Source organism: Euleptes europaea, chromosome 17 (assembly GCF_029931775.1).
Source record: "Euleptes europaea isolate rEulEur1 chromosome 17, rEulEur1.hap1, whole genome shotgun sequence".
In the NCBI taxonomy this organism is placed as follows: domain Eukaryota; kingdom Metazoa; phylum Chordata; class Lepidosauria; order Squamata; family Sphaerodactylidae; genus Euleptes; species Euleptes europaea.
In genome coordinates, this window is record NC_079328.1 from 27,959,122 (window position 1) to 28,081,017 (window position 121,896).

The 121,896-nt window shown below is 44.8% G+C and overlaps 1 protein-coding gene across 2 annotated transcripts; it reads left to right on the plus strand.

The window, feature by feature from the left end:
* The first annotated feature begins 56,263 nt into the window (after positions 1 to 56,263).
* On the plus strand, positions 56,264 to 119,534 carry CBFB (core-binding factor subunit beta). Of its 2 annotated transcripts, none has more exons than XM_056862600.1 (6): positions 56,264 to 56,362; positions 62,511 to 62,597; positions 73,655 to 73,771; positions 108,000 to 108,116; positions 111,003 to 111,129; positions 119,084 to 119,534. In XM_056862600.1, exons 1-6 carry the CDS (start codon positions 56,285 to 56,287, stop codon positions 119,104 to 119,106), a joined length of 549 nt encoding a protein of 182 aa, XP_056718578.1. In that variant the 5' UTR covers positions 56,264 to 56,284; the 3' UTR covers positions 119,107 to 119,534. The 2 variants fall into 2 exon arrangements, with proteins under 2 accessions (XP_056718578.1, XP_056718577.1); XM_056862599.1 differs by having other exon boundaries at positions 111,003 to 111,098.
* Positions 119,535 to 121,896: the final 2,362 nt, after the last annotated feature.

Here is a 121,896-nt window from a genome sequence, read left to right on the forward strand (position 1 = left end):
AATTTTAAAGTCATTTGTAATTTGTTAATTATTCTTACAAGCCTCTTCAGGAACCACTTTGGGCTTGAAAAAGAAACCCTCAAGTAAATAAAGGCCCAAGCATTTGGGGTCCCCTCTGTGTCCCAGTTCATGATTAGGGTTGCCAACCTCCAGGTACTAGCTAGAGATCTCCTGCTATTACAACTGATCACAACTCCACCATCCCACCCCAATTTTAGCACTGCAGCAGACATGTTTGTGGCATCCTGAATAGGGTTGCCAGCTCCGGATTGGGAAATACCTGGAAATTTTTGGGGCGGGGGACTGAGGAGAGTGGGGTTTGGGGAGGGACTTCAATGCTATAGAGTCCAATTGCCAGAGCAGTCGTTTTCTCCAGGTGAACTGATAGGGTTGCCAACCTCAGCGGTAGAAAGCTCATGCTTAGCCAAGATTATCTCCCCATAAACTCTTTTTACAGAACCTCATGGAGCAGGGCTGGGAAAAACCTCTGGCAGGAGATCCTGGACTGCTTATGCCAGTCAGAGTAGGCCATCTTAGCATAGCTGAACCAAAGGTATGGCATTGTTTCTTAGGCAACATCACCTTCCTTATATGCAAAGACATACACACACACACAAATGTAACTGAAGATATAGGCAGAGTTGAAACTGTTCAGTGTATCTGCTATGGGAATTCGCTTTAGGACACAAGGAATCAGGCCAAATACAGAGGTGAATCCAGGGCTTTTTGCAGTCATGCAGCACAGCAGTAGATACTGCTTTGTTTTCAAAAGACGTTTATGGCAGTAACAGAGCCTCCAAGAGATACGGCTACAACAAAGATGGTAAACGGATAAAATTTGACCCAACACTGCCATAAGTCTACCCATTATATGTGGTGTTAGAGGGATGGTTCCAGCCACTGAACACCCCCCCTCCCTCCTCCGGAAGCCATCAATAATCCTTGGATGACCATGTCAAAGCGATGGAGCTTAAAGACTTTGAACTGCTTTTGGCTGGCTTGTGTTACTTCAATAACATGGAAATAGCTCCAGCCCCGTCAGATTTTTACCACGACTTTGTAAAGCTGGGGCCTCTCTTTCATATGGTTTGCCCAAAGAATTCGGCCCAGCCTACTAATAGCTAAGCCGTCAAAAAATGAGAACAGTAGAGCCTTGTCAAGGGTAAATACCAGTAGCAGGTTGGGTGAGAAAGGAAAATATCAATGTGGAATCCAAAGTGAAAAGGTTTCTCTAAGGTCAGAGATATTTGAATGGTTGCCAAGTGGTTTGGCATTGTCTCTAATGAGATACAATCCAAAAAATATGATTCAACCACACACAGGCGCACGAAACTCTCACCTTCAATGAACATTTAACGCATTACTTCGTTTCCAGTGTGAGCAGTTCTATGTGCTCTGGTGGGCAGGGACTCTTTCACGGGCCTGTCGCCTTGGTATCCAGGCGCACGCACAAAAATGAATCAGCCCTGTAGTGACAGCTGAAAGCATACAACACCAACACAAGAAGGGCCAGCTGGCAGGACGGCCTGCGGTGGCCGGGGGAACAGGCTAGGTGTGGTGGCCACGAGCCTGTGGCCAGCCAGTCTGCACACCTGCCACCACCCGCCAGGATTCGGGCTTTCAGCAAGCTTGCGCCTGCACTGCAGGAACGAGTCTGATCCCTGAAAACAGCCCTGTGGGGAAGACCTTGTCTGCACTAACCTGTGAAGTGTTAGCCCACAAAGTTACATTGCTTTCAGATCTGATATTCCACTAATTACGATTAAATGTTGTTTACACTGCTGCAAATTGCTCTGTGCCAAGAAGCCCGTCAACCAAATCGACTTTTATTCTTCCCTGGTTTCATCCTGGTTCCCCAATTAGGATCATTTTCTGGTTTGTATTTTTTAATTGTGTTGCTTTTTCAGATGGTATAGGAGGGAATCCAAGTAGAACTAAGAGTAGGCTTGGTCTACGCATGCAGCCTATTGGCACAGGAACAAGGTGATACTTTATTTTATTTATTTGACGTATGCAGAATATTTACATACTCACCTCTCTCTCTGGCATCCCAGTTTTGCTGGAGTTCTGATGTGTTGAGATTATACCACTTCAGACTGTAGAGGGGGGGAAATCATGGTTTTAATGCTCAGCTTGTTTTGTTTTTTTTAAATCCCTCCCAAGCAAATAGGAAACTACTAGCACAGGCACAGAGAGCTATTCTGGAACCATTTAACACCACCAGTCAGAATTAGTTGACGAGAGCATGGTTGCGGCCAAATGAAAGCAAGTGAGAGCAACAGCAAGTGATTTTTTCCTAACAGTGTCCTCCTGAAAATACCCATGAACACATGACGGATGATCGCATCCTCTTAAGCTCTTAATACATCTACCTCAAGTCAATGAAAAAACTTTAAATTTCCTTTTCCCCATATCTGATCCTCCCAAAAATAAATGAATAATCGATAGGGTTCCCAGCCATACACCAGCAAATTTTGGGAGAATCTGGGGGCAATTCATCGCATCCCCAAAGAGCTTTGTCCCCTCCCCGTACTCCACTCTCCACAGGCAATGGCCCCAAATCTCCAGGAATTTCCCAAGCCAGAGATGGCAACTCTAGTCCTGACTGTACTCTGTGGCCAAGGAGTCAGAAGCTTCGTCTCATTCCACTTGAGTCTCTGATAAAAAGATATGCATTTCTCCAGGTCCTGGCAGAGTTGGCAAAGGCACATGGAGGAGGGGTAGATTGAAATCAAGGCCTGGCCCCAGGTAGAATAAAGGGGGGAAACCCTCTTTTGAAGATGTTTGCTTTGTGACACGTGAATATGCTGTGATCCTTGAAACTGAAATAACACTGGGTGAATGAATTTGGACGGCACTGGAGAACGTGCCTGACATTAGCTGTTATTTTCTGGCTGCCCAAGAGGACCTTGAAGGCATTCCATCCTTAAAGGGTTCCTGTTTTGTTATACATTCTTTCTACACATGCAGATGGAGAAGCCAATAATATTACCCTCCAGGCACCATCTAACTCTGCATTCCATCTCTCATATCTCCAGACATTTCCACTGGAACTGGCCATGGGCCCACTCCATGTAGAAACTGGCTCATGTTCATGAAGGGCCAGGGGCTGAGCCAGATTTTCTGCCTAGATGGAAATCTGTCTGCTATATGGAACGTGCCATTCACTGCTATAGCATCCAAATGTTGGTACACGCACAAGAGTTGCCGGTGAATTCCAGAAATGCCTTTGTTTGTTTAAAATAGTTTATATACCCTGGCACCCCAGGACTCAAGGCAGGTAACAACAATGTAAAAACAATATCAAGCAGGCTGACAAAACAAACATTAAAGCAAAATATTAAAAGCAAAGCTAAACAATAACTTATATCTCAATCAGGCGATTCCCTCTTTTCCCAGGCTTTCCTAGGATTTCCCCCTAGACTCTATAGCCATTACTATAGATATTAGAAGAAATTCCTAGAGCATCACTATGAAGTGATGTCACATTGTACCCAACCTCCGCTCTGCCCTCAAAATCTTCCAACAATTGCTGAAGTAGTGCTGGCAACCCTTACTCTACAGCTAAGCAACACAGAGATAAATCCTATAATATACATGTTTTGTAGTTTTAAAAAAGAGCCTAGAGCAGATCTTTTTCTGGGTCACCTTGGGGGCATATGAGCTACTTTGCAGCAGCAGCCAATCTACCTGTCGCTACCTGTTGGGAGACCTCTGCTTTAGAACACGGTTATGAAAACCATGGGTCTAAAGGCCTAGAGTTTATGACCACTTCTTCTCTTCCAACAAATCCATGGCCTACACTTGAAATCTATTAAATGCTGCAAATCCCAAACAAACTTGCTACTGACAGCAATTATAAAAAGTATGTTTCTCCAGCTCCTGAGTTCCACGGCTCTACTTCGTATAAGTCTTCTTTGGCACCTGAATGCTCATATCCTGAGATTCTCTAAAACCATCTCAGATCTGTGTACACCTTCTTCTCCATGAGGCAAATTTTCTGCTGAGGTTTTGCAGGCAAGGAAGTGAGCCAAAGGCATTAAATGGAATGTTTTCTCTATAAATATATACATTGGAGGCTTTCACTTACTTCTACAGGACAGCAAAAACCAGCATGTTCTATAAAGTAGTGTGTAAGAACTTGGGCAGAAGGTCTATTTTTAACCATACATGGCCACTGTCAGACCAAAGTATGGATAACTCTGGTGGTGTGGTGCTATAGCTGAGATGTAGTGCTACAGAGTGTGTTGTATAGTGATTCATCTTTGATCACATGGATACATCATGATACATCCCGGGGAGGGGGGTGCCCTTGGCCAGGGGAACATCACAGGTAGGTTAGGCTCAGAGCGTAGGTCACCCAGTAAGCTTCCATGGCAGAGTGGAGATTTGAACTTGGGTATCATGGATCCTAGTCTAACACTCTAACTACTACACTACACTGGCTTGGATCACATTAAAGGTAAAGGTCCCCTGTGCAAGCACCGGGTCATTCCTGACCCATGGGGTAACGTCACATCCTGACGTTTACTAGGCAGACTTTTGTTTATGGGGTGGTTTGCCAGTGCCTTCCCCAGTCATCTTCCCTTTACCCCCAGCAATGGAAGGCTGAGTCAATGAAAGGCTGAGGATGGAAGGCTGAGTCAACCTTGAGCCGGCTTTCTGAAACCAACTTCCATCGGGATCGAACTCAGGTCGTGAGCAGAGCTTGGACTGCAGTACTGAAGCTTACCACTCTGCTCCATAGGGCTCCTTGGACCACATTACCTTAACAATACCATGATAAGAATGTCAGAATGGAGGCTGATAATACATATCTCAAAGGGTTGGGTAGTATGGAAAATGTCTTCTAGCAAAAGGGGTAATTTTCACTGATTCCTCTGTTCTGATGCAGACCTCCAACACCCCCTCATGCAGTTCGGGGGCGGGGTGTCCCCTGTCTGTTGCAGGCTTTGACATATTAGAGCACATGAACATGGTATTGGTGTTGTACATATGCAGAACATTCAATGTAAACCTACACATATTAAACCAAAGCTACACATATACACTGCAAGGTACACACATACAAACTGCAAAAGGTATAAAGCAGAGGTTTAATTTCCTTTTAAATGTCCTTTTAAAAGGAAGGAGAAAAGTCTTTACTAGAGGCTTCTGCTTCTAGTACTCTGTTAAAGGCTGCCAGTAATTTTCCAGCAACACAGTCTGTTTATTTTGTCTAAGACCTAACCCAGCTGCTCTCTCCCAGCTGTTCAGTAGAAAGAAACCAATTCTTACAATAATGAGAAACCATTTCTTAAGACAAAGAATTGAGTGCTTGATTCTTATTCTCACAAATAACTTCAAATATAGAAGTGCTGACTATGCTATAATGATGTAATGTAAACAATATGTTGTATTTTATGATTTAGACATGAACACATGATGCTATAAATTAATGAATGGGTTCAATCTACCCATATTTTTCTAAGGATGAGAATGATACTAAAGTTGATCATATAGAGTGCTAGTAAATCTCAAAACTGATTGTTTATAGTTTAGCAAAGTAGCCTCCAGGAAAAGGATGTCCATATTTGGTAATGCAAAGAGAGGCCACTGAGCATGTGCAGTAAAAATGCTGACTGCTTGAAAAGTAAAACTGCTGACTGTATAAGAATTAGTTTCTTACTTAGTTGAAACTAAAGGTGCCTGAAACCATATAAATACAGGCACAGAAAGGCTAGAAATTCAGACCTCTCTCAGAGGGTCTCAAGAAGATGCTGTTGGTATGTATGGCTTTACAAATATATTATTCTAGATATTGTGAATTAGATACTTTGAACTAAATCAGACTTATTTGACTGTTACATTTTAAGTGTTGGATTTTAAAAATGAATAGTATGTAGAACTTGCTTCCTTTACAGTATACATTGTTACAATACATTGTTACTGAATATTAAGACTTTGTAATACTTGCATATACACATATATATATATTAAATTGCATTGAAGTATATCAATAAAAAGACTTGCTTTTTAAAGTAGGTAAAGTAGTTGAGTCCTGCTTAGTAGGTGACTAGCTGAATAAGATAACATACCACTTCTGAATAAGATAACATACCTCCAGAAGCAACATTTTGGGGATCACTTGGCCTGCACCTGAAAGGGGGGAGTTAAGGAAGTCTTGTTCCACTGTTGGAAATCTCTTCCATCAGCTGAGATTTACTGTGGGGTAGAATCAAAATGTGCTTGTCCTCAGCACCAAGATAATGCACATCCACCAGTTCATTTGAATAGCCACATCTATATAATTTGGAAACACAGGAGACATTTTCATACCATTGGTAGAAGTCAAATGTTGTTGTTATATCCTGTACTTGTAATTCTTGGGTCCCATGTTCTGTGAACAAGATGAAAGCATGACAAACAAATGTATGAAAATATGACCCGGACAGGGTTGCCAACCTTCTAGTGGGGTCTGGGGCATCCTGGAATGACTGCTGATCTCCAGATGACGGAGATCAGTTCCCCTGGGAAAAAATGGCTGCTTTGAAAGGCAAATTTTGTGACATTATACCCCACTGGGGTCCTCCCTTCCCCAAACACTGCCTTCCCCAGGCTCCACCCCCAAAACTCCAGGAATTTCCCATCCCAGAGGTGGCAACCCTAGACCCTGAGGATGTACTGATAGGTTGCCAGACTATGTAAAATTGGGATTTAATGTTTCAAACACTGATTGGCAGGAAATTTGCCACCAGAAATTGCTGTTGCTTACAAGAAATCTATCCAGAATTTCACAGTGCAAACCCCATTGAGCTATTCAAGAATTATATTCAGTGGGGCAGGAGAATTTCCTGGTACTGCATGTGCTACTCAACACCTGGATGGAACTTGTCTGGCAGGTACCAAGAACCATGTGCTGCTGGTATAAAATAAGTCCACCTGTTTGCTTCTGTCAAATGTTGAGAGGTAAGGTCAGAGTTGAAAAAAGGGCTCAATTGCTGAAACACAAAATGCAGAACTATATAAAAGCAACTAGAGTTAAAGCTAGCTAACAGTGCAATCCTATGCAGAGTTAATCCAGACTAAATCCACGGAGGGAGTTAGACTGGATTAACTCTGCATAGGATCGCACTGAAAGTCTAATGGTTTCATATGGGTAGCCACGTTAGTTAGGAGCAGCAAAGTATCACAGGAATCCACTGGAGACTAACAAAAATGTAAGCCATTAAATGCTCCTATTTCATTTGGCCATCACGACTGCAATCCAATATATACTTACTTGGGTGTAATGAATTCCATGGAACTTTCAAAACACTAATAATTGGTATTTATGTAGCGCTGGATGTTGTGTTCTATACACTTCACTTTCATTTGTTTTTCACCATTTTAAAACTGCATGATTTGATTAAAATCTCCATTGTTTTGTTTTGTACTATATGGATGGCATTATGTAAAAATATAAATGGATAAACCTGCTGTGTTTAATTTTTAGAATTCTCTCCCAAAATTAACTTTGTTAAGTCAGGCAGACAGACTGTCAGACAGAGGATAGATAGATAGATAGATAGATAGATAGATAGATAGATAGATAGATAGATAGATAGATAGATAGATAGATAGATAGAGCAAATGACAAAACTGGAAAGCCAAACCAAAAGAAACTATGCCCATTCTAGAAAAAGGCACATTGCTGTATTCTGAACGAGTGTTTTTGATCCAGCATCTGGATAGATTTATGAGATATATCTGAGAATGAAGTTAAGAGGGGTTGTTGTTTTTTTTGAAGATGTGGTTGGAAATCTCAGAGGAACGGCATTCTGTAATGTTCCAAGAAATGCAGCTGTTTAAATGCAGCTCCCTTTTCATCTAAGATGGGGGGAGTCCGTCCTCAGAATGTTTGATACAAAGTGGGCATTTTGAAAAAACAATTTGTGTTCTACAATCTTTGAAAAATCAGGTATATTAGCAGCATAGCAAGCTATAAATTGGTCCTTTTGACTCATTCCTTGAAGCCTGGAACCTGTGAGAGACACCTGGGCAGTCCTGGACCAACCCAGATTTGTTTGTGTGAGTGGGGGAGGGTTGTATGTCTATTTGTTTTTGTAACTGGGTACATTTTTTGGAGGGGTAAATCTCTTTGGATCTCTCCATAGAGAAAAGCAGTCTAAAAATGCCCACATGAATAAATCAATCCCATCAGAGTCTGTGCCTGATGGCTACCTGCCTACTCCTAACGTTCGGTTTGATTGCTGTTTGCTGTGTGCCACCTTTTGAACGTCTTGGAGAGAAATCTGGGAAGTGGGATTTTATCCTCTGGACAGGGTGATATAAAACAACTCTCTTCCTCCACGGGCTGTCAGAAGCCATTACAAGTAGAGAGAAGAGAGAGCTACTGTAATGCAGTGGCAAGACAGCTGGATGAAGAAATTTTAGGTTTGAATCTCCACTCAGCCAAGGAAGCTTTCTGGGTGACCTTGGGCCAGCCAAACATACTTGGCCTAACCTACCTCACAGGTAGGGTTGCCAACCTCCAGGTACTAGCTGGAGATCTCCTGCTATTACAACTGATCTCCAGCCGATAGAGATCAGTTATGAGAGGGACTGAGGCTCAGTTTGTAGAGCATCTGCTTGGCACGCAGAAGGTCCCAGGTTCAATCCCCAGCATATCCAGTTAAAGGCACTAAGCAAGTAGGTGATGTGAAAGACTTCTGCCTGAGACCTGGGAGAGCCGCTGCCGGTCTGAGTAGACAATACTGATTTTGATGGACAAAGGGTCTTATTCAGTTTAAGGCAGCTTCATGTGTTCATGTGTTCTGTTCACCTGGAGAAAATGGCTGCTTTGGCAATTGGACTCTATGGCGCTGAAGTCCCTCCCCGCCCTCCTCAGGCTCCGCCCCAAAAACCTCCCGCTGGTGGCGAAGAGGGACCTGGCAACCCTACTCACAGGGTTGTTATGATGGTAAAATGGAGCAGAGGACAACATTGTAAGCCAGTTTGGATCTCCGCTGGGGAGAAAGGTGGGACATAAGTAAAATAAATAAAGCTCTAGGTGCCCCCCCTTTGCCCCTCAAAGCTCTGGTTAGGTTTGCATCAACATTTGTGACACAGCCCCCACCCACCCAGTTTTGACTCAGAGTAAACAATTATTTCCAGTTTGCCAGTCGCTTTCCCCAAACTATGTTGTCCTTTAAATTTATTCATGCAGTTTTTTAAAAAATGTTGAGCATAAAGGCTTCTACTCTTTCTGCTGGGAAGAGATGCATCTCTGTAAGCGGTTCCGGTATTTAGACACGTCCAGTTTTCCTCGAGCGCAATTGCAAATGATGCACCCTTTTTGTAGCTAATGACTACCATTTAACACTGAGGTTTTGTTTCCCTCCCCCCTTCCTAATTACAGCACATTTCAAGATTATTGTAAAATAATGGCATTGTGAAAAGGCTGTGACGGGATCTCCATTATCCCCCTTCTACCCCACAACAAAAACGGAAGGGGGGGAGGCCCATACCCCTTAACAGGGGCAGGAGCAGAAGTTACCGCAAGCACTCTAAGCAAGTGCCCCCCCTGCCACTTTAGATAATAAGCATGTTTGCTTTTCTCTCTCTCTTTCAAGAAACATTTTTCACACGCAGCATCCAAGCAAACCACAAGATTATGGCATCAAAGGACTGCAGTAAAGATAATGGGCTGTAAGTTGGTGCCTACTCCTAAATGCAGTGTCTGCACCCGGTTGAAAAAGCAACTGGAAATTCCATGGTGCTCATTCCCAGTTGGCATGGCTGTGCATGCCAAAGATGACCTGAGCCGCCTTCCCTTCTCTCATTTGAACCAGCCCTGTTTTTTCTTACATTTTTATTCCTTTATTTTGTTTGACTTGTACCCCACCCTCCCCTGCCAAGGCCGGGCTCAGGGACAACAATAAATATACAACATAACAGTAACCCTATAACATTAATACATATAGTTTAAATCAGGGTGTCAAACTCAATTGTTACAAGGGCCGAATATGATATAAATGTCACTTGGTCGGGCTGCACCATGCCTCTCCAACCCAGATCAAGGGTGTGTGTGGGGGTGGCTGCCTCGGCTGGCTTGCAGGCTGTATAAGAGCTCTCAAGGGGCTGGATCCATCCCATGGGCCTTATGTTCGACACCTAGGGTTGCCAACCTCCAGGTAGTGGCTGGAGATCTCCTGCTATTACAAATGATCTCCAAGTGACAGAAATGAGTTCCCCTGGAAAAAATGGCCACGAAGAAAAAGAAGAAGAAGAAGAAGAAGAAGATGGTTTTTACGTGACGACTTTCTCTACCACTTAAGGAAGAATCAAACCGGCTTACCATCACCTTCCCTTCCCCTTCCCACAACAGACACCCTGTGAGGTAGGTGGGGCTGAGAGAGCTCTGATAGAGCTGTGACTAGCCCAAGAGCACCCAGCTGGCTTCATGTGTAGGAGTGTGGAAACCAACCCGGTTCACCAGGTTAGCATCCGCCATTCATATGTAGGAGTGGGGAATCAAACCCGGCTCTCCAAATTAGAGTCCACCCTCCAAATCACAGCTCTTAACCACTATACTATGCCATTTAAGTCCTTCCCCAGACCCCACCCTCCTCAGCTCCACCCCCAAAATCTCCATGTATTTCCCAACCTGGAGCTGGCAACCCTATAAATGACACCCCCGGTTTAAATGGATGAATGAGTCAGTCCAGTTCATGACTAGGTACATCCTGAGAACTCTTCTGAAGGTCAGTTGAAGCATCACAAGTCCAGTCGCAATGTTCTGAAGCGCTGAAGGCTGTCTTGAACCTCTCACAAATCCTCATTCTTTTGGCTTTTTAAAAAATCAGCTACCAGCTTTCCATGAATAAGCGGCGCCTTCCTGTAACTCATGGGGATCATTGTGAATTCAAGCCATTCGGTGCTTGCCGACTTGATTCCCACCCTCTGGCTGTTCCACTCAGCGGCAGCTGTTCGGCATCCCTGCGGTTCTTTATCAAAAGCTCCCCTGAAATCCTGATAAACTGTAGCATATGCTGAACCCAGCATGTAATAGCTCAGGTATGCTGTGTGATTCAGTTGCCACCGGAGCTTTCCGCAAAAAGCTGCCTGCGCATAGAGAGCCCCTTTCTCATTGCTCTTAGGCAACACATGAACACATGGAGCTGCCATATACTGAATCAAACCCTTGGTCCATCAAAGTCAGCATTGTCTACTCAGACTGGCAGCGGCTTTCCAGGGTCTCAGCCAGAGGGCTTTAACATCATCTACTTCAGGGTTTCTTAAACTTTTTCAACTCGCAACCCCTTTTTGCCCGAGAAATTTTTACGCAACCCCAGGTATATAGGTATATAAAATAGGAATACCAATCAAACAATTACTGATAATAAATCATAAAGAAATGTATACTGTCGCCAAATTTTTCGCAACCCCCACATTCAGTTACACGACCTCATATGGGGTCGCAACCCACAGTTTAAGAAGCTTTGACTGGGGTTTAATTAAATCAGCTCTGTTTTAAGTGTCATCTTTGCTTCAGTGTAATAATGCTCTACCCTGGGGTGGCATTCTTGTTGAAAAGCCAGGGTGGGGTGGGGAGACACATAAAATGTGGGATAATCCAATAAAAGTTTAACAAGCACTAAAGTAAAAAAAAAAAAAAAATCAATCCAAAACGGATTTCCTTTCTGGAATGCAAAATGGGCCCTGGCTAGGGAACCCTTCGTCCTAAACCTTGTGCGACAGCCTGCAATATATACAACTTTAATTCCTTCTCGGCAGGAGAACTGCTATTTCAGTTAAGGGTGAGTGACCAAAATGCTGCAATAACCAGCTGATAAAACGGGAAATTCAGATGACATATATGATGGTATTACACGTCGGTCTTTTATGCATGGCTGTTTCACTCAATGCCACCCCTCCAATGACTTTGGGTCTTTGTTTGGATTATGCATGTCACTCGATAAACCTCTTCCTCTCTCCCTCATTACTAATTTTGACCAATGCAGCTGGCTAGTATGCCCCAGTGGAGATTAGAATCTAATGGGTTGCTTACAAGGCAGTGTGAGGGAACATTCCTTGGGTTGGATCCTCAACCAGCTTTTCTGCTGGTGGAAAAGAACAGAAGGGTCACCTGTGACCATCAAAAAAGGCTATGCTGGGGGTCATGGGACATGCATGGACAAAAGCCACAAGGGACATAAGAACAGCCATGCTGGATCAGACCAAGGCCCATCAAGTCCAGCAGTCTGTTCACACAGTGGCCAACCAGGTGCCTCTAGGAAGCCCACAAACACGACGACTGCAGCAGCATTCTCCTGCCTGTGTTCCACAGCACCTAATACATTCGGCATGCTCCTCTGATCCTGAAGAGAATAGGTATGCGTCATGACTAGTATCCATTTTTACTAGTAGCCATGAATACTCCTCTCTTCCATTCCCCTCTTAAAGCCTTCCAAGTTGGCAGCCATCACCACATCCTGGGGCAGGGAGTTCCACAACTTAACTATGCATTGTGTAAAGAAATATTTCCCTTTATCAGTTTTGAATCTCTCACCCTCCAGTTTCAGCAGATGATCCCAAGTTCTAGTATTATGAGAGAGGGAGAAAAGCTTCTCCCTGTCCACTTTCTCCAAACCATGCATAATTTTATAGACCTCTATCATGTCTTCCCTTAATCACCTTCTTTCCAGGCTAAACAGCTCTTAGCAGCCCTAAGCATTATCTGATGGAGCCCATAGTACGGAGGAGAACTGAATGAATGAAAAAGCTGGCAGGATCCAACCCCTTTCTCTGTCCCTCCACTACAGCTATCTAAGAACTATGTGGAACAGACTGATTTGCGCAATGGTCAAGGACAGGATGCATTCCTAAGGGCAGTGTCCAGCATCCAGCTTGGCATGACGATGCTTATGAACCTCAACTTCCATTTTAAGTCCCTTGGCACTGTCCAATAAACACACTTATTTGATGTTGCTTTAGTTGAAAACACAGACAGAGAGGCGCGTGCAATGTTTATAGGTTGCCTATAAAATCCTTGGAGGCAGCTATGCCAAAATCCATTCAGGGCCACATCAAATCCATTTAATAGATATCTCGATGAAGACAAGCTGGATGGATGAGTGGTGGCAGAAAAGAGCATTTACCTGATGTTCATCAGCCCCGTTTCTAATTTCTCATGGAAATGACTTTGATTAGTGGCACTAAAGCTTAAAGGGCTGCTGCTTTAGATTCCTTCTTTTAATGTTGTTCAGCATTGAATAAAGTTCTCTTTAAAAAAACAATACATGGATACTGCAAAGTGAGGGCTGGCTTGTTCCTTTCTTGCTGATATTAATTGTGCAGAATATTGATGAACACCTGGGAATTAACAGAGGTTATAGAAACCTTGAATGCATTCCTCTTACTGACAAGGGACCATTTCAGAACATATCACTTCATCCAGCAACTTCATAACTTAATGGGATGGGTAGGGGTATGCAATCAGGTATTGCTGGTCCAATTAAATGCCAGGTATTTCAGGTACTGGATCGGATTTGCAGTATTTGATACGGCGCCTGCCTACCTGGCACAATTCCCGATTCTGATATTACCAGTTCTGATAATATAATGATTGGGAATACTATTGGGGAGGCAGGAGCAGTTAGAGGAGAGGAAACATTCCTCAGCTGGGCTCCGGTGCCTCAGCCCTTTAACAAGCCGTCAGTTCCTATGGGTGGTAGACTTGGCCTTCAGGGACTGCAGCTTTTGAATCAGCAATCTGAGAACCATGATTGGTATGGATGTGTATGATCACTGGGGACTGGGGAGTCAGTGTGGTGCAGTGGTTAGGAGTGGTGGACTCTAATCTGGAGAATTGGGTTTGATTCCCCACTTTTCCAAATGAGAGGTGGACTCTAGTCTGATGAACTGGGTTGGCTTCCCCACTCTTCCACGTAAAGCCTGCTAGGTGACCTTGGGCTAGTCACAATTCTCTCAGAGTTCTCTCAGCCCCACCTACCTCACAAAATGGAGATGAAGAGAAGATGATTGTAAGCCAGTTTGAGACTCCTTCAAAATAGAGAAAATTGGAGTATAAAAACCAACTCTTCATCTTCTTCTTATAATTACGCTCATTGTGTACTCATTTTGTTCTGTAATAATTGTATTTACCTTTATTTTTGTTGTAACGCTTTTAAAAAACTTTTTTTTTCTGTATTCCACTGTTTTCAGTGGCAAACATATCTCTGGCTGTCTATTTTTGTCTTCCATCCAATTGGGATGAAGATTATAAACCACACACACCCATGGGATCCTGCCCACAAAACCATACAGGTTGAAGAAAGCATCAAAAGCACATGTGCAAAGGGCTTTCATTCTGTGGTAGAGCATCTGCTTTGGATGTAGAAGGTCCTAGGTTTGGTTCTCAGCACCTATAGTTAAAAGAATTGAGTAGTAAGTGAAGTGAAAGGCTTCTAGCTGAGTCTCTGGAGAGCCACTGCCAGTCTGAGTAGACAATGCTGACCTTGATAGGCCAATGGTCTGACTCAGTAGCTTTATGTACACGCATCCATCCTTGTTACAGGTACTGGGTTGAAAGGAAAGGACTGTGCAATGTCTCTTAATGCTAGCACAGGCTTCAGCGTCTCAGGGGAGAGCAGTAGAGAGTTAGTAAAGGGCCAGATAGGGTTCTCCCAGACCTTTGTCCATTTCTGCTGTTGTCCCTTTGTTACCCAGAATCCTACTCTCAGGGGTTCCATCTTTCCAGTCACTTCCTCTCTCTCTCTCTCTCTCTCTCTCTCTCTCTCTCTCTCTCTCTCTCTCTCTCTCTCTCTCTCTCTCTCTCTCTCTGTCTCTCTCTCTCTGTGTGTGCATCCACCCCGAGGGCTAAACATGCTTTCTACAATCTCTCTCCATTAGGGTTGCCAATCTCCAGGTGGCACCTGCCGATCTCCCACTACTACAATTGATCTCCAGATGACCAAGACCAGTTCACACATAGAGAAAATGGCTGCTTTGGAGGGTGGACTCTATGACATTGTACCCTGCTGAGGTCCCCCGCCTCCCCAAACCCTGCCCTCCCCAGGCTCCACCCCCAAAATCTCCAGGAATTTTCCAAACCAGAGCTGGCAACCCTACTCACCATCCTAGCTTAGATAGCTAGAGGCCTTTACTCTGCTTTTCCTATCTTTTTTGGAGTTCTTTTACAATAAAGAATGTCTATTTTCTAAGTAACAAGCCTAAGTGTCAACTTATTCCTCAAGCAGCCAGACTATAGAATTCCACTGTGCCGGAGATTCAGCTCTGCTTTCATACTTAGACAACACATTTCTGGCTCTAACTTTTCATTTCCCCCTTCAATTGGGATGATATTTTCATGAATTTCATCCCTTCCCCAAGGATCCTCACTGTCAAATTTCAGACAGATAAAAGAAAGCGTCCTTCATTTTATACGTGATTAGCACGTTTACGGGAGGGAAGGCAGCATGGTTTAGCCCAATCTCATCAAATCCTGGAAGCTAAGCTGGGACAGCATTTGGAAGGGAGACCTCCAAGGAAGACTCTGCAGAGCAAGGCAGTGGCAAACTACCTCTGCTTAATCACTTGCCTCGAAAACCCCACCAGGGTAGCTATAAGTCAGCTGCAACTTGACGGCACTTTACACACACAACATGTTTATATGTATGGCAGACACAGGGACGCCTTTGGAAACTCCAGGAGAGAGAGGCAGAAGGTCAGAGCGAAGACCAAAGGCACAGAGAAAGTATTCAATATATTCTACTGCGTTTAATGGTTCCTGGCATAAAATAATTCCCTGCAGGTACTGCATAATCAGGGAATGCATTCTAACTTTAACCCTTCTCCCTAAATTCATGTGGGACACTTTGTACTTATGGGAACACTCAAATATCCCCCTCCCCAGTCCAATGTGTCAAGTGCCACTGCTGATTATATCTTTTGTCTCTGACCTGGAGAACTTGCAGATGTTCCTCAGCTGGGAACTTTCTCTCCCTTCTTGCAAGACTATCTGGACATAATCACCCATGGCCAGGTTGACTGAACTCTCGTGGCCTTTCCCATCATGCTTAGATCTTTGCCTCAACTGCAGCCCCAGCACCAAGCATGGGAGAGAAATGGATGGCAAACCCATTAAAAGGTTACTTTAATGATATGGCCAATTCGGCCCTGAGCAGTGTCACACTAAAATCAAAATTGGTGGCAAACCTAGTGCCATAATGAAGTTTCTTTATGTACTTTCAGAAATAATTTTCTTTGATTAGACATAGGGAGAGGGGGTGATGTTACAAGGCCCATAAAAGCAATGTTTGAGCTGTATGGTTGCCAATCTCCAGGTGGTGGCTGGAGATCTCCCGCTGTTACAACTGATCTCCTGGCGACAGAGGTCAGTTCCCCTAAAGAAAATGGCTGCTTTGGCCATTGTACTCTATGGCATTGAAGTCCTTCCCCTCTCTTCAATGCCATATAGTCCAATGGCCAAAGCGGCCATTTTCTCCAGATGATCTGATCTCTGTCGGCTGGAGATCAGTTGTAGTAGCAGGAGATCTCCAGCTATTACCTGGAGGTTGGCAACCCTATACATGAATGGAATGGAGCATGAATGGAAGCAAGGGCACAGAGCTGAAGTAGGAGCCGGCCTCACCTGAATGGGGGTCCTGTGTGTGTGAAAGAGTCAACGTGTGTGTGTGTGTGTGTGTGTGTGTGTGTGTGTGTGTGAGAGAGAGAGAGAGAGAGAGAGAGAGAGATTTTTTTAAAACTCCAAGGCATTTGTCGTTGTACCACAATGAGCAGATAAGTCATTGCTGGCTTCTAGGACTGAGCAACAGAATGACCCATCCACGCCCACTGAATATATTTGATAAGGTCAGCAGTGCAGAACCTGTAAGCAAATAAGGGAGCCTGGGAAAACAGTCTGGCGAGAAAGCAGTTGCCAGAGCCACCCAAACAAAGAAATCTTGTCTGATTCTTGGATAGCTTTCAAGGCACAACAAAGCAAATAAAAAGGGAAGCTTGCAACAACCAATACAGAGGAGCAGAGGGAGGAAAAAAGAAATGGTATACACACAGCCGGTTCCAGGTTTGTGTGGGCCCTGGATGATAAGAATATAGCCAGGGGCCCTTTCCCCTTCGTTACACCCTTTTTGCCTCTAATCACACCTCTTACATTTGGCCCCTCCCCTTTGGCTCTACCTTTTCTTCTTTGGCCACTCCCTTTTCCATTTCAATACGCTTGCTCTGATAAAGAGATCATACAAAATTTTTGATTCCGTAGCTATTTCTATTTCTTTGTGTAAAACCAGAGAGAAGAAAAGATGCCTTCCATGATTTTATTGGACTGCTATTCAATACAATTGGCATCATTTGTGTAAAATGAGGCTCAAGAATGCTACCAATAGTGTCTGGGATCTTGGACCCCTGAAGAGTTACATTAGAATGACTCATCCACTTCCATTCCATATTCCATTCCACATTCCATGGTAGTCATAATCCCTTTTGGACAAAGGACAATCTGGTTAGGACCAGATCACCTATTTGTCATGGACGTTCAAAGCCATTACTAAATGCTTGATGGAGGTGGGACTATATTTTATACAGTTCTTATTGGTGACAGTAACCTTTGACATCAGAGACGGGGCTGTGTGTGTCATTCACCAAAGCAGCTTGTCACTCTTAGAAAGGAGGCTGGCTTAGGTCCAGTTCCATTGACCAAGGGACTTTCCCTTGTCTTCAGTTTTCAGTCTTCAGTGGAGACTTGAGTCCACAGAAGGTTGAGTAGCAGGTAACAACCCCTTCAACATCTTGCTACTGCATAAAACTCTGCACATTCTCCGAGGGACCTGCTACAGCCTAGGTGACGTGTGTTTAGCTTAGCGAGTTCAACTGTATTGCTTTTCATTGGAACATCTCTGTGCTGTTATTGCTGTGTTGTGTTTTTTTTGCCCCTTTTCCACCATCTTTTGAATCCCACCACCCTTTTCCCCCTTCTCTTTTATAATGAAGGCTTTTTTTTAGGGGTGGGGGGGCTTGGCATAGTACAAATTTATTTCTCTGGGATATTCTCTTGATCTCTTTCTCCCACGTGCTAGACTGCACGGGTGCTACAGAGTAGGTTATAAGGTATTTTCTAGGGTTTCTACCTTATCTCTTTGTCATTGCTCTAGAACTGCACTGGAAGAGTGCCCTTAGCTGGTCAGTCTAGATGCTCTCAGGAGATACTAACTTCCCCAGCATGGAAAGACACAATCCACCCCCACCCCCGCCATCTACCAAAGCGGGGGAAAAAACCCTTTCCATCCTTGCAAATCCTCTGCTGGATCCAAGCCCCAGGATCTGAAGTTACAGGGTAGCAGGACTTATTCCCAAATGGGGCCCTTACCCCATCACTGTTTGATTCTGGTTAATTAGGAGCCAGCCAGAATAGCAGCAAAAATTATAGCGCTGCTGGAAAATACTCAGACCTCATTCAGTCATCACAAGAGTGATGTGGTTGCCACCGAAAACTACTTCCACGTGTCGGGGCTCCATGGGCCTGCCTTAATTTCAGTCCTGCTGGAAGTTTGGCCTTAGGTATCGAGCATTATATGCCCAGTTTTTAACTGCTGGAATGAGCATCGGCAGCTGGGAATATCCTCCAAGCACAGCAGTGTCCCACCCCAAACCCGTTATTACTCTCTCCCTCTCTGCAAGCTAATTAAGAACATATTTCATCTTTGTTCTCCTTTCCACGTTTCTCTCTCCCGCTCTCTCCCTCTCTCCTATGCCCTGTGGAAGAGACGCAGACCGAGCGATGAGATAACGTTTCCTTGCCCAGACATCGCCAGTTAAATTGGAGCTGACTTTCTCAAGCCGCAGAGAAAACCTTGAATCGCCGCCTCCCTTTTCTTGCGTTTCTGGCACCTTCTCGAGGAGCTCCAGTCGCCTTGGCTTGCTCAGCTGGCAACAACAAAGCTTCTGTCCCACAGCTTCAAATGAGCAGGGGAAAATATTTACAGGAAACATCCCTCCTGGGACCTTGAGGCATTGAATCACCGTGTCCCTCAAAGCAGAGTCTGCGGAGACGCCAGAGAAGCTCCACAGCCCAACTGATTTATTGCTGAATGTCTAAAAAAAAAAACCCCATAACATAAACAGGCAGTAAAGTCGCACTCAAAGACAAGGCCTGACATTCATGATGCTTGTCTTAGGTAAGAGACCACCCCGTTTGACCTGTGGAGATGCGCTTGACAGGAGGAGAAGGCACTGAAGGATGACCACCCGGTTGTGGGGGACTGATGAATGAAACCATTCACATGGACAGTTATTTTGGAATTACGCCCATGGACACAACCGATCAGATGTAATTAGAACACTCCTCTTCATCTCCTTCCCCACCGTGAGCTATTGGATCATATTGTGTTATTGCAATGCTCAATGGTAGAACGTATGTCTTGCATGATGCAGACGATCTCAGGTGCGACCCTCTAATCTCGCTGCTTACATCCAAAAATAAAAGTCATACCGTCGGTTTGAAGAACAAAGAACACAAATCAGTATGCACGTTTTCAGGTTCTCGGGAAATTTTCATTAGGCTGGATTTTCCAGAGAACTTGAAAGCTTGCACATCGCTTCTTCGTGTTATTTTGGTTGGTCTTATTGAAAGCTGTGATGTGGCTTTCATTCTTTTGGAATCTGCTTGGGACCAAGATGGCTACCAGCACCCTCTCTGGACTTAAAGGATGTCAGGTGCCCCAAATAGGAAAGGCTTCTGCCTAAGACCTTGGGAGAGCTGCTGCCAGTCAAAGCAGCAATATCGACAGGCAGTGTGGTGTAGTGGTTAGAATGTCAGACAAGGATCTGGGAGACCCAGGTTCAAATCTCCCCTCTGACATGGAAGCTTGTTGAGTAGGATTTTCAACTTCCAGGTACTAGCTGGAGATCCCCTGCTATTAAAACTGATCTCCAGGCAATAGAGATCAGTTCATCTGGAGAAAATGGCCGCTTTGGCAATTGGACTCTATGGCATTGAAGTTCCTCCCCTCCCCAAACCCCACCCTCCTCAGGTTCTGCCCCAAAACCCTCCCGCCGGTGGTGAAGAGGGACCTGGCAACCCTAATGCTGAGTGACCTTGGGCCAGTCACTGACTCTCAGCCTAACCTACCTCACATGGTTGGTGGGAGGATAAAATGGAGGAAGGGAGAATGCTTTAAGCCAAGTTGGGTCCCAACCGGGGAGAGAAGTGGGATGGAAATGAAGGAAATAAATAAATAAATAAATAAATAAATAAATAAATAAATTGGTTCTTGTAGGTTATCCGGGCTGTGTAACCGTGGTCTTGGAATTTTCTTTCCTGACGTTTCGCCAGCAACTGTGGCAGGCATCTTCAGAGGAGTAACACTGAAGGACAGGGTCTCTCAGTGTCAAGGGTGTAGGAAGAGTAATATATAATCAGAAAGGGGTTGGGTTTGAGCTGAGTATTGTCCTGCAAAAGTAATGTGCTAATCATTGTCCTGTAAGTATCAAGATAATGTGCTAATGATGGTATGGTATGTTAATATGGAACCATTGTATCCTGAAGTGATCTGTTAATGTGTGTAATCCAAAGCTAATCTGCATGGCTATTGTTGAATGTTGTCTTTGTTAGTCTGGAGGTTTTTTAGAACAGGAAGCCAAGCCTTATTCATTCTTAAACTCTGTGTGTATAAATAAATGTTGGGCCAAGAGGATCAATTGTTTGATATGTTGATATTTACCAGAAAATATTGACACTGGCGGATGAATTTTGTGAATGCCAACAATAGATGTATACAAGATGGAGAACCCACAAGACTCCTTCTCTGCAGTTTCCGTTTCCCATCCTGTTGCTCCATTTTCCACCTGGATTCTGCTTCCCCTCACTTTTTGCCTCCCCGTCTTTATGCCTGCCCACTCCTTCTGTCCTCCCTCTTACCATCTGTTACTTTCATAGTGGAGTAAATGACCACTGAAATTCCACTGAAATAGCTCACAACACCCTGGCAGCCATTGTAGGTTGACTAGGCAACCACATATGCCAAATTTGATGTGTTTCCCACCCCACCCCCCTCAGCTTTTATTTACACTTTTTGAAAGCTACCAGAGATATGTTCACCAATCTTCCAGTGTCAAATCTAAATTAGCCCATTACGTCTGAAGGTGTGAGAGAGTGGAGAATAACAACAAAATGGCATAGTCCTCTATAAAGTTTTATCCTTTATTGTCACTGATTGACTTAAATGTAATAGCCAAAGGCTCACTACCATGTGGATCAGAAAATCCACACAACAGGGTGGGACAGCTAGACGTTAGTTGTACAAACTCAAGAAAACCCTGGGTTTTTGTATGCTGACTTTCTCTACCACTTAGGAAGAATCAAACCGGCTTACAATCAGCTTCCCTTCCCCTCCCCACAACAGACACCCTGTAAACTAAGAAGGATCAGAGACTCCAGAGGGGAAAATATTTCTTTTTTTACTGTGATGTGTGGATGAAAATAGCTTAATTTAAAAGATAGGGGAAGTCCCTCCTATCAACACCCCCCATGCCACACTGAACAGGACAACCCTGCCTGCATATATCAGGAATTACGCTCCTATATGTACTCCATAATTCAACCGCTCCGTGCTGGTTGCATCTACTCTACCTCTCGGTTAAGGGTAATCCCCCTCCTTCTTTGTTATGCATAAGTCGTCTGCACAGACAAAGAGGCACCATATGTAGAAAAACGTGCCATGTCTTGTCTCAAGGCAGAGAACTTAACTCGCCGAGCCTGACAGCCGGCTTGGCACACTTCAGGGAGCTTAATCTGAAGTAGCCGCATCTGTGTGTATTCCAATCCCGGCTCCCAAATAAATATACGCAGGTGAAGCAACATCTGGAAGTTTCCAAGATGCAGGGGGAGGAGTGTGAGAAGTGGGAAGTTAGTGCATGGGAGGACGGGACCGAGGGGGGGGGGGAGATAAAGGAAAGAAGACTGTATACTTCAAGGAGACACCATGGGATTGAAATTCGATGCGAAATTTCAGTTCTCGAAACCAAAAAGGGATTTGGGGATTGTGTTTGGATAAAGTAAATGTCACCACATTTATTTTCTTTTTTTCTCTTTTCATTTCACCTTTGGATTTTTTTTTTTTTTACTTAGAATGACTCAACAGGAGATGCTTTCTACCTCATCTTCTCCCTCCATTCAATGGAGGAATGCAAGTTTGCCTTGTAACACACCCAGTCAGTACACTTGGTCCATCAGACATCCGTACGTGGCCTGGGGCTTGTAGTAAAGCCAGTGTGTGTAGACCTGAATTACTTACCTTACTTACTTTAAGGATACTGCTCATACAGCCAATTCGGCTCTGAACAGTGTCACACTAAGACTAAATGAAAGGGGAAGATGATAGATAGATAGATAGATAGATAGATAGATAGATAGATAGATAGATAGATAGATAGATAGATAGATAGATAGATAGATAGATAGATAGATAGATAGATAGATAGATAGATAGATAGATAGATAGATAGATAGAGATATACATATCACCGCACAGTCAGAGCACTGACGTAGTGCACAGAAAAGCACCAACCATTGGTACAGTTGGCACTCACTGGGGTGGGGCACTTGCTGTGCACATTTTCAAGAGATTCTCTCTCAACGGCAAACCTAGGCAGAGAGCTGGTTGTCTGCCTTTGTTTTCTGACCTCTTGGCTCTCAGCTTCCTCAGGGGGAGAGTGGGATAAAAATGAGATAGATAGGACTGATGCCCGTTGCCATGGTATAGCAACCTCAAGACATAGGAATGATGTTGATATGGCATTTCAGAAATCACAGCAAACCAGAGTTAGCGTAAATCATGGTTTGGAAACCCACTTCCACTGTCTATTTTGCAAATCAATTGCAAACTTGACCTCTCTCCATCTGCCCAGCCAACCCCTGGAAAAGAAGACCTCCTTATAAACTAAGCTAAACCCCACCCCTCTGAGTTAAGTTTCCTCCCACTCCAGATCTGTATGATTTCTGATTGGGCGTTGCTGTTGATAGATTCTCTGCTGCCTCTTGGTTTCAGTTTGGGCTTTTCCTCCCTATTTCTCCATATCATCTAGCCCTTTCTGAGGCTCGACAAGGCAGAGGAGAGTGTCCCTTTGGCCGATTAGCCGTCTCCTGAACATTGCAGGGTGGGATGTTTTGTTCATTGTCTCAGATAGTTTATGCATGGGTATTTTCACTCATATTTGCCTCCGGTCTGACTCAGTTGTTCCTTATAGTTATGCATGTTTCCCAACCATTAGAGTTGACCTCACGGCCAGCCCTCGCAAATCCCAGATCTTCCTGCTCCTGTAATAACCCGATTCTTCTATCTCCCCTGAGATCAGCCTGGGTTAAAACTCCATGCATAAGGGGTTGGGGGAGGCGGTGATGTTTTCTCACAGTAAGCACTACAGCCAATTACAAAGCAGCTTTTAAAGGGGCAGGGACACAAATTCTTCCTGATTTTTGTCTCCACCCAGAGTTCTTTTCTGAGCAGACATTCACATAAGAAAGGGTTTTAAAACTATGCTTGGGTCTCCCCCCCCCCCCCACGGTTCCTTTTAAAGAGCACCATTTTTTGAAATTGTTTTGTAAAATGGCACTTGGGTTTCTCGCTGACGGGAGAGGGGAGCTGGAAGTTTTCTCACAGTAAGGACTACAGCCAATTACAAAGCAGCATTTTCAAGGGGCGGGGAGACGCTTCTGGATTTGAGCTCGGTGACTTTGCTGGTGCATAGCAAATTTTGGATTCACAACGGAAAAGTGTGGGTCGAGCAAGCATCGAACCCCAGGTAAAACTCCCATGCATAAATGACCTCAGTCACAATGCCACTTTAGAGTGCTTTAGAGGAAAGATGGGATATAGATCTAATACAAGTTAACTATATTGTAAGTTTTTTTAAACACACACACATACATTAGACCCAATTGGCCAGATTTCTGTAGACACTTACTTCTGTCATAGGATGTTGTAGGGAGGGAAATGGTATTTCTTTCAAGGAGTGCAGTTTTCAACATGGTGATGCTTTGCCTGCACCAATTCCCAGATGTTTTCAATGCAGATCAAATGTTTGCTGCATGTCCCTGAAATCAGCACAGACACATAGTGCTTGGTTCCAGGAAATCTTATAGACAGTTCACTTACTGTTTTCTTTATGGCCAAATGCTGTTTCTGGAATGCAAGGCAGCTAGCCAAGACTTGGAGCTGAGCAAAAAACTTTAAGAAGCGCATAGCATGGGGTTGCCACATTGCATACTCTTTGAGGGAAAGCTGGAACAAGCCTGTGATTTTCCTACAGCTACTGTACACCAGTTCGTCGTGTGGACTGGCCCTATTTGAGAGGCATACATGGAAACATATGCAGGCCAGTTTACACGTCCAAGGGCATCACACAATTTCTAAATCACTTTGACGGTTGGATATCCAATAATTTGCAGCAGGAAGTATGAACTGACCCTGTGGAGGTGATGCGAAAATTATCTTTGGTCATTTATGCATGGGAGTTTTACCTGAGGTTCATTGCTGGCTAGACCCACACTTTCCTGTTGGAAATCTATGCACCAGCAGCCTCCAAGCTCAAATCAAGTTCCCAACCCTTTAAATGCTGCTTTGTAATTGGCTTACTTTGTAGAGCTTACTGTGAGAGAAAATCCCCCCCCAAAAACCCAATTGCTGCATAAAAAGCATTTTAAGAACAAAAAACCCCCAAAAACCAGAGCAATCTGAAAGGGGGGGAATCCAAGCCTCAGTTTTAAAAAGCCTTTCTTCTGCTCAGAAAGAGCACCAAGGAAGCAGGAAGCATTCTTTACAAGCTGCTTTGTAATTGGCAGTGAGAGAAACCAAGCTTGCGTGTCCCGTGCTTTGCTTTATGCACGGAGATTTCACCCGGGCTGAGCTCAGGAGAGAGGGAAGAATCAGGTTAACAGAGGAACAGGAAGTCCTGGGATTTGTGAGGGCTGGCAGCGAGGTCATCTCTAATGGATGGAAAACTCATGCATAACTCCAAGGAACAACCGAGTGAAACATGAGTGAAAGTACCCATGAATAAATGACCTTTGAGGCAATGGCACAAAGCATCAGCCTACGCAGAGTGGATCTGCAGTGAGGCTCATTCACACTTGCAAATTATGTGACGAATGTATATCTGTGAGCTTACCCAGAGGCCTAGTTCTCATTGAGGAAGCAAGTTGGTTTGAGCTGTAGGACTTCAGTGTGCAGGAAGATGCTGGAAGCCTCATTCATATAAAAGGGAGCATTCCTGCATATAGAAATTTGGCTAATAAACTGGGCAGGGTGGAATCAACCACCCTTTCAAAACCCTAGTGTGGGAGACAGTATGATGTAGTGATTAGAGTGTCAGACAATGACCTGGAAGGCCTGGGCTCTCTTTGTGCTGGCCCCTTTTAAAAGCAGCATGGCAAGTCATGCATGCCTCCTTCCAGTCTCTCCTGGGGGAGAAGAGCTCTTGCAAGAGGCCAAGAGACCCTCCAATTGCCCATGGGGTCCCCCCCTACTCCTTGGCCTACTCCAGGATGCCACCAGTTATGAGGACTGCAGTGTCCCATTAAAGGGAGTGTTCCCTCAACAGCCCCACCTGAAGGGGCTCTCTTTCCCCCTGCAAAAGCTTGCCCATTGGTTCAGAGATTTCACCCCCCTTCCAGTACCAGACATTTAAATAACAGAGAGGTTGAGGCATATACCATGGGCAACTAGATATTACTTCTAGCCTGGCTGTTTGGAATGTGGTATGACCTGTAAGTCTCCAGTGGTGTGACATTTTACACCAGGAAACAGAAGACATGATAGCTCAGTGGAACCTCCACATCCAGAGGCAGAATACCCTCTGCATACCAGACACTCACTGCTGAGAAACCTCAGGGAAGGGCTGCTGCCTTCATTCTCAGCCTGTGGTTTTCCTGCTATTGGAACAAGCCAGGAACTAGCCAGTCCTTTAGTCTGATCTAACAAGAAGAAGAGTTGGTTTTTATACCCCGCCTTTTCTCTACCTTTAAGGAGTCTCAAAGTGGCTTACAATCACCTTCCCTTCCCCTCCCACAACAGACATCTTGTGAGATAGGAGAGCCAGAGTGGTGTAGTGGTTAAGAACGGTGGTTTGGAGCAGTGGAGTCTGATCTGGAGAACCGGGTTTGATTCCCCACTCCTCCACATGAGCGGCGGATGCTAATCAGGTGAACTGGATTTATTTCCCCACTCCTCCACATGAAGCCAGCTGGGTAACCTTGGGCTAGTCACAGCTCTCTTAGAGCTCTCTCTCAGCCCCACCTACCTCACAGGGTGTCTGTTGTGGGGAGGGGAAGGGAAGGTGATTGTAAGCCGGTTTGAGTCTCCCTTAAGTGGTAGAGAAAGTCGGCATATAAAAACCAACTCCTTCTTCTGAGAGAGTTCGGAGAGAACTGTGACTGGCCCAAAATCACCCGGCAGGCTTCATGTGGAGGAGTGGGGAATCAAACCCGGTTCTCCAGATTAGAGTCTACCACTCTTAACCACTACGCCACACTCTTAACCACTATGCCAGGAATCAGACTGAAACAAGTACCGTTTGAGCCCTTTATCTGCCAGCTTTAACTCCTAGAGCCTGAGAGAAACTGAATGCAATTGACTCGTGACTTGAGTTATTTCCCCATAATTTTCTGTTCATTTACTGGCACAACGTGTCCAGAAGCCTCCCAGATGCTTTTAACGTGCTGGATCGGTGTCAGGGGCTTTTCCTTTTGCCTTTAAAATTATCTCTGTCATGTGATGCTCGCAGGGCTCTGCTGGCCCCGCTGCGGCCCAGCCCTTTCGCTCAAATAACCCCAGAGAGAGCCAGACGGAGCTGTGAGAGACGGCTCAGCCAACGCTGCCTTTGCTGAAAATTACAGCAGCTGCATTTATTATACCAGCCCGCGCAGACAAAAGAGGCTTGGGCAGCCTACTGGGGAAAAGATAAAAAACAGAGCTCTCAGGATCTCGGCAAGCAGTCATTAAGATGATTAGGCATGTTCGCTCATGCTTTCCCCCAAAGGCAATTCCCTAGGACTTCACAGTTGGGCCCAGTTCTCTCCTTTGCAGCCATCCCGATAAAAATCCAAGGTGGCTCCTCCTTTGAGCCCACACCTCCAAAAGGCACAGGACAGGCTTCCTTGGGATGGAGCGCTCAGGGGGCCACACCCTACTGAAGCTGGCGTTGGGCCAGTTAGATTAACATCAACCCATCGACTGTGGAGTCTTCGAAATTACAGACAACCTTCAGACGGAGGTACCAGCATGTCGTGTTCCCAGCAAGAGACATTACCAACGATGCTCCCGCAAGAGGCCAGGCTTCCCTGCAATGCTAATGGTCTCTTCTCTCCTCGCCTCCTTGTCCGCCTTCTTGATTAAAAATCTTTTTTTTCCTGTTAAGGGTGGTTTGCTACCCTTGCGAGGAGCATTTCGGAGACATTTTCCACTTTGGAATGTCTTTATCTGATCCTGATGGAACTGAAGTTTCATAAAAACAGAGTTAAATGGGTGAGGGATGTTAAGAGCATCAAATGCTGAACCCTTTCCCTCGCTCTCCACACCTCTGAAACAAAATGGTTTATTGTTGTCTGGGGGGAAATGTTCTGTGTCTTCCCCATTCTGGTACCATTGTTAAATGTCCCTGCATGTGGGGGAGCTGGGAGACCTTGATAGAGCAAGGGTCTGATACTATAAGGAAGCTTTGTGTGCGTGTGTGTAATGCCCCTTTAAATGCTGCTTTGTAATTGGCTTACTTGTAGTTCTTACTGTGAGAGAAAATCCCCCCCAACCCAATTGCCACATAAAAAAGCATTTTAAGAACAACAATAAAAATGGAGCAATCTGAAAGGACGGGTGGGGGGGGAGAGAAATCCAAGCCTCAGTTTTAAAAACATTTTCTTCTGCTCAGAAAGAGCTCTGAGGAAGCGGGAAGCAGGGAGTATTTCAATCCCCGCCTCTGGACATGCTGCTTTGTAATTGGCTGTGACCGAAACCAAGCATTTGTGCCCCACACTTTGCCTTCTGCATGGGGATCTCACCCAGGCTTTGCTCAGGGAAAATGGAAGAGTCGGGTAAACAGAGGAATGGGAAGACATTGCGAGGGCTGGGCACGAGGTCATCTCTAATGGACAGAAAACTCATGCAGAACTCCAAGGAACAACTGATTCAGACCGGGGGGCGAACGTTAGTGAAAATACCCATGCATAAATGACCAAGGTCAGTCTTGTCCCCTTCAACTGGCAGCAGCTGTCCAGGGTCTTCGGTAGGGGTCTTTCAGATCACCTGATACTTTAAACTGGAAATGCTGGGGATTGAACCTGGGACCTTCTACGTGCAAAGCAGGTGCTCTACCACTGATCCATGGTCCATCCCTGATATATTTTAAATTAGTCAGGTCCAGGTTTATGTAACAGCTCCAAAGAAGGGGTCCTCAGTAAGCAAATGTTTGTACAATTTATGGAAAAACTCGTCAGGTCAAGGGACCATGAGATTTAGGCAACACAAGTTGAGATATAATTATGTAGGATTCAGCTGTGATCAAGAAAAGCACAGAGTCTATTTGCACACATAACAGTTAGCCATTTCTCTAATGTTGTTAAGCTAGGATATGACAGCAGAGGCGTATATTCAATGTTGTGTGCTCTGGAAGCTTGCTGGGTGAAGAAGAGTTGGTTTTTATTTGCCAACTTTCTCTAACACTTAAGGAAGTATCAAACCAGCTTACAATTACCTTCCTTTCCCCTCCCCACAACAGACACCCTGTGAGGTAGGTGAGACTGAGAGAGCTGTAAGACAGCTGTGACTAGCCCAAGGTCACCCAGCTGGCTTCATGTGTAGGAGTGGGGAAACAAACCCAGTTCACCAGATTAGCATCCACCGCTCATGTGGAGGAGTGGGGAATCAAACCCACTTTGGCCTGGTCTGTCTCTCCCTCCCTCTCTCCCTCCCTTTCTCTCTCTTAACTTTCTCTCTTAACTTCCCTCCGCTTAACTGACCTCTGAGGATTGTTGTAAGAAAATGGATGGGAGAACAGTGTTGTAAGCTCTCTCTCTCTCTCTTTTTAAAATTTGAAATATGAATAAGATTTCCTTCGTTCTTAGGTATAGTATTGTCTTAATTTTTGCATAACATTCTAAAAAATATTTTTAAAAATAATATGAATGAGATACACGTTTGGAGATTGGTTTTTATTGTATTCTAGGAGTTTTGACATTTGAACGAATGAACCGCTGATGAAGCTGCCCTGGTAGGCAGTGAAAACGTTCGAGACATCCGGACCGCGTTTCGACCTTGTTCTTTGATCCTACACGTTCAATTGACTCTGAAAAGAAAAAAGATTTTGATACTACAAAAAAATATTTTGATACTACATAATTGCTATTTAGACTTACCTTGCTACCTTGGGACATTGTTGCCTTGCAAAACGTTGTAGCGTTTGTATACAGCTACTTTGTGTAAACTCGTTCCTTTGTATGTTGTTTATATTAGTAAGTTTCCTTTGATTTTTGTTTCGCATGATGTTGTATAGCACCTTTTCACTTATACACTGTTAGAATATAAGTTTCAATTTGAATAATTTCGAGCTTGGTATTATTCTTTCTACAACCTCCAGGTACTAGCTGGAGATCTCCTGCTGTTACAACTGATCCCCAGCCGATAGAGATCAGCTCCCCTGGAGAAAATGGCCACTTTGGCAATTGGACTCCATGGCGTTGAAGTCCCTTCCCTCCCCAGACCCCACCCTCCTCAGGCTCCATCCCCAAAACCTCCCATTGGTGGCAGAGGGACCTGGCAACCCTACCCATCTTTGACCTTTGCCCAGGACCCCAGACATGCTAAGACTGCCACTGCTGCTCAAAACGCAGATGAGTAAGACACAAAGTGCTCCAAAAGAAATCTCAGGAAGTTGCTGTTTAGGAATGTCTTTATTTACCGATGCCTCATCAGCTTGTGGTTTTTGGGAACCAGAAACTGGAACTCATAAAGAGTTATTATACTATGCAGTGAAATAAATAGATCACACATGGTGGCAAGAGGACACCCGGTCTGGACTCTTTGCCCTGGGTGGAGTCTCTCTAGGGTGTGGGCGGGCTAAAGCCACTCCGTCCGAACTCAGGGATCAGCCTTGCGCTAGGATCCAGACCCCGAAACGAAGAGCTGCCGCTTTGGGACGCCTTGCTAGCGGCTGGGTAATGGAAAGGTTTGGGCTTATGCGGAGGGCCCCCACCGGACAAGGCCTGCTGGAACCCCGTTGCGTATTTCTGCAGGTCGTTGCTGAGCCAGTTCGCCACGTTTGATTCTTCAGAGGAGCCCTGTTTGAAAAGGCAAACCGTGTTGATCATGTTGCTTCTCTCACTGTCCTTGATCACAATGATGTCTTTCTCCTCCATGCTCTCTAAGGCCTGATCGAACTCATTGGAAGGAGTGGAGTTGATGCCAGGCTCGCCGCTGGATTTCTTGGCGGCCTTCTCCATTTCCTTCAGTTTGGAGACATCGACAAAGCAGACCACCTCACAGTTCTTGTCTTTCGGGTGGTCACGGTCGTACAGGTCAACTTTGCACAGGCCTGCCCGGCTATTTAGCCAGTCGATTTCCTGAGCCATCTTTGTGGAGTGAGGGGTGCCGCGGGTGGGCTCACGGTGGCCTTTCTTTTTGTTGACTGGCGTGGGTGACCCCGCCAGCCACGCAGATGCTACCTCCTTCTGTCTGCTTTCTCTGCTCTTTGGACAGAGAGCAATTTCCCCCCCTCCTATGGACACTTGGTTTCTAGGGTAGTGGTGACATCACAAACCAACAGTAGCTTTCGCCAACCAATCATGAGCTAGCCCTGTTTAGATAAGGGGTTGCAATATATTTTTCAGGAAAATTATCACACTACGAAACCAATCATATTCCAAAGCCAAAATATGAATATGAAAAAGTATGTTGCCTAAATTATCTTACAAACTTTTAATTTAAATTAAAAACAGTATGGTGTAGTTATCAAAATAACATAAGAATTATCAGTAGTACAAGCCACAAAAACACTGTCAAACAACACCCATCAGCTTAAGATAATATCCATAAAGCAGTCCTCAGGTTAGAAGCAGACCACAAAAGCAGCTAAAAAAACCCGGAACCCCTCAGTTAAAGGCCTGGGTAAAAAGAAGTGCCTTTCTGACTGGGGGGAAAAAAGACAGGCACCAGGGCAGAACACCAAAGGTGAGGTGCCAACACTGAAAAAGACCTGTCTCTGACCATCACCTGCTAACTTCTGCAGGTGGAGGTAGAGTATGGTTGCCAACCTCCAGGTGGTGGCTGGAGATGTCCCACTGTTACAACTGATCTCCCGCCAATAGAAATCAGTTCCCCTGGAGAAAATGGCTGCTTTGTCAATTGGACTCTATGGCATTGAAGTCCCGCCCTCTCTAAAGCCCGCCCTCCTCAGACTCCACCCACCCAAAATCTCCAGGTATTTCCCAACCCAGAGCTGGCAGCCCCGGGGTACAGATAGCGGGGCTGGGAAAGAGCTAACAGACAAACTATAAGAACCTCTGCCCCAGGAAAGGAGGGCTGAGATCAGCCCAGCCTGACATCTTTTATATGTGGAAGATTTTTATTTCTGTTTTCATTGTACATTTAGTTCTGTTTGGGCACAACTTCCTCTAAGCTGCCTTGGGTCCTATTTGACAGGATAGAAGCATTTAAAAACAAACAAATAAAAATTGGTGCATGAAGAGGAAAAGCCCATAGGCTGCCTTGAGCTCTTTGGAGAGAAGTGGAGGATTAAGAGGTAGTTGTTTGATATAAATACGGCAACACCAGCCAACATGAACGCTTGGCAGGTAAACTGAAAACCAGGAATTATTAGGACAGCGATTGAAATACAGTGGTTGATATTATAATGTCCTGGACTGGATCTAGGTGCAGCTTCATTTGGAGTACTGTGTATAGTCCTGGTATTTCAAAAAGAATTGGGGGGGGGGAGTGCAGAAGAAGGCTGTGGGGGTCTGTCCCTGTAAGAGAAGCTAATCAGAACTGGTCTCATCTCATTTAACTTGGCGTTGTACTTTCCCGTTTACAAGCCCAGGCCCACGTTACAATGGGTGCATAATAAACCAGTAGTGTTGCAAAAAAATATGTGTTATTGAGAACACATGACAGTCATTTGGGAAAGGAAAAAAATGTGAATTGAGGGGGGGGGCTAGAAATGCTTTGTATTGGGCCTAGATGATTACTGATGAGGATACTATTAAATCTTGTCTACTGGAAGCCTAGTGCATAGACCAAGTTAACTGTAGTTAATCAATGCAAGAGATTACTTGACTCCCTGGAGAAAAGTAGGCAGTGGTTTATTCACATAAGCTGGGTGCAACTACATGCTTGTTCTGGATTATTATTTAAATTTTCTAGAGACAGCCATGCTAACAGCCCATTCCTGAGCCAAAATGACGAAAGTCCTTAGGAGGCCAGGAAGGGGCTGCGTTGATGTCCGGGGCCCCTGCATAGGCGCCTGTGCCACTTACGCTGCCCTGGGTGGTATGGATGCCAGCAGGGGGGCGCACATGCCATCCTCTCCGTGCTGCCGGGCAGCACCGGCAAAGAACATTGGCACAGCCTTGCACAGGTGTCTGGACGGCGCACTTCTGTGCGCCATACTCCCCGGGAGGCGTTCCTGGGGCATTCCCACACTGAGCCAGGGGAGGAGCCACCTTTAGGTGGCCTAGGGTTGCCAACCTCCAGGTTCTAGCTGGAGATCTCCTGCTATTACAACTGATCTCCAGCTGATAGAGATCAGTTCCCCTGGAGAAAATGAGTTCCACTGCAGCAGCATTGTCCTGCCTGTGTCCCACAGCAACCCTTTGAGTCCGATCTGTGAGGAATGATTTGAACTAATTCAGCACACATCCCCTGCCTCCTCCTTCTACCTCCAAGTGCCTCCTCAACAAGATGGTATGATCTACTGTATCAAAGACTACGGAAAAGTCCAGCAACAGCAAGGAGGTATGATGTCCTGAATGCCACAGATGTAAGGGCCAGAAGTGGGTAGCATAGTCAAGCACCAGGGTACTCAGTCCTAAATCCAAGGAGTCAATCCAAATCTAGAGTCAGAGAAGGTTCCAAGGTCAGGGTAGCTGGAGTTCCAAGAATAACCAGAATATACAACTAGCACACAAGTTGATTGAGACAGGTTTGCTCCCACATCAAGCCTGTCTCATTGCCTGCTTAAATAGGCTCTTATCTTAACTCAGACCAGCTGTTGCTCATTAGGCTGTTCCAGTGTTCCCAGCCCAGTGAAGCAAATCAGCCTCATTACTATCATCACCTATTGATCCATGCTGGGCGTGAAGCCTCATCTGCTTTGTATCTTTGCTCTGACCCTTCTGTGCTTCCGTTCCAGCGACCATAGTGAATTTTCTGGAGATGTCAGCTGAGCCCCCTGTTCAGCTGGATCCCCTGGACTGGAAGGCTGCAGACCCAGTGAGTAGAGTTGCCAACCTCCAGGTACTAGCTGGAGATCTCCTGCTATTACAACTGATCTCCAGCCAATAGAGATTAGTTCACCTGGAGAAAATGGCCGCTTTGGCAATTGGACTCTATGGCATTGAAGTCTCTCCCCTCTCCAAACCGTGCCCTCCTCTGGCTCCGCCCCAAAAATATCCAGGTATTTCCCAACCCAGAGCTGGCAACCCTACCAATGGGATTTCCTCTGCTTCTGACTGCTCCTCTCTGCCTTCTCCCTGTGGCTGCTCCTCACCCTGCCTTCTTCCTCTATTTCCTCTTCACCTGAGGAAGGTTCAGGCTGACCCACATCATATGGCCTTTGTCTACACTCAGACAAAGGCCATCAACTAAAGCTAGCACAGCTGTCCCTGTCCCATTGCCCAACCTGATGCCAGACTGAAAAGGGTCTAGAGCAGAAGAGCTACCCAAGAAGACCTGGAGTTGATCCGTTACTGCTCTCTCAATCACTTTGCCAAGAAAGGGCAGATGAGAGACCAGGGGATAATTGGAATTCACTGTCAGTGGACATATTGATGGCCACTAGCTTAGATGGCTTTAAAAGAGGGTTAGATGGATTCCTGGAGGAGAGGTCCATCGGTGGCTACTACCTGTGGTGACTACAGGAAGCCTCCTTTAGCAGAGGCACCAAACCTTTGAATATTCATGCTAGGAGGCAATATCAGGGGTAGGGCTTTGGCTGCTACGTGCTGCTTGTTGACCCTCCAGGACAACAGGCTGCTGTGTGATGCAGAATGAGATGGACCAACTTGGAAGGCTGCCAACTTGAAAGGCTTTAAGAGGGGAGTGGAAATGTTCATGGAGGAGAGGGCTATCCATGGCTACTAGTCAAAATGGATACTAGTCACGATGCATACCTATTCTCTCCAGGATCAGAGGAGCATGCCTATTATCTTAGGTGCTGTGGAACACAGGCAGGACAATGCTGCTGCAGTCGTCTTATTTGTGGGCTTCTTGGAGGGTCTTATGTTCTTAAACTGCTGTTCTCAGGATGCCAAGCTGGCAAATTCTATACTTGTTTCTCAAAACCAAGGTGCCTGCATGTGGTAACCACGTAGCTAACCGCAGCCACGTTATTGGTAAAGAACCATGTACATGTGACAGGACACTGGGGAGGGTCTTTCCCCTAACACCCTGCTGCATCCCCAGAAACGCTATTCCTGAGGGCTGAAAGACCCTCTGAAATGGCATTCAGTACACATGAAGGACGGCAGCTGGAAGCAAAAAAATCAGTCTTCTTGAGCAAGAAAACACTATCGGTGTGCAGAGTGAGCTTTTTGGATCCAGGCCAGAAAGCTGGTACATGCGGGAATTCAGTGCTGCCGCTTTAATAGGAGAAATGCTCGTAAGAGTTTTTCCTCATCAAAAAATCATGTTTGCATTAGGGGTTCTTTAATAATCCATCAACAGGTCTCAGAGCTCCAAAGTAAAACGAGGGCCAGCTGCAACTCAGTTACTAGCCAAAACTACAAAGATGATTATTATTATTTTTTTAAGTGGAAATGCATTTCTTAAATTACATCCAGTGGGCAAAAAAAGAAATCTCAGAAATACCGTACTCTTCTCCGGGGAGATATTTACTTTAAGTACAAAGGTTATAAATGTATATCATTTTGATTTGGCTCTAGCTTTCCAAAGATATGTAATTTCTCTCCTCTCCCCTTCCACTTAAATGTTATTAATTACCTCTCCATCTCTTTCTGCTGAAAACAACCATCTGAAATGTATATCTTAGGACTGCTTTTTCTACCTCCTGTATTGTAGCAGCATATTTGTTGTTGGTGTACCAAAGGATAGAGCCAAGCAGTATTCCGGAGTTATACAAGAACTATCCTTTTGCTTTGTGAGCCTGAGACAATGTTTTTTTTAAAGATAGTGGCAGCAAAATAAAATGTTTGTGTTTCTTGTAGACTAATGAATGTGACGCTCAGAATGATCTGGCACCTCTGGCCTTTGAGAGGTTTTACAAAATCAAATTAAAGCATTATTTATTATTTATTTAATTGTAGGAGCCCCATGGTGCAGAGTAGTAAGCTGCAGTACTGCAGTCCAAGCTCTGCTCATGACCTGAGTTCGATCCCGACGGAAGTCGGTTTCAGGTAGCCGGCTCAAGGTTGACTCAGCATTCCATCCTTCCGAGGTCGGTAAAATGAGTACCCAGCTTGCTGGGGGTAAAGGGAAGATGAATGGGGAAGGCACTGGCAAACCAACCCGCAAAACAAAGTCTGCCTAGTAAACATCGGGATGTGACGTCACCCCATGGGCCAGGAATGACCCGGTGCTTGCGCAGGGGACCTTTACTTACTTTACTTGTTTAATTCATTTGTACCCCACCTTTCTCCCCAATTGGGACCCAAAGTGGCTTACCTCATTCGCCTCTCCTCCATTTTACTCTCTCCCTGTGAGGTAGGCTAGGCTGAGAGAGTGTGACTGGCCCACTGTAACCCAGCAAGTTTCCATAGCACAAGTGGGGATTCAACACTGGGTCTCCCAGATCCTAGTCCAACCACTACATCACATATTGGTGTCAAGAGCACGAAAATTAGTCCCTCCGTTAAAAGGACTTGCATACCCTTCATTTCACAGGGAAAACAGGGACTACTTATACCACAATTTATTGTCTTGCACCAAAAGAACTTCAATGGGACCCTTCCACATCCAATTAGAATTTATCAGGGAGTTTGACGTTATTCAGTTAGGAGGAGCCAATCACAATAAAGGTTTTTTTTCACACTGTAAATGTAAAATTATGTTAGTGAATCCAGCAAAATGGTATTATTACCATTGACTGTTGTTGTGACTGTTCATTGTTCTTATCTTCCATTTGACCTTTGCATAGGTTGAACAAGAAGGGGAACTGAGGGAAAGGGCTGCCAGCTTGTAAGATTCAGCCTGCTTATCTCTCCTCTTACAGGTACTTAAGGCCTGGGCATGGCTGAAGGCAACAGCCAGTGGGATCTTGGCCTAAGGATCATAGCCTAGAACCAGCAAGAAAGATATCCTGACATATAGGAAGAAAGGGTATAAACAAACGAATGAATAGATTACCTATTGCATTTTGACCCCACTGCTAATATTTTAGTTTTGCTGCACACCGTGGCTATCCTGCAGAATCCATGGTTAATCAAACATTTCCATCACCTCCCATACATCTTCGTTGCATCTTAAAGATACATTGTAAATTTAAAAAAGGTAAAGGTCCCCTGCGCAAGCACAAGGTCATTCCTGACCCGTGGGGTGACATCAAATCCTGACGTTTACCAGGCAGACTTTGTCTGTCTATCTGACAGAATCACGAAGTTTCATTTTGGAGAGAACACTTGCTTTCTCTGGGGATATGGAAATGAGCAACAGTTGGCCAAAAGATGGCCCCCCAAGACAAAGTATTCAGCGCTCATCCTCTCTCCAAGCTTTCTACTGATTCAACTGCTTATAGCGACAGCAGTTTTTCTTTCTAGTCCCCCCAGATGTTGAGAGGTAGGAATGGAGGTGGGGCTGCCAGACTCCAGCTAAGCTGTTGATTGGTGACTCTGCCTCTTGAACACATGGACACATGAAGCTGCCTTATAATGAATCGGACCTTTGGTCCATCAAAGTCAGTATTGTCTACTCTGACCTGCTGCGGCTCTCCAGGGTCTCAGGCAGGAGTCTTTCACACCACCTACTTGCCTAGTCCCTTTAACTGGAGATGCCGGGGATTGAACCTGGGACCTACTGCTTGCCAAGCAAAGGCTCTGTCACTGAGACACAGTCCCTCTTACCTTGCTGACGGTGGGGGGAGAGGGGGATGATAGCTGAAACCCTTCCCCAAGTTTCTTGTTGACCCAGCTACTGCAGTAACTCCACCCTAAAAGGAAGGTTGTCACTTTTTCATGTCTGTCAGGGCGCTTACTTATTTATTTAGCATATATTCTACTTTTCTCCTTGATAGAGACCCAAAGTGGCTAATAATACCCAGAGAGAAGGATTAAAACAAACAAGAAAGCCAGTGTGGTTGCTTTTCAAACTCCATATGAGCTAACTTTTGATATCAGCAAATATATAGATAAATATACAGCAGGCCGATGCAGTTTCAACCAATCAATATTATGTTGTGTAAGCATCTAATAGTTTTATAACAGTTTAGGTTAGAAAGATTATAAACCCATCCCAGTTATTCATAAACAGTAACTTGTGCTAGAGATGTATTGACAGGCAGAATTGTTATGTCGTGTGGTTTGTTGTATGTTTTTTAATATGTTGAAAAATAAACAAATTTAAAAAAGAAAAGAAAGCCAGTGTGGTGTAGTGGTTAGAACAGGATCTAGGGGGCTACAGGTTCAAATCCCCACTCTGCCATGGAAGCTTGCTGGGTGACCTTGTCCCAGTCACATGCTCTCAGCCTAACCTACCTCACAAGGTTGTTATGTGGATAAAGTGGAGAAAAGGAGAATGTTGTAAGCTGTTTTGGGCTTCCACTAGAGAGAAAGATGAGGTATAAATAAGAAAGGGGAGGCTTCTAATGGTCAAGCAGGTCATCCCCACCAACTGATCTTCTGCCTAGCTCAAGTCCAGATCCCAGGCAAAAAGGGGAAGGCCAAGAGCCCATGGGTTTGTTCCTCTGGATATGCCCAGGTGATATATACAGAGAGAAGACCAAATGTGTCAAGATGTTCTTCAGCTGCTGTGAACTAGCAGCATCTTCCCCTGCAGCTCCTCTTCTACTTTGAAGGGCTGCCACACAGAAAAAAATGAAACACTGGATCGTCTTCAGTGACTTCATCTCCCTACCCGGAAAAGCTCATCCCATCTTCATTAGGATTGCCAGGTTCCTCTTTGCCACCAGCGGGAAAATTTGGGGGCAGAGCCTGAGGAGGGCGGGGTTTGGGGAGGGGAATACTTCAATGCCATAGAGCCCAATTGCCAAAGTGGCCATTTTCTGCAGGGGAACTGATCTCTATCGGCTGGAGATCAGTTGTAATAGCAGGAGATCTCCAGCTATTACCTGAAGGTTGGCAACCCTAGTCTTCATCCTAAAATAAGGTTTGAGACCTGACCCTGTTTGTTGGCCCTCTGGGGCAACTTGTTGACCACTGCGTGGAACAGAATGCCGTTCCAGATGGACCACCGGTTTGATCCATGAGGGCTCTTCTGATGTACTGGTTTTTGCCACGATTTTTTGAAAAGCAGCTCCACAGTAGAAATTGAACAGCTACTCCAAGGTCTGACCTGCAGCTATTTTGAGGCACAGGGGCCTCCACGGAGAAGGAAAGTGACACCCTTGCCCTTTAAAATACCCAGGGGAGGCAATTAAAGCGACAAGCCACGTAGTGAAAGCAGGAGAAAGAGAATGAGGGAGAGGGTGGTGGAAGTTCTCTTTCAGAAGCATCTCAGGATGAACAACAGATGAATATTGCCAATCAGGTGGAAATAAATGTCAGATTGGCCCAAGTCCAACACCTCTAGGAAACCACCAGCCTTCTCAAGTACAAAGCTTAGCTAAAGGCAAAGTAGGGGTAAACCGGAGACGGTGCATGGATTAATTGCCATATAAGAGACGGCGTGGTTTTGAGCCACATCTGAAGGTAACTACTTAAAGGAGGAGCCAGTTGTGATGGGAGAGCTACTTCAGATATTTTAAAAAGGCATTTAAAAGCAGCCTCCCAGATAACTCTACATTTTGAAAACATTCATTCCATGACAGAAAAATACTTTCTTTCTGCCATGGAAGCGGCTGCAGGAAAATTGCTGGTTTGGGTATACACTCTTAATGATGTGCTGGCATGTGAAAACTTGTCAGCGCTTTGTTTTCTTCCAAAGACTGAAGCGAATGACAGCTCAAAAGTCCAGTTTGCTGGGTCTGCGTGGCATATAGTCAATTGGGGCTATGGTCATGTGCCAAAAAAAGTAGATTGCCATTTTGGTCCAGAGCAAAATCCAAAAACAAAAGCCACATAATTCCTTTTATTAAGACCAACTGAAATAAGAATACCGAGTGCCACCTTTCCAGCTCCCCAGAACTCTTCATCGGGCTCCCACAGCCCCACCTACCTCTCAGGCTGTCTGTTGTGGGGAGGGAAAGGAGGCTGTAAGCTGGTTTGATTCTTCCTTAAGTGGTAGAGAAAGTCAGCATATAAAAACCAACTCTTCTTCTTCCTCCTCAAAGTGTTGGTACTCCGTGCCACCCTTAATGACAATTCTTCTTATACTCAGTGCCCTAAATGTTTCTTTTTTATATATAAGCTTCCTGTAAATGGAATGATTCTAGCATCTGATCCAGGAGGAAAAGAAATATAAAGTGGAGACAGCTGGGATCTTTGTGAATTTCTGACACCCAGGCCCTGTCTCTTACCTACCTCTCAGATATTAGCCACACGTTTAGTTTGGATTAATGTCTTCAAACCAAAGAATATTTTTAGACTTTTGTGATGGGCAGATATTTGCAAACAGTCAGAAAGGAAGAGAAGCAAAATAGGGCAGAAATATTTTTAAAATGCCAGAAAAGTATTTGCTAAAAAAAAAATGCTGGTCACATAAAGCTACAAAATCTACACAAGTTGTGTTTTACTTCTTACGAGTATATTTGGAGACAGCAGACATCTCTGCATGGGCCCTATCTGGCTGGCAGACTAGCCAACCCTGATGAAATGGAGACATTCTGCATCTGCTGGAAACTGTCCAACTCTCTGAATTTATGGCAGACCACTGACCACCCCTTTCCTGGCAAGACGGAGGAGGGGAAAACTGTGGTTTCTTCTCCCTGTTGCATTTGAAATACCTCCAAATTGCTAATTCAGCATGGGTTGGGAAAGGCATGGGTGGGGAGAGGGTGGCTGGAGAGAAATGTTTCTCCCCCTTTTGTAACCCTACAGCCCAATGAGTAGCTGTAAGTGTCATGCTAGGAAAAGTTGAGGGCAGCAGGAAAAGAGGAAGACCCAACAAGAGATGGATTGACTCTATAAAGGAAGCCACAGCCCTCAGTTTGAAGGACCTGAGCAAGGCTGTCAAGGATAGGACATTTTGGAGGACGTTGATTCATAGGATCGCCATGAGTCGGAAGTGACGGCACTTAACACACACACAAGTGTGGGGCTGGGGAGATATTTCTCTTGCACAATGCATAATGAACTGATGGAATTCAGTAAGGTGCAGTGTTGTTCGTTTGAAAGCCCTTTTTAAAAAAAAGTTGATACAAATTCATCACGGTCAGGTCCATTGATGGACATAATACCTACAAAGCTCAAGCCCTGTCAGAAATTTTGTTAGTCTTTAAGGTGCTACTGGACTCTTTCTCTTTTCTACTTATCTACACGGAACCACCATGTTCAGGGGTAGCATACCTTTGAATACCAGATGTGGGGGACAAACAGCACTGGACGTTTGTTCCTTTGTGTCCTGCTTGAACCTGGCTGGCCACTGCTGGAAGGCCAAACGGTTAACATCTCAAGGGACAGCAAGAACAGCAGCAGCAGCTGCTGGAGATGTTTCCCCAATAGGCTTGAGGAGAGGACTTCAGTCTTGCAGTATTAGCAAAGCTTGCTTGCTGCTGACAGGAGGGAGAATGAACAAGGAACAGGCAGCCTGAGCCATCAGTCAACAGCTTGGCCTGAGGGAGGAATCCCCGCCCTTCCCCCTAACTGCCAACACCTGGACGACTAGAAAGGCCAGCAGTTATCACTGCTGCATCTGGATCAGCAGAAGGCATGGCGAGAGAAGTAAATACTTTGGTTTTGATACTTTGTCATGGTTCAGCGGTAGAGCATCTTCTTGGCATACAGAAGGTCCTGGGTTCAATCTCCACCATCTCCAGCTAAAAGAATCAGGTGATGTGCCCTCACCTGGATGGCGCAGGCTAGCCTGATTTCATCAGATCTTGGAAGCTAAGCAGGGTTGGCCCTAGACCACCAAGAAAGACACTTCAATGCCATGGAGTCCAATGGCCAAAGCGGCCATTTTCTGCAGGTGAAGTGATCTCTATTGGCTGGAGATCAGTTGTAATAGCAGGAGCTCCAGCCACCACCTGGAGGTTGGCAACCCTATTTGTAAGCTGCCTTGAGCCCTGAGGAAAAGCTGGTTAGAAACATTTTCATAAAGAAATACAAATAAATACATCCTCTCATTTCATTGCCGGCATATGTGCAGGGAACCTAGGATCTTGCAGACGGACTACTATTTACCTTTTTGCTGCTTCTAACAGTAAATGACTGGAAGAGTCTAGCAGCTTGTTTGGAACATCTGCTGACATACACTGTAATGTTCATTTCACATGACATCATCGGGATGAGTAGCCCGTTCTGACAGGATCTAGGCTGCATTCCATGTTGACCTCTGGTAGGACTGCAGACCTGCATTGATGAATGACTGCAATTCATTGAGGCCACCTTTCACAACATACCAGGGAATTCACTATTGTTGTGAATGAACTTGGCATTGGTTCTTGTAGGTTATCCGGGCTGTGTAACCGTGGTCTTGGAATTTTCTTTCCTGACGTTTCGCCAGCAACTGTGGCAGGCATCTTCAGAGTAGTAACACTGAAGGACAGTGTCTCTTGGCATTCCCCGTAGGAACTTGGCATTCCCCGTAGGAGCGACCCGGAGGCTCAAACAGTGAGTCAGGAACGCAGGAGAGGAGAATGCTCTTCTGATGAGGTCCATACCAGTGCCACAGGCAAAACTGCAAGGAATTCTGAGAGGGAGCAAGCCCCAGGCTCCCTTGTTGATACCTTGAAGACACTGGGGACAACCAAGGTAGAAGAAGACCCCAAATCCACCCTCCATTCCTCATCAGCACTGCTGCCACCAAAGAACACCTCCTATCTGAGGCAAAGGGAGGGGCGAAGCCAGCCTCCATTTATCTTCATCAACCGCCAAAGAACATCAACAGGCAGAAGCGGGGGGGGGGGTAGGGTCAAGAATGACCATCCAATTTCCCATGATTTCTTACTAGGGTTGCCAGGTCCCTCTTCACCACTGGCTGGAGGTTTTGGGGGGCACAGCCTGAGGTGGGCAGGGTTTGGGGAGGGACTTCAATGCCATAGAGTCCCATTGCCAAAGCGGCCATTTTCTCCAGGGGAACCGATCTCTATCGGCTGGAGATTAATTGTAAGAGCGGGAGACCTCCAGCTAGTACCTGGAAGTGATTTGTGTCAATTTCAATTTGGGAATGTGACTTAAGAAAATGATCTTGAAATAGGATTCACCAGGAGACCTATCTTGCTATATGTATGGTTGGCATTGAAATTGATTTGTGAAGTATGCTCTTATCCTCCTGAGGATGAAATGGGAACTGTTGCTTTAAAAAGTCCATAGGATGCCACTGCAGAATACTGTACTCTGTACTTCACTACACATCAGTTGACATTGCAACTGATTTGTGAATTATACCTTCAGAATCCTAAGGATGAAAATGTGGACTGTTGCTTTAAATAGATCATAGAATGTTGCTGTAGAACTTTGTATTGATTGTAATGTATTTGTGTCTATAGACAAGTAGGTAGATATTGTATTTTTGATTGCATCACATCACATTGTAGCTTTGCACATTAAATTTGTGATCTTTATTCTTCTACTGTATGCATATAGTAGTTTGGCCTTAGCTGCTGTGTATTTTGGATAGTCTATATAACTTACAGCACGATTGCAATTGTTGCATTTTTGTTTAACTTGTTAGTACCTGGAAGTTGGTAGCCCTATTTCTTACGTTTCTTATAACTTTTGTATTGGTTAGTTTACAATTGATTGGTGCGGGATAGATAGAGACAGACACAGACAGACAAATGGTAGGAAGGGAGAGAGGGAGGGAGATATCTCTTCTGGAGAGGGCGAGGGGGATTATCTGGAGTTTTGTTGGTTTTAAATTGTAATGTTTTGAATTTCCCACATGCTTCCTATCACAGTGAAACGGAGCCCTGAAGCTGCCTTCGACTGAGTCAGACCGTTGGTTTACCAAGATCAGCGCTGCTTGCGCTGACTGGCAGCGGCTCGGCCTCACCTGCCTCACAGGGTAGTTGTGAGGACTAAATGGAGAAGGAGCAAACCCTGTGCATGGCCCCAAGCTCCTTGGAGGAATGGCAGGATAAAAATATGACAGAGATTAACTTGGGGTCACAGTCAGGGACTGGGTGCAGTAAGCTCACCTTTTGCTTGATCTGATGGTTGAACTCAAAGACCCAGACTTGAGGTGGGTGGAATACATTTCACACTTACTGAACACCTTTGTACTTTGCAAATAGCCTCTTACGTTCAGCTTGAACTGTGAGTTGCTTGTGTATACTTGCCACTGGGATTGGACTGTGCTTCAAATGTCACACATCAGTGGCTTAAAGCATACAGAAAGACGCCTTGTTGGTTTTTCTTTCTTTTCATTCATATACACAATCCATGGTATGTCAACAAGACATGACCATACCTGTACCTAGTAGTTCAAATAAAGCCATCTAGAACTGCTGTGAAGAAGACTGACTACTCTTTTTGGAAATGAATTAGGTAAACACAGAAAATGTAAAAGGCCACATTAAGCTGTTTTATACTGGGTGGTTCCACACCTGCTGTTCAATCTAGAATTGCCATTATTCATTCGTTCAGTGCTTAAGGAGAATCCGGATGATATTTTTGTCAGTCGGTTGCATACCATAGTTTTCGGTGCTGCTTTTCTGACTTTTTAAAGATTTGCGGTGATTTCTTACAAACTTAAAATGCAATTGCAGCACCAGCCTGTTCCACAGTGTGGACAATCAAAATGACACTAATGTTTTTCAGAGCCACTGATCTTTTACATTTTCTTCCTTTCTTTCTTCTTCCTACTTAACTCCCTCCTGTAAACCAACTGTAAACACGGGCAGCCCAAACCTAACGGGGTGGGTGGTTAAGGGGGACCCAGGGATGGCGCAGCCACGGTGCCTCCACAGCAACTTGCTGCTGAATGCAGCGAAAAAGCAGTTTTGAAGAAAACCTGGTAGAACTCTCCATAGAGTTTCACAGGGCCATGCCTGCCTTTTTGCAGGAGTAACTCAGTGCCTGCAAAAAGGAGTGTTCCTGGCCCGGAAGGGCTTAGGGAGCTGACTAAAGTAAGCTCCATCCCTGGGAACGCCCCCTTTGATGCTGGTGCGAGCCCCTGTGCTGGGGAAACAGTGCCACTGAAGCTGCGCCGGTGCCTGAGCATGGCGCTGCCCATGTGCTGGTGTAAGTACCCCGCACCATCATTAGTATTAATACAGTCGGCTGCCGAATCATGTGCCAATACATCGAAATTTCCAGATTCGATAGTTTTGCACCGCAGAACTGGTGTAAGATCATTAAAAGCAACCCCTGGTTAAAATTATCATCTTAAAATTGATAAAATTGTAAAATATTCTAGCACTCATTTTCTAATAAAGTTCTGCGTATTTTAATAGCAACGGCGCAGAACTTGGCAGTTTGGAGCGTAAGCTGAGGGTCTTCTAATAGGAGCTTATTTGCCAAAAGCTCAACTGACTCATCAGGGAATTTACCAAGTAGGGGGGAAATAAGCTTTGATCTAACTTAGTGGTAGAATGGGCAACATATCAGTGCATGTTCGATGGTTTCAGTGTCCCCTGTTCCACATGGACATAACCTCTCTGATATAGGGATCTTCTTATATTTCCCTTCTAAAACAGCCGATGGTAGGGCCTGGCATCTGGCAAGGGTAAAGGCCTTCCTATAATTAATAGACTCAAGATGATAAAAATAAGCTGCAGGTGAGAGTAAGTATCTAGATTTATCAGGTGCTAGGGAAAAGGGTGATTTTCCAAGGTCTGTCTGGCGTTCAGTGTCTTCCCCCCTTTGCTTCAAGGAACGTGATGCTTGGGCCATTTTTGCATGGTAATTAGCAGCGCCTTCCAGGCTGAATTGCCCTGCATATTTTTTTTTAATTTTGCACGCTGAACCGTCATTCCGGAAGTGACTGCGAAGCCGGTGCTTACCTGCTTCGCATTACAAAAGAGCCCGTCTAACACGACCTTTGGTGTTTGCCAAAGAATCTCCCTGAAGGAATCATGCAAAATTAACAGCGGTGGGTTAGCTATGCATATGCTAATAGCTATGCAAACAGGAACAAAGGAGAAGGCAAGTGGGGGGACTGGAATTTCTCCTTTTGCATCAGGACCGTGAAAAGGCATAGCGAGCATCAAAACTGACCATGCAAAAATGGCCTTGGTCTACGCCCATGGCTAACAGGGTAGGTGGAGAAAGGCCCAGGCAGGCCATTTTATTAAGGACCGTCTTTAGCCATGTTGACTGGAACTTATCCTGTAAAAGCAGGGGTAGTATCACTTTAGCCGACACAAGTGGCACTAAAGCCGGCGCAGAGGTCACACCGGCTCCTATCCTCCCCCCCCCCCCCCGTTAAGATTGTGCTGTAAGATCTTGTTGGAGGGTCGGGGTAGAGAATTATTATTTTACTTTGTAGCTGGCTGAAGTCACTTCTCATTAATCCCCCCCATGATTGTTATTCCATAATCATACTGTTACAATTATAAACAATAACATGAAAAAAATAACAGTGACTTTGGCTATAAAGTGAAAAACAATACTTCAGCTGCAGAGTTTAAAAAGAACGGCTAACTAACCACTGCTTAATGAGCGCCACAAGAGAAGTGTCCAGTTTCGAAGGAGAAAAAAATTAGTTAGGCTAAAAACAACAGAACAAGAGGAACGTTGCAGGGAGATGCAGAACCTTTGCCGAATGGGACTTACTTCCAAGTAGACAAATGGTAGGATCTTGCTGTGATGTCAGATTTTTATGTGGAACATGGTGCTATTTTAAGTACCTTTTGGAACCTCGGTTTCAGTTCTGTTCCCAGCTGAATACGGAAGAGGAACCCTTTATTCGTGCAAAACAACTCTCATGCTGATGGTCCCACTGAGTTCGACCGTCTGTGGTTCTCCACAGTTTTGAGCAGTCTTTCTCAGCCCTGGTCCCTGAGAATTGCTTTTATTGAGGATGCCAAGAATTGAAACAGAGGGTCTTCTGAATACGAAGCACTGAGCTGCAGAGTCAGTGTTTCTTTAATGTGACGGTATAGTATTGAAAGCTGGAACCAATCACCTGCTGTCAGAAGTTGAGCACGATTCTTCCGCCTCGTTCTTCAACATGTGTGAACTAGGCCTTAGGTGCAAGGAGGAGAATAGCACCCTTTTCTACTGGCCGCATATTGGTCTTACTTGCAAGTCAGTCTTCCTGGACTCAGCAAAAGACAGATCAGCATGAAATCACCTTCCTTCCCTGGGAGCCATTTGTCTGTAACTGTTTGAAAACTACTTTGCTTCTGTTGCAAAGTTAGATGTATAGCAAATACGTATGGGTACTCTATTAAAGGGCAAATGTTCTCAGAGGAAAAAATAAAGGCAAATAATGTCTAGGCACCATGGGTGTGTTTGCATGTACTTTTTAATCCAGAACTAATTAGTGTTGCATTTTAATTGCTACACTGACTTGCTTATATCTGCACAATAGTTCTTTGCTGAAGATATTCCTCATACCTTATCCTGTCTTTGCACTAATTTATGTGAAACTAGCCACTGGAAAGAAGAGGGCACTTGGAGCAAAGGAGAGGCTTAATTTTATGACTACTGTGGTTCAATTCCAAAGCTGAATGTTTTTGCAGCTTGCAGGACAAAATTTCCGATATTTTTCCAGGATCAATATTTGATAGTAAAGTGAATGCCTCTTCTTGTGTATCAATGTCATGAAAATGGTGCCGCTTCAAAGTTATGCAAAGAACTTCCTGCTGGAGCCATTTAGGCTCAGGAAAGCGGCATGGAGGAGAAGGCAGGAGGCACTCCTCTCCCCACACAGCAGTTCTGAGCAGAACTGCGCTACTGGGGAACTTTAAAAATGCCTTTCCCCGCAGCTGCTGTGTGACTGTGGGGAAGGTGAGTAGGGTCGGGGAACCCAAACCCGACTCACCAAAAATGTCACATGTATTTTTGCCCTCAGACTTGTAGGATTGTTGTGATATTTAAAATGAAGGCAAGAATTGTGTACTCTGCCTGAGAACCATGAAGAATGGAGGGATAAAACTGCAAAAGATAAATACTTGAAGGACTGTCTCTTCCAGCACAATCTAGGGTTGCCAGGTCCCTCTTCGCAACCGGCGGGAGATTTTGAGGGTGGAGCATGAAGAGGGCAGGGTTTGGGGAGGGGAGGGACTTCAATGCCATAGAGTTCAATTGCCAAAGTGGCCATTTTTCACCAGGTGAACTGATCTTTATCGGCTGGAGATCAGTTGAATTAGCAGGAGATCTCCTGCTACTACCTGGCAGTTAGCAACCCTAGCACAATCCCATCTGCTGGTTTAAGGCCTCCGACCTACATCTTCTGATATCTGACAGGTTGGGTTGCCAACCACTGGATGTCTGGGGAGGATGGGGGATGATGTGATGTCACTCCTGGGGAATACCAGAAATGATGTCATGCCTCTCTAGGAATTGCCCCAACACTATGGTAAAACCATAGAGCAGGCTTGTCCAAACTGCAGCCTCTGGGCCGCGTCGGGCCCAAGACGGCTATGAATGCGGCCCAACACAAAATCATAAACGTACTTAAAACATTATGTGCAGCCCAAGTTGGTGTTAGTGTATTATATGTGCGGCCCAAGACAATTCTTCTTCTTCCAATGTGGCCCAGGGAAGCCAAAAGATTGGACACCCCTGCCGTAGAGTTTCCAGCAATTCCTAGAGAGTACTGGTGACGCTTCCACGTTTCCCCTCAAAATGGCAACACACTGTTGCCCAACAGTTATTTTTATTTCCCCCCCTTTTACTGGCTGCTGGAGCACCGGCAAGAAACAGGCGCTGGAGGGAGGGGTCCCCTGTTTCCCATGGCAACCTGGGAACCTTGCCATCAGGTGAAAAATTCCTCCATAACAGATAGTTGTAACCCTGCTGTAACTCTGGACTGTGGAAGAAGCTCTCTAAGTTTGTGGGACCTCGAGGTGTTTTTTTTTTTTTTTTTTTTGCAGAAAGCCAAAAGGCTGTGCTGTTTTGGTAACTAGCTGGAGGTACATGGTGCGGCTGATAGTATCTCTGGAGTACGCTTACTGTGGCTGTATATTTCATTTGGTTTTTCAGTTGTTTCTGTCTCACATTAATGTATTTTTGAAATCACTGGGCTGTCTGTTGCCTCGGCTTTACGGAGGGGTGGGAGATAAATTTTCAAAGAATCAGTGTACAATATCAATCAATCTTTATTAAAAACAGACATAGACAAGCACAGCTCTTCACAATTCAGTGTACAACATAGAAACTGCATGAAATAAATTAAAAGAGAGACTTTAACAAAGAGATAGGCAGGATGAAAAGGCTCTTAACAAATATGTCAAAAGAAACTACCCCAGAACTGTCACATCTTCAAGTCCATAAATGATTATTGCTGCGATAACCCCGCTCCCCTCCCTGAATGTGTTCCTTTCCCCAAGAATGTCACGTGAAAGATCCTTGAATGATTAACATTCCAGGAGTAGACAAACTAGTTGTGGAAGAGCATTAAAGGTGTTAACAGGCCAACTCAGCAGCTACGGAGCATGTGGAGTAGCCCGCCCATGTTGGCTCACAGGTTGAACATACACCCACACCCTGCAATGGGTACAGGAATTGCGATGTGAGCTGGTGGGAGTGGGCCAAACTGGCCACATATTGGTCTTACTTGTGAGTCAGTGGGCCAAACACTGATTCAGGGGAGAGGATAAGCGTTCCTAAAAGAGCAGCTAACATGCAACCATTAAAACTGTTCTCCGAGCTCCAATGAATACTGTCAAATGGAAGGCGGGGTGGGAAACTGGAAGTCCACAATCTGAAACCTGCAGAACCTTCGATGCCCGTTTCCCACCATGCTGGTTTCTCAGCGCTTATCTCTGTCTGGATCTTTCAAGGTAACAGGACAAAAATAAGAGTAGGGGTTTAAGGATGGATGCCATTAAATGGCGCCACCTAGCGGCACTTGCTAGAAGATAATCCATGTCCTTTGGTATGGAAGATCATCAAGGCCATTTTTGCATGGTCAATTTTAACGCTCACTCAAAGCTCTTTTTTAAAATGCGACTTTAAAAATGGCTTTTCACCAGAGCTGGCCTGTCCACAAGGCATACCTATGCAATTGACTAAGGCACCATTCTGGAGAACCAGAGGGACACCAAGCCAGCCCTCCTGTGGTGTCGTGGGACTGGCTGTAGTGGGCAGTGCCGAGCTCCATTGTCGGGTCTAGGGTGGGATCAGGTGCTCCAGCACCAATGCACCTGGGTGGCAGGTAGGGCTTTCCCCTGTTGCCAGGTCTGTGACAGAATAGGGAGGCATGCTGCCGCAGCAAGTGGTAGCCCCAGATGTTGCTGCACCACTTCAATGCACTCTGGCACAGGCTCTGTCACTGGGTCTAGGATTGGTGAAGGGGGGGGGACACACAAAGCCCCAGCGAGGACTGAGGTTGACTTGACTGGGGGTGGCTTCCCTGAAGCGCAGGGGAGGGGGAAGGCAAATCATTTGCCTAGGGCACCAAAACACCTTGGGTTGGCCCTGAATGTCAAAAGTACTCATTGGCATTCAGTGGTAGAGCACATGCTTCACAACCCAGTAGCTTTTGTTTTCAATGGCCTATGGAAGGATCTTCCTGCTTTTTCTTAGCCTGCACCCACTCATAATTGGATATTGCACTACTGTTATGCTATATCAGTCACCCACAACTGGATTTTCTTGTGCGGACAGGACAATCCAGTTGTGAATGACTACAACAGCACAATATCCAACAATGAATGAATGTGGCCTTAGAACCAAAAAAATTAAAAATAAAAATCACAATAGATAAAATGCTTCCCGTCACATTCTTCCCTACGAAGACCATGTTACACTAGATGCCTAGTGCCGCTGTGAAAAAAGGCCTGCAGAACCAAAACCTATTCAAATACGCAGAAGGCTGGTCCTTTGGTGTGAACGAGAAAAAGACACACCACGTATGCGTACACATTAAGAGATGTGGAAGGGAGGTCCACACAAATGAGAACACTGACGGGTGGCCACGTGCCCTGGGCCTTGAACATTACTAATTCCTTAGAAAGCAACTGGATGTGATTAACTTAAGCCTCCAGTCTTTCAAGAGGTCTCAATGCTACTGACATTTGGTGGATTCTCTCTCTTTTTTTTAGAAGGGTGCGCAGACAAAAAGTACACCCACACGAGAGATTCTGTCAACAATCTAAATGAATATTGGCTGTGATCCAAGGAAGCAGCCCCTCTCCCATGCAAGTGCAGATTTCTCATCATCAGCAATGGCCATGTGCTCACAGAGTCCCGTACACTGCAGAAATGTGTGGTGCTCCAGATGCATGTGGCGCTCTGGGCAATGGCCCTTGTCTCTAGGAGGGAGGCAAGGTGGAGCAAAACATTTGTATGGAAGCAGCATCAGTTAGAACCAGATAATGTTAAATTTGGTGGATGATACAAATCGGATAGGAGAACAAAGAGGGACAAAAGGTTACCAGCAACAGAGCCCTGCACATATCTCCAGGGAGACAGAAAGACTGGCAGATCTCCTACAAACTCCTGCCGCTGGCAGATAATGATGATCCCATGAAGGCTGGATGAGTCTGTATTTTCTGGTTTGAATGTGTGATTATTTGTTCTAAGAAAATGCAAATCAAAGTACTCTCTGATCTTCAGGGTTGAAATATTTACCAAATTTTCCCAGCTGCTGAGCAATGTTAAGACAAGAATCTATGGCCAGGACTACACATAATGAAAGCAAACTTGGGATTTCCAGAACAAAGTTGCCAACGCTCTTAGTCCATGCATTCTGTTTGTACAGAGGAAGGATCTATGAGAGAGGCTGTTGCACAGTCGTAAGGCATTTGCTTGGCATGCTTAAGGCTCCAGATTCAACCCCTGGCATCTCCAGTTATAGGATCTTGGGCAGCATATGTTAGTAAAGGCCTTCTGGCAAAACTTTCTCTGCCTGAAATCCTGAAGCGCTCTGAGTCAGCAGGTACTGCACTGAGCTAGATGGGGCAATGATCTGACTCAGCGCTGATTCACATGTAACAAAGTTCATGTGACGGACAGGTGGTTCCCACAACCAATTTGGGTCAGGCATGCACCTGGAGTTTGGGTCAGGACCATGCAAGGAGCAGGGACTTCAGCCTTTTCCCCCTGGGCTGTTTTCCTCATCCAAAATGCTCTGGGAGAGCCACTATTTGCCCCATTAGGGAAATTTACATGTAACCATCAATACAGAGAGCCAGTGTGGTGTAGTGTTGGGCTGGGATCTCGGAGACCCAAGTTTAAATCCCCTCTCTGCCATGGGTGGCCTTGGGCCAGTCACACTCTCTCAGCATAGCCTACCTCACTGGATTGTTGTGAGGATAAAATGAAGGAGAGGAGAATGATGTAACCCATGTTGGGTCCCCATCAGGGAGAAAGGTGGGTATAGATGAAGTAAATAAATAAATTACACCCTAGTCAGGAAATAGCAGTTTCCCCGGGGTTGCTTCAGGTTGGAAAAACAGGGTAAATCAGGAAGCTGAAGGCCTTTCTCCTTGCGTGCCAAAGTCCTGACCCAAACCAGGCCTAAAGTAACAAATTGCTAGGAAAATATAAAGTCCTGCTTCTGATATTGGCAGAAGGTTTTGCAGCCATTATGCAGAGACAATGTTAAATTGAGTCAATTATGTAAATTGGATCAGAGAACAGAGAGTGATGAAGGATTACTGGCAAGGGAGGCCTGGATGGTTCTCCAAGATGACAGAGAGATTGGCAGATCTCCTGCAAACCCCCCCCCCCCCCGTTAGCGGATCATGTTGATCCCATAAAAGTTGGACAAGTCTGTATCTGCTGCTTTGACTATCAGGTAATTTCTTCCAAGAAGGTGGGAATTTGAGTATGGCTGAACTTTAGGATAGAAATATTTAGCAAATTTCCCCCAACTGCTACCGCAATTTTAAGATAAGAATCTATGGCCACAACTACATATAATGAAAGCAAACTTGGGTTTTCCAAAACCAAATTTTAGATCAATTTCATGTACATTTCATGTAGGTTTCAGGGTTTTTGTCAGTAGGCAGATTTATAGGCTGTTGCTGCTTTTGTTTTTTAGAAAATGCTGGCTGGCTGTTAACTTTAACGTAGTGGCTTGGTTTCTCTTCTCTCCTTTTATGCCACATTATTATTTTTTTATTCATGACACTTTGATTGCTTAATTATTTTAATGTATTACTAGGATTTTATTATTATTATGATCCACTTCAGCATCCTGTCTCACACAGTGGCCAGCCAATTACTCCGAAGGACTTAGAACTGGCCTTCCCCTGATGATGCCCTTCTGGCATTGGTGTATAGAGGTTTCGTGCATGTGATCATGGAGATTCCCTTTAGTCACCATGGCTAATAGCCGCTGACCTATCCTGCATGAATCTGTCTAATCCCCTACATCCTCAGCAGTGAACTCCACATTTTAAGCACTCGATACAATCATCTTGCAGGCCAACGTTTCCTGACTATCTCTGATCTAAAGCATTCTTCTTCATTTATTCTTTTGGAGAATGGGCGAAGTGGGGTACAGTTCTACAGTTTCTTTCCAAACCATTTCCCCTGCACATGGAACAAGCACTCCCATTTCTTGTCCCTTGGTGGTGATACAGGACACCACAGAGTCCCCAGAGATGACCATCCCTTCCCAGCCTGCTCAACTCTGTCTAATCCAGCTAAAACTGACAGGTCAGTTTTTAAATCAGTGAAAACTGAGCTCTTTTCTTTCAATCTCTGAAATCACTCGTGCGAGGTCTGTGTTGGTCACCTAAACCCATGAGGCTGCCTTAAACTGAATCAGACATGATTCATACCTAGTCGTGATGTATACCTGTTCTCTCCAGGATCAGATGAGCATGCCTATTATATCAGGTGCTTTGGAACACAGGCAGGACAATGCTGCTGGGCACAATTTATAGCTTTGTGTTTTATTTCGAACATGCCCCGTAGAAAGTAAATAAATTATGCTGGGTTGAAGACCCCAGTTTTAGATGGAGGTCTCTGGGCCTTGATTTCCTCTGTCGTTTTTTTATTCTGCCTCCTGGAGAGCAGCGAAATGACCGGCAGCCATCCAACGCAGGCAGCCCACGCGGGCCAGGCGTGAGAACTTCTGCCTAACAGTAGCAGCCAGGAGTCAAACCGAAGGCTCGCAAGCAGGAAGCCGGAAAGCAGCGAGACAAGGCGACTGTGTGCGCGCTTCGTGGTGGCGGGGAGTTGCGAATGACTCAAGCCACCGCTCCGCCCTCCTCCTTTCCCGGTCTTCCGCAACCAGTCGCAGAGCGAGTCCGCTCCCGTGGCTGTTTACTCAGAAGTCAGCTCTCAGTCTCTCTCCCCCCCCCCGCCCCCTTTCCCGGAACGCGCATCGGATTCACAGCAACTTTAAACCAAATGTATAGGTCCCGCCTTGATCGCTTCCAAGAAAGCGTGCGCAAGGTTGCAATCCTTGGGCCATTTATGCACGGGAGGCTTTGCTGCTCTCTAGATGCACATTTTCCCCCATCCAAACTCTTAGAACTCTGCACGGGGGGGGGGGGGGGCTTATTTTTGAGTTTTGAGGATTCAGACGGGGAAAACGTGCATTTGTGAGTGTGTTAAGTGCCGTCAAGTCGCTTTCGACTCATGGCGACCCAAAACGTCCTATCTTTGACAGCCTTGCTCAGATCTTGCAAACTGAAGGCTGCGGCTTTCTTTATTGAGTCAATCCCTCTCTTGTTGGGTCTTCCTCTTTTCCTGCTGCATCTAGAGAGCAGCAAATCCAAGGCACAACCTCCCATGCATAAATGGCCCTACCGATCTCTATATTTTCTCAGAAGTCCCACTGATTTCGGCAGGATTTACTTCTTAGTAGGCAGGGCAAGCGTGGGGTTGTAGCAGCCTTCGAGCTTGGTCCTCATGATCGCAGACAACCGGCCCTTAAGCACTCTGGAACCGAGGATCAGGCTGCGCAGCGACTTGCAGTCTAGATCCACATAATCTCCCCCCCCTCCGCGGCAATCCTATGCGCGCTTACTTGGAAACCACTTTTGTGTTTCCGAAGCTGCAAGTAGCTGATTTGGTCGAAACCAAAAAAAAACCCCAAAACAGAAACCATGTAACTTATTAAAAATTAAGACCAAATCAAAATAGCACAAAACCGGTCTGCAGACTTGCGAGTTCTCCAGAAATCTTCCCCAAAGCGGATGATGGGTGCGGGTTTTGTTTTGAAAAACGGGTGTAACAAGCCATAATTTTAACGCTTGAACGGACTCCAGCTGCTGCGCCGGCTAGCCTTTGCAGGTTTACTCGGGAGTAAATTCCGTTAAAGTCAGCGGGGCTTACCTCTGAGTAAAGCAGTGAGTAAAGCACCCCCACCCACCCCACACACACATATATTTGATAATAAATCCCAGAGAACTAATCGGGGCTTGAATCCGAAGCGACCCCGCAAGACTCCGGCGCTCTTGAGCCAGGCCACCCTTTGCACATCTCCTCGGAAGTCCATCCCCTTGAACTTGCTTCCCAGTAAACAGGCGACAGGATCGGCGCAGAAGGGAAGCCGTGTTAGTCTGTTGTAGCAAAATACGGAGAGGAAGGCACTGGCAAACCACCTCTGTTAGTCTCTTGCCATGAAAACCCCAAAAGGGGTCGCCATAAGTCGGCTGCGACTTGAAGGCACTTTACACACACACACACAGCAAAATCCGGGGGGAGGAAGGGGAGAGAGACCAAGGATCGGTGCCATCCTAAGCACAGAATGCCCAAAGAGTTACTGCCAAGGAAAGCGTGCCTATACACCCATGCAGGCGAATTGCATGTAGACGCACAAAACGCTACGGGCAATTGCGCACGGGAGGTTTTGCTTTTGGATTCGCCGTTCTCTAGATGCACATCCCCCGCCCTCCAAATTCTCAACAATAAGCCCCCATTCAGAGTTTGCAGGATTTGGATGGGGGGGGGAGAAAAGTGCATCTAAAGAGCGGCAAACCCAAGGCAAAAACCTCCCATGCGTAAACGGCCTTAAAATAAAAAAAAAAAACAAGCCCTCGTGCAGAGTTTTGAGAATTCGGGTGAGCAAAAAAAATGTGCCTCTAGATAGCAGCAAAACCTCCCACGCGCGACGGCCGTACGTCCAAGGGGGATCGCGGTCCCCGAGCAAAAGCACCAGCGACTCAGCCAGCGTTCCCCACCCTGCGGCGCATGCGCGCTCGGGCACCAGCCCATCAGCGGAGGGAAAGAGGCAGCCAGCCCCCCCCCCTTCGCCTCGGAGTTGTGAATGGCGCGGCTGTTTGGCCGGACTCTTTTTCTCTTGACGGGGAAGCGGGAGGGGGGAAGCGGGAGGGGAAGTCGCGCGCCTGGAGGAGCAGCAGCAGGGGAGGGGGAGCCCCTCCTCCTCCTCCTCCTCCCCCCGCCCCCTCAGCCTGGCTCCACAGCCGCCTCAGCGGCGGTTGCAGTTAGCAGCGGCGGCGGCGCGAGGCTCGCCCGTTTGCCGCTCGCGCCAAGTCTTTCTTTTCCCCCCCCCTTCTCCCCGCAGCGTGTTTTTTCCCTAGTTTCTCCCCACCCTCCCGCGCCCGATTTTTTTGGGTTGTCGTCGCTCCCCCGTGAGGGAAGAGGAGCGCGAGGCTGAGCCCGAAGTTCCCTTTTCGACGCGTCGGCGACAAAAGCCGGCTGAGGAGGAGGAGGAGGAGGAAGAGGAGAGGGGGAGGAGCCCGGGCGGGAAACGAGCCGCTTACCCCGCCGGCTTTCCCTTCGCTCGGCGGTGGCGGGTCCCGGCCCGCCCGCCCGCTCGGCCGCTGCCGCCGCCGCACCATGCCGCGGGTCGTCCCCGACCAGCGCAGCAAGTTCGAGAACGAGGAGTTCTTCAGGAAGCTGAGCCGAGAGTGTGAGGTGAGGAGCGCGGCGGAAGTGGAGCGGGGCCCGGGCGGCGGCGGCACACGGGGGGGGAGGGGAGGAGAGGAGAAGAGAAGAGGAGGGAGGAAGGAGACGGAGCGGCGCCGAGGAGGAGACCCGGGCGGCCGCTTCGCTCCCCTGCCCTCCGCCGCCTGGGGAGGAGGAGGAGGGAAGTTCGCGCCGGCGAGCCCAGCGCCCTGCAACCCGCGGCAGACCCAAGGCAAAACTTTGGGCCAATTTGGCCATTTATTCATGGAAGGTTTTGCATTGGATTTGCCTCTCTCTAGATGCACATTTTCCCCATCTGAATTCTCAAAACTTTGCATGGCAACTTAATTGTTGAGTTTTGAGAATAGGGACGGGGGGAAAGTGCATCTAAAGAGTGGCAAACCCAATGCAAAACTTTCCATGAATAAATGGCCATTTGATTCATAGGAGGTTTTGCCTTGGATTTGCCCCTCTTTAGACGCACTTTCCCCCCGTCCATATTTTCAAAACTCAACAATAAGCCCCCATGCAGAGTTTTGAGAATTCGGATGGGGAAAACGTGCATCTAGAGAGGGGCAAATCCAATGCAAAACCTCCCGTGAATAATATTTTCCCAAAATATTATTCATGGAAGGTTTTGCATTGGATTTGCCACTCAATAGATGCCCGTTTTCCCCATCCGAATTCTCAAAACTCTGCATGGGGGCCGTGCATAAACGGCCTCGCTTTCACACCTGCCGGGTAATGCACTTTGCGTCCACTTTCAGTGCACTTTGAAGCCGGGTTTTGCTTTGCGGAAGGGCAAAAGCCACGCGGGGCCGCTTGTGCGTGGGAGGTTTTGCCTCGGATTGGCCGCCCTCCCCATGCACGTCCCCCCCCCCCAATCTGAACGCTCAAAACTCTGCAACGGGGGCTTATTGTTGCGTTTTGAGGATTCAGATGGGGGGAACGTGCAGAGTTTTGAGAATTCGGATGGGGGGAAATGTGCATCTAGAGAGTAGCAAATCCAAGGCAAAACCTCCCATGCATAAGTGGGCCACTCACACATGCCGAATAATGCACTTTCAAGCTGGATTTTACTTTGCGGAAGAGCAAAATCCCACGTCGTCCACTTATGCATGGAATGTTTTGCCTTGGATTTGCTGCTCTCTAGATGCACAAGTGGCCAACGTGGGATTTTGCTCTTCCACAAAGTAAAATCCAGCTTGAAAGTGCATTATTCGGCAGGTGTGAAAGTGGCCCACTTATGCATGGGAGGTTTTGCCTTGGATTTGCTGCTCTCTAGATGCACATTTTCCCCATCCGAATTCTCAAAACTCAACAATAAGGCCCCTTGCAGTGTTTTGGGAATTCAGATGGGGAAAATGCGCATCTAGAGAGTGGCAAATCCAAGGCAAAACCTCCCATGCATAAAGGACCCACTTGCAAAGGATCGTTAAAGGGTGTTGAAAGTGGATTGAAAGTGCATTATTCAGGATGTGTGGAAGTGCCTTCAAGGGTTGCGCAGGCGCTCAGCAACTGGCTCCTCATCCCAAGCACAGCAATCCCGAGTGCCGATAGTATCCAAGTGAGCCCCTGCCGTGTTGCAGAGAAGTTCCTGCCTTCCGAGCGTTGCCTGCTGAAGCGAGCCTGTGTCGAGCAGAGCAGTGGGGTGCCGAGCGTTCTTGCAAGCGTAGAGGATCAAAGTGAGCCCCTGCCGAGCTGCACAGGGCTTTCCTTCCTCGGTTTGCTGAGTGTCAAACTGAGCCACTACTGAGCTGCTGTCTTGAGGACATAAGAAAGGCAGTGCTGGATCAGACCAAGGCCCGTCAAGTCTTGCAGTCTGTTTACACAGAGGCCAACCAGGTGCCGCCAGGAAGCCCACAAACAAGACAACTGCAGCAGCATCCTGTCTGTGTTTCACAACACCTAATATAATAGGCATGCTCCTCTGATCCTGGAATAGGTATGCATCGTGCAAGTAGTGCCTATCCAAATCGCGCCTTTGCTGAGCAGTGGAGGGCGTCCTTGCAAGTACAGGGTACCAAAGGGAGCTCCTATTGGGCTGCACGAGCTTCCCCCCCAACCATAGAGATAACAAATGCGGATGGTATCAAAGTGAGCCCTAGTGAGTGGCAGAGGGCAGCACCGCATGTGAGCCCTAGTGAGTGGCAGGAGGCAGAACTGCATGTTGAATGGACCCTTAGATGACCAGTGTAGGGCGTTCTTGCTACTCAGGGCTGTCAGGCAAGTTTTGTGTACCAAAACGAGCCTTCGCTGAATGGTGGCAGATGATCTTGGAAGTGTAGCACATCAAAATCAGCCCCTCCAGAGCTGCAGGGGCCTTTCCCCCTGAGCGTACTGATCCTGACGTGTACTCATCAACATGAGTCTACTGTATTGCAGAAAGCTTTCTTGCAAGTGTCACATGTTACAATCAGATCCTGCTGAGCTGTAGTGCACTTTCTCCCTCCACATAGCACTGCATGGGCACCCAAGTAATTTTTCCAGAGGCTTTTTTTTGCATGTACACATGTATAAAACTTCAGCCCATATCATGTGTATGTTTATGCTCAGAAGTAAACACCTATTGAGTCAAATGGAGCCTTGTCCCTAGAGTATGAATGGGTGACTCCATAATTGCATATCTGCTTCTCAGTAAACATGCGCAGACTTGGAAGGAACTCTGAAGATCATCTAAACCAACCAAGAATGGACTAGGGCAGTAAAAAGAGCCCTGGAGCAAGCTGAACCAAGTGGTCCCTGAAGCATCATGGGGTCTGCTTGACTCAGACCTGGGAGTGGCAATGATGCCAACAGGTGTTCATTGCCATGGGCTGAGTCAGAGTGCTTCCAGTGGTGTGCTGCCAATACTGTAGGGGTCACTTTCAACTCCAGAGCAGCAACTCACTGAGAAAATGTCCTTGTAAGCTAGCAGGCTGGTTGTCCAGTGCACCAGTGCCCTGTTCCATGCACAGGAATAGTCCGCTTACATAGGATTCCCAGGATGTCTCCCAATGCCTCACCAGGGTTACTGCATCACGTGCCCTCCAGCCATTTTACGCAACAATAAGGTAGTCTAGATCCTGTGGTTTCTTATTCCGAAGACAGACTCCACTCCACTTCCCTGTAAGTATACTGAAAGTCCTTACTGAGTTTAGTGGGACTCTGTGGATATGCATAAAATTGTGTTGCGTCTCTGCCCCATTCTCACAGTTATGCCCCCCTTGGAGAAGTCCTTGAATTGCTCCCCTTTTTCTCTCCTATCATTAATTCCCTTCCCCAACGTGAGAAAAACCGCTTCTCTGTCCATCGCCCACCCCTATTGTATATTTTAAGTGTTATGTATTCTGCTTGTGCTGGATGGACGTAGATTAATCAATAATAATAATAATAATAACCAGTAATTTTGAAATCTCAATTGCCAACACTGGTTAGAACTCATCCACAAGCATATGTTGAAAGAATGTGGAAATTATTCTTTAGCCATTCTGGTTTAAACTATGACAGTAAGCCTTAAGATCTAGTTGTGTCACAGTAATCATTTTAGAAAGGATACCTATTACATGCATCTGACAAAATGGTCTACAGTCCACAAAAGTCTTACACTAGTATAAAAATTTTCTGGTCTTCAAGATGTCACAATACTTCCAATCATGTCACAGTCGGTGGTCTTGAATATTTGTAGCCCTAAACCAGCGTAGAAAGGAAGGTGGGGAGAAATGTACTTGCTGTCTTATCTGCTCTGATTTTGAGTTTGAAATGGATAACAGTGTTAAGAGGCTTATCATTCCACATTAAGGACACTTTCCTGGGAGTAAGTCCTGTTGAATAACATGGGGCTTCCGAGTAGACCTGGTTAGAACTGCTCCCCAAGTGACTCCGTCCCCACCAAAGGATGCCATGCCTCTCTGTACCTTTCTGTATTCACTCAAAGAAGCCATTTGGTGTATCTGATATGGGTTTACTGAAGATTACAAGGATTAGTTATCCTGCTAACTACCATTGTGTGCAAGCAGTGTGGTTAAAGAGTACATTTTCCACTGCCTTCCAATATATGCTTATTTTAAATGCTATGGAAAATTCTAAATATGTGTTTGATAATTATTTATACAGAACCAGGATAGCAGTGATTGTTTCCTATTAATCTTGAATTAAATGAATGTCCTTGTGTATCATGAGGATAAAGCACATTAATTGCCCCAGCATACATCAAATCAGACTTTTTGCCCTTATATGCCAAATAACCAGGAGCACACACTGGTGCTTAGAGTTAATTAGTTGGGAGTACCAACCCTGTTCCATTTGAGAGGAGCATGAGTCTAACGTTCGTGAAAACAAACTGTGTTTCCCGTGCTTTATATTGGCATTTCCTTTTTCCATCTCCACATTTTATTAATGTTATAGCAAGCAACGTACTGTAAAAAGCCCAGCGTAATATGACAGCTTAAAACACAGTATAGAAGGAATCACTTACTGTAACTAAACAATACATGAGAGGGGGGGAAATAGCAATTAACTTCCAAATCATTGTTTATGAACAAAATGAACTAGTTTGCCAGTTGCTTGTCAGGACAGACTTTGTTACAGTTAAATAGTAAGATCTTTCTCTTATCAGATAATGTAACTTTTTTTAAATTGAACAAAAGAAGGCACTTTGGGATGCCTTCTACCAATTACTGATTTGCAGTGGTCCTTATCCTGGGCAGACACACAACAGCTATGCACCCTCAGCTTTGCCATAGATGTAGACTTTAAAAACAATGAGAATGGCAAGAGCAACATTTTTAAGCAGCTATTTAGTGCTGTATTTATTTCCTGCAAGAATTGTGCCAAAATGTTTTCAAAACTATTTGATAAAAGTATGAAGAAATCTTCTAGGGTAACCCAAGCTTTTGTTAAACCTTTCAGAACTAAACACCGGAAAGCCTTGTGTACTCTTCACAGCTCCACTGTCAATGAAACTATCATTCTGACCACACCCTTTTTAGCACTTGTCTGCAGCCCTTCTGAAGGATATATTTCAGTCTGTATAGCATTAAGTCCATGCATAGATGACTTTATGACACTTCCCTGAAATTTAACAGAGTTAGTTTTAAGAGCTTTAGTAAGTCACGTATGTTTCTGCTACTCAAGCACAGTGTACCATTTTGTACTTTCAGGGTATGCACATCTTCCATGTAGACATGTTTTTCACTGGAGCTTCCTGAATTTGAACCACATGTGGTCGCTCCTATTTCCCATTTTCATTGTATACGCACCATGTCCAGTTCATTGCTATCATTTATTGCCTTGCGTGCTATCGATGCAGTTAAAATAGAATTTCAGTCTCTTGCTTTTATACTGGAGCACTGGACAGGGACTCTAGTTGTTGCTGCTGAATTCAAAATGTGTTTCTGTGATCCTTTCTGAGTGCTCCCTCCAACTGAAAAATTCTCAGAATACATTCTATGGGTATTAATGGTGTATTCTCTTATGCATTGAATTCCATGCATGGCTTCAGCTATGCATCATACAAACTTATTAGTTGTGTGTACAGTTATAGTATAATGCGGATGCAAAAATTCTGGAATTTGGGTGCAGCTCTACCTTCTACTGTCCCCATCATCTTGTCAGAGTATTTTAGAATGCATGATGCAGTTCTTCAAGTTAAAATTTACTGCCTCTCCCAGCCATGAATACTTTTCACACAGTATCCTTTCTGCTCTTTGTCTTCCTGGTGATGATGTTCGAACTTCACTTTTTCATGGCCACAATTCCCAAACTTTGATTGTGCAGCTGTTCTCAAGCATTGCACTTGGAAAGAGCAGACCCCCTTGGGCATGAGCAATATCTCCTCTCCACACACACCCATAATTCTTCTGCCTGCACTCTTCCAGTTTGTGGTCTGAGTGCTTTACTTTTGACAGTTAAGGCAACAGTAGACAAATAAGGTGGGAGACATTGGGTGGCTTTTAAAATGTTGAATTCTTCATGTAAGGTGTGTAAACCTTTTAAAAAACATTTTTTGGGGGGAGTGGTACATTGTTTTGCTGCAGCTTGTTTGGAGTACTATCTGAGCTCAGCAAAGGGCTCACTTTGAGCTTCTGTGCATGATCTCTGCAGTCTTGTCCTTATCTATGCAGATATTGTAAAGCAGGCAGGATTCAATTTTTGATTTAGCTTGTGTTCTTTGCAGATTAAATATACTGGCTTCAGGGACAGACCTCACGAAGAAAGACAGGCCAGGTTTCAGAATGCGTGCAGGGATGGACGGTCTGAGATAGTGAGTGTCTATTATTATATCCTATGCTTCTATGAAATGTATTTCATTTTTGTGTTTTCTGTCTGTTTTTCTGGGTACGGTTAAGAGAGACAGCCAGTCTCATTTCACTCAAGGATTAACAGTTCGATGCTTAGAACCCATTCTGTTTCATAGTGCTTATATTCCAGCATGAAATTAATAAACTGCTTGTTCTGCTCTACTGTCTTTACTATCATATGGGAAAGTACAGAGTAATTAGTAAGCTGTATCTATAAATGTGGGAAGTCAAATCACCGGATGCAGATAAATAACTTATTCATAGTTGTGTAAAAATAGCTGCAAATTTAAGGTAAACTGATTAACTGATATATATACTGTTTATTTTAAAACAATTGTATCTTCTGTGGAAGAAGTTGATAAAACAGTTATGAGAAAAGGTCTTGAGTTGCCTGAGTACTAAGTGGGGATAGTTAACTGGCCATTTAGTTTCTCTCTACATTCCCCTTAGTATAGCATGTAGAACAGAGGATGCCTGGGCTGTTGATGATATACTTGCAAAAGTAAATTTTTATCAGCCTGCATATTCATTTGTGGTGTTTGTGTCAGTTGGATGGCCTGAAGAACCAGCTGTCTTGCAGTTTATAAAAATCTCTCTGCCTGATTGCCTCGGGGTAGTTCATTTTAGCCACAGATAATGGAGTGAGTTGTTTAGATGCCTGACTAGACTCCCTAAATGTTTGAAGTTGTGGTTTTGCTTGTTAAATTCATCATCATTTTATTTACTAAGTGCTCAGCAATGCCATGAGGAGCCCTGTGGCGCAGAGTGATAAGCTGCAGTCAAAACTCTGCTCACTACCTGAGTTCGATCCCAACAGAAGTCGGTTTCTGGTAGCCGGCTCAAGGTTCACTCAGCCTTCCATCATTCTGAGGTTGGTAAAATGAGTACCAGCTTTCTGGGGGTAAAATGTAGATGACCTGGGAAGGCAATGGCAAACCACCCCGTAAACATAGTCTGCCTAGTAAACATCGGGATGTGACATCATCACATGGGTGCTTGCACAGGGTACTACCTTTACCTAGTGCCATCTTAAGCAGAATTATTTCTTTCTAAGTCCATTGAAGTTTGTGGGTTCAGAAGGGCGTTAATTCTTCTTGGGATAGTACTGTAAAACTGCTAGGTAATCTACAGAATACGTTTTAAGAAGAAAAATTCAACTTGCAGGCTTACAGTGTAAAATTACTATCCAAATCAGTATTAAAAAGGAGATAGAAATAGAAATGATGCTTGAACTACCGGTAAGTAGGGGTTAGTTATTGATAGGCATTTGTAACTGCAGAATACTGTGAGCTGGAAAAGGCCTCAAAATTAACAGTGCAGTCCTAGACAAGTCTGTTCAGAAGTACCACAATATTCAGAAAAGGGTGTGTAGGACTGCACCCTTAGGTCCCTGTCTGCTGGAAAATTAAAAGTACTGGCCATAATTACATCAACAAAGAATGTAGTTAAACAGTAAATGTTTTCTGAAGGCAAAAAGACCATCCTAACTGCTGTAGCACATTAGCTTTTAGTTTTACAGATTAAAATATTTTTTATTTTGAGTTTAGTTACAATATGCTCATGTCTCAGAAATACGTTGTAACAGAGCAAGATTGCTCACTTCGGTGCACTGTAACGTGAAACCAACTGCATGTTGATATATTGAAAGAACTGTCTGGAACTCATTATTTTATTCTGGTTTCCTGGTTTTTGCATGAAGCTCCCATGCATATTAACTGATGACCTGTGATTACATTTTCCAACTAAACTTAATAGGTATCTTCCATTGTTTCTAAATGTGTTGTTTTGACATATCACAAAATCAACTAAGGGAGTCCTGTGTTTGGTTAATTTTTTTGGTACACCCCGGACCATATGTGATCCAAATGGCAGTGATTTGTTTGTTTTTCCTCAGTGTATAGACTCTCAAGGTGTCTGAACATAAAGTATAACAAAACCATTAAGCAATACATATTGAATATTAACTTTAGGCAATGGAAAAAACGGTAACTTTAATCAGCAAACAGCTTGCAATATTTAAAACCCATTAATGCTATAAGCCAGCATAAAAGAAGCATAAAACTTTAAAACCAACAAGGCAGTTTTTTGAAAAGCTTATATGAACACAAGACCAATACAAAAAGAGGCAGTTTAACAAACAAGAGAACCAATGTGGTGTAGCTGTTAAGAGCTGTGGTTTGGAGCGGTGAACTCTGATCTGGAGAACCGGGTTTGATTCCCCACTCCTCCACATGAGCGGCGGACGCTAATCTGGTGAACTGGATTTGTTTCCCCACTCCTATACACGAAGCCAGCTGGGTGACCTTGGGCAAGTCACAGCTCTGTTAGAGCTCTCTCAGCCCCACCTACCTCACAAGGTGTCTGTTGTGAGGAGGGGAATGGAAGGTGATTGTAAGTCGGTTTGAGTCTCCCTTAAGTGGTAGAGAAAGTCGGCATATTAAAAACAAACTCTTCTTCTAGCTTTGTGTGTGTAAGTCTAGCTTTGTGTGTGCCGTCAAGTCGCAGCTGACTTATGGTGACCCCTTTTGGGGTTTTCATAGCAAGAGACTAATGGGTGGTTTGCCAGTGCCTTCCTCTGCACAGCAACCCTGGTATTCCTGTGTGATCTCCTATCCAAATACTAACCAGGGCTGACCGTGCTTAGCTTCTGAGGTCTGATGAGAACAGGCTAGCCTGGGCCATCCAGGTCAGGGCTCTTCTAGCTTTAGGGTCATTAAAATGAGTCAGAGAGAGGTCTGGGTAAAAGTTAACGGTTTTACCTGGTGCTGATAATTTAACATGCTTGGTGCCAGCCAAATAGCTATGGGAAGGACATTCAAAGTACAAGGTGTCACAAGTGAGAAGGTCCTAACTCTTGTAGCTACCTCCTTCACATTAGAAGATGAGGCACACTGAGGGTCCGCAACAATTATATGTAAGTAGGCTCATATGGGAGCAGGCAGGCCTTTAGGTGTCTTTGTCCCAGGCCATTAAGAGTTTAAAGAGTAATAACTAGCACTTGAAATTAGGTCCAGAGGTATTTTTATTAGTTGATTTATACCCTGCCTTTCTCCCCTGTGAGGTCCCAGTGTGGTTTACATCCTTCTCCTCTCCTCCATCATATCCTCACAACAACCCTGTGAGATAGGTTAGGCTGAGTGTATGTGACTGGCCCAAGATCACCTAGCAAGCTTGCATGGCAGAGTGGGGATTCAAACCTGGGTCTCCCAGATGCTAGACTGACACTCTAATTGCTACACCACATTGGCTGTTGGATAAAAGTAAATTGTGAGAACACTGTAGCTCTTTCAATACAGACAAGATACGTTCCCCAGAGCAAGGCAGCAGTCTTGCTGCTGCATCTTGTGCTAATGGCAGCCTCTAAATCATCTTCAAAGGCAGACCAATATGGAGCACTGCAATTCCCACTCCAGGCAAAAGGGGCATCTTGAAGCTTGGGTTTTCCCGCCCTTTGCTCGGGGAGGCAGGACTAAACTTCTCATTTCCTGTCTCCTGGGCAGGAAAGCCTCCAGCTTCCACTTTCCCTCCTGCCTTTGCGGGGAGAGCACGCAGTTAGCAGAGCTCCTTTGCCGTTATCTCTTCAGTGTGTTTGTTTAACTGTTTTATATGTTTGTCTTCACTTGTGCTCCTGTCTTGTGCCGTTCGTCTGTTTTTTTTTTTTTTTTTTTAAGTTAGTCAGTTTTAACTCGCCCGTCCCGTTTTTAAAATGGCGGCCGCGGCAAAAGACGTCCCCGGAGAGGACGATTTACTTTCTGTAAAGGACTATGATCAGTCCCTCCGTGTTTTAGGGGCACAATCCCAGGAGAGCTCCTCTGTCTGCCGCCAAGGCGGACTCTCGGAGGACGCAGAGCCTGCCGGCCCAACCGCCGCCACAAAAAAGGCGGGAAAGGTGGGAACGAAGCGCAAAAACACAGCCGGCAAGAACGCAGGCGGCTCGGGAAACAAGAGCCGCAGACGGTCGCGGGACCCAAAGCACAGCTCGGGCATTTAGGCGACCGTCTCCTCCGACTTCTCTTTCTCCTCTCGGTGTGCTGAGCAGTCGGTCTGTGATAGCCCATGCCAGAAGGGTTCGCCGGACGGTAACGTTCCTAGCGCCGGGAACTCGCAGGCAGGGGCAAATGTATTTACTTTAAGTGACATGGAGGCGGTCATAGAAAGAGTTTTGGACCGCAGGCAGGCCAACCAAAATGCCCTTATCCAGGCCCCACAGGTCCCCCAACATAGGGCACAGGCTCCCTCTCCCTCCAGATCCCTGGCTAGCGAACCCTGCTGCAGTCAGTCTCGGACCTTTCGCCCCTGGCCTACCAAAGCAGCCCTAAAGACCCCTGTAGGCACTTCTCAGGGGCAAGGGGGGCAAGTGGATGATACCCAATCTAACTATTCTGAGGAAGATAGGGAGGAGGGAGAGTACGATTCGGATACAGAGGTTGGCATCACACCAGGGGAAGAGCAGCCTAGGCTTTTCTCCCCTGATGACTACCAATATTTACTGTCAAAGGCTTTAGTTGCACTGGAACTCTCTGAACAGCCAGCAGCTAAGTCAGATGAGCTACACCCAAGTTCTGGCCGGTGGGCACTAAGGATTACTTCCCACAGGGTACGCCCAAGAGTAGGAGAGTTCCCCTACCTGACTACTTTGTAAGGCTTATTAGGGCTGAATGGGACAAACCCACTCAAAACAGGCAGTTCCCATTGTCAGTTAAGAAGCTATATGAAATGTCTCCACCAGCTATGGAGCTTCTCGCCTTACCCGTGGTGGATGCTCCAGTAGCCTCCCTCCAAACTCCAGATGGTTTATCAGAGGAGGGCGTGGGTACTATCAAAGACCAATTTGACCGCAAAATGGAGTTTCTCTCCAGGAAGGTGCACGTATCCACAGCCCTCACTATACAAGCCAATGCTACCGCTGCCATCATAGCCAGGGCGTCCATAGCCTGAGCAACAAAAATTTCACAGCTGCTCTCAGGTGCGGATAGAAGAATCACTGATGGCTTGGAAAGAATTATTAAAGCATCTTCTTTCCTTGCTGATGCATCTCTGGATGCATTGACTTTTTCAGCCAGGTCCATGTTTTCTAACGCGGCAATCCGCAGGGCCCTATGGCTCAGGACCTGGCAGGTGGACTCAAAGTTTAAATCCGTTCCTCTCTCCTACCCTCTGCAAGAGGGAAAGCTGTTTGGCGAACGTCTAGACAAGATGTTGGCAGAAACCAAGGACAAAAAGCGAACCATGCCTAAGTCTTCCAAGAAGGAACAAAAGGGTTTCACTCACTCCTTTCGTTCCTCACTCTTCAGCGATTCCGACAAGACCAGAGACGACCATCCTGGTCTCACAACAACCAGTCCTTTCGTAGACAGGGACAGGGACGCTACAACAACGACCTTTCCAGCAGTCCCAGTTCAGAGGAGCAGACAAGACGGCCAAGTTTCAAAAGAACAAACAGTGACGCCCAAGCGATTCCCATGGGGGGAAGACTCCAACACTTCTACCCACGGTGGGTGGGCTCCCAGACGGATGCCTGGGTGCTTCAGTTGGTACAAGAGGGTTACAAGATCGAATTTCGCGCAGTCCCTCCAGACCGCTTCATCCCCTCTCCAAGGTCCCAATCGGACTCCAAACATCTTCGAACTGCGAAAGCAATCAACCACCTTCTGCACATCAGGGCAATAGAAAGGGTACCCCTCCTAGAACAGTTCACCGGGGTCTACTCAACATTCTTCACAGTCCCGAAGAAGAATGGAGACTGGAGGGCCATTCTAGATCTAAAATTTTTAAACAGATATGTCCTCACACAGCACTTCAGGATGGAGGCTCTTCACTCCATCATAGAGGCTCTGAAGCACGGATCCTTCATGACATCCATCGACCTGACGGAGGCATACCTCCACGTCCCAATCCATCTACTACATCGAAAGTATCTAAGATTTGCATACCACAGGGACCATCTTCAATTCAAGGCCCTCCCATTCGGCTTGGGATCAGCTCCCAGAGTATTCACCAAGATACTGGTGACCCTCATAGCGGAGATGCGTCGCGAAGGTATACAGGTACACCTATACCTCGAAGACCTGCTAGTGTGTGCTCCCTCACAACAACAGTCGCTGTCACACACCAGAAGGGTCATCAACACCCTGGAAGATCACAGATACCTTATAAATTACACCAAGAGTTTCCTCCAGCTCTCTCAGGCTCTGCTGCATCTAGGTGTCATCATCAACACGGCCACAGACACCATCATCCTCCCCGAGGACAAAGTTTCCAAGGTGTCTCTTCTTGCAAAACAACTGTCCATGGCGCAAAGCGCACGCCTGCTTACCTTAGCAAGTCTCCAGGGGTTGATAATATCATACATCCCGGCTGTGCCCTGGGCCCGTCTCCATGCAAGACCTCTACAGTGGCTTCTGAGACCTTATCAGGCCTTCATCACCAGGAAAGTCAACAAAATCATTCCTCTAAACCGCTTAACAAGAACAAGTCTCAAGTGGTGAAACCGTGCGCCAAATCTCTGGAAGGGCAAATTATTCATCCTGCCAGAACCGATGCAGATATTTACCGACGCTTCCCTCCAAGGGTGGGGGGCCACCCTAGGAAAGGAACTGATTCAGGGCACCTGGTCCCGGGAGGAACAAAAACATCACATAAACCTCCTGGAACTAAGAGCAGTACACCTGGCATTATTCCATTTTCACAGTCGCATCCACTCAGCACATCTTCATTCGGACAGACAACATAGCAACGAAGGCCCACCTCAACAAGCAGGGTGGGTCCCGGTCATCCACGCTTCACCAGGAAGCAGAAAAGATCCTCAGATGGGCGGAGAAGAACCTCCTCCACATACAGGCAGAGCACATTCAAGGGGTTCAGAACGTACAGGCAGATTGGCTCAGTAGACGGACACTCAACGAGGGGGGATGGGCTCTTTGTCACCAAGCCTTTCAACTGATCGACCAGAAGTCAGGTCCACTCCAGGTGGATCTCTTTGCATCAGAACAAAACCGACAACTCCCCAGATTTTTCTCCTGCTTTTTCCACCTAAGCGCGGAACAAATCGACGCTCTTCTAGTCCCGTGGCCACCAGGAATCCTGTTTGCCTTCCCTCCCCTTCCCATACTCCCAAGGGTGATCAGAAAGATTCAGCTGGAGAAGGCCCTGGTGGTCCTTATCGCACCGGACTGGCCTCATTGGCCTTGGTACGCGTACCTGATGGCGATGACCATTCAGAGACCTTGGTGACTCCCACCGTTTCCTGACTTGTTACATCAGGGACCCATCACTCACCCCAACCCAACCTGGTTCAAGCTCAACGTGTGGACATTGAGAGGCTAAGACTACGCCAATTGAGACTAAGTGAAGAAGTGATCAACACCATACTAGAAGCCAGACGTCCTTCCACCCGCAGGATATACGAATACACCTGGAGAACATTTGTCAGGTGGTGCAGACGCAAGCAGATAGATCCCCTCAATGTGGATCTTCCATCCTTATTGTCTTTTTTACAGGATGGAGTACTGTTGAACCTAAGAACAAATACCTTGTGCAAACAAGTGTCGGCCATAGCCACAGTAGTTCCCTCTCTCGACGGCTGCACCTTGGCAAGCCATCCACAAGTTAAGGCATTTCTCAAGGGAGTAGACCAAACGCATCCTACTCCAATTCATCGTTTCCCCACGTGGAACCTCGGCCTAGTCCTTCGAGCACTCACGAGACCACCATTCGAACCCTTAAGAAAAGTCCAACTTCAGTATCTGGGAATGAAAACTATCTTCCTCACAGCAGTAACCTCTGCAAGGACAATCTCAGAGTTGGGGGCTCTCTCAATCAGGAAAGAGCTGTGTCTATTCCAAAAGGACAAGGTGGTGCTTAGACCCGATCCGGCCTTTATCCCAAAAGTCAACTCTACCTTCCATAGACAGCAAGAAATTTACCTTCCTTCCTTCTGTCCCAATCCTGCTAACCCCAAAGAGAGATCATGGCACACTCTAGACGTCTGCAGACCTTTAAAAACATACATCAACAGAACAGCATCCTTCAGGACTTCAGATTATCTCTTTATCTCGGTCTCAGCCCCAAATAAAGGTCACCGATTATCCAGGCCTTCCTTAAGTCATGCAATCAAACACTGCATTTCTGAGGTTTACAAAAACAACAAACTTCCAATCCCAACTGGTATCACGGCCCACTCGGTCCGCAGCGCCTCTACTACAGCAGCTGCAAGCAGACAAGCGTCAGTCGACGAAATTTGCAGAGCTGCCACATGGGCTTCCAACTCCACCTTTGTGAAGCATTACCGCATTAACATCTATGCTTTGGCAGATGCGGCATTCGGAAGAAGAATTTTGCAGCATGTGGTAGAGGAAGGGGAACACTAAATCCCACCTGGTTCATACTTAAGCTCTTGGACATCCCAAGCTTCAAGATGCCCCTTTTGCCTGGAGCGGGAATGTAGCCCTGTTACTCACCGAGAGGGCTCTTTCCGCTCAGAGGTAAAAGGGGCATCTTGCCCCACCCTCGCTTAGAGGGGCAGGTTTTAGTTAACCTGGGCTTATTCAGAATAATACACTACATTCCCCTTCAAGAGCATTCCTTCATCAAGTAAGGTTTATCTACACCACATGCAAAGGAAACTTCAGTCCACTGATTCCCTTTAGGACTGTTTAGCATTCTGGGTTTTTTACCCTACTGTTCTTAATTCCCTACTACACTAAGTTGTGTGTCTTTTCTGTGTAGTTAGGACGTTAAATGTTGAAATGTTCCATACCATTTGGGTTGTGGTATCAATGTTTTGTCTTCTCTAGTTTTTTATTCCTGTCTCTAGCAACCGGCTTCTTGGAAAAGTGGAAGCTGGAGGCTTTCCCGCCCAGGAGACAGGAAATGAGAAGTTTAGTCCTGCCTCCCCGAGCAAAGGGCAGGAAAACCCAAGCTTCAAGATGCCCCTTTTACCTCGGAGCGGAAAGAGCCCTCTCAGTGAGTAACAGGGCTACATGATCTAACCTAGATGTGATTAGAGTATGGAGGACTGTAGCCAGGTCATGCCTCTTGAGGAAAAGGCCACAGCTGGTAAGCTAAAAAAAGCTGATTAAAAGTGCTGAGGACTACAGAGGCTCCATCATTAGAACCAAATATAACAGCATCCCAGGTGTGAGTTCGTTTTCTCACAGTGAATGCAGTCCTATCCATTCCTGGATTGGTTCCATTATCAACCAACAGCACCTCAGTAATAACTGAGGATTTTTGTGATCTTAATGTGATGCCTTCAGCATTGACGATATGGCATTGATATCTTGTTACAGTTGTACTCCTAATAAAAAAAAATTGAGACATTGTCAAATACCTCTTGTATTGTGACTGTCAACAGAATACCTTCACGATAAATGCAGGTTGCAAGCGAAGAATGCTTGAACCTCATTTGGTAACTGCATGGAGGTCTTTAGGTATCTCCTGATTCTGCAAGCAAACTAAACATGATGCATTGTGAAACAGCAGAATACATCAAGCATACTTAATAAAGTAAAGAGTAATTTAAACTTTAACACTTGTAATGGTTTTTGGGAACGGTTTTTTTGTTAGATGTATAAGAGAGAATTCATGTTTTTAAAAAACCCAAATGGTGGGTGGGTGGGTGGATGGATGGATGGATGGATAGATAGATGGATAGAGATATATTTATTTATTTCTGGGCAGGAAAGAGATGGGGGAGGCAACAAAACTGGGCTCTGCAAGCGGAAATCCTTCTGCCTGCAGAACAGCTCAGGGAAATCTAAGCCTTAGTCACCATCCCCAACTGAAACAAAACCTGTGTGACTGCATATGTTGACTTCCACCCCTACTTACTGTATTTAGATAGGGATCTCCTTGAAGCAGGGATCCATATTCTCTTTTATGTAGTATTTTTGTAAAATACTAACAATAAATGGCTATTTCTCCATTCATCCTCTGAATTTGTATATGATATTGTACTGTTAGCAAAGCATTCATTTTATGATTATGGACGGAGGGCGAGCTGTGCTTGACTACTGAATTCATTCCTATAAGTAGCCTCTAGTAGCACAGCCATGCTCCACATTCGTTCTAGATAGGCAAACTCGGCAGAATCCAGTCTGTAGCTTGAATAGTTCTGAAGGCTGAAGATATTAACTGAGTGAATTATAGAATTAAGTTGCCATGTGATGTCTATACATTACACTCCATCATGTGTCATAGCTGTATTTCATTTTAATTTTGCACATCATATCTGATTGACAAATTATCAACTCAGTTGTACCAAAGCATAATCATTAGCGTTAAATCTTCAAACTACTCTAGAATTGAGAGAGCCAAAAACTAAGGCACATTCTGGGCTATTCCTCTGCTTTAAATAATGCAGGCAAAATTTGTATTTAAAATTTAAGGCAGTCTTTCATAAAGACTAGATTATTTAATGTAATAAAATATTATTAAATGATCTTGGCTGCATATCTGAAACTTGTGTTGTTTGAATCGAAAATTTTACCTTCATTATCTGCGTTTATTTTCTTCTGATTCTGCTGTAGTTCCTCTTAGTGAATTTGTACAATGTGTGCTAGTCCTGTATAAAGAGGATGTTTCTTTCAATGGACCATCCATGAACTTTCATTTAGTAATGAGTTTTCCACATTATTTTAAACTGTGCAGAGTTAAGACTCTGTTTACACTAGGGAAATGCACCTCTTAAAGTGTTCTAACCAACTAGATTGACTTAAACAGCAAGCTAGCATTTTCAGATAGTATTCTGAAATAGATTCTGATGTCTGCAAAAATAATTTACATTATTGATTCTCTGTTGTACCTTATAACTGAGGTAGCCAATGGCAAATGTTGTCAAAATGGAATCAGATGTTTGTAACTTAATACTTAAGAAAAATGATGAGTGCATGTTTTTGACTTTGAGTATTCTCTTATGCTGCTTGGCTTTAAGACAAACTGATGTAAAAATAAATGACTGCCTGCATAATTTATGTAATGTCTTGCTCCCTGATCCTGTTTGTATTGATTTTTCTAAAAGGCTTTTGTGGCCACAGGAACCAATCTGTCTCTCCAGTTTTTTCCGGCCAGCTGGCAGGGGGAGCAGCGGCAGACACCAACTCGGGAGTATGTTGACTTTGAAAGAGAGGGAGGCAAGGTAAGGACAAAAAAGTTGAAATCATAGTTTTCCAGAGGCCTTAAGATATGAACTGAAGGTTATATCATAGAACTTTAATGAGTCTGCTGTGGACCTATTTAATACGAATATCCTGTGAACTGTGTTAGTACTTTATTTTTTATGGTGATTGTTTCCTGTTACTTGTTTAAATTGTGCACAGAAGTAGATCATGCCATGTATTCTGTGCAAATGTTGCAGCAGTCTTGTGGCTCTTAGATGGATTTTGCAAAACTGCAAGATTATTTAAGGGAGGGGAGAATATTTAGCCGTGTGTGTGCGCGCGTGCATGTGTGTGTAACTTACCTTGCAGCATCTCGGGACTTTAGACACCAGTAAGCACCAATAGATCATTGGAACTGGGACATCTATTTGGGTTACTGTCCAAGACTGCTGTATTTCTTTTAGAAATAGTAAATAGTTCAGATTTTCTGATTAATGTTCTTTTGATGTCCTGCATTGGCTGTTTCCGTTACAACACCGCAGATTCATGACTATAAGCAAAACATAATCTGTTTGATGAGTGTTCAGTACAACGGCATTCTTACTGGGGCTTCTAAATGCAAAACAAAATGGAGGTGGGATATGGGCACAGATTTGTGTATCAATAACCTTTCTGTAGGGCTTTAGTTGCTATTTTATATTTAAGATAGAGGCTATTTTGAATGAAAAGCAGCAGTCCTTTTTAATATTACTGTTTGCTGAACAGAGAAAAATTACCAAGTACCATAATGTAGACATTTTTCCCTCTTGGGATGACAGAGGTATTGTTGGATCAGGGAAAAGAAACATTAGAAACTTTTTAAGGGAGCTGAGACTTTTTACTGTTATATAGAAAGTGCAGATTTCTAAAATTGTATGGCACAGGTATAAGAATGGTCTTGTAGAAAAGAGAGAATACATTGTCATGGGTGAAAATCACACAAGTGTCTATTAATAGTGTTTGTGTTTGGGAAATTTTACCAATTATCATGCACTGAGGTGTACAGTTTTTCCTACAACAGCATATGAAAAACATTGTGTGAAGAGGAGTGCAACTGAATTCTTGTCCATGAAAAAGTGCCAGTCCAGTAGCTTCTATACTAAGTTTGTTATATCCAGTTTTGGCCACAATTTTTATATTTATAACTGTTGGAGATTTTGGGATGGTTACTTTTTATAGGTGAACTTGTTGAATGGGGATTTCATTAGATCTACAGGGACGAGTCGTTCTAGTAGTGTATATCACATGGTAGTGAGCTTAAAATGAAAGATTCCAGCCTGCCTTTTAGTGATTGGGATAGAGGGCAAAAGGTAAATATAATCTTCCATTAGCTGTTAAGTGTTTTTTTTCTATTTTAATGTCATTATAGATATTATGTTTTCTCTCTAATCCCAGAGGATACATTAATTTTATGTTGATATCTTTTATGTTCATAAAGGTATTCAATTATTTCATATCATGCTTTGCCTAAAGTAAAATTGTAATAAAGGATAGCAAATATAGGTAAGATTAATTAAAGTTTTTTGGCTTGGAGCTGAGGATTCCATTCTGCTAAGGAGGGAGCTTCCTTCTGGTGCAAGAGGCATGTTCCCGTGGAAGCCAGTTCCTTTGCACCAGAGGTAGTCTCCACCATTTGTGCAACAGATCCTTTGAATCCAGCCCTTGAAGTTTCTGCACATGCCTAGGTTAAGATTTTTCATCACTGGATTAAAACAAGCTGGTTTGCCTCTGTTTCGAGCTATGATATTGAAACTTAGGTGTAGAAAAACAGTTGCATTGATGTTGAATAGCACTTCATGTATAGTTATTGACTGAATGTATAGCTGGGAAATGTTAGTTTTTTGAAGCAGGCTGTGGTTCGGAATGTTCTGATAAAATGTGTCTCTTCTTTTATTCAGTGCTGTTTCACTATAAGTAGTTCAGTTCCAGAAGAGAGGGTTTCATTCTCCACTGGGTACTTGTGTGCTATGTTTGTCAAGAAAGTTTGTATACCTATCAGGTGTCCATATTGTAGTAGAGAAATTTGGAAGTGAGGGGGGGCATGGTGATATATGATGAAGTTGAGCTTGCCTGGGGCAAGAAAATGAACACATGCCCCTCCAAAATATACATTGGTGGCTAAATAAAGACAGCATCTTTTGGCATAGATGGTTGGTGGTTCCTGTGTGGAGTGGACTGTAATTATTGTAGGTAGCCAGTCAGAGAAGCCTAGCTATGCTCCAAGGTTTGCCCACACAGGGTTTGGGGGCAAACAGCTGTCACTCCTGTTGCTGCTAAGCAAATAATGCCATGGTGAAACTTTTTTTAAAAGGTGAAATGTCACCTAGTTGCGTTCTTGGCTTTGTGGAATACTTGTCAGCCCTTGGCCCACAGAACCAGAAATCACCACAAAGTCATATAGAGTCCAAACAGATGGCTTTTACTGATCAAATAGGCATACAGTGCAAACGAATAAAATGACAGCTATGAAAGGCTCACTAGCTGGGAGATATTATAAGGCAGGAAAGGCGGGAGATTACACGTAGGAATACAGTTTCCCAGGAGCTGAGTTTTCCCAGGCTGAGGCATGCGACCTTGGGGAGCAGACAATACAGCACAGAGACGGTGGCAATAACGAAACCGAGATAGCAGCCTGACATTCTGCTCCCCTCAAGGCCCCCTCCCAGTTCGCAAGGGGGCTGGCCTGTCCGGGTAAGCAATGTGAAAGGCGTCGACGAGGTCGGGGGCGGAGACATCCTGTGCGCGCACCCATTCGTCATAGGCAGGGGGGAAATGTTTCCAACGAACTAGATATTGGAGAGTGCCATGGTGAATACGGGAGTCAAGGATCTTGGAGACTTCGAAGTGTTCTTCCCCCCCCACCATGATGGGTTGCGCAGGCGGTGGGTCCGGATGCCACCGTGGAGAAGCAACATGGGGTTTGAGGAGGCTTATGTGGAAAACAGGATGCACACGCCTCAAGGATTTGGGGAGAGCCAGTTCCACTGTGACAGGGTTTATGACCCGAGTAATGGGGAAAGGGCCAATGAATTTGGCGCTGAGTTTATGGCACGGTTGGGTGGAACGGAGGTTTTTGGTGGAAAGGTAAACTAAAGCACCCACTTGCAGATTACCCCCGGGGGAGCGATGTTTGTCAGCTTGCTCTTTGTATTTACGTTTGGCCCGGTCGAGGTTGCTAACTAGCCAGGGCCAAGTGGTACGGAGGGCGTGTGCCCAGGAGGCAATGTCGGGGTTCCCCTCCCCCTCTACATCATTTGTAGGAACGATGGGACTGAAATCTTGTCCATACACAGCAAAAAACGGGCTAAAACCTGTGGATTGATGCATGGCATTATTGTAGGCATATTCTGCTAAAGGTAACAGTTCCACCCAGTTATCCTGGTGGTAGTTAACATAACAACGCAAATAACATTCAAGTACAGCATTGACACGTTCAGTTTGACCATCAGTTTGAGGATGGTATGCGCTAGACAATCCCTGTTCCACCCCCACCAACTTGAGGAAAGCTTTCCAAAACTTAGAAACGAAACCACTTCCGCGGTCACAAATTATTTTACGCGGAAACGAATGTAAACGAAATATATGTGTCACGAAGAGGCGGGCCAGTTTCTGCGCAGAAGGGATCCCTGCACATGGAATCAAATGTATTTGCTTAGAAAACAAATCAGTAACAACCCACAACACAGTTTTACCCCCACTGAGAGGGAGATCAGTCATGAAGTCCATAGCAATTACTTCCCAAGGTCTGCTGGGCGTTTCAAGAGGTTGTAGCAGTCCCGGGGGTTTGCCCTGCGATCGTTTCGCAGCGGCACAAACGGGACAGCTGCGGATGAAGGAGTCAATGTCGGAACGCATTCCCCCCCACCAGAACTGTCTGCGCAACAAGTGAAGGGTCTTCAGAAACCCAAAGTGCCCAGCTGTTTTGGCTCCATGAGCTAAATGTAAAACGTCTTTCCGGAGAGCTTTGGGTACATACAATTTTGAGTCTTTGTACCAGGACCCCCCTTGTTCCAAAACACCAGGAGGTAGGGTATGAGCGGAACGTTCTAAAAGGCACTGGTCCCGAAGGACAGTTAAAAAGGATTCGGAGATGGGGATTTTGGAGGGAGCCCCCCCGTCGGTCCTGGAGATCTGGGAAACAGTTATAGGGTTAGTGCTTACGTGCGGCGGTGCGCAGACTGCAGGCGGCTGAGCGGTCGGAGGGGTAGGAGGGGCGGGAACTCCGGTCTGTTGCGGTGGCGGCTGGGCAGCCGGTTGGACTGGCGGAGCTTGCGAGTTAGGGAAGGTGTGTTGATGCTGGGATCGGGTTTGCACAGCCAGCATAGGTAGGGCTCCACGTTGCATAGGGGTGAACAGAGAGTTGGTAGGTCTTTCGAGTTTTACCGGATATTGTGGTAAACGGGAGAGGGCATCCGCGAGAACGTTCTGCTTCCCAGGGACGTGCTTCAGGGTGAAACGGAACTGAGCAAAGAACTCCGCCCACCGTTGTTGTTTCGCCGATAGCTTATGGGACCCCGTGAGGGCAGCTAGATTTTTGTGATCGGTCCAAACTTCAAAGGGTACTTTAGACCCTTCCAAGAATTGCCGCCATAAAGTCAATGCATGATGAACTGCAGAGGCCTCTTTCTCCCAGATGGGCCAGTTTAATTGAGCGTGCGCAAATTTTTTTGAAAAGTAAGCGCAAGGGTGAAGAAGACCGTCCGGTCCTTGTTGGAGGAGAGCCCCTCCCATGGCTACATCGGAAGCATCGACTTGCACAATGAACATTTGATTTGGGTCTGGGTGCCGTAGCACCGGTTCCGAAGTGAAAAGGCGTTTGAGGGCCAGAAAGGCGGCTTGGCATTGCTCAGTCCATAGGATTTTTGCGGAGGGCAAGGCAGCCGAGCTTACTTTCCCCTTAGTTTTCAGCAGGTCCGTAATGGGTAGAGCCACTTGGGCGAAGTTAGGGATGAATCCCCGATAGAAGTTTGCAAATCCCAGAAATTGCTGTACTTGCTTGCGGTTGGTGGGGGGAGTCCAATCGAGGACGGCTTGGACTTTGGCGGGGTCCATGCGAAGACCTTGGTGGGAGATGATGTATCCCAGAAACGTGAGTTTGCTTTGGTGAAATTCACACTTAGCTAGTTTAGCGAACAGTTGATGGTTACGCAGGCGTTGTAGAACTTCCCTGACCAGAGTTACATGCTCGTCCATAGTTTTCGAATAAATGAGAATGTCATCTAAGTAGACCACCACCCCACGATATAGAAGGTCATGTAGGATTTCATTGATGAGTTGCATGAAGACCCCCGGGGCCCCTTTTAATCCGAACGGCATTACAAGGAATTCATACATTCCGAAACAGCTAGAGAAGGCAGTGAGGTGCTCATCTCCTTCGCGGATACGAACTCGGTAGTAGGCTTCCACCAAGTCTAATTTAGAGAACACACGGCCTTCCTGTAATTGTCCCAAAATATCCGATATTAATGGGATAGGATAGGCGTTGGTCTGGGTAACCGCATTGAGCTTTCTGAAGTCAATGCACAGGCGAAGGTCGCCCTCTTTTTTCCGGACGAAAAACGCGGGGGCCGAGTTTGGGGCATTCGAAGGGCGAATGAACCCTCTGGCGAGGTTTTTGTCCAAAAAGTCCCGGAGGACAGTGCGCTCGGAAGCGCTCATAGGGTAAATCTTACTTTTGGTTAATGTGCAGTCCTTTACTACTTCAATCGCACAGTCTGAGGCCCGGTGGGGGGGTAAGGCATCACATTCCTTAAGGTCGAAGACATCTTCAAAGTCCCGGTACACAGCGGGTAGAGCCGGTGGTACTGGGGCAGTAGAGGTTAATGCTGGAACGGGCGGAAATGGCAGAGCAAAGTTTTGCCGATGCTGGTCGCAGGTGGGACTAGCGAAAGAGATAGTGTTTGTTTCCCAATCAATACTGGGACTATGTCCCTTAATCCAGTTAATTCCCAAGACCACTTCAAATCGGATAGGGGCTATAGTGAAGTCTATTTGTTCCCAGTGGGAACCAATTCCCATTGCCACCCCTATGGTGCGATGATCAACTGGACCCCCCTGGAATTGGCTCCCGTCCATTTGAGCAAATTGGACGGGGGCGGGTAAAGCCTCTGAGTCGGCTCTGAGTGCAGCAAACGTGGCTTCGCTTATGAGAGTGCGACAGCAACCGGAGTCAATTAGTGCTTTGACGGGGATTTGAGGACCTCCGTTAAGTTGTTGTAAAACTGCATCTACGTAGACGGTGGAGTCCACTTCTTTGATTTTGGTAGGAGCATTCGGTTTGATAGGAAGATCCTGAGAGGTCTGTGGAGATGCTCCATTCACCACAGACCGGAGCCGTTTTTTGACAAGTCGAGGGGAGATTCCAGGTTTAAGGCTGGAGAAATCCAAGGGTTTTCCTCATCCGAAGAGGGAAAGCTGTCCCCCAATGGGGCACTTGTAATCCGAGACCCGGCGGGGTCGTTGGAAGCAGGCAGGGAGGCTGGGTCCCCGGCATGGAGTGCAGAGGGTGTGGGCCTTCCCGGAGCTGCGCTGCGGGTGGCCGTGGTGCCTCTGCGTGGTGGACGACCTCGGGCGCGGGTTGTCGTGCTGGGACGAAATAATTCCTGGCGGCGTGGACAAACGGCTGCAAAGTGGCCCATTTCTCCGCATGTAAGACAGGCACCCCTCTGAAATCGGGCTTCACGTTCCTGGAGTGGACGTGGGGGATTTCGTGGGACGAGCAGTGGTGCCTTGGGTTGAGGCTTTGGGGTGCCCTTCTCCTTGTGCTTTTGACGGACGAGAGAAATAAAACGGCGGCGGCTTTCCACCTCCTCGGCTAATAGGATCCAGCCTTCGAGGGTATCGGGATCGCCCCGCATGTAAGACCAGTTCAGAATGTCAGGATGCAAGGCTTCCCTGAAATGATGGATTAGGGTGGTCTCGGGCCAACCTACAATTTTACTTGCCAGTCGCTGAAATTCATCGGCAAATTCCCGAACTGTAGCAGAGCCTTGTTTTAATTGTAAGAGTTCCGTTTTGGCTCTTTCTCCCAGGAAGGGGTCCTCAAACCTCCTTCTTAGGGCAGTCATGAAGTTGTTGAGGGAACGAATCGCACGAGAGCGGGTGTCAAACTGGAGGACCATCCAGTCAGCCGCTTTGCCTGTCAGGAGGGAAGCTACGTACCGCACCCGGCTATCTTCCGTGGGGAAAAGTTGACCTTGTTCTCGCATATAACTGTCCACTTGATGCAAGAAACAAGGCAAAGTCTCAAGAGATCCGTCATACGTAGTCCTCAATTTGAGTTGCTTCCAAGGGCCGGGCGCGGGCTGACCCGGTTGCACGGGTGGTCCGGGCGGAGGAGCAACAGGAGCTCCAGGAGGCAAGGGTGGAGCAGGCACATTAGCAGGTGGTTGCACAGGTGGTCCGGGCGGAGGAGCAACAGGAGCTCCAGGAGGTAAGGGTGGAGCAGGCACATTAGCGGGTGGTTGTACGGGTACCCCCTGACCCGGTATCGGAACGGGCTGTCTCTGAGCTATCAGGGTTTGTTGTAATTGCCTGTTCTCGTGAAGCATAAGTTCCATTACTTCTTGGAGTTGATCAACACGGTCGGAGAGCTCCCGATTCTGGGCTCGTAAAAGATGAACCTCCTCACTTGGGCCACCAGTAAGATGAGGCTTACTGGTTCGGAAGCTCGTGGCCCATTGAGAGCTATCCCCATATAAATCCTCGTCTTCAGACTCATCTGAGTCTCGACGTCGGTCAGCCAAACGGCGTGCGCGTTGGGTTGCACGCGACGGGACAAACGCCGGGGAAAAAGTTAGACCTGATAGTCCCAGTACATAGTCCTTGGGGCGCGTGTCCACGTTCGCCTGATTCCGTGCTGCAGCCGCCCTGGCTGCTTCCGCCGCCTCTCTCTCTCTTGCGACCCTAGCCGCTTCGGCGGCTTGCTGATCCGCAAGAACTTTGGCGTTCTCAAGTCTTAGGGCAGCCTCTGCTGTAATGCGCGGCAAAAGTTCTGTCTCGAGGAGCAAGAGTATGGGGTCAGGTTCCCCGCCCAGCAGAGGTTGTACTCGAACCGCTAGTGCGGATGCCTCGGCTCCAAACGTCGGGGTCAAAACTTGAGCCAAGGTGGCTACCGGGGTGTCCTTTGTACATTCCACAAGGAGAAGAGCGGTGCTAATAGCGACTCGCTTGGCCTCAGCCTGGCAGCTGGCCGCATCCGGGATCAGGGAAAAACCCTCCGGCGGGGCTCCCGCCATGGTAGAAAGAGTTTGTCGAGAAATAAGAGTATCCAAAAGTCCAGTTAATATTTGTAAATCCTCAGTCGCCAATCGGGCATCGTCCAGTAATTGATCCAAGTCCTGAAGATCTAAACGAGCATCAGTATCCTCCGATGTTAACATCCAGAGACGTCCTGTAAGAGATTGCCACTGCGCGTGTACCAGTCCCCTCAAGCGGCAAACCTCTCGGTTCGTCCGGAAAAGTTCAGCGATTAAGTCCTGTAACAGAGTAGGGTCCTCTGAGAAGGGCTCCAGGGTAGTAGATCACCTGGAGAGCTGCACAGCTCCCATCCAAGTGGCAGGCGAACCCCCCTGGGCTCCAGCCTGGCTAGGAGAACGGTGAAGATGTGTGATAGCTGTCATAATGTCAGCCCTTGGCCCACAGAACCAGAAATCACCACAAAGTCATATAGAGTCCAAACAGATGGCTTTTACTGATCAAATAGGCATACAGTGCAAACGAATAAAATGACAGCTATGAAAGGCTCACTAGCTGGGAGATATTATAAGGCAGGAAAGGCGGGAGATTACACGTAGGAATACAGTTTCCCAGGAGCTGAGTTTTCCCAGGCTGAGGCATGCGACCTTGGGGAGCAGACAATACAGCACAGAGACGGTGGCAATAACGAAACCGAGATAGCAGCCTGACAATACTATACAACATTTGACCATGATATTTGACCAATCTTAAATGATCCCGAGGAGGTGGTCTGGCTTGGGTTGAGGGCCGCCTTGTTTGAGAAAGGCAGAGTAGTGAGAACCCCCATCCCAGTCAATTATCTTGTTCTGGTGTTGAACCAGTTGCCGTGGGGTCTAAAGTAAATGGGTAAAGGCTGAATGCACAGAAATATTGAAGATGGGTAATAGATATGACAGAATATTTTGTCTTTGAGCTTGGAGGAAAATTCTGTCAGTGATACGTCATTTGATTTGCAATCAAAACACGTCATGTACAGAAATGCATCAAAAATTCTGCAGATAGACATTTAGGCATAGATTTATTGTAATGTTGCCAAATACATGTATAAATATTAAAATATTAATATTTAACAATAAATTTTCAATTAAACAATTAGAAGCAGTTCTTGGTAGACACAAGCCTAACATTACTTGTAAAACAGAGTTATTTTTTTAAAAAATCAGCTTTCCTTCACATGGTCGTTAATAGTATTTGATACATGAAGTCCCAAGAGAATGTATAAATTATCTTCCTCATTTCATCTTTTTGATACCCATCACCTTAAGGATCTTTACAAATATGGAAAGAGAACCCTTTATTTTGAAATTTTACCCTAGGAACTAGAGATGTTTTCCATATCTGAAATAGATAATTTCAAGGAGGTTTTTGATTGCTGAAATATTATGTATTTTAGACAATTCCTAGTTTTTGTTGCACAGCTTGTCAAGGCAACAGAAAGATGGCCACTGGTTAGGAGAGTGTAGAGGAAGTATGTTGAAAACATACTGCTTCCACCAGACTCAAGACCTAGCTTAAATACCTCCCTGCCTTTCAAACCTAGCATCTTAGTAGTGGTAGAGTGAAGGGTCAAAAATGCTGCTTCAAAACTGGGCATGCAGTTCAGCAATTTTCAACCCCAGTATTTCAGGTTTTGTAGGTAATTGAGATATTCTATACATTATCTTCTCTTCTTGCCTTCTGATGGTCTGCACATTGACCCAAACGATGCCTGTTTGTATGAGTAAACTAAAGCTTTGCCAGAGAGTACTGTCTGTTCTAGAGCTTGATGTTGTGTGTAGCAAAATACGTTTCTAGCCCCTAAACAGTTTTAGGGGAAACAGTAGGCACCTGCAATACAGATGTTGCTGGCCCTCCAGGAATCTCAGGTTACTTAGCAGATGTGTGTCTACCTTGTTCACATGACTGATGTTGGGTTGGCATACTCTATGTGCAACTTTTATACCAGACTTCCTACAGTTGGCACAAGAGCTCTGGGTGAAAAGGTTCTGCTTCCTGTAACAATTCTATGTTACTGATTGAGTCATATAGGCATGCCATTAGGAATAGGTATCACATTTTTTGGCTTATACACCCAGATGTATTAACAGAGCATTTGGCCAGAACTAGTTGAAATGGATGAGGACAGGAGGAGAGATTATCTTCTTTTTTTCCTCCTTAAGAGAAGACATAACCCCTTGCTTGGCAGTTTAACTCCCTTCTTCATTGTGTTGGGTGAACTGCTGAAGGTAAATCAGGTATCCTGTTTCATTTCCTTATTCTATGTTTCTAGTTACTTGCTGGCAGAACTTCCTTGTTTTTGTATATTATCAGTTTCTGATTAATGCACAGAGTAAAGGCTCAACCAATTTCACGAAGCTTCTGGAATAGCCGAGAAGGAGCCCATCAGTACAGTCAGGCTGTGACATAAGCATTCTAGGAAAATGTGGCATTACTTTTGCAGACCTCCCTACTTTTTTAAAGCTTGAATTTTCTATGGCACACAGTTTTGGGACTGAGTTTTAACACTCTGCCCTTAAATTGTAATATGTAAATATTGTAGGAAAGCTACATGTACACTTGTCCTCCACCCAGAAAATATAATTCTGCTGTCTTGCTGGATGCATGATGTTACTTTGAAGTATGTGCAGTTAACTCTTCATAGATTTGTGCTCTCAAGGCATAAATGCATGTGTTTAGTCATGAATGTTTTTAGCATTATTTTAAAATTGTTAGTAGACTCTTGGACCAGAGTTAGCATTGTGGATGCTTTTGTCATCAAATGCTAAAGATCAGAATGTGATGTGCATAGCAGTCCTTACGATGTCCCTGTAAAGTAGGTCAGTAATATTTCTTCCTGTTTTTGAGTTTGTAATGGGGAGAGGCTTCAGTTGAGAGGCATTGGCTTGCCTGAAGCTACTTTATAAGCTGTTAAAATGTTCTGTTTTAGTTTCCTATATGTTTAGGCAACGAATGGTTCATGCTTCTGCCTGGCCTTCTGTTACCATTGCCTATTCCAGCTTTCATGCCTTCAAGAGCTCTAGCAGTCAACCTGCTTCTCCCCCCTCCATTCTTCCTCAGTATTCTGTAAAACCTTTGTAAGGCTCCTTACATCCTCACTACTTGTTTCTGAAGCCTTTTCCTTTTTGTCTTGTTTACCCTTCTTTGATTGGACTGTTGTGCACAGCACAGTTTCTAAATGCTGTAGGTGCCAGATTCTGTCTAGCCGTGAATGAAATAAAGCTCTTTATTTTTAAAGCAATCATTTAATTTGACAATTAAGATAAAGAAGTATTATTGTAATAATAGTTTGCCAACTTTTTTCGACTTTCATTTAAATTTCTGTGTTGCCTTGTGTGTGCTAAATGCCATCAAGTCGCTTCTGACTCATGGCGACCCTATGAATCAATGTCCTCTAAAACATCCTATCATTAACAGCCTTGCTCAGGTCTTGCAAACAGAGGGCTCTGGCTTACTTTATAGAGTCAATCCATCTCATTTTGGGTCTTGCTCTTTTCCTGCTGCCTTGCTGGGTGCAAAATGAGCATCGGGTAAAGAAAAGGAAGGGATCTAAATTGTAAGCTCTGCTACAGCACTCTCTAATTGTTACTCCTGTTAGTATATTTGCAAAAGAGCCATGAGATTGCTAGGCCATGTGGCTCTCCTTAAAGATGCAGGAATAGTCAAAGCAATAACCTGTTTATCCTACCAGGATTCTCAGAGGGAGAAAAAGTTTCCAAAAGGGACTTTTATGACACTACGGAAGATATATTGATCCTTAAGAGCAAAGTGGGGCTGTTATTAAGATTTTCTTCTATTTTTAGAATATTATCTTTTTTGTTTTTTCAGGTTGGGACACATAGGTGTTTAAAAGCAGATAAACTTTTTGTAATGACCAAATATATAGAAGTCTAAAATTAATAAGGAGTACAAGAATATCCAGTGTGGAAAATGTTGGAGTGTAACCCTTTATCTTATTAATCTTGACCATTAAAGGACCAGAAAGAAAAGTCTTGTGTTTATGAAAGTTACTCTGCCTTTTGAATTAAGAAATTTCATAATCTTTAAACAATACCTATGCCTTTGAAGATGATAGATGGCATTGTTAATTAGAAAATCTTGTTCAGCTTGATATGATATAGAAGAAGAGAGTTGTATGCTATTTACACCCCAAACCAATTAACAGATCCTTCTCAGATTTAGAATTAAATGTGTAAAAGCAGCCTCTCTTCCTGGCAGAATTAAAGCAAGCTATTACTCAGCTGAGTCAAAATATCAGATGATGAATACCAGCAAGGTTTTTATGCTGTAGTGGTGCAGTTTTGCAATTCCTGACAGACAGTGATGTCAGAATCTGGCAGACTTAATCTTGGAATGCAGGGATTAGTTGCAAATACTACGCTGTAGAACGGTGAGTCTGGTCACAAACTAACTATTTAAATTCAAAATACTGATGAGTCTACAGCAAAAATAGTTTCCCATTGAGAAAACTGGTATGCTAAAATAGATGCACAGTAGACATATTCAAACCAGTTGATTACAAAGGACTAACCATACAATACTATAGCAAAAGGATTTGCTCAGTGCTGCCTTGATTGTCAAGTCACCCTGGTCCCATTATGCCTTGCAGGAATACTATGCATACATCTGATACCAGCCGGGAAAATCTACTAAGTATGTACCCTGTCCAAGAGAAGTAAATATATAGATTCCCTGATGATCCATTGAATAGTGGAACTTTATATGATTCAACATAGAACTCCGAATTGAGAGCACTGTCTCTTTGTAGGTTCTCTGCATCTATTTTCTACAGATCATATGGAATTAGCAATTGACTTGTTCTAATACGAGAGCATTTCCTAAGGTGCACAGAAGAGTGTTGCATTGTTGCCTACCTGTTCAGATCCATGCATGTGAATATGGATTTTGTTTATGATACACTGTGAAAAAGTTGGGTTAAATTTCAGAGATGATTCCTACATGGGCTTTTCTGTCACCAATTGCATGGGAAAGAATTCAAAAATAGCAAGGACCAGATAGGTTATGTAGGGCAGCTGGTAGAATAGCCCTTGAACACGTCAGTCATAGCAATAACTGTGAAACAGTGGCAGTGACTAAGCTCCTGCCTTGGCTCTTTGGGATCTTATACCATGGCACACAGCCTGTGCCTTTGAATGAGCCAGCCACTGAATCCAGAAGCAGGCCAGATAGAAGTTTATTGTTTTGTTGGCTCATTTAAATTGTGTTGTTTACTTTTGTAAGCCACTTTGGGTCTCTTCAGGGAAGAAAATCAGGCTATAAATATATAAGATTGTACAAGTTACAGTGTGGAGTTGTGTAATGTCATATTGAAGATTCCATAGTTAATAGATGAAGTGGATTTGGCTGTGTGTACAAGTCTGTATATGTATGTGAAGTATGCTTTGTTCTAGAAGATCTCTTCATAGATTAATAGCTACTTAAGGCCGATTCATACTTTATTTTTGGCCACCAAAATGGTGAGCATGGTATATTTAGTGTGAGTAATATAATACATGAGCTGAGAATGTGCAAATTCCAGCTGTAACAACTTTTGTGATCTTACGCTGAAGATCAAAAATGTACTTTAAGTTGTAAAATTTCCATGGCTGCAGTCCATGTGCTCTTGGCTCGCATATTAAGCTACACATGGATTGAGCTTGCTCATTTAAGAAAACAACCCAAAGGTAAGTGACCCATATCTGAGTAACAGCAAGAGAAAATAACAGAGGAAATCCATTGTTATAGAAGAAAATGCTCAAGGGAACCACAATTGTCCACAATTCCACATTTACCTAGGAAAATTAGTAAGGAATAAGTATCATCTATGGGTGACAGTTGTGTGTTTGGTGAACAAAGGTAGTGTGTGTTTGAAGGGGTGCTAAAACATTCCTGTTTGCTTACTCTTTTTAAAAAGATTTATTTTGCTTCTGCGTATCTTTTGAGACAGGATGCTGCATATTTAATCCCCAGCAGAACCCCTCTGGTATGCAGTATAGAATCTTCTATTTTTAGTAGTCAAAATGTCTGTTCTTGGGTGACATTATTTCAGAGGAGTGTAGAACATTGGCTGTTCCTGAGTGGTTTTTTGTCCAGATGTAGGGCAGAATGCCAGTTGGCAATCATGGTGGTCTTGCTATGAGTAAGTGCTTAAGGGAAAACATTGCAATTCATCTGTAGACTTTTACTCATTTCCTCCCCCACCCCACCTCACTGAGTTACGCTGCTCCTTGTATTTATAGAGTAGAGGAAGCCTTTTTAACAGCTTTAAATTAGAATCTGGTTTTACACCATTTTTAGAAACTCAAAAATAAAAGTCATGTATCCTCACTAGTTTCTATCCAGAAAACATTAGTTGCAATTAGTGTAGCATTACAACCCTTTTGTATTAACTTGCTTCAGACATCTTTGTAGCTGTCAGTTATTTTGTAGCTCTTTTCTGCTGGCTTTGGTGCTTGCTAGTAGCTTAGAAGTTATGAATTATTTTGGTAGTGTATATGATGTTGTTTTTCCAGTAATAGATATACATTGTGATGTATCTCTGTATAAGTAAACGTAGTTGAGGAGGGGAAGGAAAAGCCAGTAACTAACGATAATAAAATTACTCAGTTTGAAAGCCAGTCAGTATTTAATTTTCTGCCAGTTAACCCCAGCCACCAGCTGCCTTCCCTAGGTGTTTTATAACACTTCCTAATGTTGTTTAGGTGAGAACTCTAGCTAAACCAGCATGGTGTAGTGGTTAAGAGCGGTGGACTCTGATCTAGAGAACCAGGTTTGATTCCCCACTCCTCCACATGAGCAGCGGAGGCTAATCTGGTGAACTGGATTTGTTTCCCCACTCCTCCACATGAAGCCAGCTGGGTGACCTTGGGCTAGTCACACACTCTCCGCCCCACCTACCTCAAGGGGTGTCTGTTATGGGGAGGGGAAGGTAATTGTTAGCCGGTTTGATTCTTCCTTAAGTGGTAGAGAAAGTCTGCAGATAAAACCAACTCTTCTTCTTCTTAAACTCTGAAGGAACAGTTGTCATGATTTAAATGGAAGGGGGGCTCATGCTAGACTCAGCAACAGTTTTTATTTATTGACTTGGTTTATATCTTGCCTTTCTCCCTAGGGGACCCAAAGTGGCTTACATCCTTCTCTTCTCCTCCATTTTATCCTCACAGCATCCTTGTGAAGTAGGCTAGGATAATTGGTGTGTGACTGACCCAAGGTAACCCATAAAACTTCCATGGCACTGTAGAGACTTGAAACTGGGTTTCTCAGATCCTACTCCCTCGCTGTAACCGGGAGGGAGGGGGAATAACAGTATATGGCACTGGTGGGTTGCCCTAGGTCAGTCCAGGCCCCTTCATTTTGAGCATGCATGTACGAGACAGCGAAGGCCTCTTTGCTTCCTGAGTAGAGAACACCACAACTTCCTCATTGCCGCAAGGCACACTGCTTCTCCATATTCCTGTTAGGTGAATGGAGCAGCAGACAAGTAGTGGGGAAGTAGCACTGAAAGCCTCTCAGGGTACAGGATCCAATTTTAGGAGCTTCTTTCTAAGCACAAGTAAATAAGCAAAACAGCAAAAGGAACTGGATTGAAAACACGGAACACATTTTTAATGTAAGTTTCTGGCTAACTTAAACTTACAAAATTTCTCTGGTAGTTACACCTCTTCTTGAGGGAGGGTTAGAGAGTGCACAGATTGGAGTTGAAAGCACATAAAATTGACAAAGGTGGTGATGAGGTTCCTTCTCCTTACTAAACCATATTTCAGGGTTTACCTGTGGAGAAGGGGTTTAGTTTTTACTAGTCAGAAAGTGGGGTTCTTATACAAATGTTCCCTCCCCAAAAGTACAGACTAGTGTACTTTGTACACTGCATGTTTAAGTTGGTGTGAAGAGTACAAAGGGATCTTTTTGTCTTTCTCCTTGATCTACTTGGGGTAGAGTTGTGCAGGCCACTGTGACATCTGCGTACATGTCATATCTGGGATGTCTTCCTGACGATCCTTGAAGGAATGATGTGTGGGTTCAGCTAAGATCTGCATACAAAAGCTAGGCCTTTTTTTCTCCAACGGGTGCATTCCTGACAGCAAACTTCATCCTCATGGCTTCTTTGCAATCCCATATTGGAACTGTGCATGTGCAGGCCAAATATGTGCCTGCCTAGAAGGCCACTCAGTGAACAACAGCTACAGGTAAGTGCAGCCTGTTTTCTGGAGGTGGGGGTGGGGTTGTAACAGACACGGCTTGTTTCCCACACTCATGAGCTCCCTTCCCTCACATGTAAGCTATGGTTGAAAGTTTCCTAGTTTGGGAAGCCTTCAGTTTGCCATGATGTCTGAATGGACTTCGTTTCCTCCCCACAAACAGGAATTCTAATCTGTGTTCATGCCTGTCATAAACAAACTGAGGGCTGTTGTGTCCTCTGGTGGTAGCCATTAAATAGTGGTTGTGTTTTGTTCTATCCTCGCATTGGACAACAGCTAGGAAGAATAAAAAAGACAAAAGATTGGAAGCATCTATGCTCTATCAATTGCACCACTGTTAATCTAACATTTAGGCATAATCGCTGTAAAAAGATACCTGCTTTTAAGACCTCAGTTAATAGCTACTAAGCTTTATCCACAGAGTCAGCTGGGCTGAAATCAAGTTTACTAGGCATATGATACTTTCCCTGGATTGTGCCCATATAATTTTTATCCTGCATAAATGTGTCTAGTTCCTGTTGACTGTGCTACTGGTCTTGAACCCATTTTGGCATGGGATTTTAAAAAAATCACTTCATGGTAAACTTGTGCTTATAGTTATTTGAAATAGCAATTGTAATAACAATCTTATGGGATAAGTAAGGTGGAATATCAGTATCCCAAGACTTCTCTTTGAGCATCATAGCAGAATGAGGCTTCAATCCAGATCTTCCCAATCTGCATCATTTCGCTAAACTGCTTTGGTACTATATTCATTGCATCATATAACATTTTGTTATGATTCTCGTTAAATCCTAAAAGGCTATAGGTTTCTGGCAGCCCAGTGCTATTTCCAGCTTTAGCTGCTGTATTACAAAGTAGGGTTCATACCTAAAGTGGCATGCTGAGCAGTGCACTTGGAACAGATCTGAACAATTTGGCTTTGTTTCCTCTAAAACCCCATCCATTCTTCTTGTCATTATGTAATCACTAAGGGCATAGAGCTACTTTGAAGGCCCATATGTTGTAGCCCCCAACCAAAAATAAATTCCTCCTGTGCAGTCTTAGGGTTTTTCCTTGGTATAGTAGTACCAACAGCAACTGTTGTCTTCAAGAACAGAGAACTCCTAGTGCTGCTAGAGCCAAGGGACAAGGTGCCCTCTTGCACTTTTGTTAGCATTTGACCATATGTTCTCCTGCCGCGATATATAGGGTAAGGCTGAGCATTGGTAAGGATTGGTTGCAGACTTTTTGAACGGTCCTTGATTTAATAGCTTCTGGATTTTGTTGCCAGAACCGCAAGAAAATCTGGGTGTCAACTACATTTCCTCACCTTGTCTATAATAAAATTCTGACACAGCTATCCATAATATAAATGTGAAGGTCTTACATTCTATGGTGTTTAGATTCATTGTGTTTGGGGGCAACAGAGCAATCTCTCAGGAAGTAAGCAAAGGCTAATGGCTCATCAGTGTATTCCCAGAGCAGCAATGAAATCTGGGTGTTAACTTCATTTCCTCACCTGGTCTGTAATAAAAACTGATGCCGCTATCCATAATATAAATGTGAATATTGTCCATGCTATAGTGTATAGATTCAGTATGTTTGCATACTTCCTGAGAGATTTGTCAGTTGCCCCCAAAGGCTAATGGCTCATCAATACACGAAACTGATTGATTCAAATTGTCCATTTTCTAAATGCGGTCGTTTCCAACTGTGTCATGGTTTTAAAATGAAGGCTTCCATAAGCCAAAGTTGGCATTTTAACATAATAGTTCGGTCACGGTTGATACACTAGTATGAGAATTAAGCGAAGTAATATTTTTTCTTTGCTGTAGATAAAATATACCATTAAAACTTTGCCTGGTATTAGTCCTTCCTAAGTTTTAGAAAGCTGTATGTTCTCAGAGGGTCCAAAGGGCAGCTTCAGCATGGGTGTTTCCGTTTCTCTTGGTTCAGGAGGCAGGAATCTAATATGTAAATTTTCTAGCCTCCTGGGGTAAACGCCTCTCATTGCCATTCTATTTCCTGCCTTTATCGGGAGAGCAGCCTTTTTCTGCAGCTCTTGCTTTAAGGAATAGATTTCTAGCCCTTTTCCTCCCAATCCTTACTTTCTATCCTACTTCTACTTCTTTCTACTGTCTATATCCTGGTCTTTTTTCCTTTTTCTTAAAAGATTGAGAAAGGGAGGAAAGCTTAGAGAGCCCTCCTGCTCTGCAAAATGGCGGCCAGGCAAGAGGACCTTACATCGCACAAGGCGATTTGGATCCTAGCCTGCTTTCCTCGGCTCCACGGAGCTCTCCCTCGATCTCCAACCAGCCCTCCTGCAGCCATTCATCTGAGCCTAGGGGAAAAGCAAAGTAAAATTCGGCACGAGCAGCGCCAGTAAGCGCAAGAGAGCTGGCTCGGCTAACAATAGGCGCGCGAAACGCCAACCACCCACTCAGCAGCTGCTCCAGCCAAAAGCGGAGGAAATTCCGTGGCGGTTTGCAGCGTGGAGGCTACAACAGCAGCGGCCGTTACTCCCTCGCAGGCAGAGATGGGGGAAAGTAGAGAGGCTGGCGGCTAACCTTTGCCTATGGAAACCCCGTTCTCAGGCGGCTCACCTTCGGATCAAGGATGGGATGAAGCCCCGGAGACTCCAGCTACCGGTAGGGCAGTTCCTCCTCTTATTCAAGATGGCGGTTTAGCCTTAAAAGCAGAGCTCTCGGCCCTAATTAGGGACGCCTTCACTGAGGGATTGAGAATGGCTCACCCCCCCCTTTCCCTTCTTCTCAGGGAAGCTCCTCCCAAGGAGCTCCTGCCTTGGAAACCTCTGCAGCCTCCAGAGGCGGGGCAGATAATTCTGGGGAGGTAGATGGCCCACTAAAAGCAGCCTTAAAGGCCTCCTCTGGGTCCCAATGCTTCCAGGTGCAAGGTGGCAACTCCTCAGCCTCATCTGGTGAAGAGGATAATGACAAAGAGGAGGGCGAGTTCAGTTCAGATGGGGAGGATATTATTGAGCAACCTAAACAATCTAGGATTTTCAATGCAGAGAAATTTCCCCTTTTATTGTCAAAGACCTTAGCAGCCCTTGACCTCACAGAGGACACTGAGTCTTCTCTTGCACAAAGAAAGAAGGGAACCAAGGAATTTTTCCACATGCATGACACCCCTGACAGGATAGTTCCAGTGCCAGACTATTTCCTCTCCCTCATTAGGTCGGAGTGGGAGAAACCAATGGCTTCCAAACAATTTCCCGTTTCAACTAGAAAGTTTTATAACCTACAACATAGCATGGCAGAGTTACTCAAAGTGCCCCCAGTGGAAGCACCAGTCACTGCACTACACATTTCTGATCTGGTTACTGAAGAAGGTCAGGCCTTGATCAAGGACCCTGCAGATAGAAATGCAGAATTAGCATGTAAAAAGGCCCACGAAGCCTCTGCCTTAGCCATCAGCTTGTCCATTATTTCGGCCTTAGTTTCTAGGGCAGCTGTTATTTGGACAAGGAAACTCGCACAGCTCATACCCCAGGAAGAGAAGCAAGCTTTCGAAGGGGTATCTAGAATCTTGAGAGCAGTTTATTTTCTAGCTGACTCTACCTTTGATACAATGTCATTTGCGGCCAGAGCACTAGCCACTGCCTCAGCAGCTAGAAGAGCACTCTGGTTACGCCCTTGGCAAATAGAACACCGTTGTAAATCTGTCCTCATGGGCTTCCCATATCAAGGCAAGAGGATTTTGGGGGATAAATTAGATCCCATCCTAGTAGAGACCAAAGACAAAAAACAGGCTCTACCTAAGAGTTTTCAGAAAGAATCCAGGGGTTTTTCTCAAACCACTTCCTTCAGGACTTACCACTCGCTGCAGAAATTCAGATCTGATCAGCGCAGGTTTCAGTGGAACCAAAACCGTAGTTCCTTTCACAGGGGGGGTAGATTCAATAGGTCGGCCAAATTCTCCTTCCAAGGCAACAAAGGGGATAAACCCGGTCGCCAAAACAAGCAATGACGCCACATCTCCGCCTGTGGGAGGAAGGCTCAGCCTATTTCTTCATCAATGGTCTTCCTCCCAACCAGTCCAGTGGGTACAGAGCATCATCACACACGGTTACCAAATAGAATTCTCACACACCCCACCCAACAGATTAGTTGTCTCCCCAACCTCAAAGAACAAACTCAAACTTCAAAGGACCTCAGAGGCTGTACAACATTTGTTGAACATAGAGGCCATAGAGACAGTACCTCTGCAGGAGCGCTCATTAGGAATTTATTCAGTTTTCTTTACAGTGCCCAAACAAAACGGGGGATGGAGACCCATACTGGACCTCAACTTCCTAAACAAGTTTATTCCACTAAAGCGTTTCCGGATGGAAACTTTGAGGTCAGTCACAGAGGCCCTTCGACCAATGGACTTTATGACGTCCATAGACCTCACAGAGGCTTATCTTCACATTCTCATTTACTCTCCTCACCGTCACTTTCTCAGATTCCTATATCAGGGAATGCATTTCCAGTTCACAGCCCTCCCATTCGGGTTAACCTCTGCCCCGAGGGTATTGACCAAAGTGTTGGTGGCTCTAGTAGCAGACCTGCGCAAGGAGGGGATACGAATTTTCCCATACCTCGACGACATACTGGTTTGCGCAGACTCAGAACAGCAAAGTATCACACACACAGAACAGGTCTTAGAAAAGTTGACAAGTCATGGTTTCATCATAAACTACAAAAAGAGCCAATTGTCGCCCTCACAAAGACTAAAGCATCTTGGAGTAGACATAGACACAAAACAGAACAAACTCTTTCTCACACAGGAAAAGATCAACCTAATATCTTCCCTAGCCAAGAAAGCCTACTCAGCCAGGTCATCCAAGCTCATGTCACTAGCAAAACTGCAGGGGCACATGATAGCTTGTATTCCCACCATCCAGTGGGCTCGCCTTCATGTAAGGCCCCTACAATGGCTTCTCAGACCCTACCAGGCAGACATCCAGAGAAAAAGAGAGAAAAACATCATCCTTTTAAAAGAAGCGAGAAACAGTTTAAGATGGTGGTCCCTCAGAACCACCCTGTCCAAGGGCCTGCTGTTCATTCACCCCATTCCAATACAAATATTCACGGATGCATGTCCTATGGGTTGGGGGGCAACACTACAGGAACTCCTGGCTCAAGGCACCTGGGACCCCCAAGAACAAAGACTTCACATAAACATCTTAGAGATAAGAGCAATATTCAGGGCCCTTCAGAGCTTCCAGCGTCCTATTCAGGGAAAGGACATTCTAATCAGGACAGACAATGTGGCCGCAGAGGCACATTTAAACAAACGGGGGATCGAGGTCTTCAGCCCTGCACAAGGAAGCGTTACACATTCTGACCTGGGCAGAGAGAAACCTTTCGTCACTCTCAGCCGAGCATATACAGGGTGCTGTCAACATTCAAGCCTATTGGCTCAGCAGGAGACTATCAGCGAGGCGGAATGGTCTCTTCACCCGGAGGTTTTCCGCATCATCGCGCAGAAATTCGGAATTCCTCAGGTGGATTTATTTGCCCCCAACAGCAACCACCAATTAAACAGGTATTTCACCAGGTACACTCAATGGAGCCAAACAGACAGACGCACTGATATGCCTGTGGCCCAGGGAACTGCTCTATGCGTTCCCACCTCTCCCTCTCATTCCAAGAGTCTTGAGAAGGTTACGGCTTCTGAAAGCACGCGTTCTTTTCATAGTCCCATTTTGGCCCAGATGCCCGTGGTTCTCATCCCTGGTGCAGATGTCGAACAACAACCACTGGAGGCTACCAGAAAGACAAGACCTTCTGACTCAGGGCCCAATCTGCCACCCCAACCCGGGTTGGTACAAACTGACCATTTGGGAATCGAACAAAAAAGACTTTCAGACTTAGGCTACGATGCAGACATCATTCACACTATTCAGGCTGCACGCAGACCGTCTACCCAGAGAATTTACAATATGTTCTGGAAGGCTTACACTAGATGGTGCAGATGTAAGGCGGTCAATCCTCTTAAGTCCAGAACAACAGGCATTCTATCATTTTTACAAGAGGGGCATAAAATGGGTTTATCCACTTCCACCCTCTGCAGGCAGCTGGCTTCTATAGCGACCATTGTTCCCAGGATTGCTGGTTATAGGTTAACAAAACACCCTCACATTAAATCCTTCCTCAGAGGGTTAAGCCTTATTTCTCCTATCAGACACAGGTTCCCCACCTGGAGCCTTCACACAGTACTAACAGCCCTCACTAAGCCACCCTTCGAGCCACTCTCACAAGTAGGCCTCAAGTGGTTGAGAATGAAAGCCCTGTTTTTAACGGCTGAAACCTCTGCACACAGAGTTTCTGAGTTGGGAGCGCTTTCAATCAGACCAGGAGTCATCACTTTTCACAAAGACTAAGTTGTCCTTAGGCACGACCAATCCTTTATTCCAAAATGCAACTCAAAATTTCACAGAGATCAGGACATAGTATTACCCTCCTTCTGCCCTAATCCAAAGAGTCCCAAAGAGAAGGCCTGGCACACCTTAGATTTAAGAAGAGCCTTACATACATACATCTCTCGCACATAGTCCATACGAGTGTCAGATGCTCTAGTCATTAACATTTCTCCACCTAACCAGGGCAAACCCATGTCTAGGGCAGGGGTCACAAAAGCGCGGCTCCCGAGCCGCAAGTGGCTCTTTGGGCCCCTGAGTGCAGCTCTTCCCACGTGCGGAAGCAGCGCCCTAGGCCGGCTGAAGCAGCAGGAGGGTCTCCAAGAGAGGAAGGCGTGGCCCTTCCTCCTTCCAATCACAGCCGCTCAGTGAGGGGGGGAAAGCCACATCTGTTGGTCTCTGTGTATTGCTATGAGGTGGCCAAAGGTGTAAACTTGAGAACTCCGAAGAGATGACAGGGTCCAAGAAGCAGCGCCGGTGTGAGATGAATTTCAGAAACTGATTTGAACTAACTAGGCCAGTGATGGCAAACCTTTTAGAGACCGAGTGCCCAAACTGCAACCCAAGACCCACTTATTTATCGCCAAGTGCCAATACGGCAATTTAACCTGAATACTGAGGTTTTAATTTAGAAAAAAACAACTCCTACATTCACATATTTTGCGTTAAAAGAAAAACACAATAACAGAGCTTTCAATGATACAAACAACATTTTATGGAAAGGTAAAAGTTTGCATTTGGCATGCATCTCTCCAGGACTAGTCCTCTGCTCAGCCACCGGACATTATGGTACATAAGTAAACAATTATACTGTGCCTGAATCTCCTCAAGAAGTGCTTGAAACTGTCGACAATTCAGAGCACGAGCCATGATGTAATTCACCATTTTTGTGACGTCTTTGAGGACATCATCAAATTTTTTTGGGAAGCAGGGAAATAAGAAAGAAGGAACAGAAAGGATCCATAAAAGAACAGGGGCTTTTTGTTCCATTGCAGCCTTGTCTCCTCTTTCCTGTGAACTACAATTCCCAAAAACCCTTGCAAGTGAGTGAGAGAGAGAGAGGACTGAACCCTCTGAAGACAGGGCGGGGCCCCCCACAGCTCAGCTGAGAGGGGGGGCGTGGCAAGGTGCTCAGTTACAGCCTCCCCCTCCAAACTGAAGAGGGGCAGGGCGCTCGACAAACAGCTGAGCTGCGGCAGCAGCTCAGCTGAGAGAAAGGGAGGGGCTTGCCCCGGGTGCAAGGAGAGCAAGGGCGCCAGCGCAGGCTTGGGGTGCATGGGCTTGGGGAGAAGGAGCACCGCCCTCAGCGCCCTAACCACAGCAACACGGCACAGCCCTAGGCAGACGCGACGGCTCCGTGTGTGCCCACAGAGAGGCTGCGGCACGCGTGCCATAGGTTCACCAACACGGAACTAGGCTAATACATTACAGAGGAAATAAAGCAAGGCAAATTCTGAACCAGTTGAGGATTTGGCTGTTGTCCAGCCAGGCTCCTTCTGGGGCATGAATGCCCAGCATGGTGGGCATTAGGTTTATTTTGCCTCCTTCCCATACTATTCTGATTTTGATAGCAGCTTCCATCTGAGAGGAATAATTTTGGCAACATTTTGGACTAACTGAGGCTTCCTGACAGTTTTCAGAGGCAGCCCTACATAGGGCATATTACTGTCATCTAACCTGGCTGTTAGCAGAACATTGACTACCATGCTCTGAAAGGATTTCTTCAGAAGTTGCCAGTGTGCCAAGCACTGTTGGGCAGTGTGAGTTACAAATAAGCTCCTCTTGTTGTTCCTCTCATGAACTTACTCTGCATTATTTTGTAACAGTGCTGTTCTGTAAAACGAATTTGTTGGGATGTGGAATTGAGTGTCTGGGATGATTCAGGGGCAGGTGGGCCCCGCACTTAATGGGTGTGGTTAACTAGCAGACAGGCAGTTGACTGTGTACTTATGAATGGGGCCGATGCATGTGATGAAGCTTGTGCCATGACTCACACCTGACTGTTGTCCTCAAGAATGCAAGATGGACATGCATTCTGGGAATATGACTGAAAACAAATCCCAGTGCTGTTGTATGTTCTCCCCCTTGCCCCCACTGTGGTGATTTGTTAAGTGAGTGTGCTGACTCACTATGGTGGCAACTAACGAGAACTAAAAGTTAGGAATGATTCGATTGTTAAGGGGAAAAAACACTTCCATGGTAACTGTGTGAGATTGTCCATTGGACTAAAAAGTTCAATGAAGGTATGAAATTTTGAACGTAGATCTTCCATTTATACTGGAGTATGATTTCTTTTGACAATACTATAAATTGTACAGTCTTAACTGGATGGTATGGTTTTATATTTGTCTTGATAAATGGTTTTATATTTGTCTTGATAAATCTGAAAAAACATCTTTGGCAATACTAAGGAGGCAGAATTCATGTGCTTTAGGTTAAGGCTGCACTGTTTTGATTTGTGTTCCAATATAACATCAACATCTACAACACTCCATTAGATCTTACAAAGGTTTATTATAAAATTAATAAGCTTATAGCAGGGTGGTTGTTGTTTTCCATTTATATTTTGACTCGTAGACTTGGCTTGAAATAGATCTGTTGTGTGTTTGAAAAGCCCATTTGTTGATAGCTAGGTTCTAAGCAGTTAGTGTTCTTCTCCCCCCAGGTAGTTGGGCAGTGCACACTCACAATATCATTGTTTGCTGTAAGAAATCTTGGTAACGTTTACTTTGTTCATCATTGGATGGACCACAGGCAGGTATAGTTTTTAATTGTCTTTAATGGTTGTGAAGGTACATGTCTTTAGGCAAGAATGTCTGCTCGGTAAAAGTGTCACTTTGTATTTGTGATAAAAACATAATCAAGTCTTTAGCTTTTAATCACCTCAAAGAGCCCAGTCAACTTTAACATCTCAGATGAGTACTGAGAAATGAGTCCTGCTCAGAATTTTATACTTTCATCTGAATTTCATCTGAAACGGAGACCTTTCTAAAATAAAGTTGGACCTAGCCAGATTATTTACTCATTCTCACCCAATTCTATTTACTACAGCCCCTAACACACATGGCTTTTGTTCATTTAGGTCCCATAGCCTTTTTTCGTGGTCAGACAGGAAACCCTTCCTTTTTTACAAGTAGAAACATCACTTGGATCCAACCCATACCTTAAGTGGCAAACTGTTTTCTACTCAAAATGGGTGGGAACTGCCTTTTTTTTGGCCATCAAATCACATCTGATTTGTGGCGACCCCTGGTGGGGTTTTCCAGGCAAGAGATGTTTAGAGGTGGTTTGCCACTGCCTGCCTCTGCATCATGACCCTGCTATTCCTTGGAGGCCTCCCATCCAAATACTTTCCAGGGTCGACCTTGCCTAGCTTCTGAGATCTGACGTGATCAGGCTAGCTTGGGCTATCCTGGTCAGGGCAGGAACTACCTTTCTAAGGGATAATTTGGAGTTACATATGGATTGACCCAGTACTAAGTTCATCTGCAGCACTACCTAAGCCTTACTTACGTACTCTTTCTTTCCCATGTACTTTCTACAGTACTTACTCAAATGCAAGACTAGGTTTTTTCACAGGTATACCATCAAAAAAAGGGTCATCTTACATGCAAGTTATAGTTATGTCCAATAATAATTTATTTTGTTGTGTGTGTAACATTTTAAGGGGGTTGATTTACATTCACGGTCATTTTCCTTTTGAGTAAAGATGGTATTTGGGGAGTAGAGTGTACCAGAAGGATGTGTATGTAATACCAAGGCTTGTTTTTCCCTTTTATGGCAAATAGAAAAATTCTTTTCTGAAAACAGCCATAGAGATCTCTGAAGTATGGCTTGTATCCTTAAAAGTATCGAATATTTCCAGTAATCAGTGTAAAATCTTTTTAGCAGACTTAATTTATATTTGAAACTATACTTGTGTCTCCTATTTACACTAGAAAATTCAGTCTAATTTATTTGTTTTGATATTTTTAAAGCTGATCAAATAAAACAACACACATAATAGCAAGTTTCTTACTGTATACCTTGTTATTCCTAAGAAAATTCCTTCCTTAGCATAATTTCATGAGATACCAAATACCAAAACTTCTAGGTGATTTTGGTGGTGGCTGTTGTTTGGCTTATGGTGACTCAGATTTCTGTTCAGGTGACTTTATTTGATAGGTATTATACTTTTTTAAAAGATACAATTGTTTGGGTGGGCAGTATACCCCCAAAACTAGAAGTGGAAAGGAAACAGCTTTTATCTTAGAAAAAGGAAATGTGGCCAAACGGTTTCAACTGTAGCAGCTGGCAGTTTCCTTTCTCCACGGTGTGGCCCTTCATTTTTCCCTCTGACAGAGGAAATTGCACTCGTATGATTTAAAGGGGGGGGTTTATGAAGAAAAATGTCAAACCAAGGAGCCAGAGGGGGTGGTATATGTGCTTGCTACATCCAGTAACAAGAAATTAAGCTATTTCCTGTGCAGTAAACCTTGGGCACAAAGAAATCATAGTAGAATGGAAGATTTGCTGAAAGATTCAAAAACTCACTCTCCAAAATAGTCAGGGTTATAACAAAGGTATCGACATCGACTAAAACAATTGGGAAGTGTTATGAGTACAAGAAAAGACCAATTAAAATCAGGACATGAAACATACCATGATCTTGTAAAATCCAAGATCATAGGTGTCTCTGGTGTTCATACATTTCCAACATTATTTTGGCTACTGCAAAATCAGCTGTGAATTTTGTATGGATGACAATTATTACAACAGAGGAGGTTTTTTTGTTTTAGTTCCTGAAAAAGGTATCCTCAAAATACTTTGCCGTTTCAAATTCAGTCAACTGGATCAGCTAAGCCTTTTAAAACTTTTATTCCATATATGCTGTGTAATCTGAACATGTATGGCTTGATTTCCAGGGGGCACTTTTACACTTTGTTGATTGCAGAGAAGCATTTTTGTTATATTTTAACCTGCATTTTTGTATTAGCCATTCTCTGCTATCTCTCCCTCCCTCCATCTCTTAGAGCCAGTGTGGTGGAGTGGTTAGAGTGTCAAGATCTGGGTGACTTAAGTTTGAATCCCTGCTCTGCCATGGAAGCTTGCTGGGTGACCTTTGGCCAGTCACCCATTCTCAGCCTAACCTACCTCACAGGGCTGTTGTTGTGAGGATAAAAAGGAGGAGGGGATAATTATGTAAGCCACTTTGGGTCCCCATTGGGGAGAAAGGTATATAAATGAAGTAAATTAATGTACTCTGCCCATCTGTGTTAAAGCATCCTCACTTTTTTTTGTTCCATTGTAAATGCCTGTGCTTCAGTCCTCATTTTCTCTCCGCACCTCATATATTCTTCTCCCATTTTGTTTCTTCACACACAGGTCTCTCTTCCCACTCCCCATGCCTGAGTCTCTCCTTTAATTCTGCTCCCACCCCCACCCCCCAACAATCTCTTCTCACTTAGGTAGAAATATCACCTAAAGTTTTTATTCTCCCTGCAGTGGACACATTAAGGGTGGCTTGGATAAAGGTAGCCTGTGTGGTTGAAAAAGCTGGTGCCAACCCCATCAAGAGTTCTTCTGTCATCACCTACTTTTGTTGATGGGCCAGCATGGGTTGCAGATACTCCCACAAAAGAAATAGGGAGGTACCATCACTATTGTTCAGAATTTTTTTTTAAAATGAAAGCGGAGAATTCAGAGAACCTGCTTAACATATCATCAAAACAGCGTGGTGTAGTAGTTAAGAGCGGTGGTTTGGGGTGGTGGACTCTGATCTGGAGAACCGGGTTTGATTCCTCATTCCTCCACATGAAGCCTGCTGGGTGACCTTGGGCTAGTCACAGCTCCCTTAGAGCAGATCTTCTCAAACTGTGGGTCGCGACCCCATTGGGGGTTGCGTAAATGCATTTTGGGGTCGCGAAAAAGCAAAGCAGGAAGCGCCGACAATGAGGAGGAGAAGTGGGGGTGGAGAAAAGAAGAGGACGGGTGGGAGAGGGGAGAGCAACTTGTTTGTCTCGCTGTGAAGGAGTTGGGCGCCAGGCAAGTTGTCCTCCCCTCTCCTGCCCGTCCTCTCTTCCCCGCCCCCTCCACTGCCCTGCTCCCGCCGGACAGACCAACCTGCGGCAGCGTTCACTTCCCCGCCGCCCTTTCGCTTCCTTCCCCGCCCCTGCCCGTGGGAATGCTGTGCGGCACCCCTCACGGGACAGCTGGTGGGGAGGAGGCTGCAGTGCAGGGGGGTGCTGGCCGGCTCCCCTCCAGAGCGGGCGAGGGCCTTCCTAGGGCAGCAGCAGGGAGCCCGCTCTGAGCGAGGAGCAAGAATGGGCGCTGCCCTTCTGCAGGCCCCCACCTGCTGTGGATGGCCCCCGCTCTCCCCCCCTCACGGCCCTGGGAAGGACAGAAGGGGCGGGCGGGGGGCCGCCAGCTGCGTCTCCCGTGGCCGGGCTTTTGTGCCTGGCTAGCCCCTGCTGCTTAGGCCCGCTTCTGAGCCCAGAGCTGTGGCCTGTGGGTGACGCGCCAAGTAGCCTTCCGGAGGCATGGGGGGGCGGCTTCGCAAAGTCGGCAGCTAGGAGCCTCTCTGCAAGCGGATGGCCGTGCTGCCCCCACGACAAATGGGAAGGGGTCTCCAAGGGCCATGGGGTCTGGCTAGGCAAAAAATAATAGTAATTCATGGCTATTCGTTAGAATGGATACTAGTCATGCTGCATACCTATTCTTTCTAGTATCAGAGGAGCATGCCTATTATTTTGGGTGGAACACAGGTAGGATGGTGCTGCTGCAGTGGTCTTGTTCGTGGCTTCCTGGAGGCACCTGGTTGGCCACTGTGTGAACAGACTGCTGGACTTGATGGGCCTTGGTCTGATCCAGCAGGGCTTTTCTTATGTTCTTATGTTCTTATCCACATGTGCCAAGAAAAGGCTGCACCCTTCTGTCTGCGCCATTTTGCCGTTTCATCCATTGAGCCTGTCCTCGAGTCCCCGAATCCACCAGCCTTGCCCCCCTACCCCCAGCCTGGAGCTTCAGTCAGCGGTTTCCAGGCTTGGGGAAGGGGGTCGCTTGACCCAGAAGGGACTCTCTGCCCGCCTCCCCTTCGCTGCATCCCGCAGCTCCCATCCTGCCTCGCCTGGCACCGCGTGCAGAGGGCTCGCCTGGTCACACTCAGCGCCTTGGAATGGGCAAAGGCGGCGAAAGTGCCCCGCTAGGAAACTGCCGCCGGGGTGGCAGTGCTGGTGCCCTCTGCTTCTGGAGAGCGTACTTGGGGGGACGTTCTTAGTGGGCATTGCAGCAGCATTCTCCTGCCTGTGTTCCACATCATCTAATATGTTCAGCATGCTCCTGTGATCCTGGAGAGACTAGTGTTCATTTTGACTAGTAGCCATGGATAGCCCTCTCCTCCATCAACATGTTCAATCCTCTCTTCAAGCCTTCCAAGTTGGCAGCCACCACCATATCCTGGAGCAGGGAGTTCCACAGTGTAACTGTGGGGGTTACCGCACTTTGTATTCCCAACGATGTATTAAGAGTTTGAAAATGTTATAAAAAACATCTCTTTAAAAGGGTTTTTGGATACGATGGCTTATAAATGGTTGGAAGACGTCTTCACAGCCAAAGGGGCCAAACAAAGTGCAAACAGTATTTTTTGTAATGTTTTCAAACTCTTAATACATCGCTGGGAATACATGGTAAGTGCGAACAGTTTTTTTTATAACATTTTCAAACTCTTAATACATCGCTGGGAATACAAGTGCGGTAACTGTATGAGTTGTGTGAAGAAATACTTCCTTTTATCAGTTTTGAATCTCCAGCTTCAGCAGCTGACCCCACTTTCTGGAATTATGAGAGAGGGAGAAAAGCTTCTCACTGTCCATGCATAATTTTATAGACCTCTATCATGTCTCCCCTTAACAGCCTTCTTTCCAAGCTAAACAGCCCTAAGCGTTTTAACCACTCCTCGTAAGGCAGTTGCTCCAGTCCCCTGATCATTTTGGTCGCTTTTTTCTGCACCTTCTCAAGCTCTGCAATATCCTTTTTGAGGTGTGGTGACCAGAACTGTACACAGTATTCCAAGTGTGGTCTCACCACAGATTTGTACAAGGGCAGTATGATATCAGCAGTTTTATTCTCTATTCCTCGTCTAATTATGGCCAGCATGGAATTTGCCTTTTTTTACAGCAGCCACACACTGGGTTGACATCTTCATTGAGCTATCCACTACCACCCCAATATCTCTTTCTTGGTCTGTCGCTTCCAGCACAGATTCCATCAGTGTATATATGAAGCTGGGATTTTTTGCCCCAATACGCATCACTTTACACTTGACCGCATTGAATCTCATTTGCCATTTTAATGCCCATTCTTCCAGTTTGTAGAGATCCTTTTGGAGTTTTTCACAGTCTGATTTAGTTTTAACCACCCTATTTTATATACCTTATATACCTGGGGTCCCCTAAAAATTTCTTGGGCAAAAAGGGGTCGCGAGTGGAAAAAGTTTGAGAAGCTCTGCCTTAGAGCTCTTTCAATCCCACCTACCCCACAGGGTGTCTGTTCTGGGGAGGGGAAGGGGAGGTGATTGTAAGCCGGTTTGAGTCTCCCTTAAGTGATAGAGAAAGTCAGCATATAAAAAACAACTCCTCTTCTTCCTATTCTATATTGATATAAATATATTTTAGTGTCTTTTTAAAAATAAAAAAACAGAATCATTCATCTTCAAGGAAGGGGGAGGAGAGAAAGTAGTTTGACAAAGACTGCGGTCTGGAGGTGGGTGGAAGTGGGCAGGACAAAGAAAACCAATAGAAACATTACACATGAGGAAAGGGGTTACTCAAAATCGGCTTCCAGGAATAGACTGGGGGTAAAAGTGGTCTTAAAAGAACTGGTAAAAACCGGGGGGGGGGGGGTGTCAAAAAAGAAGCAAAAACTAAGGCACAGAAATGCATGCAGAAATTGGGGGATTATCGGAAGCATTAAATGTAAGAATTGCCTTTAAAAATATTTAAAATTTTAATAATTGAATAAACATTTTTTTAAAATAAAATAAAATAACATTTAAAATAATGGGAAAGCCCCAGAAAGGCAGATGATAAACGATGTAAATGGACAATTTTTTAAAGCTTGCTTCAACTCACTTAAGAGTTGCGACAATTATCTAGTTTCAAGGCCACCAGTGAGTCAAAGGAAGGTTTCAGTGTGGAAACCTTCCACACTGAAAGACTTTCGCTTAGTCTCATTAGACCCCATTAATGTGTGGGAGTTCCCCTCCTTACCTGGCATTTGTGTGCTGTAGTAACATTTGTCTCTAGATCCAAAACATAGGCCTGATCTACGTGATTGCTGCCTCCCAATTTTGAGAGGTGCTTATATCATAGTGAAACCTACGTGTGCCAGGCTCCATATAATTGTCTTCTATTTGAATATGACTGCAGTGTGCAAATATCAGTTGTGACAGTCATAGCTAAAAGGACCGTGGTTGTCTACTGAATCTTGAATAGCAGGCTTTAGTGATAGGTCTTTCTTCATAGAATTTAGGTTTTGGTCCTGGAGAGGTTTATTTGAGAAATCATGGGAAACACTTTTTGATGCTTTTAGAACCTCCATTTTGCAAGGCACTATACCTCCACATATCCAATACATGTCAGTTAGCAGAAGATAGCCAATGTCTTCAAGCCTTGAGAGCTCACAGCGGCATCCAGTTGCTGCTCTTGAAATCCAAGACTGAGGTGCGAAGAGCTGCTTAGGTTCACTCAAGGGGCATGCAGTAGCCCACTTGAATTCTTGACTCTTTTGTTTGAGCAACTAACCCCAGGTTTTGAAATTCTCCTTTCAAAAATAACTTGCTTTTGGAAGGCTGAGGAGAAAGGGCTGCTGCTGAAAGAAAACAAAAGTTACAAAATGAAGTCTCCACTGAACTCACCCAATGAGATTGATGGTTCTTGGGATGTAGCCAAGATTTTAGACTGGCAGGGCCTTTGTCTCATCCACCAAGGCAATTTTTGTATTAGCTGTTCCTCTCTTTGGGGTGAAATCCAGGGAATTATAGTGGTTGTCACTCTGACAGTTCTTCAGCTATGTTGCAGCCAAGAGCTCTTACCATTTTTACAAGCCTTTTCTGGGAACATCATTTACTGTGCCAAACCTCATCGCAGGAATAAGTTGTTTTAGTAGAGTAGTCATGATTTGAAGAATTTAATGCCTGACAAGGTAGCTTTGTTTTCCTTGAATGAATGAATGAATGTTTATCTCATGATTTTTGTTGATTAGTTCCTTTACATTAAATGCAGTAAGCAAAATGCATACCTGTTGGCGAAATATTAGTGATTTATCAGCTTCTTATTTACACAGTAGAAGCAACCACGTAACATTTATGAAAGAAGCATAAATGTGTGACATCAGAAGCTGGATTGTACTATTTGGTTTTGAGGTTCCCATTTTAGCACCTCCCACCATTCACATATCTGGAACAATAGATGCAGTTTTAATGGCACTTCTGCATGCAAAATGCTACTGTAAAAAGCAGATGAGTGAATTAGAGAGCTCCAGGAATAATTCTGTCCAGTAACATGTTGTGATATTTGTTTGTGGGTGTTTGCTAACCCTGACAGACTTTATTTAGACATCACATATTGCTTAGGTTAAGGGGAAATCTGCACAAATGTGCCTTATTGCTGGGCTGATTTGTACTCCTTTCTCTTCCTCCTTCCATTTGTCACATACAGTTGCTGATGGGCTGCTTAGCTGGAAGTAGACCCCCTCACAGCTCTCCATAATTCTATGCCTGTATTAAACCCTGGTTTAGGATTCCAGTTAGTGAAGGTAAACCTAACACTGGTTAACTTGCAGCACGTGCATTTGTGGATCATGAATAACTGAAGTTACTGTTTAATCATGATTCTTGATTCAAGAAGGGAAGGGTAAGATGCATAGAAGCCCAGCAGCAAGCCAGATTCATACATCCTTTTCCTTAACCATGGCTACATGTGGCATCTGAGTGTGTGTGTGTGTGTGTGTGTGTTAAGTGCCGTCAAGTCTATTCCTACTCATGGTGACCCTATGAATCAGTGTCCTCCAAAATGTCGTATCTTTGACAGCCTTGCTCAGGTCTTGCAAATGGAGGGCTGTGGCTTCCTTTATTGAGTCAATCCATCTCTTGTTGGGTCTCTTGTTGGGCATCTGAATACATCCATAAAATTAATATATTGGTAGGTATGATGCCTGTTTTGGCTCTGAACATGACAGAAGGATCAGATTTTTAATCTACATCATGTATTTCCATTGTGTTTGAGATGGCTAACAAAATCAGCATTGCATAGACGTATATAGTTGATAGCACTGAAACACTATAAATCTCTATATGGATTTTACGTATACATAGTTTGCATCATCAGTGTATGTCTTTTAATTTTTCAGGTCTACTTAAAAGCACCTATGATTCTTAATGGTGTTTGTGTTATTTGGAAAGGCTGGATAGATCTCCAAAGACTGGATGGCATGGGCTGCCTAGAGTTTGATGAAGAGCGGGCACAGGTATGGAAGGCCTCTCAAATGCTGGTTATTTGTGCACTTAAAACTATTGTGGTGGTGTGCTACTTCTCAGTAACCTCAAAAAGGGAAAATCAGACCATCCTGTGGTATGAAGATGGTATAGAATGAAAAGAACTTCCCTAGGATGAGCAGGTTGGACTGACGACGCTGATCCATTTATGGTCAGAGGTTCTACACCTTAACCTTCCGAGTAGCTCTTTTTCTTAGTAGGTGCTTAATTCCTTCCCTCTTTTGTTTTTGTATTTGTGATTCCTTCTTAATATGCAGTTGACGTGTTTACACAATCATACAAGATCTAATACGGGGAATAATTTCAACTGTGATGATCGCAACTTTTGAGCAGACCATGAACCAAACAGGCAAGAGTGTTAAAGCATTCCTAGATTCTCTTCCTTACTCCATCTTATTCCTCTGCTACCTGACTCAGCTCCTGTGTCTCTTCCTCCTCCATAGCTAGCTCTGAGTTTCTAGCATGTTTCTGTTTTTGAGCTGTTACCTCTGTTCCCCTCTCCCTATTTTCATCCCATAGAATAACGCAGCCTCAGACAATGGCTAGGAGCGAGGAGTGTAGATGATAGCCAGAGTTTAACCTTTTGCTGACATATGACATTGTAGTTGGATTTACTTGGCTTAAAATATTGTTTACAACTTTAAAACATCAATTTTTATGTAACCCCACCTTATAAATCACCTTGTAGCTCTGGAATCATGAATAATTTTTAATGAAAAAGGCTAAGTAACTTTTACCTATAGTATTTTTAAAAGACTGATCCTGTTAAGACATGTAGTGTCTTCTTCATTGCCAAATATTAACTTCCCCCTTTTATTATTAATATGAAAAATAATTTGCTTTGCTGGACAACCATAAAAATTACCAGGGAGGGACTGATATACCACATGAAAGTAGAATTTAATGACAAATATGCACATTGCCCTTTCGTGTACATTCCTGGGGATTTAGCTGATGTTTATTGATTGACAGATGTTTATATTAAACTAAGCAAGGCCACAAGGGGCACTTTTTCACATCGTTTCACAAAATAGCTTTAGGATATAGGATAGTGCCTTAGGCAAAAAAGGCAATTTGACATTCTCTCACTACTGACTTTTTATTTTAAATTTAAAATTTAATGTGCTTTAGTCCTTTGGTATATTAAAATGTAGCTGGATTCTCTGGAGCAGGACATTTTTAGTTAGGCTTAGACTTTGCTGTTGAAGGGATATCATTCCTATTGAAAATAGCACTGTGTACCTTTTGACAATTTCAGCTTACAAGTATGATTAGCATAAAACTATAAAATGTGACTGAGTGAAGATGAAGGGTAAAAAGTATGTGCGCAAAAGAAGATAATTCTGTATGGGGCAAGGTTGGCTTTTCATAGTAATTTATCATGTATTGTCAAAAACGCAGGTTCTCAATATCAGCCAGTCAACCTTTTATTGGGGACAAAGACTTGAGTGAAAATGATCAACCCAGTTTTTGAAAATAAATATACTAAAGTGGTATATTTAAAGTGCAGTCTTAGTAGCCTTACTGCTATTGATGCACATCGATATCAGTGAATTTAGACTGGAGTAATTTTGCATAGTGTACTGTCAAACGTCTTTTTCGGTTATAAAATGTTGGTAATATACTCACATTTTTAACAGAGCTAAGTGTTGGGGGATTATTGTGACCTCTGTTTGCATAACCTGCTCTATTTGCACTTTTTAAATTTTACATGGCATTTTATTTTTAAATAAAATAATGTTACTTTATGTATAGCTTTTTTGTGTGATGGCCTTTGGCTAGCCAATAAATTGATAGTTATGTTTTATAGGATAACTTATATAAAGCATGATGATCCAGCTCCTTTGCATTTGCAGCTATTACCCACTTAAGTGTTGTCCCCTTCTTTCTTCATATGCACACAAAGACCATGTTCTGAAGCATTGTGGAGGTAAAAAGCCTTGTGAATGCTTACCATGTGCCCAGTTATTCCTCCTTCTGTGTCTGGTGCAAGTTACCTACTGTTCCTCATTGTGCGTATAACATGTACATGCTGACAGGAGCAAGCGGTGGATTGCTCTATCAAGGCCAAGGGAACTTACATGTAGATACTGCCCATAGAGGAACTGCATCATACTCTTATTGTACAACAGCTAATTTTGCAATATTATTTTTAAATATACAGGCAGTGGTTGAGAAAGTTCAGGGATAAAATCTAGGCCTGAATATAAATCTGCCCAATCATGGGTTGGCTAAGATAAACTAACTGCGTAGTTTACTTTTAAGCTGAACAAGAATGCAGTTTATGAAATAAGAAAATACAAACTGAGGTAAATCCTGATAACAAGGAGATAATGGGGTGTCAGGCTTTAAACAATAATGGCCAAGTGGAGGGGGTTTATTATGCATAAATACATCACTCTGCAGCAACTTAGTTACGTACTACACTCAGCAAATCCTGCTGGAAGACTGTAACACCTTTGTACATATTGTTACACGGATGGGGGAATGTAACCAAAAATACTAGTGCCAGGAGGCAACATTAGGGGAAGGCCTTGGCCTCTGTTCCCTGTTGTTTGCCCTGTATAGTAACCGGCTGGCCATTTTGCAAGACAGGATGGTGGACTGGATGAACCACTGGTCTGATCCAGGCAGAGGTCTTCTTACGTTACTGTCTGCAAGATTGAAGAATCTTATGTCTCGTTGTGAATTCCTGCATTGTGCTGGTGGTTGGACTAGATGACCCCTGGTGGTCCCTTCCAGTTCTGTGGTTCTAGTCGGTATCGTTCATCTGCTAACTGACGGCTAGAGTCATAGCAGCCATGATTTGATTTGAAAGAGGATGTAGCTGCTGCCTGTCTGAACCTGTGTGTCTGTAGCAGGAGGATGCATTGGCACAGCAGGCTTTTGAAGAAGCTCGGCGGAGAACTCGCGAATTCGAGGACAGAGACCGGTCTCATCGGGAAGAAATGGAGGTGAGAGTTTCACAGCTGCTGTCAGTCACTGGTTAGTACTCTACCAAAAAACTTCAATCACTTTCTCTGTTGAAAGCATGATGCTAAAGTCTTATGTCTTGTTTGGACGTTGCAGTTTAACAAGGAATATAGGAACATGTCTTGTAAATATTCACATTTTCTTATCGTAAAAAACTCTGCTTTTTAAACCCAAACCAAAAGCAATTGCACTTTCAGTTTTAAAAAGTTCTTGCGTACATATTCAAGGTAGAATGCTGAGAGGGTGGAAGTTTGAAAGTCCCGTTGTTTGAAATTATACCCTGGGTTGATGCAAAGTCTGCATAATTTTTTTTTAAAAAAATCTTGCTAAATGGCTTTAATAGATACCACATTTGAGCTCAATAAAAGAGGAAGAAACCCTTGCAGTACTTGGTCCGCCCCACCCAAAAGAAAAGCGGCAGCTCTTTGGAAACATTCAGCAAACCCTTGGCAACATACAAAAATGACCACAAATTTTACTCTTTATTTATACAATTTGCTTTCCTGGTAGCAATTTTCTTTATGTTCTGACATACTGTGCATATATATTTTTTTAGATGTAAGAAGGAAAAGAACCATTGAAGCATTCAAATATAAACAGTGTTCATATTGTTAGTCAAATCTGACTTTGACTGTTTTTAAAGGATAAGAATGAGCGAGCTCAGTAGCTATGGAAATACAGTAGCTACTGTTAATAAGAAAGGCATGAATCACTGAGTTTCTCCAACAGAATAATGGCGTTTCCACTGGTAGGAAAGAAAGCAGAGATGTCTGCTGATTTTTCTGACTCACACTGCAAACCCCTCCTTTGCCCCCTCTGTTGTTCCTGGAGATTTGCTATTCCATTGGGAGCAGAAATTTCGGCAGGCTCAGAGGGCTGCAGCTGGAGAAAGAAAGAAATTTACATAGGGGAGGGTGTGTTCAAACAGTTACGTTTTGCATAAGCCAGTTTTCATATGCAACACCAGAAATAGCCATAATATGCAAGCAAGGTGTTTTAAGCCATGTGCCCATCTACTTTCAAACCTTTTTCTAATTAGAGTAACCAACCAGTGAAAGCTTCCTAAACTACTGATTTGTCTAAATTTTAACTGATTGCATTTACTGTACACACTGCAAAACCTCAAGTGTACATTTTTGAAGCTCCTGAAGGAAACAGAACTTTGAGGTCAGTCTCCCTGGTCACTTTCTCTGAGGCAAGGGACCTTCCTCACCTCAGAGAGGTGAGGGACCTTTGGGGAGGGGCCATGGCTCAGTGGTAGAGCATCTGCTTGGCATGCAGAAGGACCCATTTTCAATCCCCAGCATCTCCAGTTAAAAAGGACCAGCTAAGAGGTGATGTGAAAGTCCTCTGCCTGAGACCCTGGAGAGCCACTGCCGGTCTGAGCAGACAGTCCTGACTTTGATGGACTGAGGGTCTGATTCTGTATAAGTCAGCTTCATGTGATGTGATTCCTTCTGAGCCTTGTGGGATTCCTGCTGAGTGAGGAAGGAGCTCTTGCCACCATTTCTAGAGAGCAGCCGGCTCTTGCCTAATGAGAAGAAACTGGCTGTGCCACAGTGGCTGGGTGAAGTGCAGGCTGACATGCACCCCCTACTTTTCTTTCTACTTGGCCCATGCAAGACAGAAGCTAGGCATGTTCAGTTGAGAAATGAATAGTCTCCACATTAACGGAGGGCGTTGGGAAGCCAGGCATGTTGCTGTGAAGTGACTATGCTGGTCTATGACCGTAACAATAAAACTAACTAAGCTGTGAAGTGACCAGGCTCAGCAACCGCATCTTGACCCTGAATCCCTTTTCTCAGAGACCTTCTGTATGGAGGCTGGCTGAATGTTTAGTTAATCTGCACGAGCTCTTCTTGCTTCGTCAGCCTTGGCATTGAAAACAGATTCCAAGGTAAACCCTTGGGTGATCTCACTGGGTCAAATTCTCTTTATTATGTTTGTAATGTGGAAACTCCCAGCTTCTCTTTGACTTACTAGGAACCGCTGGAATGGTCTTGTGTATTAGAGGGGCCGTGGCTCAGTGGTAGAGCATCTACTTGGCATGCAGAAGGTCCCAGGTTCAATCCCCAGCATCTCCAGGTCAAGGGACTAGGCAAGTTGGTGATGTGAAAGACCTCTACCTGAGACCCTGGAGAGCCTCTGCCGGTCTGAGTAGACAATACTGACTTTGATGGACCAAAGGTCTGATTCAGTATAAAGCAGCTTCATGTGTTCATGTGTAGAGGTGAGCCACATTTATAGAAATGAGAAGAGGGAAATGGAACTCAGACTTTGATCCACCAACCCCCTGGAATATGTGGTAGTGTTTACATATTTCCCCATTCCTGTTTGCACCCCTTAGCATTATTTGGAGGAAACGAATACTATGATTTTTCTGCACATGCACAGAATTACAGAATAACACCCACCTTCTGTGGATGACTGGGCCAAGGATACGTTAGATCTCGTATAAGGGAAATAATTGCATATAACCAATGAAAAGCTCCTGAGACTCTCACTTCCATCCAGCAAGATTTCCTGTAACTCTTTGAGCAGCAACCTACTCCACTTCTCGTTCAGCTGGATACATATTACTGCCTCTCACCTTTTTTTTCTCCCCCACCCCCTTATTCTCCAATCTTAGCTTCCGGAGTGTTTGCAGCTCTTACTTTGTTTTCTTGTTGATGGGCTATGTTGTGGAAGAGGGTGGATTACAGAGAGTTTGTTGTTATATTTATATAGGGATAACAATAAAAAAGTCTTAATTGGGAAAAACAACAACAAAGGTTGATATGGTACCTCATTTAGCATCCCAAGAATTTAAGATTTTGTGTAGTGAAAAAAGCCAGTATTTTAATACTTAAGGCTGCAATGGTACCCTTGCAAGTTGATCAGCAATGGTTCATGAGAGCTCAGAAGCTGCTTGGGGAGGGCGGGCGAGCACAATTTCTGGTGGCCCTGGAGATGGGCTTCAGTGTTTTGCATACCTCTTTATCCTGTTGCATGACTAACCAGAAGCAGAATAAACACATTTGCATAACTTACAGGAGCCATAGAATTCAGTCTTTCTTGGTCCCGAATGCAAAAGTATTGGGTTCTTGCGATACTTGTCGACCTTCCTTTGGGGGGAAAGGGTGACATTTGAGAACAGTAAATGTGTTCTAAGGCAAAAAAAAAAAAACCTTCAGCCAAGCTGCTGGCCATTCTTCAGTAAGCACAGTGTACAGAGCAGCTCCGACCAGGGCGTTAACAAAGACTTGGTTTACTGGACACACTGACCAATGTCACCAGCAGGAGGTTGCCAGTGTGTTTGGCGGTATTCTTGTGGTAGCTTTGTCTCGCCACAAGTTTGGTCCCGCTGCTGAGTGGGGATTTGAGGAATGGTTGTGTGTTTGCATTTTCTGGAAGGCGGTAAGTGCGCTTGGCACTTAAGTTCCAGAAGCATTTTTAGTGCTGATCAGGCACACTGTGTGCTATAATTTCAATATTTTACTTAAAGAAAGTGGCTTCAGTGTTGATCCAAAAAGAAAGAAAATTCAAAATGGCTCAAATGACATTCTCTGTTGGGCGAACAGTATCAGGAGAAGATGACGGAAAGCTTTCAAGCTGTGCAGCTTGGCTGAGGGGTGGGGAGAGGGGCTCTGTCCTAATTTTGAGTAAACACAGTGGTCTATGTGTAGATGCCATTTTCCTCTTTCAGTATAGCTCAGAAGAGCCATAATCTACACATCAAAATATATGATCATGGAAAAGTTACTTGCATGCCTTGATGTACCAGAATTACCAATTACAGAATGTTTGCAGCAGCTTTTTCTTTTAAAGGTAGCATGAAATTGCAGCTTCTTGGAACCCATGAACTGAAAACTGAGTCCTAACCAATAATACTCCCCCTCCCCCAATTTGCCAATATATTTGTATCTTTATATGTCCATATAGACGATAGCCGTAAAACCTTAACTTTCCGTGGAACTTCGTCAGCAAAGTAAAAGGACACTTTCATTTGAGAAAATATTGTTTCATGGCTGGTAGAGACGCTATAAATATATAATTACTATTGATCGCTGTCGGTCAGTATTTCGCTGTTGCTCAGCCCCTTTCTAACCTGCATTGACTGAAAGAAGATGCCTATATTAGAGTATTGCTTGACTTGCAAAATTGATCTGCTCTCTACTGCACTCAGCATTGATTCTGTGCAAAATGTAAAATGTTGTCTTGGTATGTTCATTTAGCAGCCCTTTAGTAGCTTGTCATTTTGCTTCTCGGAGTGACATATGCCACCATCTTTTGGTACCTTTGAACAATTGAAGCTGTGCTATTCTGTGACCACTGCACTTGAGAGAAAATAAAAGTTGATCCTGCTTAAGTAGTGTCAGGAAGTTTTAATAACTTCCATGAATTACATAGCCCTGACCTGGCTAGCCCCCAGGCTAGCCTGATCTTGTCAGATCTCACAAACTAAGCAGGGTTGGCCCTGGCAAGTATTTGGATGGGAGACCTCCAAGCAATACCAGTGGTGTGACTCAGAGGCAGCAGTAGCAAACCACCTCTGAACGTCTCTTGCCCTGAAAACCCTACAGGGCTGCCATAAGTCAGCTGTGACTTGATGGCAAAAAAAATAATTACATGGTATTTTGTAGCGTATTTCTAACCTGGGAAATCAGTCTTTTGTTCAGAGTATTACTCCTTTCTATTTAATTATTGTCAGTGTATAACATATTGAAGTAAATGCTAGTTTGGTTTAGTATTACATTCATGTTCTACATTTGTATGCTTCCAGGCACCATTTTGGAGGGGAAGAGAGGGCTCAGCCTCCCTCCCCGTTGCAACGTTTGGGCCTAGACAGCAAAGTGTTTTCAGAGTAAAATTTGAAACAATAAAGATGACAAAGGTGGGAGGGGGATGGCAGCAGGAATAAACAGGAAGAATGCGTGTACATTCTAGTTCCTCATTCTTAAACTTGGGGGGATGGTAGGGAGCAGTGACTAACCGAGCAAGCCTGAAGCAGGGGGGTGGAGCTCCTCAGGAGACGGTGTGACCCTTATGCCAGCGTAAGAAGAGTTGGTTTTTATATACCGACTTTCTCTGCCACTTAAGGGAGAATCAAACCGGCTTACAATCACCTTCCCCTCCCCACAACAAACACCCTGTGAAGTAGGTGGGGCTGAGAGAGTGTGACTAGCCCAAGGTCACCCAGCTGGCTTTGTGTGTAGGAGTGGGGAAACAAATCTGTTTCACCAGATTGGTGTCCACCGCTCATGTAGAGGAGAGGGGACTCAACCGCTCCAAACCACTGCTCTTATCCACTACACCACGCTGGCTCTCTTATCCACGTAAGTGCCACTTGCGCCAACTAAGTGGGTATGGGGCACAGGGGCACTTACGTTGACTCCAGGGAGCCACACAGCAGCATGAGCCTCGGGTGCCAGCACTGCCTCCCCGGCAGTGTTTTTCCAGCACAAGGCCTTGTGCTGGCGTCAATGGGGAATGCCCTTTTTTGCAGGCTGCTCCTTGCGCCGGCAAAATAGCTGGTGTGGCCCTGTGAAACTCAATGGAAGAGTTTCATGGGGTTTTGTGTGGATCACCGCTTTTCTTTTTAATTTTGGGCCAGGAAGACTCTCAGGAGACGGCGCATCTGTGCCATCCCCGGGCATCCGCCACTCAGGATTGCTCTGCCCAGTGCTATGCCAACATGCTTCATGGAAAACTTGTGTGTGAAGGAAAGAGCTGATGAAAATAAGTGCTATAACACGTGTTCTAGAAGCTTGTTCTTGGCACGTGGAGCGGCAAGGGAGAAGCAACGGACTTGTCTGAGCAGGAGACCTTAAAACATCTACGGATGTTGGAGCTGGAGGAGCAAAGGTCATAAGCAGTTTATCTAGATATAGCAGTTGAAATAAAGGGGTAACAAGGTTGTGGAGGGCTGTGAAGACAAGGGCAAGGCATTAAGGTTGTGCTGGATCTGGGAGGAATAATGAGGCAGGCAGATGATTTTTAAGAGCAGAGTTCTAAAGAGATGTGAGAAGTCACTGATATATGACTGTAGGACCAGAGAAAAGTGACAGCAGAGTGAAGAGGGGAGGGCACAAAGGGGAGAGAGGAATAAAAGATAAAGCCAAGGTGACATTGCCAATGGATAGACAGTTCAGAAGGAAAGGAAGGCTTTGGGGGGAAACATGAGACTTTCAGTCTTGAATATATTGAGTTTCCAGGCAGAAATCTCAGACAGTTGAAAGATGGAGAATTGAATAGAAACAGAAAGATCAGCTGGATATCATCAACATTTAGGTAGTAGTGAGTGCAGTTGGATTAGGGTGAGATCATCATAAAGTGTGTGAAGAGAATAGGAGAGCCAAAGACAGATTCCTAGGGACCCAGCTGAGAGAGAAAAGTAGAAGAGCTTCACTCTCTGCAAACACTGGATCAAACTGGTAGGAATATGAAGGTCGTGTGGTGTATTGGGAAATTCGGCAAATGAGAGATGAAGGCATAAACTGCAGAGTCTAATTAATGAACAGAGGGAAGAAGGATCAGAGATGTTGTCAAAAAAGCCATTGAATCTGTAGCTTGCAGGTCACCAAAGGAAAAGGAAGTGGAGCATGAGGAAGGTTGAAACTGGGCGGTGCTCAAAGAATTGAGGTGAAAGTGAAACCGAGGGTAGTCTTCAGCAGAGTCGCCAGAGACAGAGCAGCTCAATCAAAAGAGAGCTTTAGGCAGAGGGTGGGTATAGTGTCATCTTATTCTAGGCTGTGCTGGCCAGAAAAAGCCAGGGTGGGGAGGGGAGGGGCTGGGGGAAGCTATGCCTCAAGACATATGGGGAACACCAAAGTAACTTCAATTTTTGTGCATGTTACCACTTTTGTAGTACATATGGGTTTGAATTCATAGGTTAAACTGCAGTCTTTAAAATTCAGTTTATTTTAAAATGTTGCATATGTGATACTGAAATATTTCTCCAAACAGTATAGTATGTTCTGAAATCTGCAATAAATTGCATTTTTTTTCTTCAAACTGTTAATAATTAGGCTTCAGAACTAGTTTCTTGTCCCATTCTAGGGCACTGAAGACTGTGTGTGTGTGTGTGTGTGTGTGTGTGTGTGTGTGTGTGTGTGTGTGTGTGTGTGTGGTGTGGGCACCAAACTTCTGTCTCAGTGACACTACATATTAAGGCCCAAAATAAAAAAAAAATCGGGGTTTCTGCTTTATTTGTGTTTAGCTGATTTATTTCTTGCAAGTAGGGTTCCTCACTTAACACCATTGTATAACATATTTTTACAGTATCTGATTGTTTATATTCACTCCAATGAATGAGATCAATAATTCCATATTAAACTATAACTGATTTGGCACAGGTTTCCAGTTTTGGTTTGTAAGGAAAGTGTGAACCGTAGATTGCAGATTCAAATATCACTGCAGACTGGTTGATTCTAAATTGAAAGTGGGCAGGGAGCACTCACATGCAGCTCGTTTCCAATCCTTTCAACTGTGGGTTTTGTTAGGTCATTTGCCCTCGAAGCATTGTGATCGGAGCATGAATCTTGGCTGAACGGAACTTGAAACCTGCTAATCACACGATCTGGTTGAGCTCCTTAGGTGATCCTTGATAGAGCTTGGTGGCGAAGCTGTGTATATTTGAGCCTTGTTCTCTTGGATTTTACTATAATACCCGATGGCCAGAGTCACACTATACTATATGAGTGTACAAAAACACAAATTAAGAAATTTAATGGGTTGATAAATTGAAAAAAATCTTACATGTTTCTTCGACAGAGATGCCCAAGTTAAGAATCCTTTTTGCTTAATGAGTTAGGTGGAAGCTGCTGCCTCCTTTTGGAGGGCCAGCAAGTATTCATCAGCTATTCACACTGTTGACGAATTGATGTCATTTTGAATTTATTGTTTTTGCCTTTAAAAAATGTCTAGATGTATCTTACCTTTCCCTTACCTTTTTTTATCTTTTCCCCCTTCATCCGTGTTACTTCAGGCAAGAAGACAGCAAGACCCTAGCCCTGGATCAAACCTAGGAAGTGGCGATGATCTGAAACTACGTTAAAAGAAGTGACCAATGAGCCACACGTGCTTTTTAATCTTGGCAAGATGGAATTAAATGACCAGAAACTGTGATAACTTGGGTATATACGATAGTCTATTCCCTCACCTGCGGCAGCCAAATTATCATGTACTGCCATGGTTTGCACTATGTTTGTGTTACAATACCTGCATTTCTGTTCTTTAAGCCTGTCGCCAGTTTGAATTTGAGATTTTTGTTTTGCTATGCAAGCTTATAATTTTGTTGGCACTATTTTAGTGAAGACAGAACTTTATGCAGCTATAAAAAACAATTCTTTAACTGTAATATTCATTTCAGAATAGGTCAAAACATTGCAGAATAAAGGTTTTTGTGAATTTACTATAAGCCAAAACTTTCTAAACTAATTTTTATATGGGCTTTTGGTAGTTTGGTTGTCATTTGTGTTCTTGCTCCTTAGACATACATTCTTTGTAATTTTGTCGGGGGGGGGTGTTGCTTCTTTCCCTCTAAATTTGCAACACATTTTACCCTAGTAACACAATGTTGTTGATTTACTGAATGATGTGTTTATAATTTTCAAAATGGTAAAATCCCTTGATAAATTGTCTGCGTCAGTTATATTTCAGATGGCAAAACACCAAGATTTCACTCAGTGACCACATTCTGTTACAGCTTCTCTTCTACACATACTAGTTAACAGTTAATGTATGCTCCTGTACAGATAACCTACTGAAACTTTTTGCAGTCCAGCTTTATGTTTTTATTTAGGGACTTCTTAAAAATAGATCTAAAACGGGATCCTGCAACTTTTATGATTAGGCTGATGGTAAAAGTGATAGATGTTGAATACGATCGTGTTGAAAATAGCTGCTGTAGGTGTGCTATATCTTGTCCTTATTCTAACCGAAGTGAAAGTATGGATTGAGGCACTTGAATTGTATGAAAAAAAGACATACTGGCCAAAAAGGTATTTTTTAATGCTTTGTTACTATTGCTACTTTATTACATAATACTTTCCATCAGGGTAAGATTTGGGGAGAACTAATGAATGTAGTTCACTGCCAAGTTGAACTATTCACTGTTTTTCATTTACTCTTATTTTCCTTTCTCAAACTGTTTTGTTCCTCAGATCATTTCATTCAGCACTCGACTATCAATTTTATAAATGAATACTTCCAAACACTTGAATGCAACATTCTTTCTTTGTGTTTTTTTTAGAATGACTAGGGTACCTTCTTCCCTCACTGATTGTGACAGTTGAACATAAAGCAGTTACAAATTCTTTTAAAATTCAACGTAGCTAAAGAAAAAAGGGAATTGAATTCCTGCACAAAGTCTTCTCAGTAGTCATCAGGTGACACTGTGCTCAAATAGAAATACCTTTGCTTTCGGTCAGATTTCATTTAATTAATTTTAATGTTCTTTTCATGCATGTTTTTCTTCATCTCAGTAACAGTGGCCTCAAATGTTAGATGATCTGTTCAGTTCTAACCTGGGACACGCTCCTATTTTATTTTACACAGTAGCCTTCCTGATTTCCCCCCAGCTTGTGGTTTAAACAAACCATAATACGCAAATTATATTTCATATTAATATTGCTGTCTTTCTGTAAATACCGAACTCCCTTCTCTCCCCACCCCAGCCATCCTTATCTAGAACTGTCCTACAAACTTCATCTTAATGCTGGCATTAAGAACACAAACCCCTGGCCCCTCTGCTAGCTAGTCTTTAAGTTATTGATGCAATTTTGATATTTTTTTTCATATTTAAGCAGAAGTTGCATCATCTTTCTCAAGCTCATCTCTTAAGAGTTGCCTTAAGCTTCAAGATTACTTTTGCTGTCTTTTTTTGTGTTATGTTAACCATAATGTTCATAATAAACTTCTGTGTAGTGAAAACAAGTGGCTGTAAATTCCTTTCTGACACTTGCTAATAGTGTGACACGTTGCCCTTACATGTTCAGGGATGCTGGATAATCTGGTAAAGATTCCAATAAAATGACACTGACTTTTGGTGTTCCAGAATTCTCTCCAGGTATTATCTAGAGCCGTAAGATTCATAAATATGTGTGTTCTCTCTCTGGGTTCAGAGGACATCTTCAGCAGCGGGTTTTGTCGCTCCTTTGCTCAGGGAGGCAGGATCTAAAATTTTTAACTTCAACTTCCTGTCCCCCTGTGCTAGGACCGCCCTCTGACTTCCAGTTCTCCTCCTGCCTCAGAGGGAGTAGAAGTTTAGATTAAGCTCTAGAGCAAAATCTTATTTTCTTTCCTATTCTTACCTACCATACTATTTTACCCTATCTACTTAACATCCCCTCCGACCCTGCACCTAATTCCCGCAGCTTCCCTCTCTCTTGCTTCCCTCTGTTGAGTCGTTGTCAAACTTTAACCTCCTGTCCTCCGGGAGAAATGGCGGCCGGGGAAGAACAGCATGCTGAAGAGCTGCTATCGGGAGATGAGCAGGTGGCTGGGCTTCTCTCCCCCAGACAGAGCGGCATGGCCGCAGGGGAAGGCGAGGGGGAAAGCCAGCGAAAGCAGCCGACTGCGGTAGAGGAGGCAGGCAAAAAGAAGCAGCCTTCAGAGAGCGGGAAAAATGGCACGAAGAAAGCGCGCCTGGAAAAAAGGGCCCCTTGAGAGTTACGAGGGAGAGGAGGACGCCGATTCCTGTATTGCTGGCCCCAGTGGAGGCTCCGCTACAGGGACAAGTGGTGGTAACATAAAGGCTCCTTTTTCTGTTTTGGCGGCGGGGAGGGCAGAAGAAAGGAA

Excerpts from the sequence above, each read along its gene's own strand:
- CBFB (XM_056862599.1), top strand. The coding sequence starts at position 56,285 with ATGCCGCGGGTCGTCCCCGACCAGCGCAGCAAGTTCGAGAACGAGGAG. Across the intron at positions 108,117-111,002 it reads TTGATGAAGAGCGGGCACAG|CAGGAGGATGCATTGGCACA; the intron begins GTATGGAAGGCC and ends GTGTGTCTGTAG. Across the intron at positions 111,099-119,083 it reads CTCATCGGGAAGAAATGGAG|GCAAGAAGACAGCAAGACCC; the intron begins GTGAGAGTTTCA and ends GTGTTACTTCAG.